General features: G+C 43.4%; 3 protein-coding genes across 4 annotated transcripts in view; 1 reads left to right on the top strand and 2 right to left on the bottom strand.

The window, feature by feature from the left end:
• pex5la (peroxisomal biogenesis factor 5-like a) overlaps nt 1–20,283 on the top strand; it is a gene marked incomplete at both ends in the record, with an annotated part of 143,314 nt that extends 123,031 nt beyond the window's left edge. The window contains 5 exons of the mRNA XM_083647429.1: nt 1,969–2,039; nt 7,832–8,050; nt 15,087–15,252; nt 19,362–19,519; nt 20,082–20,283. Coding sequence (XP_083503555.1) covers nt 1,969–2,039; nt 7,832–8,050; nt 15,087–15,252; nt 19,362–19,519; nt 20,082–20,283 — 816 coding nt within the window. The remainder of the gene's footprint in view (nt 1–1,968; nt 2,040–7,831; nt 8,051–15,086; nt 15,253–19,361; nt 19,520–20,081) is intronic.
• A 20,231-nt stretch (nt 20,284–40,514) lies between these two features.
• On the bottom strand, nt 40,515–87,299 carry rubcn (rubicon autophagy regulator). Of its 2 annotated transcripts, XM_083647154.1 has the most exons (20): nt 87,071–87,299; nt 80,443–80,596; nt 79,562–79,645; nt 77,157–77,316; nt 76,677–76,783; nt 73,660–73,876; nt 72,131–72,526; nt 69,368–69,463; nt 67,926–68,041; nt 66,498–66,696; nt 64,768–64,875; nt 58,347–58,407; nt 57,583–57,715; nt 56,184–56,329; nt 54,884–54,948; nt 54,254–54,492; nt 50,563–50,624; nt 50,095–50,248; nt 46,042–46,135; nt 40,515–41,632 (listed from the first exon to the last, which is right to left on the bottom strand). In XM_083647154.1, the coding sequence occupies exons 1-20, from the start codon at nt 87,106–87,108 to the stop codon at nt 41,496–41,498; spliced, it is 2,766 nt and encodes a 921-aa protein (XP_083503280.1). In that variant the 5' UTR covers nt 87,109–87,299; the 3' UTR covers nt 40,515–41,495. The 2 variants fall into 2 exon arrangements, with proteins under 2 accessions (XP_083503280.1, XP_083503281.1); XM_083647155.1 differs by lacking the exon at nt 46,042–46,135.
• Nucleotides 87,300–105,495: 18,196 nt separating this feature from the next.
• Nucleotides 105,496–131,352, bottom strand: adgrl4 (adhesion G protein-coupled receptor L4). The gene is made up of 16 exons (XM_083647732.1): nt 131,289–131,352; nt 130,668–130,817; nt 123,069–123,218; nt 121,428–121,577; nt 120,357–120,427; nt 119,308–119,478; nt 115,310–115,493; nt 115,069–115,182; nt 113,845–114,044; nt 113,273–113,488; nt 110,851–111,054; nt 109,709–109,929; nt 109,368–109,434; nt 109,118–109,209; nt 108,150–108,318; nt 105,496–106,009 (listed from the first exon to the last, which is right to left on the bottom strand). The coding sequence occupies exons 1-16, from the start codon at nt 131,332–131,334 to the stop codon at nt 105,947–105,949; spliced, it is 2,268 nt and encodes a 755-aa protein (XP_083503858.1). The 5' UTR covers nt 131,335–131,352; the 3' UTR covers nt 105,496–105,946.
• Nucleotides 131,353–144,179: the final 12,827 nt, after the last annotated feature.

Raw genomic sequence — 144,179 nt, 5'->3', positions numbered from 1 at the left:
GACAGCTGACCAACACTGCCACACTCCTGCTGTTGGCTTTTCAGTGCCTTGCTCCATCCAGTTTTCCAAGGATTTGAACCGGTGATCCTCTAGTCACATTTCTCCAAACCTCAGGCTAGCGCCACGCCACTCATTCCCCTTTTCTTTCATGTATAAAGACACACGAGCAGCCAATAAGTGAGTGACTACAGTCGGTGTGAAGTAGACTCAGTACAGAATGTGTGAAGTAGACTCAGTCTGTGTGAAGTAGACTCAGTCTGTATGAAGTAGACTAGTCTGTGTGAAGTAGACTAGTCTGTGTGAAGTAGACTCAGTCTGTGTGAAGTAGACATAGTCTGTGTGAAGTAGGCTCAGTCTGTGTGAAGTAGACTCAGTCTGTATGAAGTAGGCTCAGTCTGTGTGAAGTAGACAGTACAGTCTGTGTGAAATAGACTCAGTCTGTGTGAAGTAGACTCGGTCTGTGTGAAGTAGACTCAGTCTGTGTGAAGTAGGCTCAGTCTGTGTGAAGTAGACTCAGTCTGTGTGAAGTAGGCTCAGTCTGTGTGAAGTAGACTCAGTCTGTGTGAAGTAGACTCAGTCTGTGTGAAGTAGACTCAGTCTGTATGAAGTAGACTCAGTCTGTATGAAGTAGACTCAGTCTGTATGAAGTAGACTCAGTCTGTGTGAAGTAGACTCAGTCTGTGTGAAGTAGACTCAGTCTGTGTGAAGTAGACTCAGTCTGTGTGAAGTAGGCTCAGTCTGTGTGAAGTAGACTCAGTACAGTCTGTGTGAAGTAGACTCAGTCTGTGTGAAGTAGACTCAGTCTGTATGAAGTAGACTCAGTCTGTATGAAGTAGACTCAGGCAGCACAAAGTAGCTCGACGCTGATTGCCTGTAGAGGGCAAGGGAGTGTTGTTCCTTTTTCTTTTTTCTCCCCCCAGTTAATAGAGTTGTTTACTGTAGCAAAAATACCCAGCCGGCTCATATTCCCAATGAGAATATCATTTGCCCAGTGGGCTGAGTAATAGCCCATTTTGCAGTTTTTTGTCTCTCCTTCATGTATTCTCCCCCATTCCAGAAAGAAGCGCCCCTCTTTGCAGCCTCAGAGAGCAAAGCCTTCACACAGACTACTTGCTGGCTCCCCTGCAATGTACAGGAATGTGGCGGTTAATGTGCCGGAGAGGATTATCCCGGGGTGTATGGAACTAATACGATTCCAAAATTCTATCCTTGGAGCGCTTAGCGGCTTATTTCCCCCGCTGTGAAGACCTCTGAATCATTCATAAATAGTTTGCCCCCTTGTTTGCACTCATTCAGGACTTTTCTTTTTGATCTTAGCCTATGATTCCATGTCAATGTCAAAGAATGGGACAAAACAGAGATGGAGGAAGGAAAAGAGGAGTAATCCACTTGGATCGTAAATTGAAGCTTGTATCATATCTGCCCGGCTACAATCCGATCATGTGGAAACGGACAAACGTTAGCTCAAAGTTCAAGCAGCACGCCTCTCCACCCAGTCATATTTATATTTTAATGAGCAATATCTTCATTCGAGATTCCTCATCCGGTGCATTTAATGAACTTGGTTTGCTGCCAAGGAATGAGACGTCAATTATCATTTCACTTCTCGAGAGAGAGCAAGAGGTACAACGGTATGTCAGCGAGTCGTGTCTGATAGCGTAATTCAGTAATTCATTGCCTTCCGTTGCCTTGGATGAATCAAACATCGCTTTTTCACTGAGGATAGTGAAACACATCCAAGCTAATCACTTTTCCAATATTAAACTTCATTGCTTGTGTCCTTACTTGATTTAATGAATGAAACTTGTATTCTGGGGAGTTTCCTCTGTCTAACACACCGGCAGCAGCGAGTCCTTGTGCCTGACAGACAAAACACTGCTAGTTGTGTTACAGCCTCTCTCAGTCTCTGTGAGAGTCCTGCATTGTCTGATACAGGTTTCAACCCTGCTGTGTATTGTTTCCCTACAGGCATGGCAAGTGTTGGGGACCACCCAGGCTGAAAATGAGAATGAGCAGGCAGCAATTGTCTCCCTCCAGAGGTAAGGAGAAGCAGCTGCATGAAATCCCCACTGCAGCTTACAGTCAATTGCCCACAACTTCACACGCGCATGGAATTTGCAGGTTTCAACCAATCTTCAGTATTTGAATGCCTTGAACTCCGATTTCCCTCTTAAAGACCCCCTAAAGTCAAAAATATGGTTTTCTTCTTGTTCCTGCCGTTGGATGTTTGAGCTTCACTGTGCAGAATGATGTCTGTGCAGGGTTTAAATGGTAAATTGCCTGCATTTATATAGCGCTTTTATCCAAAGTGCTTTACAGTCAGTAAATTCACCCATTCACACACGGATGGCGGCAGGTTACCATGCACCAACGGGAGCAATTTGGGGTTCAGTCTCTTGCCCAAGAACACTTCGACATGCAGACTGGAGGAGCCGGGAATTGAACCACCGACCTCTTTTATTCAAAGCGATTAGTGGACGACCTGCTCTACCTCCTGAGCTACAGCCGCCCCAGGGTCAGGGTTTAGAAGGCTGTTTTCACATTCATCCTCTGAAAGTGGAAAATGTTTCTGTGCTCACTGCAAATGACATTTTCAGGAGGTGGGCATATGTGACATCAGAAATAGTTTGGAAGCCAATCCTTGTCCAATATTCAACTTAGTGTGATATGGAAGCAGCCTCCAGCGCACATACACTGAGAATCGACTTTCCAGTGAAGACTCAGTGTTTCCCATACATAAAGGAATTTGTGGCGGGCCGCCACAATAATATTTTGACCGCCACAATAAGATGTTGACCAAATTTTTTTTTTTTTTTTTTTTTTTTTTTACAGTGCACCTGAACGCAACATGCAAGATATCCGCTGAATAAGTGTCCAATAAATGTTCATGTCATTCTGGCCAATACTTCTGTTATAGCATTTCAGTCTGGAATATGGAATATCTTTCAATAATCTATGATTTAGCTGCTAAATTGTCAAATACCGCCATCTGCTCGCTACCCAGGCACTTATGTATGTACTTAACCTAACTAACTATCCGGTGTGCACAACATTGTCAGCCTAAACTCCGGCTGACACCCCAAAAACCTACCATCCGCTACAGAAAAATGTATATTGTTTGTTTATTAACTGGCCCCTCGCCTTCTATCATTTCACGAAAGTGGCAAAGCAAGTTGAGTATCCCTGACCTATAGGGAGAAATTTAGTTTGTCATTGTAAGCCCACAGCACAGTAATGATGACATGTTCTTCATAGATCTAGCCTTTTAATTTTGCTCTTAAGCTTTCTCAAAGTACGGTACACCAAATTCATGCATTTTACTTTAAAATGTTTAAAAAAATCTCGCGGGGGGGCATGCCCCCGCACCCTCCTAGGGGGTCTGCAGTCCCCCACCACAAATTCTCAAAATCCTGTGGGAAAGACTGGAAGACTTAGATCTTGTGTCCAGCAGGAAAACGTTTTAGATGAAATCTATTTGCATATTCATATAATATTCATAATGAGGGAGATTGGAGTAATGTCATTTTAAGGATTTTAACAAGATCATTTTACTTTTTTGGGGGGAAACCATATCAGACACAACTTATTATTCAAAGTAGAGTATTTAACATACATCTTAAAATGTGACTTTAAGAGGTATTTAAAATCCCCCTCAAGTAGCTTCAAGGTTAGATTAAAAAAAAAAAACTTTTTTTCATATTGTATGAAATCTGCTCATTCCAACGCGGATCAGACTCAAATTGTTTTACCGCGACTGCACCATTATATCAAATGCGGGGGGGGACTGTGCATCAGGGGAAACTTGTGAATCATTTTATAAACATAGACTTCAGTTGTACTGTTCAATGGTGACTTAAATAAAGTTGTGCTGTCAACTTCCCTGTGGGTTATATGGACAAACTTCACCTGTGTTTCAACTGGCATGAGGGTGAACATGAATGACAGAATTTTCATGTTTGGGTGAACTATTCCTTTAAAAACAGAATATTAAAAAAAAAAAGCTCAAAAGCTAAAACTCAAAATTCCAATGTAATGCTGCGCGACATTATATCAAGAATACCATCATTTTACTTCAGTGTTGTCTTTCCTATTGTCTTGCTTGCCAGACTATCTCCACACTTGGTTTCATACTGTACCAGTGCAGGAGAGAGTCTGGCTCAACTCACTCCCATCAGACACACAGGGAAAGACTGAAATGGTCGGTTTGCTGCTAGCCTGCTTCCGTTGTGTCAGCCTATCTTTCCTATATGCCAGACTCGTTCCCAATCCAAAACACCTCAACCCTCTCAAAGCCAGCTCTCTCCTCTACTTCTCCAACCAGTGATTGGACATTGGAGAGGATCATTCTGAGGTTGTTCCCTTAAAATAGAGACGCCCCACATGGGTGATGATTGCAGAGGGCCAGGGGTGAGCAGGCACCACATAGGGAGATGGCCCACTTTCATTCATGTGTCATGACAGTGCTGGGGCCATAATGGGACAAACAGCACCTCTGTCTCACACTGACAGTAATGGAAAACACAAGAGACGGCTATTCAGGGGAAACACCCCCTCTCATACTGTATGTGTGCCTCATACTTTTCCATTCTGTGGATAGAAAGAATGTAATTGCTGTTCTTCTAACCAATTGCTTTTCATGAGGTGGAAACGCAGTATGTAAACCCCTCAAGCCCCCCACACATGGTCCACGGTGAAACAGCTCTACGCCCGCTGTGCTGTTGTTTTTCTACGGGGAGAGCAGTGTCGCCCAACTATGTGACAGCGCTACCCTTGGCGTCACGCACCACTCGAATTTGCGACCAAAGTTCAAATGATTTAAACTTTGACCTCGTTACCGCTGACCTGTCTCCGTTCTACCTCGCAGTGAGAGAAGAGGAGATCGCTTACAGTATCATGTGAAGGGAGTTTCACTGTCCCCAGTTTTCATGTCCTGCTAGAAGCCCACTTAATCCAATAGACTTGTGCATATTCAGATGTAGCCTAGATTTTAGGGGTGTGAACAAAATTCACGATTCAGTCCGATATGATACGACACAGTGGTGTCATGGCTCGATATGTTTTCGATACAGCAAAGAAAGTAGAAACGCCATGAGAAAATTCATTGATTTTAAATGTATCTTTATTTATTCTGCTTACTAGCGGAATAGCCATGCAGTGTATCGGGCTGCGCAGCCATTGCGCCGCTGCTTCAAAATAATATATGAAATGTCATGAAAGACGTCATGAAATCACAATTACACAACTCTTCAGAGAGCTTTTATTATTATTATTTTTTTATTATTATTTTATTATTAACAAAGGATACACGCCGGTCGGCCGAGTCCCACTCTGTCTCTGATTGGCTTAGCCTGATAGTCTTATCACTAATCCTAACCAACCCAAGAAACGAAGGCAACGTGTACTAGCAAATCAGAGGCAGAGTAGGATGGTGTGGTGTGTGTGACGTCACCCATTGATTTGTGGACTGGTTTGGTTTGTGTGGTTCCGTTCGGCATTTGTGGGCGCTGCCACCTTGTTTTTCTTTTTTGTTTGTTTTTGTGTGCTTTTGTTTTTGTTTTAGACAGAAGAAAAAGATTTAAATCATTGAAGTGCCATGGATACTCTCCAGCAACTGAAGAGACAAAATGTTTTATTGATTTTTTTTTTCATTTGCTTACTTTTTGATGGGTGGCCAGTTCTATTCTAATTTATACCAAATCAGAGATTGTCCCTGGAAAGCAGTGTTGTCTGGCCACCCTGTTGTACTTCAGACAAACAATAGATTAAAGTTGACCTTGTTTGCTGGGGATGATAATAGTTTCTCTCTGTGCAATCGTCAATATGCACCAAAGTTTACAGCACATTTTACTGTGGATTCCAGTCTGATTATAGGGCAGTTTTACAGTAAGGACGTTGGAGCATTGTCTGTAGTGAATCTGGCTTCAACATCATCATTATGCCAGTGAGTGAGTGAGTGAGTGAGTGAGTGGTTGGGTGGGTGAGTGAGCATATCTCGATATTGCTGGGGACCCAAGAACTTGTTGGATTTGGTGCAATTTGGACAGACGACACGTTCAATATTAATGGGCATTGCACTAGTTGATGAAAGCTACAGTAAATCTTGTTTTGGCTTCTTCAGTCTCTAGTCTCTCTCTAGTCTCTTAAGTAATCCATGTTCCCACTGCTCTTCTCCCCTTCCCAATCACAAAGGGCAGTGTAGCTCTTAATGTCATCCACATGACCAGTGTTAACTGTAGACCTCACTACAATTGCCAGTGTTATATTTTCTGTAAATGCAAACCTAATCCAAATGCCCTAAGCCTGCTGTAGGTAAGTTCAAGAGGAAAGAGGTCAAATCCAACACAAGGAATGACACGCCTCTGAGTGAGTGACAGTAGGGGTGATTGACAGGATGGACAATCACCTTCTGCCTCAGAGTTCTCCTCATTGGTCAGATGGGTGTCTACACATTTCACTTTAAAATGAAAATAGCGAAGAAATGGGGCTACCAGAATGTGAGATGCTGACATGTTATCCTGCAGGTCTTTGGACATCAAAGGTGCCAATGTTATTACTTCTAAAGAAATGTGAATCCATAAAGGTTACCTACTGCAGGGGCACCCGGGGGGTGTAGCAGTCTATTCCCTCGCCTACCAACACGAGGGCTGCATGTTTGAGACCCCGTTGTTTCCTCCGTACGGCAACCATTTTAGGGCATCCTCCTCCCTCAGAGTATTGGCTATCATTCTTTAGTCTAAGCGTTGTCAGTTCTTGTGTCTCCTAGTAAACTGTATCGGGTCTGCTCTGAAACGCCTTCAGTCCTCACACGAAAACACTGTCATTCTTCCTGCAATACTGTTCCACTCCTCACGCGTCAGTCATCGCACAATACGGCGTCACTCGTCAGTCATCAGTCCTCAGTCCTCAGTCCTCGTTCCTCAGTTATCGTAACTCATTCCTCGCACAAAACGGTATCACTCCTCATGCCTCCTATCATCAAAGCGTCATTTCCCCTCCCTCAGACAAACCTTAAAAAAAATCTCCTAACGCATAAAACTGTTGCTCCTGTTTTGTTTTTGTTTTTGTTTACTAGGAGACACAAGAACTGACAACACTTAGACTAAAGAATGATAGCCAATACTCTGAGGGAGGAGGATGCCCTAAAATGGTTGCCGTACCTCCAGCTTGGTTGGGCGTCCATACAAGCACAATTGGGCGTGTCTGCGGGTGAGAAGCCAGATTAAGGGTATATGCTGCTTCCTCTGGTTGGGACACCTGTTCAGCGAGGAGGGGAACTGGGGGGAATAGCGTGCTCCTCCCACGCGCTACACCCTGCCTGTGAAACGAATCGCTGTCAGGTTAAAGAAGTGGCTGGCAACTGCACATGATTGTATCGGAGGAGGCATGTGAGAGTCTGAGATCAGCTGCAGGGGCAGAGCAGGAGAGCTGCAGCTCCTCCACTCTGACCTGAGATCAGCTGCAGGGGCAGAGCAGGAGAGCTGCAGCTCCTCCAGTCTGACCTGAGATCAGCTGCAGGGGCAGAGCAGGAGAGCTGCAGCTCCTCCAGTCTGACCTGAGATCAGCTGCAGGGGCAGAGCAGGAGAGCTGCAGCTCCTCCAGTCTGACCTGAGATCATTAGCCACCGCCTGGTGTTCCTTTGCCCTAGCCTGTCCCAATTAATGCCCATCAAATCAATGCCCATCAAAATAGATTTCCCTTTGAAGTGAAAACCTTCCATCTCTCTTCTCCCATTCCCCTGTCTGCTGTGTCTCATCTATGTTCTCCCATTCCCCTGTCTGCTGTGTATTCATCTCTCTTCTCCCATGCCCCTGTCTGCTGTGTCTCCATCCAGGTGCTTGGAGCTCCACCCCAACAACCTCGCGGCCCTCATGGGCCTGGCGGTGAGCCTGACCAACACGGGCATGCGGCAGGACGCCTGTGAGGCTCTGCTCCGCTGGCTGAGGCACAACCCCAAGTACAAAGTCCTCCTGAAGGGCAAGAGCCATCTGACGGGCTCGCCAAACTCCCAACGCAGGATGTCTCGTGTCTCCAACACGGGCCGATATGAAAGGTAATGCAGGATGTCTCGTATGTCCAACATGGACAGATGTGAAAGGTAACACAGGATGTCTCGTATGTCCAACATGGACAGATGTGAAAGGTAATGCAGGATGTCTCGTATGTCCAACATGGACAGATGTGAAAGGTAATGCAGAATGTGTCGCATGTCCAACACGGACAGATATGAAAGGTAACACAGGATGTCTCGTATGTCCAACATGGACAGATATGAAAGGTAATGCAGGATGTCTTGTATGTCCAACATGGACAGATATGAAAGGTAACACAGGATGTCTCGTATGTCCAACATGGACAGATGTGAAAGGTAACACAGGATGTCTCGTATGTCCAACATGGACAGATGTGAAAGGTAATGCAGGGTGTCTCGTATGTCCAACATGGACAGATGTGAAAGGTAACACATGATGTCTTGTGTGTCCAACACGGACATATATGAAAGGTAACACAGGATGTCTCGTGTGTCCAACACGGACAGATATGAAAGGTAACACAGGATGTATCGTATGTCCAACACAGACAGATATGAAAGGTAACACAGGATGTCTCGTATGTCCAACATGGACAGATATGAAAGGTAACACAGGATGTCTCGTATGTCCAACATGGACAGATATGAAAGGTAACACATGATGTCTCGTGTGTCCAACACGGACAGATATGAAAGGTAACACAGGATGTCTCGTATATCCAACACGGACAGATATGAAAGGTAACACAGGATGTCTCGTATGTCCAACATGGACAGATATGAAAGGTAACACATGATGTCTCGTGTGTCCAACACGGACAGATATGAAAGGTAACACAGGATGTCTCGTATATCCAACACGGACAGATATGAAAGGTAACACAGGATGTCTCGTATGTCCAACATGGACAGATATGAAAGGTAACACAGGATGTCTCGTATATCCAACACGGACAGATATGAAAGGTAACACAGGATGTCTCGTATGTCCAACATGGACAGATATGAAAGGTAACACAGGATGTCTCGTATGTCCAACATGGACAGATATGAAAGGTAACACAGGATGTCTCATATGTCCAACATGGACAGATATGAAAGGTAACACAGGATGTCTCGTATGTCCAACATGGACAGATATGAAAGGTAACACAGGATGTCTCGTATGTCCAACATGGACAGATGTGAAAGGTAACACAGGATGTCTCGTATGTCCAACATGGACAGATGTGAAAGGTAATGCAGGATGTCTCGTATGTCCAACATGGACAGATGTGAAAGGTAATGCAGAATGTGTCGCATGTCCAACACGGACAGATATGAAAGGTAACACAGGATGTCTCGTATGTCCAACATGGACAGATATGAAAGGTAATGCAGGATGTCTTGTATGTCCAACATGGACAGATATGAAAGGTAACACAGGATGTCTCGTATGTCCAACATGGACAGATGTGAAAGGTAACACAGGATGTCTCGTATGTCCAACATGGACAGATGTGAAAGGTAATGCAGGGTGTCTCGTATGTCCAACATGGACAGATGTGAAAGGTAACACATGATGTCTTGTGTGTCCAACACGGACATATATGAAAGGTAACACAGGATGTCTCGTATGTCCAACACGGACAGATATGAAAGGTAACACAGGATGTCTTGTATGTCCAACACGGACAGATATGAAAGGTAACACAGGATGTATCGTATGTCCAACACAGACAGATATGAAAGGTAACACAGGATGTCTCGTATATCCAACACGGACAGATATGAAAGGTAACACAGGATGTCTCGTATGTCCAACATGGACAGATATGAAAGGTAACACAGGATGTCTCGTATGTCCAACATGGACAGATATGAAAGGTAACACATGATGTCTCGTGTGTCCAACACGGACAGATATGAAAGGTAACACAGGATGTCTCGTATATCCAACACGGACAGATATGAAAGGTAACACAGGATGTCTCGTATGTCCAACATGGACAGATATGAAAGGTAACACAGGATGTCTCGTATATCCAACATGGACAGATATGAAAGGTAACACAGGATGTCTCGTATGTCCAACATGGACAGATATGAAAGGTAACACAGGATGTCTCGTATGTCCAACATGGACAGATATGAAAGGTAACACAGGATGTCTCGTATGTCCAACATGGACAGATATGAAAGGTAACACAGGATGTCTCGTATGTCCAACATGGACAGATATGAAAGGTAACACAGGATGTCTCATATGTCCAACATGGACAGATATGAAAGGTAACACAGGATGTCTCGTATGTCCAACATGGACAGATGTGAAAGGTAACACAGGATGTCTCGTATGTCCAACATGGACAGATGTGAAAGGTAACACAGGATGTCTCGTATGTCCAACATGGACAGATGTGAAAGGTAATGCAGGATGTCTCGTATGTCCAACATGGACAGATGTGAAAGGTAATGCAGAATGTGTCGCATGTCCAACACGGACAGATATGAAAGGTAACACAGGATGTCTCGTATGTCCAACATGGACAGATATGAAAGGTAATGCAGGATGTCTTGTATGTCCAACATGGACAGATATGAAAGATAACACAGGATGTCTCGTATGTCCAACATGGACAGATGTGAAAGGTAACACAGGATGTCTCGTATGTCCAACATGGACAGATGTGAAAGGTAATGCAGGGTGTCTCGTATGTCCAACATGGACAGATGTGAAAGGTAACACATGATGTCTTGTGTGTCCAACATGGACATATATGAAAGGTAACACAGGATGTCTCGTATGTCCAACACGGACAGATATGAAAGGTAACACAGGATGTCTTGTATGTCCAACACGGACAGATATGAAAGGTAACACAGGATGTATCGTATGTCCAACACAGACAGATATGAAAGGTAACACAGGATGTCTCGTATGTCCAACATGGACAGATATGAAAGGTAACACATGATGTCTCGTGTGTCCAACACGGACAGATATGAAAGGTAACACAGGATGTCTCGTATATCCAACACGGACAGATATGAAAGGTAACACATGATGTCTCGTATGTCCAACACGGACAGATATGAAAGGTAACACAGGATGTCTTGTATGTCCAACATGGACAGATATGAAAGGTAACACAGGATGTCTCGTATGTCCAACACGGACAGATATGAAAGGTAACACAGGATGTCTCATATGTCCAACACGGACAGATATGAAAGGTAACACATGATGTCTCGTATGTCCAACACGGACAGATATGAAAGGTAACACAGGATGTCTTGTATGTCCAACATGGACAGATATGAAAGGTAACACATGATGTCTCGTATGTCCAACATGGACAGATATGAAAGGTAACACAGGATGTCTTGTATATCCAACATGGACAGATGTGAAAGGTAACACAGGATGTATCGTATGTCCAACACAGACAGATATGAAAGGTAACACAGGATGTCTTGTATATCCAACATGGACAGATGTGAAAGGTAACACAGGATGTCTTGTATATCCAACATGGACAGATGTGAAAGGTAACACAGGATGTCTCGTATATCCAACACGGACAGATATGAAAGGTAATGCAGGATGTCTCGTATGTCCAACATGGACAGATGTGAAAGGTAACACAGGATGTATCGTATGTCCAACACGGACAGATATGAAAGGTAATGCAGGATGTCTTGTATGTCCAACATGGACAGATATGAAAGGTAACACAGGATGTCTTGTATATCCAACATGGACAGATGTGAAAGGTAACACAGGATGTCTTGTATATCCAACATGGACAGATGTGAAAGGTAACACAGGATGTCTCGTATATCCAACACGGACAGATATGAAAGGTAATGCAGGATGTCTCGTATGTCCAACATGGACAGATGTGAAAGGTAACACAGGATGTATCGTATGTCCAACACGGACAGATATGAAAGGTAATGCAGGATGTCTTGTATGTCCAACATGGACAGATATGAAAGGTAACACAGGATGTCTTGTATGTCCAACACGGACAGATATGAAAGGTAATGCAGGATGTCTCGTACTGTATGTCCAACATGGACAGATATGAAAGGTAATGCAGGATGTCTCGTATGTCCAACATGGACAGATATGAAAGGTAATGCAGGATGCCTCACGTCTCCATCACGTATACAGACTGAATAGAAAGCATGCATGGGTAATGGTACATGATGGTTCAAATACTGAGGGGAGTTGGTTCTGTTCTGCTTTGAATGTTACATCAAGCCTGATGATGGCAAGGTGCTGCTAATCTTAACGGCTTATTGTGTATCAAAGTTAAGCGCGTGGAGCTACAGTATTTTCTTTTTACCAGGTCAGCAAACAAATGGACAATAGGACATATTTTCACCTGAAATTTATGTGGGGAAGTGTTTTGCAGAAAATGCTTGTTTTTTCCGGCACTGTTCTTCAGATTCATTCACACCGTTCTGCTTCAGATTCATTCACACTCTTCTGCTTCAGATTCATTCACACTGTTCACACTCTTCTGCTTCAGATTCATTCACACTGTTCACACTCTTCTGCTTCAGATTCATTCACACTGTTCACACTCTTCTGCTTCAGATTCATTCACACTGTTCACACTCTTCTGCTTCAGATTCATTCACACTGTTCACACTCTTCTGCTTCAGATTCATTCACACTGTTCACACTCTTCTGCTTCAGATTCATTCACACTCTTCTGCTTCCGATTCATTCACACTCTTCTGCTTCAGATTCATTCACACTGTTCACACTCTTCTGCTTCAGATTCATTCACACTGTTCACACTCTTCTGCTTCAGATTCATTCACACTGTTCACACTCTTCTGCTTCAGATTCATTCACACTGTTCTGCTTCAGATTCATTCACACTGTTCTGATTCATATTAATTCACACTGTTCACACTCTTCTGTTTCAGATTCATTCACACTGTTCTGATTCAGATTCATTCACACTGTTCTGCTTCAGATTCATTCACACTGTTCACACTGTTCTGCTTCAGATTCATTCACACTGTTCTGCTTCAGATTCATTCACACTGTTCACACTCTTCTGCTTCAGATTCATTCACACTGTTCACACTGTTCTGGATTCAGATTCATTCACACTGTTCTGCTTCAGATCCATTCACATTTATGCACATTCACACCTGGGGACTACCCATTACAACAGTCTTCTGTTATTGGACACAAAGCAAATCCACCGCAACAATTGGGGGTTAAGCGGTTAAGCGTCAAGGGTGCCTTTGTGGTGGAAGTGGAGAACAATCTTCATTCACGTTACTCCACAGATTTTCCCAGGCGATTCTCGATTCTGTTCTATGAAGGCTGTGGTACTGAGTGTAGCTATGAAGGCTGTGGTACCGAGAGTAGCTGGTTCAGTTCAGCCCTCCAAGGTTGACAGACGGAGTGGCGAGAAACACTCTACAGTGTGAGTCACTGGTTTCCCTGAGGTTGTCAGTGGAAAATCTCAAACACTAAATATCTGTGTTGTCCTCTTACCACTGTCAGAAAAGGTGATAACGTATAGAAATAAAGAGAAAGGTGTCAAATGTATCGGGGTGAAAATCAGCAATAATCTATGGCAATAGCTATTAGGATGCAGAAGCTGTCTAAATCTGTGTTTTTAACCTGGCATTAAAACACCCATAACAACCTTTCAGTCTTGTCCAATATCACTGAGTGGCTGACAGACATATGATATATCATGCACTGTAAGTTGCACAGTCAAGAACGTGATCTTTTAGAGGCCATTTAGAGTCTCATTTGGTTTAGAGGGAAGAGCTATTACTCTAGTGTCAATGAGAGGGAAAGTTATTTCAAGGTCTCCCAACCACAGCTGGTACAGGTGCAATTCCAAATGCTACGTGCATCCATCTCATCAAAGCACTCTTTGTGAAAAGCAGACTGTCGCGGCTATCTTAAGTCAGAAACATGAGCTTGCCAGCTGTATCAGATGGAAGAGGCCTAATTCTGCTCCCAAGGTACAGCACCACGTTATCAAATCATCCAGTGTCTAGTCCATGTGAAGACATACAGGAGTCCACTTTCTAAAAGGTCTAGTCCATGTGAAGACATACAGGAGTCCACTTTCTAAAAGGTCTAGTCCATGTGAAGACATACAGGAGTCCACTTTCTAAAAGGTCTAGTCCATGTGAAGACATACAGGAGTCCACTTTCTAAAAGGTCTAGTCCATGTGAAGACATACAGGAGTCCACTTTCTAAAAGGTCTAGTCCATGTGAAGACATACAGGAGTCCACTTTCTAAAAGGTCTAGTCCATGTGAAGACATACAGGAGTCCACTTTCTAAAAGGTCTAGTCCATGTGAAGACATACAGGAGTCCACTTTCTAAAAGGTCTAGTCCATGTGAAGACATACAGGAGTCCACTTTCTAAAAGGTCTAGTCCATGTGAAGACATACAGGAGTCCACTTTCTAAAAGGTCTAGTCCATGTGAAGACATACAGGAGTCCACTTTCTAAAAGGTCTAGTCCATGTGAAGACATACAGGAGTCCACTTTCTAAAACGTCTAGTCCATGTGAAGACATACAGGAGTCCACTTTCTAAAACGTCTAGTAGTCCATGTGAAGACATACAGGAGTCCACTTTCTAAAACGTCTAGTCCATGTGAAGACATACAGACATACACTTCTAAAAAGCTGAATCAGAAAATGAAAATGTAGCGGAGGAGATACATGCATGAAGCACTAGGCACTAGGGGGGACCCCCGATTGCCACCGGGTATTTCGCATGCTAATTGTGTGTGCCTGTGTCTCAGTAGCCCTAAATCACACTAATCCATATGTGTGTGTGTGTGTGTGTGTGTGTGTGTGTGTGTGTGTGTGTGTGTGTGTGTGTGTGTGTGTGTGTGCGCGCGCGTTTGTGTGTGCTTGTGTTGTTTGTGTGTGTGTGTGTGTGTGTGTGTGTGTGTGTGTGTGTGTGTGTGTGTGTGTGTGTGTGTGTGTGTGTGTGTGTGTGTGTGTGTGTGTGTGTGTGTGTGTGTGTGTGTGTGTGTGTGTGCGTACGTGCGTGCGTGCATGTCCACAGCTCCCTGCTGCCCGAGGTTAAGGAGCTCTTCCTAGAAGCAGCTCAGCACAACTCGGACAGCATCGACCCGGACATCCAGACGGGCCTGGGGGTTCTCTACAACCTCAGCGCCGAGTTCAACAAAGCTGTGGAAGCCTTCAACGCTGCGCTGTCAGTGCGGCCCGAGGTATCCAATCCCCTCTCACACACACATTTGTTCCTAGGCACTTTTTAGAAACAAAGTCACCGGCTGGGGTCTGAAAAGTTACTAAGACTCTGTTTGGACTTGGTATTAAAGGAGAATTTCATTTTTTTTAACCTGGAGCCCTCTCCTCACATTAATTATTATCTGACGACTCACCCAGTGTTCTCCGCAGCGTTTTTGTCCGTCTTAGGCGTTGTTTTAAGATCAATACTGTGCAAGCCAGTCCTAGAATGGAGCTCCGTGGGGGCCACGTGGCAGCGTGCTTTTCATCCATGTAAATAGAGTGTTTTATTCCCGTTTTCGACCCATATCGTCATAATCTGATCCCTAAAGAACCATCAGATTGCTAATTCTCCCCCGGGCTCTTTACAGCGGTAGTTACAGGCATCCCATTTCCTCCTGTCGGGTCAGTGAGACCAACTCTTGTCAAGTCCCGCAATACCTTCCTGCCGCTGGCCTGTGGACTGACTTGACGAGAGTTGGTCTCGTCAGATAATAATTCATGTGAGGAGAGGGCTCCAGGTTAAAAAAAAACGAAATTCTCCTTTAACAGGCGATCCGATCTCAAGTGGACAGCTGCTCTACGCACATCTGTTCACACCTGGAACTCCACATGCGCCTCAGTGACCACTTGTGGTGGGATCTCGCCCCCCCCCCGCCGCTCTATATGCAAATAAACCTTTAGGCAACATAATTTCTGTTTGCAAAGACCAAATGCGATGTCTTTAACCTCATATATCCCCGAGGACGTCTCTGCTGTCATACAAACACGTTTCTGAGAACAATCAGGACCCATCATTCAGCATTATGTCCAACCGGTTTCCCCTTCTACTGTGGCAGGTCACCACCATAAAGTCATGACCCAACATGCTAAGAAATACTTTCTATAGTATTTTATATAGTATTTGTAAAGTATAGTTTTTTTCTTTCTTTTTTAATTAATTGCAGACTATTTCTGCCAAGATGCATGGAAGTGACGCAAACACAGAGGACGTCACTAAGCAGTCCTTCAATATGTCCTGAGGACGCATCAGGATGCATTAGCATTTGCACTACAAAAGACACGTGGTCAAATGTGTCCAGACCACCTCGGCAACTGATTTGAGTGACCAGATCACAATGCGTCTTGGTGGTCGTTTACAATTGCATTTATCGCTTTCCACTTTTGTGAGCCGATTGCCCATTGTAAAACCAAGTGTAAACAACAGCCTCTACATCTGGTGAGAAAGTTACCAAGCTGACAGCAGTGGCTCTGCTGCTGCAAACACGCACCCATACAGACACACACACATTAGGCTACACACACACAGTACACACACACACACGCACGCACACACACACGCAGCGCACACACACAGTACACACCAAATCTTCCCATGCAAGCATATGGCAGACACGAAGCCCTCCAGCATGTACATCCCCTCAGAGTCTAAATGGGGACATAGTAACATACTTGATAATGCTCCAGAGCTGTAGCATTATCAAGGGAGAGCTCATGCAAGCAGATGCAGTCAGGCACAGCAAACTGTCACACCCATATCTGAAGCATGGAGCTATAAATGTGACCTCGTGAACTCCTGACTGGCATGCATGTGCTGCCACACGTGATCTACACGCTTACACGCTTACACACACACACACAAGAACCCTCCCAGCGCTATCCCAGGCTGCTAGGCGTATTACGCACTGGTAAATCCAAATCCAACCTCCCCACATTTGACTTGGTAATAATGTCTGCTTCCCTGCTGGAAAAATCGCTCTGCACAAAGGGAGATAATGATAGTCTGCTGCTAGGCTTAGCCAAATATGAAGGACCCCCTGTGACCTCGGTGTGCGCCTGTCTATCTCCAGGTGGGGAACGAAGCCAAGGACACCCTGTGTTAATGAGCTCTCCTCAAATGATCCTTGCAATTGTTAGGTTAGTTTATAACAGGGAGCAGCGGAATGCTCCAAAACACTTCCCAGTCATTTGACCTGTTCTCAGTCGCTAGTGACTGGGAACTGAGAGAGCAGGTCACGTGGGGGCTGGGTTTACCTAGGCTAGAAAATTATAGCTTGCTCTTTTGAAAATGCTTTGTCATGCTGTCACCACAGATCCTGAGCTGAGTGTTGAGGAGCGGGCCCAGATTATTGTGGTGGCTGTAGCTCAGGAGGTAGAGCGGATCGTCCACTAATCGCTTTGGATAAAAGAGGTCGGTGGTTCGATTCCCGGCTCCTCCAGTCTGCATGTCTAAGTGTCCTTGGGCAAGATACTGAACCCCAAATTGCTCCCGTTGGTGTGCCAGCACCCTGCATGGCCATCGGTGTGTGAATGGGTGAATGTACCTACTGACTGTAAAGTCTTTGGATAAAAGTCGCTTTGGATAAAAGGGCTATATAAATGCAGGTCATTTTGCCATTTACCATTATTCAGGTCTATCAGAGTGTTGAGGAGCGGCCCAGATTATTCAGATCTATTTCACTCACAGCCTCCCATACAGTAATTTGAGAAGACATCGGTGGCTACTTGTTCAGTCTTCCCATAAGTGTAATCCTCAGCCTGGGTGAAATGATGATATTTTCTACCTGTGCCAATGCTGTAGCTCCTCTGCTTTTGCCTTTGATGTCTGACACTTAAGGTCTTTGCACACACAGTCCGATTGTTTTCGTATGCGTGTTTTTTAATCCGTCACCTGAAAACACAGACGGGTCCCAGCTCGCAAAAATCTATTGACTGATGGGAAAAACGCAGAAAATCGAACCTCGTCCGAAAACCTAAATGACGGACGTAATTGTCGGACTCGGTGTGTCAATGATGATTGACACAAATGAGGTCGTATTCTTTCTTTTTTTCGTGCGTCAATTTCGGACGAAAATACGGACTTGGTGTGCAAAAGCCTTTACACTGGCATGTACATTTTAGCCATTTAGTGGATGCTCAGAGGCAGAGCAACTTACAATGGGTGCAACAATACAGTAAGCTTCCTAGATTTCCAACATTACCAGCCACCGAGGAGTGCAAGGGTCAAAAAGACAACTGTACAAAAACAACAATAAATAAGATGTATTATACACAATAGATAGGTGTTAGATAATGATTTTTTTTTTGCTTCTATGCATGACTTTGTGTGTATGAGCACGAGAGTTCACCTGGAGTTGAGATGTAGTCACCTGGAAGGGGTTAGGGTTAGGCTTTTGTGTAACGGCACATCTTGTGCTCCTGTGTAGGAGCACGAGCTGTAGTCTTGCGCGATCTGGCGAGTGATGTCACTCAACTGGAAGTGCTGTCACGCAATTGCTCGACTGTGATGTCATCAGGCAGTCGTGATGTCATCAGTGATGTCACTCGAGCAAAAGTTGAATGCATTTTGCAATTTCCCAGCTGTGATGTCACTCGAGCAACTGTGATCTTATCTTAGTCACTATTTGTGATGGAAGTGATGTCAGTCGGGCAGGTGTGTGTGTGTGTGTGTGTGTGTGTGTGTGTGTGTGTGTGTGTGTGTGTGTGTGTGTGTGTGTGTGTGTGTGTGTGTGTGTGTGTGTGTGTGTGTGTGTTGAATGCATTTGCAATTGCACAACTGTGATGTTACGCGAGATTTGGTCTGGATTTGGATTTGGGTCTGGATCGACGCAACAAGGAAGAGGGTGTGTGTGAAGTGATGTCACTCAACTGGAAATGATTTCACACAATTGCTCGACTGTGATGTCATCAGGCAGTTGTGATGTAATCAGTCATGTCACTTGATCAATTGTCTTCTTCTTCTTTAGTTAAAATTGGTTAAGTGGTGTCTGTATGTCTGCACCGCTTACTTCAGCACCTAGGTATTTTTATTTTTTATTTTGTGTGGAAAGCAAGCAGCAGACTTGAAATCTGCAGTACTTGCGGATAACGTTTTTGCCTAAATGCATTGAATATTCAAACCCAAATGCATTGCAGCCGCGCGCTACATTATCTAGGCTGACAGCATCATACACTAGGACAACACACATCACAATGAACTCACACAATCTCAACTCAAAACAAACTGTCTTCTGTGTTCACCCTCTGGCAATGTCTCTCCCCCCCCCCCCCCCACAACCCTCAACCCTTCCTCCACTCCCCCTCCTTCCAGGACTACTTGTTGTGGAACCGCCTGGGGGCCACATTGGCGAACGGGGACCGGAGCGAGGAGGCGGTGGAGGCCTACACCCGGGCGCTGGAGCTCCAGCCGGGGTTCATCAGGTCCCGCTACAACCTGGGCATCAGCTGCATCAACCTGGGGGCACACAGGTGGGTGACTGGTGGCTCGAGGCTATAAAGAGGAAAGTGCTTACTTTTGGTCAAATGCAGTGGAGCAGAATAGATTGAGGCAGTGGTTCTTAACCTTTTTGGCTCCTGACCCCTTAAAATGAAGCGATATGGCTCTTCAGATGAAATTTGAGGAAAAAATGGTAAATATGATAATACATTTATTTGTGTAGTAGAAATATGTTTTTCCTATCCCATAAATCATCTTGCAACCCCACCAAATTATCTCACGAGCCCCTGGGAGGTCCTGATCCCAGGTTGAGAACCACTGGTGTAGGGTGGCATCTATGAATAAGAGTCAAACGTGGTGGGATTGATGGAGTAATTATAAAATCTACAAGCATGGAAGTGGTGAAAGTATTATGCATTAGTAGAACTATAAGTTGTACTTGTAGTAGTAATTTATCGCACGGAAACCTCAGAGGTTTACAATACACAAGCCAGGACACTGCTTGTACAGTATATGCAGGATAAACCCTCCCAAGCTTGCTCACCCCATCTAGCATTTCCAAACCAAACTGACGTGTTTCTGTGCATCCCTCAGAGAGGCAGCCAGTAACTTCCTGACGGCCTTAAGCCTGCAGAGGAAAAGCCGGAGTCGCCAGCTGTCACACCAGGTGATGTCGGGGAACATCTGGGCCGCTCTGAGGATAGCTCTCTCCATGATGGACCAGCCTGAACTCTTCCAGGCTGCAAACATCGGCGACTTGGATCTTCTCATGCGAGCCTTCAACCTAGACATGTGAGGAGCGGGAGGCGATTCGATAACGTCGCCCCCTTCTCCCGAGCTCTGATCCCCCCCCCCCCCCCCCCCAAACAGCCAAAAGCCCAAAGTGTACACACATCAGAAAGAGTTGGGTCTAATGTAAGAGACAACAGTGTGCTTTCTTTGCACATTAAATAACTACAGCACTCAAAGTTGTTGTATTGCCCCCCCCCCCCCCCCCCCCATGTAGTGTACTATACCTTGGAGCAGTTCTGAGGAGCAGTTATGCAAGTGCTTGAAGTGACTACCCTGTGATGGATTTGCATTGCAATTTGTGATTTCCCCGAAGAGCACAAGGACGGGCAAAGATTGTACGAACAATGCCTTAGAGAACACATCAATTAAAAACGGACTCATCCAGTGGAACAGAGCTGAGGCAGGACAGACAGACAGACAGACACACAGACAGACACACAGACAGACAGACAGACAGACAGACAGAGAATCTCACAGGGAAACCCTTAGATGCCGTTTGCAGAGCAGAGATGATGTTTTGGGAAGAAGAAAAAAGGTTTCATTATCCAATGACTTTCAAAGACTCAAGTCTGTCTCACCATCCTAAAGGAAGGATTTAGTGAGCAGAAGATAAAGACTATACCATCTGACCTGGAACTCCACATTCTGTTCAGAAGATAAAGACTATACCATCTGACCTGGAACTCCACATTCTGTTCTTGGCTCGTTTTCATCCTCTTTCAATGAGGAATAATAACACTGCATGATTAAGCATTTTCATACACTTGTTGCAGATAACACCCTCAAGCCAGTTTGTAAAGCCTTACTCAAATGCATGCGAACAACAATATTTATTTACACTATTTTTATGGCAACAAAACGCTAAGCCATTTGCAGACTGGTTTTGATTTCATAGAATAACTGCAGCATCTTCTGAACCGTAGCTTATGTCTTATAACCTGAGTTATATGACCACTGTTGGAGCCCTCTGGAGCTCCTTTTGCCTTAACCAATCACACTCGGAGAATGCAACACTGAAGAATTGCATGCACAACAGCCTATCCAGAGTCTATTGCGGCATCTAAATATACTCTGGGACAGCCGTACCTTTTTTTTAGGCTTCCTGTGCAGCGCGAATCTTCCGCCCGGGACTTGCGGCAGTGCCTTTCAAAAAACATACATTGCGTCGCTTTTATTTTGAATGCTAAACATCAAATTTGTTATATATTCACTAGCGTTTGGGACCGGAACTTTGCCGGTACAACAACACAGGGCTCTCAGCAACACCCTTCATGGAGTGTGCGCACACATCGGCAGGAGGGTCCCGACCCACCAACACATAGGCTTGTGAGATCCCTTCATGAAGCCAGTGGTGAGTTTTGTTGGATCGTCCTGAACTGGAACTGAATAAGAACTGTTTTCACTGTTCTTAAGTACAAAGAACGGATTTTGCATGAGCGTAGCGCTGCCTGCGTCACCACGAATTAGCAACAGCTGGATGGACGGGCAGAAAGCACAAACACCCACTCTGTAGCTGAAGTCAAAGCAAAAAGCAGGGCCGTCTTGACTGACTGATTTGAGCAATGGGCCCAACAGCACCTTGGCCAGGGTCCCCAAACCAATGGCAGGTCCCATTGAGGACTGTAGATGTGCACAACAGGGCGGTCTCCTAACTCCATCTTCTCCACACATTCCCTGCCCATGAGCAGTCAGCAGTTTCGCTGAAGGACAGTGAGTGACGTTGCTAAACGCTCCGGCCTGCTTTTATGCAGAGCGGTGTCATCCTGGCTAAACTGATATACAGTAGATGCCATTTTTTCAGTGTTGCAATCCCCGAGCGTGATTGGTTAAAGGAAATGGAGCCCCAGAGGGTGGAGAGAGTGGGAAATATAACTGAAGGCTTTCTGAACTATTATGTTTGTTTGTTTGTTTGCTTGCTTGCTTGTTTGTTTGTTTGTTTGTCTTGGCTCCTTGCTTCACTTCTCTCTATTCCCTTTTTCCTGACTGGTTGGAGAAATGCACACTGAAGATGGGTGATGTGGTTCTGTAAAAAACGTTATTACTCTTTTGAAACTTTCAAAGTCATACGATCAATACAGGTCAAATAACCTGTTTCAACATGTGGGATGACTTTAAAAGTAGTCTTCTTATGATTTAAGTGTCACTCTTTAAATATGTTTCTTGGCTGGCAGCCTCAGCAGTCTATTCGTGTCACTGTTGCTAGTTTGAAAGTCACTCTGGGAAATGAATGTCAGCGTTCTTAGCCATGCAGAGAGGAACTGAATCCACTTACTGTAGCTCAGCACCACGCGGTTAAATTGGCAGGTCCACGGTCTGGGTGGAGAAAGTGGCTTTTATTCTAGGATCCTATGCAAAAGGTCATGTTTTATGTTGGCATTTTGAATGGTCAATTTGCCCCTGTCTGACTCAGTGCTGTTTCTGTGCTTTGAAATACTGCTATCAGGGTCTACCAGAGACCAGGAATAGGGCCATTCATCTTCCAAACGGAGTTTTTTGTTTTTGTTGTTTGTTTTATACGATGGAAGGACAAAAAACGAGCATTATTTATCAAGAAATAAATAGTTAATGGTCAGTGATTCAGAAAAGTAGGACACAAAAAAACTGCCACCTACCTTAAAGGATGGGTTTTCCGTGGGGAATATGAATATATATTAAATCTCACGCCCCTAAGGTTTTCGAATCCGTTGAAATTTTTGAAATTGGAGGTTTACTCACAGAGATATCAACCGAAATCCACTCTGTGTGTGGGGGGGGGTGGTGGGGGGGAGGTGCGGGTGCGGGGACTCGAAATACTACATTTCCCACAATGCACTGGGCTCGCGTGGCCTTCGTTTTTATGCCCACCCCTCAGGCATTTGGCTGATATCAAACTCCAGTAGGTGGCGGTAATGCACATATATGTTTGCCAACCGCCATAAAACTCAAAGAAGAAGAAGAAGAAGGCTTCGACAATGAAATATACAAAGAACAAGAAATAAATCGAAAATAAAATTGCCTCCAAATTGCACCAAATGTAAACGGTAGTATATATGTCGGGAGATGTCTTCATAAAAATTTTTTCATGCATTTTAAGGCATTTTCGTAGGAGTTACGCGCATCTGATGTTGTAACTATTTTCTGTAAAAATGTGTAAAAACGGGTACATTGCTCAGCGTTGATTTCGTTACTTCAACCCACCTACTACTAGATGTAAAATTTGACGAGCTTTCCAATGCCGCCAGTCCCGTGTCGATTAGTGCTTCCGTTCCCGAGATAATGGTCTCTTTGCAAGGAACTATGGGAAGCTAATATTAGCTACAGCAGGCTAGGCGGTTGCAAAGATGGCTGCGTTTTTGTTTTGGTCAAGGCCTCTGAAGGGGCGTGGAGGACCTCTAGAGGCGGGACCATGGCCAACAACAGTTGTAGTTCATAGGTGCACGAGTTCCGCAAGGCGGACTTAGGCCAGATGACGCGAAACGCGTCGGCTGGCCCAAAAAATATGTGAGAGATGCTTGATATCTCTGGCAGTGAATATCCAATTTCAAAAATTTCAACGGATTCGAAAACCTTAGGGGCGTGAGATTTAATATATATTCATATTCCCCACGGAAAACCCATCCTTTAAGTGTAGCTTTCTTGCTTTCTAACCCATACATGTATGGGTTAGGGTTAGGGTTAGATTGGTTACATGTATGGGTTGGGGTTAGGGTTAGATTGGTTACATGTATGGGTTAGGGTTAGATTGGTTACATGTATGGGTTAGGGTTAGATTGGTTACATGTATGGGTTATGGTTAGATTGGTTACATGTATGGGTTAGGGTTAGATTGGTTACATGTATGGGTTATGGTTAGATTGGTTACATGTATGGGTTATGGTTAGATTGGTTAGATTGGTTAGATTGGTTACATGTATGGGTTATGGTTAGATTGGTTACATGTATGGGTTAGGGTTAGATTGGTTACATGTATGGGTTATGGTTAGATTGGTTACATGTATGGGTTATGGTTAGATTGGTTACATGTATGGGTTATGGTTAGATTGGTTACATGTATGGGTTATGGTTAGATTGGTTACATGTATGGGTTAGGGTTAGATTGGTTACATGTATGGGTTAGGGTTAGATTGGTTACATGTATGGGTTATGGTTAGATTGGTTACATGTATGGGTTATGGTTAGATTGGTTAGATTGGTTACATGTATGGGTTATGGTTAGATTGGTTACATGTATGGGTTAGGGTTAGATTGGTTACATGTATGGGTTATGGTTAGATTGGTTACATGTATGGGTTAGGGTTAGATTGGTTAGATTGGTTACATGTATGGGTTATGGTTAGATTGGTTAGATTGGTTACATGTATGGGTTAGGGTTAGATTGGTTAGATTGGTTACATGTATGGGTTAGGGTTAGATTGGTTACATGTATGGGTTAGGGTTAGATTGGTTAGATTGGTTACATGTATGGGTTAGGGTTAGATTGGTTACATGTATGGGTTAGGGTTAGATTGGTTACATGTATGGGTTAGGGTTAGATTGGTTACATGTATGGGTTAGGGTTAGATTGGTTACATGTATGGGTTAGGGTTAGATTGGTTACATGTATGGGTTAGGGTTAGATTGGTTACATGTATGGGTTATGGTTAGATTGGTTACATGTATGGGTTAGGGTTAGATTGGTTACATGTATGGGTTATGGTTAGATTGGTTACATGTATGGGTTAGGGTTAGATTGGTTACATGTATGGGTTATGGTTAGATTGGTTACATGTATGGGTTAGGGTTAGATTGGTTACATGTATGGTGTGACACTGTGGCTTTGACCTCGACTGCACCCACCAAATTCATTGCGGTGCATCAAGGCTCCCTGTGGAATGCATGTTATATTTCTCTGCTCTGGACTTATTCTGCCATATGAGAAGAAAACTCACCCAGCTAGCATCGGCAACTACAGGACTGAACAAAATGATGGGCAACTTAAATTAGATGTACCGCACAACTACAAAACGACCTATACAATGGATGTTCCAGAATGAAACCGCTCTGTAGCGATACAGTCCGATACTTTGGCACAGAGTCTCTGTGGGCAGCCATGTTTAATAGATCAAGGAGCCAGCTAAGACACAGCACATATGTGCATGCCACTAACACTCTGCATCAGCCTGTGAAGGCTTCCCCCACACTGGACTCACAATGCAAACGGAAACTGGGTGGAAGCAGAGCTGGTTATGCAAATATATTTACTTATTCAGAGATTATTATAAATCCAGTGTTTGACAGTGTAGCTGTCACAGTATAGATGCACTGCAAAACCTGACAAACATAAGTTATGTTATCTTGTATCCAGATATAAAGCTTATTTTAGGATTTTACGCGTGCGTGCGTGTGAAATCATCTTACTGCACTGGCGAGATTTTACCGGTTTCAAAAATAAGACTTTTTTTCTTAACATGGTAACATTGTTTCTGGTCATTTACTCGGTAAAGGTGAAAAGGTCTTGGAGAAGGTTTTGTGTTTCCAGATTTCTGTTTTATGATGATTTCTTGAAAGATGCCATGTTGGCATGTATCTAGTCAAATGTATTGAAGCCAGGAAGACTATCTGCCAATGAAGTGAGATATTTGTACTACCATCGCAAATACCAACAATACCTCAACAATGATCCTACCCTTTATACATATGGTCTGGGAATGCTACGGCCCCTTTTCCCTAGCCCCGCCCCTTTACCGACCATGCCCCCTCCCACCACCCGCATACACCTAGCCAGTAGCCACTCCCCCTACCCACCCCTCAAACCCCGGCTCTCTATATGACCTTCCTATCCCTAGCCCCGCTCCCTTCCCTCATCACTCAACCTCCCACCACCGGCATCCCCCTAGCCACTCTCTATGACCTGTCTATCCCTAGCTACGGCCCCTTTTCCCTAGCCCTGCCCCCTTCGCTCACCATGCCCCCCTCCCACCACCCACATCCCCCTAGCCACTCCCCTGACCCCTTTGAATCCCAAATCTTTATGATCTTCCTATCCCTAGCTACAGCCCCTATTCCCTATCCCCGCCCCTTTCACTAAACATCCATAAGCGAGTAAGTGTCCTGACTTTTGCATCTTCTGACTCTGGTCTGACCTGCTGCCAGCGGCGTGGGAAAAATATCACAAAATAAGTTTGATAGGTCTGGAAACAAGATCAAATCACGCTAAATCACTTTTATTATTGAATGCCTAAATAAATTAGATAATTTGCAGCCACATCTGTTTTAGCCCAATATCTGTCTACCTTGGCGTCCATCAGTCAGTTGGCGTGCCTGCCACACACTGGGCCAGCTCTGGGCACACATCCCTCGGGTATTTTTTTGGGACAGATTAGATTCTCAGCCAGTCCAAGACAAGCTTTCCATCTGAGTCCACTATTCCCTCTTTTATTTGCTGACCAAATCCACTTCTAATGAGTCCCTGAAAGATGCTAGACAGTGCATTGTTTGGGCCAGTAGCCCCTCCCACCCCACCCCCATCTTACGTGTCAACAGCCAACTGTAGAACAAAACTCAAAACATGATGTCTGGTAATTTGTGATTTCCCAAAGTTACTCAAATTTTCTTATGAGGCTGTGGGCCTCTGCTTTTTTGCATTTCAAATGATGATACTGTAGTTATGTAGAAAATGAAAAAGTTATTTTTTTAAAAGGTTGTTTTTAAATTGCTGGCTAACTCTCCAATACTACTCTACTATTGCAGTGCATTGAGATAGGATGTTTGATGACAAAATCCCTTTTGTAGCACCTACTGTACCTTCTCAGGTGAGACGACCTAGCTGAACGCATGCTCCTGAAGATCTCGTCAAGGCTGAGCGCATGCTGGATCCTCTACACTTCTTTTCCAATGCCATTTTCATTTCGATGCATGGAGTTCATGGAAGTGCTTTCTTCCTCTCCCACTGACTTGTACAATGGAATATATCATGAAGTTTCCTCGCAATATTTTTAGAATGCACTTTTAAAATCTGCAACCTTGACAAAAAGTGGCGTATTTAGCCTACAGTATATTCACTATATTGTACACAAGATGCTTTTCCTCGCATGGACGGAGTGACCTTGAGCTTGAATACATGGCTACAACTGTCCAATCATAGCTATCTTCTGTAATTTTGTAACTATGACTTATACAAATTATAACCGCATTGATAACACTTTGCAATAACCCCAACTTATAAAGCTTCTCTTTAGTTATGCCCCATTCTGTAGTTTTGTCTATTTGGGGAAACTGCGCCCCCACCTAAATGCTACACTCGACGGTGCCAGGCCGTGTGCTGGAGCCGATACTGGAAGCAGTAGTAGTGAAGATCCATGATGAAGTTCAGCAGCTCTTGTTAGATTAAACCATTCTGGTGGCTGTGAGCAATCGTCAGTGGAGCCGAATTGTATGACATTTGAGAGCGTGGCCTGCATATTTACATAATGCGCCCCCTAGTGGTTGAATGCCATTATTGACATCTCAAAGCATCTCAAAAGACATCACTGTTGTGTCAGGGACACAGTACTGAAAATATTGTGTCCAGACTTGAGGTACTGCATCTGTATGTGGGCAGACAACGTCATCCTATTGGCTAATGCAGCTGAAGTGCATGCTAATGTTAAGTGTGACTATCCCTACGTGGATTGGTTAAAAGCAAGAGAGCGAAGATGGTTGGGAAATATAACTGATGATGCTTTACAAAATATCTATAAATTGTTATGCAATCATTCATAAAGCTACTTTCAATTATTAATAGTTAAAATGGTTATAAATGCTTTATATTTATTTTATTCAGAAGAAAATCTAAAATACCTCACCAGTTAAAAAGCATTACTTTATCAATGTATATTAATGTGTGCAATACTATACATGTCACTATTTACATGCTTAATAAAGCATTTGTAAGTGCTTTCTGAATGTGCACAGAACAATTTATAGATGTTCTTAGCCTTCGTGCATTAATAATCAAGTTGCTGCCCTCTATAAGGGGTTTATAAACAGTTTATAGCTGATAAATGCTTCATAAGTTGGGTTTTATGTAAAGTGCTGTCATTATATCTTGTGTACAATACATTTCTTAGGCTATCCAATCCTCTAATTCACCACGTGTACAAAGGCTGTTTATTGGTTTGTTTATTTATCTATCCAACATGTACGAATAAAATATTTTGATGCAAAGAATGCACTTAGAAATTATATACTTTATATACTGTAATTATTAGTTTACTGAAACACCTATATTGCATATTACTCTCAATTAATCCCAAGAAAGACATTAGCACCTTTGAAACAATAGGAAAGTGAAAATGAAATCTTTTCAAATAAACTCTTGTTATATATTCTATGCTCCTGTGTCTTATTTACTTTCACCAGTTTCATTCTGAATGAAGCGTCAGTGCCAAGTCTCAACAAAGGCGTTACTTGCGCTTGTCGCCCCCTATGGGGCGGCATGGATAATGTTCCTCCACCTACAGTATCACGGTCACGGTATTCACAGCCAGTTGTGCCTCGCCCCATGAGAGACTCATCTCCAGCAGCTCAGCCTCTACTGACATACGTAATGTGCATCGTGGATGGTCCCATGTGGCTGATGAAGGCAAAGAGTTCATAGCCTGGGGGAAGAAATCAAACCAGTCACTCTACATGTTGAATGACATCACAGAAAGTGATCTCACATCTATCTCAGCCATTCACTCTGTGGTATTTGTGAATCTCAGTCTAGTCGGTGTAGCCCCTTACAACCAACACGGGCGGGTTTTTAATTTTATATGTTTGGGGGGGGGGGGGGGTTGGGGGGGCAACTTGTTATTCTTCTGTGTTTTCATCTGTCCATTTGTAAAGCACTTTGACTTACCTGTGGCTATGAATTGTGCTATATAAATAAAATGGCCTTGCCTTGCCTAAATGATTTATGGGGAATGTATCCTGCAGAGCATATGGGGGGTGAAGGGAGTGGCTGGTGACGCCGGATGCTTTTCCTGTCTGTGCCCGGCCGGCGTCAGGTCAGTGAGGTCACTTCCTCCTGCTTCATTACCTCCACAGCTCACCTCATGAGGAATATCTGTTTATTTCCCCTTGTCTGTGAACACTGAGGACGTCCGCAAGTTTGGAGGCATTGGGGATGATAAACAATGAAGCCAAATGTCTATTTCAGTGGTGCATTATTAATGGTATCTGCTGTTTTTGCTGATGGGACAAGTGGGACAAGTTGAAACAAGAGAATCGGGGGCCATTTCAAAACGGACAGCAGCCGGTGACTTTGCCTGCAACCGCATCGACTTCTCTCTAATCATCTCTAATCGCTCAGTGTAAACAGCATGTAGAGCAGACATATCTAACCACTCAGTGTAAACAACAGCATGTAGAGCAGACATCTCTACTCGCTCAGTGTAAACAGCATGTAGAGCAGACAGACATCTCTACTCGCTCAGTGTAAACAACAGCATGTAGAGCAGACATCTCTATTCGCTCAGTGTAAACAGCATGTAGAGCAGACATCTCTACTCGCTCAGTGTAAACAGCATGTAGAGCAGACATCTCTACTCGCTCAGTGTAAACAGCATGTAGAGCAGACATCTCTAATCGCTCAGGACAGTGATTAGAGATGTGATTACAGTTGCGGTATAGACAGCCAACAAGTAAGCCAGTCAAGTCCATTACTGATGGACACAGCTTAGCTTTCATCGTCACAACTCAGAGATTAGTAGGTCACCTCAGGACATCCTCAGGATCAGAGATTCAGTATGAGAGACTTAGTACATGACTGCAAGGTAAGGGTTTAAGTTTTTAATTAGTTTCTGCTATACAGAACAGTTGTGTTTTAAATTTTCCCCTCTTTGTTTCTTTTGAGGCAAGCTGTTTTTATAATGCTTACTTTTTTGTAGTGTCCTCTAGTAAGAGAGTGGCGTCAGCGGAGGACCAAAATGCGAGACTCATTAGCCAATGAACAGCCAGGAATGGGTCTCGCGCTACTTTTGCATGCTAAAATAAAGCCGATAATGTACAATTTGATTCATTTCAAGGGATGAAAAACCCTTTCAAAGTACAACACTGTCTATTTTGCTGCAACTCAACAGTGCTGCTTTTTTTACTCAAGAGTTCCACTTTCTACTTCCTGGAAAAAAACTGGTCCATTGGAGTGAATGGAGATGTCGGAACTCTTCTATTATACGGCTCTGCTTTTTTGTATATAAACAATATAAATAGAATTATTGCAACAATAATTGATTGCATTCATATAGCACCTTTCTAGATACTCAAAGCACTTCCCATAGGGGGGGAAGGGTCTGTGTGGCATCATGGGTCATGCACAGCCGCCAGTTTGCGCCAGAATGCTCACATCACATCAGCTATCCCAATGGAGAGTTGAGGACTGAATGTGCCAATTTAGTAACGAGGGATAGGTGGGGGGAGGCTTTCTCTGAGGTAGTGATTTTTATAGCAAGGGGCTACCTCCAGGGCAGCTTTGTGGTATTTTGCAGTAAACCATACGATCAGCGGCAGGGTTTGCTACGCTTGCTGAGTCCAATCAGAATGCTCAATACCTGTCAGCTTGAACTACGTCTTCCTGCCTCCTTAAAGTGCTGCAGCAACAAATCAAGTTGACAATGTAAAGGTTTGAAATGTACGGAAAGTAAAAGGTCACTTCTTCACAAGGTTCCACCGAGATTTGAACTCTGATCTCTGGATTCAGTCCAGAGTGCTGACCATTACACCATGGGACCTGCAGGGCTTCTGCAGTAGCCATCTGCCAATTGATCAAAGTTCCAGCGATATCATCGCAATGAAATATGCCTCAGCATATTGAAAGTCCACAGTATTCAATTATGAGCTCATGCTGTGGTCAAGGCACTGTGGATTTCAACCGCAATACTTTCAAAGGCTAACACGTAGTAGGGATGGGCATTTCTAGCAAAAACACTATTCGAAATTCGCTGGCCAAATTCGAATTTACGGTAATTCGAAATTCGAAAATAAAAATAAAAATGATTTTTTTTTTTTTTTTTTTTTTTTTTTTTTTGTGAGTGAAATGTTGCATTGTCTCCCCTGATTCTAAGTCTACGGCTTTATTAATTAATATAAAAAGCTTCTGCTGTGGATTTTTAGCTCAAACAAGCATTGCACCACTGAAGTAAAGAACATGTTACATGACATTGACATTTTCGAAAATAAAAAACAGTTTTGACAATCATGAGTGGTTCATTAAATATTTAGTAGGCTCAGGTCTGAGTGCCAAAGGGGTGCCAAAGTCACCCCCTCTCCCTCTTCATGGGATTTCATCCGCCATTCATTTTTCCATAAACCTTGCTTAAAATGCTTATAAAAATTGTTTTACTTGCTCAAACCAAGCGATTTGACTATACTTAGAATCAGGGGAGACAATGCAACATTTCACTAAAAAAAAAAAAAAAAAAAAAAAAAAATCGAATTTCGAATTTCAATAATAAAAGTCGACCTTGATAATAACAACGATTATTCGAAAATTCGAAATTCGATGCCCATCCCTAACACGTAGTAGCTTCCACAAGATGTCACCCACGTCAGAAGAAGGGTGGATACTAGCACCCATCAAAACTTTGCTACATGTTAATACCTACAGCTGAGAAACCCATGAGCAAGGCACTTCAATCCCCAACTGCTCAAGAATTGTGCTTACTGTATAATGTCTTCTGTATAAACATGGTTTAGGAATGTGACACACGACAGTGCTGAGAAAGAGTCGAGTAAGCACACCATTCTCCCAGCTAAACAAAGGTTCAAACTAAATCATGACAGAAATATGAGCGAGAGTATATTGAAAAGGGGGAAGTAGAGAGGATTAGTGCAGAGGGATTGCTTGGCTTTTGTATTAAAACAAATAAAGGGTTTCAAATGAAAAGGCTGCTTTTCAATTTGGGAGGGAAGTTCATCATTCAGCATCTCTATGGAGAATCTAATCTTTGAGAGGGGAAAATATGGGGGGGGACTTTTGCTATTAAAATAAGGTTCTTATAGCCAGTCAGTGAATAAAATATTACTGAGAATGAAGAAGCGTCTAATTTCCAAGTGAATTGTTCTTTGTGCACTTACAGCATAACTGATTGAATGGAAAAGGAGTTGACCCCAACCCGGGTCCAAGGGCACCCCTGCTGTAATTACTGTTGGCCATAAACACAGCCTTCATTACTGACCCCTGCCATCAATGAAAAGTGTATGAAGAGGAAGGTAGAGCGCGCATATCTACTCACAGAAGGCAGGTGCCGAACAAATTAAACAAAATCAGTCAAAATAAATAGAGTCCGCACATTGGAATGAGTTGCTCCCGGTCAGTTTAATGATAACGTTTCGATCACAGGGATCTTCATAAGAATAATCAATGAAAAGTGTATCACTTATCTGTCAGCACCGTTTCTAGCTCAGAGACCTCGTCTTGTCTCAGCACCGTCTCTAGCTCAGAGACCTCGTCTTGTCTCTCAACAACATCTCTAGCTCAGAGAACTCATCTTGTCTCAGCACCTCCTCTAGCTCAGAGACCTTGTCTCAGCACACCGTCTCTAGCTCAGAGACCTTGTCTCAGCACACCGTCTCTAGCTCAGAGATCTCGTCTTGTCCTTTTGATTGCACATCACACAGTTGTTTTTATGCCACAGGAAGCCATTTGTCTTGCAGGTACAACGCGGGTTGGCAATAGTGTATGTGTGTTTGTGTGCGTGTGTGTGTGTGGGGGGGGGGGGGTAAAATGAGGAGAGACCATTGTGAAAATAGAGAGGAACAAGCCTCCAGAGGGAAGCCCATCTCTGCCCGACCAATCATCATCAATAAAGACACACAGCTGCTGATCCAACTAAGCGATAGCCCTCCAGTTTACACAAGCAAACAGATTTCTCTCTTTGGGTCTCATTAAATAAGGAGACCAGAGGAGAAGATGCCTCTGGGAAGTTTCTGTATTGGGGGATTTATCAAGGAGAGAAATGAGCCGGGCTGAAATGAGCAGAGTCACACTGAGACATAAAGTTTGGTGTGGAAGTAGGCGCCTCAGCTGCACCTGCTGCAGTGAACATAGCCAGACAGCATTTGTCGCTACTGCTTGGGCCCATAATAACCCCAAAATAATGGCTGACGTATTCATATACAGTATAGTATAGGGGTATTGAGAAGAGAAATGAAATACTCACAGTCTATGGAGCTCATGGAGTTATCTGAAAGAGGAGCAGAAAGTACAACTTACTAAGTATTTATTTCAGGTGATGCACAGTGATTAGTTGACAGAAACTACCATAAGTTTTGTTCATGGGCTTGGCAATACAAAACTTTAGCTTCTGGGGAGGTGAAATGATTAAAAATATATGTACAAATATCAAGAGAATGCTCAAAAATGTAGGTTGGTACTCGGAGTCGGTAACATCGAGTTTCAATCAAGTTTGCTTCACCCCAAGTAATGAAAGTCATCGCTTTGAGCATCAAACCTGTTTCTTCTGCATCAATACCAAAATCTGTCATTGTAATTAATGGGAAATGAGGCGTTCAGAGCAGCATAAAGGAAAACACATTTGTGTGGCGCCCCCTGTAGTCAGTGAGACAGAAGGGTGACCAAGGCATGATTAATCGCTGCTGATATCAGCCAGCAGCGGACAATGGGCCAGCGCTTAATTTGAAATTGACTAAGAATAAGATCATGATATGAATGTGAGGGGGGGGGGACAATGGTCTCTCTTTTCACCCCCTTTCATTCTACTGTTTAAACCATGATTTATTCACACTCTTGTTTTAACCCATGTCTCTGTAGAATGTGATGCTCTGAGGTCAATTAACAAGCGACAGGGTCCAATCTCAGGAAGCCTACTTACAAAGAAACCCATTCACACCTCCATTCAGATAATCCTCTGAAAAGAGATGGCTGAATGGTTTGCTGCTGTCAGAAGGTCAAGGTCAAGGTGCTGCAGCTCAAAGAAAGGCCTGTTTAACGTGTGAGGTGCTGTCCAGAGTCCTAACAAGATACTGAGCAGCGACCTTGCGCTCTTCCCAGGACAGCAGGCACAGCAGACAGTGTGCATTGCTAAAATATGAATGAGTAGACAGACAAACATCTTCAAGCTAACGTCTTGTCCTCAAATTGTTTCCGTCCTGGGAGGCAGCACTGTAAAGCTCAGAGATACAGCCCATTTACACCTGGTTTTTAAATGCGACCTGCTGTGTCTCTATCAGCGTGTGAGGCTCAGCAAAGCCTGCTCACACCTGCTGTGTCTCTATCAGCGTGTGAGGCTCAGCAAAGCCTGCTCACACTTGCTGTGGAGTCTTTGCACTCCTCCTCCTTGGAGCCCCTTTGTGTGTTTTCTGGCTTTGAGACAGTCAAGAACACTCTGTGCTCTCTCTGGGCTTCACACCCAGAACATGCTTCAGCAGAACTTCTCAAACAACGGTGGAGAGTCGGTCAAATATGAATTGCAATCACAGGCAGAGCAGAGAGAGAGGGAGAGAGAGAGAAGGAGGGGGGGGGGGGGGGGGGGGGGCAGAAATACTCAGCCACACTGAGAACATCGCCAATCAACCAGCTGTATCCTTTAGTTATCCTTAAAGTTTAGAGCAACAATGCATAGAAAAGTATTCCAAATTCCACTTAGCATAATGTTCCAACTACTTACTGGCTTCTTCCCAATGCCTAGGATAGTGTATTGAGTTAGGAAGCTTAGGCAGTCTGTGGAGAGGACACCTTATCAGACTGAGCTTGCTCTCCCATGGGATTCAATAAGCCCTAAAGAGATCACTTGGGCAGACTAGAGCAAAATATCCAATATTAGGGAGAATTTCACAGATCATTTGACTCTGTCACAATAATGTCATCCAATCTTGAAGTGGATGTTAGTGATTTTTATTTTTATTTTTATTATTATTATTTATTTACTTTCAAATATTTTTGTTGGTACAAAAATATAGTGCGGAAGTACAGTTGTAAGAAATCACACCCAGGTGCTGAAGTAAGACAGACAGACACCACTTAACCAAACCCACATCACAGTCGAGCAATTGCGTGACATCATTTCCAGTTGAGTGACATCAATTCACACACGCACCCTCTTCCTCGTTTCCTTGATCCAGACCCAAATCTCGGGTGACATCACAGTTGCGCAATTGCAAATGTATTCAACAACAACACACACACACACACCAGGGTGGGAATTTCGTCATTTTAGGGGCAAGGCCATCTGGCCTTCGGCATCCCAATTTTTTTTAGGGCAAAGGGCACATGCCAGGGCATAAAGGCAATTGCTCTATTGACATCGTGAAGAGTGATTTTTCTGAAAATGTGTTAAAATGATTAAATTAAGAAGAAAGTCCACTCAGTAGGCATGTGCCAGACAAATAAATGATAAACTGGAATAAAGAAATAAAGTCCACACACTGAAAAGTCAAGCTCCCGGTCAGTTTAAACTAAAACTGGCGTTTAAAACTGACAAATTGACCGGGAGCAGGTTGGTAGCAGAGCACTGCCAAGGTGGCCTTAGGGATCTCAGGGCATCACGGCCAGAGGGAGGGGCAATGGAGGCCATGGACGTGGCCTCCATGTAATTCCCACCCTGACACACACACACACACACACACACACACACACACACACACACACACAGCCCAACTGAAATCACTTCTGTCAAATTGTGACTAAAGGCATTTACATACTTCTGCGTCAAACCCCTCGCCGAATGCGCCGAGGGGTGCGCCGCAGCTGGCGAGCCTGCCAGCGGAGCCTGCGTGCAGCTCCTCGAAAATGTGACTGGACGCAGCTGATGCGAACAGCGCGAGTATAATAAAATGTAGATGGGGCGAGAGAGTGAAAGCTATTACCAAGTATAGGCACTACATTCTCTCCTTGGGCTTACGTCTAGTCATTGAAATCCTAGTGAAATCACACAATTTACTCATTTTGCTGGGGACTCCCCTGCAACCCCTCGTCAAGCTGACGTTCGAGTATATGGGACTAGCTGCCGCTGCTGCCTAGCCCTAACTCCTTCCAGGTGACTACATCTCATGCTCACTTTTCAGGTGACTACACACAAAGTCACTTATAGAAGCGGTTGCACCGCTTAAAAATGTGTATCGTAATTTATCCCCCCCCCCCTTTCAAAGACTTATTAAACAACACTTGGGTTTCTTTTCAGAGCAACATAGTAATAGGAATGTGTTATCAGGGTCAGAAATGAATGGGGGCCCGGGGCCAAATGAATGCTTGTGAAAGTTCATAAAAGGCATGTGAAATTAACGAGCAGGCAATTACTTTATACCTTTTTATAGTTCATTGTTTCTTTTATAGTGTAACTTCATATTCTAACTCGATGGCGTAGCCTACTTGTTTGTCTGTATGATGTTAAGTAGAAATCTTTTCAAATATTCATGTGTGAATGCAGATCCCCCGCAGGCCCCCGTAGCTGCTTCATAGGAGTCTATGACCAGGGGAAGAGTCAGCCTGACACAGCAGGAAATGCTGACATCACACAGCCAGCAGCAAAAGAAAATACACTGCGTCAACAAAAAAACATGCTCTTCTGTAAGGCCTGTTAACAGTTTACAGCACTAAGAAAATACATCTTTGTGGTACAAATTTAATGTTTATTTGCAAATATGCAATTATATTATTTCAACAGAATTGCCCCTGAAAACAATCAAAATGCTCGCCAAAAATCCAATGAAGGGGGGGAAGATGCCCTCTGTAAAAAACCCTGGTCGTTATTAACACATGCTTTGTTGGAAATTAATACAAATGTGTGTGTGTGTGGGGGGGGGGGTCGCAAATGTGACACTGTAGGTTACTTAAGATGATATTCCCACTAGTTTGACTCAGGTCTAAAAACAAGTGTGAATTCGTAAAATAGCTGTGACCACGTGCCAATTTCTGAAATGCAGGATGGCAGGGGCAGCCCACCCTTCTTTGCCTCTGCCAACCCGCATCTCAAAATTTGCCTCCCACCGCCCCCTTTTAGCCAATTGGCATAAAAACACACACACACACACACACACACACACACACACACACACACAACCTCCATGCCAAAGTTCAGCCTGCTAGGGCAAAAACTGTGGCTGCCAAAGGGTGGTGAAGTTAAAAGCTAAAGTTAAAGCTAAAAACCATCATAGTGGACGTGTGCTGTACCTCTGGTGTCTTCAGGCAGGACGATGTGTGCTGTACCTCTGGTGTCTTCAAGCAGGACGATGTGTGCTGTACCTCTGGTGTCTTCAGGCAGGACAATGGGAGGCATGGCCCCGCCTGCAGCTCGGCGGCCTGTTCAGGTCCAGGAAGTCTGGGACATCTATACGTCTGTAGAGGAACAGATCAATACAAGTCTATAGACCCTTTTCTTAGCAACCATTTTGAGGTGGTAAAACAGGAATTAAAGCAGGTGTAACCAATACCATCAATGATGGTTCCATTCCATTTAGGTGTTCCAGTGCCAGGGCCCTCCTTAATGTTATTGGTTATATCTGCTTTACCATCTCAAAACGGTTGCTGTGAAAAGGGCTATAGAGGAACACATGCTTTTCACGTCAAGGACCCCTAAACTGATACAAATTAGACCACAGACCCTCACCGATGCACCTTTTGTCCTCACAATTTTAGATGTTTTATTATAGAAAGTGTATGAAACCAAAATAGTCATACAGTTTGCCATTGTGTTACTTAGTTGGAATTCTAGTGAAAACAAATTATTACCATTTTTGCTGAGGACCCCCTAGGATCCCCTCAAGAGTACTAGCCATTTGTCACTAGTGACCTTGCAAAGTGATTTAGCTCTAACACAAAATGTGTTACAGTAGCCTATGTCCAAAGTCCAAGCACTTTTTTGTCAGTGGTGAGTGAGGTGAAATAAGTTTTGTGTCCAGCACTTTCCAGGGATGTGTGGGCTGAGAGGTGGGGCAGATGGTGCGTGTGTCCAAAAAGCACAGGCAATAGAGCTGAACAGTCACGTGACATCTTTTGCCCTGGAAGTGAGTTTCCCATTCATTTTCTCCATAGACATTTAGAAAAATCCTTATATAACGAGTTTTAAGGCTGGAACCAAGCCAACCCGTGACCTCCTAAATGAATCGTGAGTGACCATAAAACATTTCAGTTGGAGCAAAAATAAAAAATAACATTGGGGGAAAAAACTAACTTTTGATTCCCCTGTGATGCTGCCCTCTGCTGGCCGTTCACAGAATTAAAACAGTAATAATACTGAGTCACTGCATTCTGAGAAGTTGGTGCACTTGGTGGGCAATGAAAAACAATCAATGAATGCTTTTACTTCCTCTTGACAAAAGCCGTATTGCGAACGTGAATACAGTCCAATGTGGTAGAATGTAATGAGTTATATGCAATGAACTGAGAAACTTTACAACAATGTCAGTTACCTAGTTTCTTTGGCACCCGTCAACCCCAAATTTGAATTTCTTGATCTGCATAATCAGATACTCTGGGAAGGAGGAAAAACAGGACATCCTGGAGAGAAAGGGACAAACATTTAGAGAAAAGAGTCTTCTGAATTTAGAAGAAAGTAGCAAAACTCTTTAAAAGGCCATTGCTTAGAACTGAAAGGCGTGAGATGATGCAAAGACATGCAGGTGTAGACTAGCCCTTGCAGGTGCAGATGGACCTTGCTTACTTGATCCCGGCTGACTTGGCCTGCAGCGCTGAGCTCCAGAAGTCGGGGACGTTCTGGGGCTCCTGGCTCGGTGAAGGCCTGCAGGCAGGCAGTGAAGGGGATCTGGGCCCTCACCGGCTCCGGAGGGGCCCGCATGTTCTCCGCATCCCAGAACCTTCAAAATAAAAGCACAAAAACATAAACAGCCCTTCAAAATGCATTTTCTCCAGAAAATGCAATTTTCTAGTTTATTCCTAATGGGCTGCTAATTATATATTTGGTGTTCAGAAAGTAGCATTTATCAATACACAGGATGTTTATATCCCTTGTGCCTGGTGAATCCAATGTGAGCATGATTCCTATATAGGCCCAATTCAGTCTAAGAAAAAGCCAAGATGTTGGTTTATTTCAGATATTTTAAATAAAACAAGAGTCCAACACAGGTGGCAATTGTTGCACTAGACTTCATAGCTTCCTCCTCTCTTACCCCTGGTGTTTTTCCACTGGACTTTATTTTACCAAACTTATTGCTGCCTCTGTGTAACTAAAACTCCAATCTGCAACCAAACAAACTAAACATCCTTGAAGCACACAAATCCAACGGCAAATATCAACAGTCTGGCCAGTATTTTATTGTCAACATAATTACAGAACAAAGGCAAACAAATATCAATCATAATAACAATAACCAATATTTATAATAGACATCTTTCTCTGTAGTGCACTTTTAAGCCTCCGCACTCCTCCATGTTAAAAAAGGCAGTAAATGGAAAGAGAATGAGCCAAGTTCAGGAGGCTTTCAGTAGGATCAAGTGGTCACTTTGTTCAGGGTGCGAGCTGAGACTAGTGCTTCCTTTGAAAGCAGCCTGGTTAGAAAGAACAGAGAAATTAGTTGAGTTGCTGTCGCTGGACGGCTGTTTGTGAAAGACTTAAAACAGTCTCTCATGCGGTCACACAAAGCGGTCACACAAAGCAAAGCTCGTTTACACTTTAAACATTGTTTAGTTTGAGTTTGCTACACACATTTGCACTTATGACCAAAATCGAAGGCAAGTTAGATTTTTTTTTGATATCCTGATGCCAAAATCAGTGGGTTACATGTTTTTATTTCACAACTTTCTGTAACCTATCACACACACCACAACGTGACGTCTCAACTCGCCCCTCCAACAAAAACAGAAAGGATCAGTGCAATTAAATAAGACATAAACTCGAACTTATATTATCCACAGACAGAGATAAAAGACAAATTTAGAAACAGTTTAAGTGCCGATTAGGCTGGTGCAAAAGGTTTGTACATGGCTGCATGTACAGCAGGTGCAGTCACACTCATAATATTCACTCAAATCTTTTTAGTAGCGCGCGCACACACACACACACAGCAGCAGCACAAACATGGCGTCTTGTCATCTAAAAAAATATTTGCGACACTGAATCAGAACCCCCCACTCAAGTCCAGTCTACTTTCCATGTAGCTCCACTAGCTCTGCCAGTCCAAGTACATTGGTCCCAGAGGCACATAAGTTGGCTAAAATAGCTTAAAACAGGACAATGGGGGCTGTGGATAAGTACTGTTGTAAAGGGATTAGTTCAATATCTTCAAGAGCTTCTAATTCAAACTTATCAACGTAAAGGGCAAGATTACTCCCAACATCTGCACCAAGAATTAGTCAAACCTTAACAAACAATAAGTCTTACGTTGTGTTTTTTTTTCTTTCTTTTTTTTCTCTGCGTTTGATTTAAAAAACACCTGCCATTTTAGGTCAAGGAAAACAAACGGAGACTTCAGCTAAGCCAGTAGCCTGTAAAATCAACAGAGTTAAAGCAGTTGCCAGAAGCTGCACTTAGAAAGGAGAGGAGAGGAGCCTGGGTTGAATAGTAGTTTGTAGGTTGTTTTGGTCTATTTACAGTAGGCGGCAGGTGGATTGGTTTTACCACACGAGACAGTACAGTGAAGCGCCCTGCATGGTTTTGCGCAGCCACGACTTGGAGCCTTGCCGCCGCCGAGCGGCGACAGCGAGACTGTGCATACTCGAACGTAACTTGTCCAAAACGTTATCGTGTCGTTTTACCAATAACTTGCAATCATGTCGGTGGGGGAACATTTTATTGTCCCTCCATTTCAAAACTCATTCCGGTACGCCTGCAGAAGGCTTTGCTACAGTAGATGAGGGACAAGCACGTTAAATGAGGAAATGGCATTTCCTCATTCCTCACAACAATGAATTGACGGCGCAGAGTCACATTTTCGACATGCTGCACACCCCCTACGCCAAGCTGCGCCGAGAGGACGCCCAGCTGCGGCGACCCCCTCGGCGCAGTCAGCGCCGCCGATTTCGCTCGAGCATAATTTGTGCTTTAGTGTCAGAAGGTTTAGGCAATTACAGGAAAGTATTTCAAACTCAATTTAAGTTACTTTCCTGACTGACAACTCATGTGACACATTCCCAACGGCCCCAATGTGGTAAGCCCCACCCACCTGGCCCTCCAAAGAGATCAAAACAAACCTGATTATTTGCGGCTAGTATTCTAACCCAGGTCTGGGAGGATGTGAAGGGGAAGGGAAGTGGTCAGTCACTACAATCATGGTCGTATTGTGCTCTTCTTCTTTTTTGATCAGTCTTTTCCTGGTTTCCCGGCGCTAGCTCCCGCCTCCCTCGTCTTCTTGCTCCTCCATGTTTTTGCGCGCCATCCTCTCCCTCCGCTCCGCCAGCCGCTGGCACCGAGGGCAGTCCCTGCCCACCCGGAAACAGCCGCGATGGAAGCAGGCGTGGCACTCTGGGGGGTGGAAACATGGGTCAATGGAGTGCAACAAATAGAACCAGCAACAGTTAAAAGCACTTCGCAACATCTCCATGCTTAACAAAAGAAAACAAAGACATAGTAGACAACTTCCTAATCTCTTTAGGGAGGTTCCCATCTTCTAAACCAAACAATGAGGCAGCGTTCAACAAAGTCAACCGGTTTAACCACTCCTATAATATGGGAAGAACCATTGGGACGGGACAGCCAATCACAGTCTGACCAGAGGGAGGAAGGGTAAGAGGTGGGTATAAAAAGGAGCAGCGGATTGAGGCAGCAAGGGAGAAGGCAGGAGGAGCTGGGTGGTGAGACACCAGAGATAGATGCACCACCCCCGAAACCAGTTCATACACGCCCCACATGAAAAGCTATCCTCCAAAAGAAGCCACCAAACAGCTTCAAAAGTCTCCAATGTCTCAGCTGAGCATTTGCAGCTCTGATTTTGTCTCTCCGTCAAACACGGAGGTGAGGATTAATGAAATGACAAGCAACTCAAATTCAAAAATAGTGTTTATTTCACATTCACACCAAGATGGAGCTTAAATAATAATAATAAATAATAATAGCATGTAGACGTAAAAGCAAGTAAAACGTTTAAATAACAGTCCTTCTGACTGACACAGTATCCACATCCACATTCCACACAATGTAACACTATCTCACTTCAACAAAATAACAATAAAAACAGAACTGCTTTAAAATAAAAGGCTCTGTGGTGAGGCAGCATAGCAACAAGCAATGTTCCCAGTGGAAGAGTAAGCACGTTTGCATTTGAACCAAACCCTATACAAGCTAACTTCACTTCAGGGAGGAACTGATCAGTGAAATCTGATGAAGTATTGTTGTATTGTGGTAGGGATGACGCAATCAGCCTTTTTCACAGCAGGTATTGTGTGTAAAAGGCAAGGTAAACACAGGTGCAACCAAAACCTTAATGAGGGCCCCAGCACTAGAACACCTAAATGGATCAACACTGGAACACCTACCGGTAAATGGATTGGAAGTTGGAAACCCTCTTTAATGTTTTGTTTGCACACCTGCCTTTTAGACACAAAATGGTTGCTGTGAAAAAGGCCCATATAAAGCGCTATAGACTAAAGGTAAAGTCCCAACGATTGTCACACACCTGAGTGTGCGAAATTTGTTCTCCGCATTTGACCCATCCCCTGGGGGAGCGGTGAGCAGCAGCAATGCCGCACTCGAGAATCATTTGGTGATCTAACCCCCCAATTCCAACCCTTTGATGCTGAGTGCCAAGCAGGGAGGCAATGGGTCCCATTTTTATAGTCTTTGGTATGACTCGGCCGGGGATCGAACTCACAACCTCCCAGTCTCAGGGCGGACACTCAAACCACAAGGCCCCTGAGCTGGTTTACACACATTTTGTGTCTAAAAGGCAGGTGTGCAAACAAAACATTAAAGAGAGTTTCCAACTTCCAATCCATTTAGGTGTTCCAGTGTTGGGGCCCTCATAAAGGTTTTGGTTGCACCTGTGTTTACCTTGCCTTTTACACACAAACCAAGCCAAGCCAACTGCGGTTGTTGAGGCTAGGCACATTGAATCAGTGTATTGTTTCCCGCCAACAATGTGACCAACTTGGCGACTTTGTCACTAGATTTAGCAACTTTTCAGAAACCTCTGGGGACTTTATTTATAAAAGGCAAGTAGCAACAAATCTGGCGACTTTTTCTGACCATGGGGAAGAATGTTAAAGTGTTGAATCCCACAGCATTTGCCAATAAATTGGTAGGCTGATGCTAATGCTGGTTTGCTGTACTTGCTGCACAGCCCCCCTCCCTCCGCTGGGAGCGGAGACTGTAGGTTATATATTGATATGCAAATTAGAATGTGGCGTCATCCGGCGACTTATCACATACACTGCATACCACCGTAAATCACCGCAGGGGGAATTCCTTCACCGCTACAAGCCCTAGCGTCTCGTTGGAATGAAAACCTGTATAATCTTCCACTGGTTTAGAGGGAACATTGGCACCAGATTGATGTTGCCTAAATTGAAATTAATGACCAGAGCAAACATAAAACCATAAACGTTAATGCACTTTTGCTATCATTTCTCATCCCTAGCATAAAAAAACGACAGAGACAAGAAGAGAGACCTGCTCCAAACCCAAGAGAGAAGGCAGAACATCAGTTATCAGCCAGCAGGCTTCAGACACCCAACGCCACCGCATACAGAATCTACTGTATGCCTAAATAAATCCACCACCAAATAGCTGCCAGAACAAAGTTCAACTACCCTCCACCAGTTGTGCAACTCTGCAAACCCACAGAACCAAGATGAACAACCAACAACAATAACTCAATGGAAAATGGCATTGAGAGGAAAAGTGAGAGAGAGGGAGAGAGAGGGGGAGAGAGAAAGAGAAAACACCTCAAACCACCAAAAGGTTGAAAGGTCATGGAAAAGCAGATGAAAGAGGAAGACCACAAACGGCGGTAGGACTGCACAATTAATCTTGATAGAATTTAGTGTATATATCATATTTTAGTTTCATAATCGGCAATATCTGAAACATGCCATTGGACTGATTGTTGAAAATTGTAAATTGTTGGTATAAGATACAAAAAATGCAGTAAAATAATTGTGTTGATCAATTCAACACTAATAATTGCAATAACCATAGCTGGAAAAATAATTGTTGGAATTGTCAACTTAGCTATGATAGGTATGATTGTGCAGCCCTCCAGAAAGGTGCTTGAAATCTAAAGCACATTGGGAGCCATTTAACACAAGACTGTGAGTAATGTAGATTCAAACCAGTGTCAATGTGGATTAAAACCAGTGTAAACACAAACTGACGCTTGCTCGTCAAACATGATGGGATTCAATGTGGATTAAAACCAGTGTAAACACAAACTGACGCTTGCTCGTCAAACATGATGAGATTCAATGTGGATTAAAACCAGTGTAAATGCAAACTGACGCTTGCTCGTCAAACATGATGGGATTCGATAAGGACGGCCCTTAAACAATCCTATAATAATATATATAAAACCCTTAATCGGTTAAACTGATATCTGACATGCTGTCTGGACACACAGACTACTGTTTGTCAATGTCCACCAGGTCAATCAAACATTAAATCACGTATTTGTTGTCGACTGATTCCAGTTTGACTTTGGTAACTGCATGTCATGTTTCTCTGATATCCAGCTTTTCACAGCTGGACTGGGCAAAGGAAAGCCTGCCTCTCCTAACTTCCTTTCACTTCAATACAATCGTCCGTGTCATTTATCGCTGCGCTCTCTTCACCTTCCATTTTCTCATCTTTTTCTGCCCTTTCCCTCAGCTTCCTGCCTCTGGTCAGTCTCCTGGCTTTGCGAGTTTTTTGGGCTCTGCAGAGATTCGTCGTTTCAATCTGTGGCTCCTCTTGACGTTCCCCCTTAACATCCATCTCTCTTTTCTCCTCGCTCTCTCCCCCTCTACCCCCCTCCCTCTTGCTTCTTTCTCTGGTGGAGAAAATACTGGACAGCTTCCCAGGATTTAGCAGCCCCATACCGGGAAACCTCTCCGCTTTTACGGGGCTGGATTTGGCTTTTCCCGTCACGGCTGTCTCCCTCTCCCCCTCACTCCCTTCCCTCTCGTCTTCGTCTGGCGTCTCCTCGGGTTTCTCGTCACCCTCCGTTCCGTTACCTTTGCCCGACAATCCTTTTTTCCCACCTTCTGCTTTCGCTTCCATTTGCCCCATGCCCTCCCCCTCCCCCTCCGCTCCGCTTCTTGACAAACTCTTCACTAGCCTCCCGAACCCGGATACCTTCCACCGTCCTTTCCTGTCTTTTCCCATTCCCGCTTCGTCTAGACTTTCCATGCTGCCTTGCGTCCCGCTGTCACTGGCTGGACTGTCCCTTCTGGAGATGTTCTTCGCTAGTCGGTCGATTTGAAGGATCTTTAGCAAGCTGCCCTTTTCCCTTCTTGCCTGCTCATCTCCACTTCCCTCACTCTTTTCAGCCTCTTTGTGATCTACCTCCCTACACTGATCGTTCCCCCCCTCCTCTCCTCCTTCCTTCAGTCCTGCCTCTTCGCCTCCAATCAACTCCTCCTCGTCCTTGTTCTCCTTACTCCTAGACAAGGCCTTGGCCAGTCTTCCTGGTTTGAAAGCTCTGAATATCCCCCCTCGTTTCGCTTCCTTCACGTCCCCCGTCTCCTCTCCTCCGCTCTGAGCTTCAACCGCTGCTTCACTGGTCTCCTTGTCCCGATCTACGTCCTCCTCCCCTCCCTCCCCATCTCTCTTGTCCTGGGAGAGCGCCCTGGCCAGTCTGCGGTGGAGCCTGGGGAACTTCCAGTCTCTCCAGGAAGGTGCGGCGGCGAAAGGGAGATGGGGAGGGTGGGGGGCTCTCGGGCCAGCCAGCAGGGGGGGCTCACCTTCGCAGCGCTGGCACTTGTTCAGCTGGAAGGGGAAGATGATGTCTTTGTCGTTGCTGCAGAACTCGCACACAAAGCCCTTGGCCTGGCACAGCTGGGAGAGACAAGAGCAAAAAAAAAAAAAAAAGGTGACCTTTGCTGTCAGGGCCCCCAATTTATGGAATAGTTAGATTTGTTCATCATGTTTTAAGCTATTATTTAAAACACACTTTTAAATAATAGCTTTTATGTGATTTATATATTTATTTTATTTGGTATAGCTTATTCTATTGTCTACCACACTTTGACCACAGTTTATTATAGTTCTCCCTCTTATTTTATTTTGTATGTAATTGGCTGTATTTTATTTCAGTGCTTTTAATGCACTTTGTTTTGAAAAGTGCTATAGAAATGATTACAGTTTAAGTTTGTTTAGACTAAATGCTTCACCAAGACATTCATAATGTCCTTGTGCTGCTAAATAATGGGCTACACAAAAATAGACCTATTGAGCGACATATTTGTTACCGATTGTCCCAGAAGGAGACAGTGTCATCTTTGGGGAGGACAGGTTTATTGTTTTCTGTTCTTTCCGTTTCATCACTGCATTTACTCACTGTTTTATACTTTGATACTACCTGGATAAATAGCTATGTCATTCTCCACCACTCAGGTAAAACCACAACATTAAAAACAGTAATCTCAACCAGTCTCACTGGACCCTAAGCATTTTCTGTTAGGTTTATACCCAGAGAATCACAGTTATAGTAAAAGTGAAATGAAATGTATAGATCTCGGTTTGCTCAATGCTAAAAAATGTATTGCACTCAGTGTTTCCCACAGGATTTTGAGAATTTGTGGTGGGGGACCGCAGACCCCCTAGGGGGGTGCGTGGGCATGCCCCCCCGCGAGATTTTTTTTTAAACATTTTAAAGTAAAATGCATGAATTTGGTGTACTTTGAGAAAGCTTAAAGTCCCTGGAAACCAAAATCCACAAAAACGTTCTAACTATGTTATTTAGGGTCTTATGTTAGTAATTTTGTGCCTCCGAAATTATTATACATTACTTTCAACCCAAAGCCTTAAAATCGCCACTTTTCTACAAGATTCTACAAAGTACTTCCTCATTGAAGACAGCAGTGCGTGAGGTGCTAAAACGCAGGAGCTTATGACGTCATAAGCTCTATATAACCTTTGTACACGCGCGCAATCCGCACCCACCTATGGCAAGTCCGTTCTTTGCCCCCAGTGACAGGCTCCCTCGCTGTCCGTCTCCCTCTCACTCTGTGTGCCGTCTGCCGTCTGCCAAGCGCTATGCTTGTGAGATTAGCAAGGTGTCGGGTTTCAGGCATGCGCTCCTCTCTCTCTCTCTCTCTCTCTCTCTCTCTCTCTCTAGAATGGACAGAGATCTCTTCCTCTCGGAGCAACGCGCGAACACACACACACACACACACACACACACACGGTGTGTGCACTCATCTCTCTTTCTTTCTCCGTTTCCCTCCCCCCCTCTCTCTCGCGCTCTCCGAGAGACAGAAATTTCCCTGCTGTAGATGGGACACGCCCACACATTCCGCGGGAGAAAGTACACTCTAAAAAATAATGAAATCTCATGAGTTTTGCCATGGCTGTCAAACCTAAATTTATATACTTTGCGACGTTCATCATCGTTCAAATTTGGCTGGTGGCTTATTAACATAGGGTCCTGTGATGTGATTAACTCAAAATGCTAAATAATAAAGAAATATTTTTGGTTTCCAGGGACTTTAAGAGCAAAATTAAAAGGCTAGATCTATGAAGAACATGTCATCATTACTGTGCTGTGGGTTTACAATGACAAACTAAATTTCTCCCTATAGGTCAGGGATACTCAACTTGCTTTGCCACTTTCGTGAAATGATAGAAGGCGAGGGGCCAGTTAATAAACAAACAATATACATTTTTCTGTAGCGGATTGTAGGTTTTTGGGGTGTCAGCCGGAGTTTAGGCTGACAGTGTTGTGCACACCGGATAGTTAGTTAGGTTAAGTTAGTTAGGTTAAGTACATACATAAGTGCCTGGGTAGCGAGCAGATGGCGGTATTTGACAATTTAGCAGCTAAATCATAGATTATTGAAAGATATTCCATATTCCAGACTGAAATGCTATAACAGAAGTATTGGCCAGAATGACATGAACATTTATTGGACACTTATTCAGCGGATATCTTGCATGTTGCGTTCAGGTGCACTGTAAAAAAAAAAAAAAAAAAAAAAAAATTTTTTTTTTTTTTTTTTTTGGTCAACATCTTATTGTGGCGGTCCAAATATTATTGTGGCGGCCCGCCACAAATTCCTTTATGTATGGGAAACACTGGCACTGTTGTGGAAAATGGTTCACAGACCAAGCTCAACTCAATGGATTAGACAGATGCTGACAAATCTTCCACTTGAAAAGATTACCGTAAATTCCGGACTATAAGACGCACCGGTGTATAAGCCGCGGGACCAAAATTGACTATTTTTTTCTTCTATAAGCCGCACCGGACTATAAGCCGCGGGTGTTTTGATGTTTAATTACCATATAAAAGGGTTCGTGCACAGAGAGGAATGTCGGGAAAGAGATCGCTGTTTGGGGAAGCTCCCATTTATTAACATTTCAACAAAACAAAAGTCAGGTCACTAATCCCCAGACAAAATCACACAATAGGCTATATGTGCAGCAAACCTGTAACCAGAGAAGTCAAGTCACTAATCCTCGTCTTCCTCTTCTTCCTGCATACTGAAACCACCAAAGTCCTCATCTTCAGTGTCGGAAACGAACAGGTTCAGGGTGGCTTCGTCAACCACTCTCCTCTCTCCTTCATTGTCACTCAAAACCAACGAACTCCTCTTCATCTGTCGGCATCGAACAGCCTCTGAAGCCTCTGACGGCCCTCAGCGCCAGCTGTGGCGGCGTCATCCTTTTCATCCCGCAGCAGTCCAGCGTTTTGGAACCCTTGGTGATTGTGGATGTTTTCACACTCCTATAATATTCCGTGATCTTCCTTTGTGTGAATTCGCCGAAGTTTGTGATTTTCTCCTGGTAGTCGGGAGGGAGTTGTTCAGTAGTTCTCCCCCGGACGGACAGTCCCTTTTGCCCAGGTTACGCGCGGCTGCTCTGTTTGATCGGCGGCTGCTCTCTTTTAATGCGAGATTGACTGCTTTCAACTTGAAAGCTGCGTCGTACCTTCCCCATGGTAAGTGAGAGTGTTGCTTCTACTGCTCGTCTTGTTGTGAATATTCCTTGATCTTCCTTTGTGTGAAATCGCCGAAGTTTGTGATTTTCTCCTGATAGTCGGGGGAGGGAGTTGTTGCCCGAGTGGCCGTTTGCTTACCGTAATTACCATATGTAAGTGGTCACGCACAGAGGGGATTGTCGGGAAGAGATGGCTGTTTGAGGAAGCTCCCATTTACCGTATTACAACATTTCAACAAAACAACATAACACAACACCACCGTTGTTTATTTTTACAGTGCACACAGTGTCCGCGGTGTGGTGAAAAGAGGGCAAGAGAGGAAATTAAAACAGAAGTGGATTTATAGTTAGAAAGAGTGCTAAAAAAGAGAGATTTTTTTTTTTTTTTTTTTTTTTTTCTGAAAAAATCCATAGATAAGACGCACCGTTATATAAGCCGCAGGGGCCAAAAAACGGGAAAAAAGCCGCGGCTTATAGTCCGGAATTTACGGTACTTACATATTGAAAGCTAAACAACATATATTTGAAGATATTTGGATGCCTTTCATAAGTTATGTTGGTAATTTAAAGTTAGCAGAAGACGAAGCATAAGTAGGTTTTGTGATGGCAGTGCAATTCCAGAAGCTAGAATGTCTTTTTGATATATTGTTTTTATTTTTCTTTACTTGTATGATGTTAAACTTAAAAAAAAAAAAAAAAAAAATGGTTTAAGATTACCCATGTACAAATTGGAGGAGCAGAGGTGTGGGTGTTGGTGTTGTTGTTGTGTTGTTGGTGTTGTTTTGTCTATGTATTGTAAAGATAACAAACTGTAAATAAAAACATTTTTGGAAAAAAAAAAAAAACAGTAATCTCACCACACAGCCAGCTACGTGCGTGGAACCAAGTTTCAGCAGCTCTTTCATGCGGGGAGCCAGTTCTCCGTTGCGCACGGCAGAGAGGTCGTTGAGGGAGAAGAGGTGAAGGTCCTCAGTCAGGTGACCTGGCAGGCAGTCGAACTGGTCCAGCACCCTGAGGGACACACACACACACACACACACTAAGCATTCTGAACATAACCGTCATAGTAGGAACTCAACAATGGACGCACTATTTGAGTCATACCAGTAATAGCGTTCATTGTTCAGTGCGTTAAGTTATGTATCTTTTTGTACATTCTTTTATGATTTTTATTGCCTGTTGTATCTCTTGTATGTTAACCCCGTGTATGTATCCCTATGGACCTGAGTCGGCTAATAAAGTTGAATTGATAACGTGATACACACAGCTACTATTGTGAACTCTAAATACACACAGACGCGCAAACACACACACATGCAGCTTACTCTTTAGCCAGGCGACAGGTCTTGAAGAGGTTTTTCATGTGAAACAGCTGCACCCTCAACACCTGAACAAGAACAAAAAGGAAAATTCCACTGGTCAGTCTACAGTACCTTCACCTGAACAGGTGGTCAGTCTACAGTACCTTCAGCTGAACAGGAGGTCAGTCTACAGTACCTTCACCTGAACAGGAGGTCAGTCTACAGTACCTTCACCTGAACAGGTGGTCAGTCTACAGTAGCTTCAGCTGAACAGGTCAGTCTACTGTACCTTCACCTGAACAGGAGGTCAGTCTACAGTACCTTCAGTCGAACAGGTGGTCGGTCTACAGTACCTTCACCTGAACAGGTGGTCAGTCTACAGTACCTTCAGCTGAACGGGTCAGTCTACTGTACCTTCAGCTGAACAGGTGGTCAGTCTACAGTACCTTCAGCCGAACAGGTGGTCAGTCTACAGTACTGTACCTTCAGCTGAACAGGAGATCAGTCTACAGTACCTTCAGCTGAACAGGTGGTCAGTCTAGTACAGTATCTTCAGCTGAACAGGTGGTCAGTCTAGTACAGTATCTTCAGCTGAACAGGAGATCAGTCTACAGTACCTTCAGCTGAACAGGTGGTCAGTCTACAGTACCTTCAGCTGAACAGGAGGTCAGTCTACAGTACCTTATGCTGAACAGGAGATCAGTCTACAGTACCTTCAGCTGAACAGGAGATCAGTCTACAGTACCTTCAGCTGAACAGGTGGTCAGTCTAGTACAGTATCTTCAGCTGAACAGGAGATCAGTCTACAGTACCTTCAGCTGAACAGGTGGTCAGTCTACAGTACCTTCAGCTGAACAGGTGGTCAGTCTAGTACAGTATCTTCAGCTGAACAGGTGGTCAGTCTAGTACAGTATCTTCAGCTGAACAGGTGGTCAGTCTAGTACAGTATCTTCAGCTGAACAGGAGATCAGTCTACAGTATCTTCAGCTGAACAGGAGATCAGTCTACAGTACCTTCAGCTGAACAGGTGGTCAGTCTACAGTACCTTCAGCTGAACAGGTGGTCAGTCTACAGTACCTTCAGCTGAACAGGTGGTCAGTCTAGTACAGTATCTTCAGCTGAACAGGTGGTCAGTCTAGTACAGTATCTTCAGCTGAACAGGTGGTCAGTCTACAGTACCTTCAGCTGAACAGGAGGTCAGTCTACAGTACCTTCAGCTGAACAGGAGATCAGTCTACAGTACCTTCAGCTGAACAGGAGATCAGTCTACAGTACCTTCAGCTGAACAGGTGGTCAGTCTAGTACAGTATCTTCAGCTGAACAGGAGATCAGTCTACAGTACCTTCAGCTGAACAGGTGGTCAGTCTACAGTACCTTCAGCTGAACAGGAGATCAGTCTACAGTACCTTCAGCTGAACAGGTGGTCAGTCTAGTACAGTATCTTCAGCTGAACAGGTGGTCAGTCTAGTACAGTATCTTCAGCTGAACAGGAGATCAGTCTACAGTACCTTCAGCTGAACAGGTGGTCAGTCTACAGTACCTTCAGCTGAACAGGAGGTCAGTCTACAGTACCTTCAGCTGAACAGGAGATCAGTCTACAGTACCTTCAGCTGAACAGGAGATCAGTCTACAGTACCTTCAGCTGAACAGGTGGTCAGTCTAGTACAGTATCTTCAGCTGAACAGGAGATCAGTCTACAGTACCTTCAGCTGAACAGGTGGTCAGTCTACAGTACCTTCAGCTGAACAGGAATTCAGTCTACAGTACCTTCAGCTGAACAGGTGGTCAGTCTAGTACAGTATCTTCAGCTGAACAGGTGGTCAGTCTAGTACAGTATCTTCAGCTGAACAGGAGATCAGTCTACAGTACCTTCAGCTGAACAGGTGGTCAGTCTACAGTACCTTCAGCTGAACAGGAGGTCAGTCTACAGTACCTTCAGCTGAACAGGAGATCAGTCTACAGTACCTTCAGCTGAACAGGAGATCAGTCTACAGTACCTTCAGCTGAACAGGTGGTCAGTCTACAGTACCTTCAGCTGAACAGGTGGTCAGTCTAGTACAGTATCTTCAGCTGAACAGGTGGTCAGTCTAGTACAGTATCTTCAGCTGAACAGGAGATCAGTCTACAGTACCTTCAGCTGAACAGGTGGTCAGTCTACAGTACCTTCAGCTGAACAGGAGGTCAGTCTACAGTACCTTCAGCTGAACAGGAGATCAGTCTACAGTACCTTCAGCTGAACAGGAGATCAGTCTACAGTACCTTCAGCTGAACAGGTGGTCAGTCTAGTACAGTATCTTCAGCTGAACAGGAGATCAGTGAGTCTACAGTACCTTCAGCTGAACAGGTGGTCAGTCTACAGTACCTTCAGCTGAACAGGAGATCAGTCTACAGTACCTTCAGCTGAACAGGTGGTCAGTCTAGTACAGTATCTTCAGCTGAACAGGTGGTCAGTCTAGTACAGTATCTTCAGCTGAACAGGAGATCAGTCTACAGTACCTTCAGCTGAACAGGTGGTCAGTCTACAGTACCTTCAGCTGAACAGGAGGTCAGTCTACAGTACCTTCAGCTGAACAGGAGATCAGTCTACAGTACCTTCAGCTGAACAGGAGATCAGTCTACAGTACCTTCAGCTGAACAGGTGGTCAGTCTAGCACAGTATCTTCAGCTGAACAGGAGATCAGTCTACAGTACCTTCAGCTGAACAGGTGGTCAGTCTACAGTACCTTCAGCTGAACAGGTGGTCAGTCTACAGTACCTTCAGCCGAACAGGAGGTCAGTCTACAGTACCTTCAGCTGAACAGGAGATCAGTCTACAGTACCTTCAGCTGAACAGGTGGTCAGTCTACAGTACCTTCACCTGAACAGGTGGTCAGTCTACAGTACCTTCAGCCGAACAGGAGGTCAGTCTACAGTACCTTCAGCTGAACAGGAGATCAGTCTACAGTACCTTCAGCTGAACAGGTGGTCAGTCTAGTACAGTATCTTCACCTGAACAGGTGGTCGGTCTACAGTACCTTCAGCTGAACAGGTGGTCAGTCTACAGTACCTTCACCTGAACAGGTGGTCGGTCGGTCTACAGTATCTTCAGCTGAACAAGACCATACAGTGAAAACATGACACAAGATGCGACAGCAGCAGGGTGTCAGAATGATTATGGAGACATCACTAAACAGGAAGACCCAGGTTCAATCCCCCATTACAGCAAGCTGTAGAGGTGGGCAACCCAAAGGATAAACTTCTCCTTCTGGGATCAATAGCCTATATACCTTTATTTATCTTTTATTTAGCCATGGCAGAGTTTGACCATTCATGCTTTTAGCCAGTTACACACATTGGAGCTCCCCAAAACTCTGTCCTTCTACAGCTACTGCTACACTGAAGCAATTTGAGGTAAAAGTGCCTTGCGCAAAGGCACCGTAATGTCAAGAGATTGAGTTTGTTATTCATTAAATTTCTCTACACAGATTTCCTCAGCTAGGGGATTTCAACCAGCAACTTCTTATCACAAGCCCACTACTGTAATATTTAGGTGACTTCCACCCAGTGCATGACAACTACGTTTTTGTCCAGTGGCTGGTAAAGCTCCAGTCCACAGGATTTCTAGAATAGAGTTGAACCTATAAAATCATGGTTGGCTATCTACTGTAGTAGCTGTTAAAGCTGAGCACAAGCAGCCTTTTGGCTGTACAGCAGCAGTCAAAAGCCTCCAACTCACCCTGACCGCCTCCAGAGCTTTGTTCTTCTTGTACAGGCCGCTGTTGATGTCGTTGGGGTTGAACAGCGGGTCTCCGGCGATCTTGCTCAGCAGATCCCGGGCGAAGTTGCTGACGTAGTATTTGCTGAAGTCCCACTTCCTCAGCACGCGGCCGGGGACCACCGCCTGGGCGTTCTCATGGCAGCACTGACAGAAGTAGCGGCCGAGGTATTCACAGTATCGCAGTCGCTTGATGTAGTCTGGGGGGGGGAGGAGAGGACACAAAATGGATGCCGTGGAATAAGAACAATAAAGCGTGTGTCATGTACTATCACTCAACTCAAAGTGTTAGCATGAAGCACTGGAGCTAAGAAAATGTTTACTTGGGATATACATGGATGATTTTGGAGTCTAAATTCTCATCCTTTAACCGGTAAACTGTCTGAGAAAAACTCACTATATTAGTTTAATATGTGAACACTCTTGAAAAAACATGTTTTACTCCAACTGTCTGGGATCTGTATTTTTGTCCCTTATTATTGGTTTCATGTAACGTTGGCATTCTAGGATTTTAAGCTTATTCCACTGTTGTAGTCCTCATGGGACTCTGTTGAAGAGAGTCAACCAAATACCACAAAGTGTTGCTTGTACCTGGGTCGATGCGGGTGCCACAGCCAGCACAGCGGTAGTTCTGTTTAGCCACCACTATCTTCCTCCTGAGAGAGGCGGAAAGACCATTTTAAAATATTTTAAAAGGAGAGGCAGGTACATACATACGATGATTCATGTCTGCATTTAGCAATGCTATTTCTATGATGTCAAGCCAATGGGATCAACATCATCAACACTGCTAAAGCGGAAAACACGCTTATGCGAAAGCCTCGACTTGGAGCATTGCCGGCGGCGGCGGCTATAGTCCCATATACTCAAACGTCAGCTTGACGAGCCATCACAGGGAGTCCACAGCAAAATAAGTAAATTGTGTGATTTCACTAGGATTTCAGTGACTAGAAGTTAGCCCAAGGAGAGAATGTAGTGTATATACTTGGTAATAGCTTCACTCTCTGCTGTTATGTCCCCAACTACATTATATTTGTGCACTGTTCGCATCAGCTGTGTCAAGTCACATTTTTGAGGAGCTGCACGCCAGCTGTGCCGGCAGGCTCACCAGCCGCGCGCACCGATCGGCGCATTCAGCGAGGGCTTTGATGGTCAAGTATGTAACGCACATAAGTCTTCAATTTGTCATCAGGTACAAAAGTGTGCAGCTGCTCTGGAAACAACAAAGGTGAAACTTATTTTGTGCCTCCACAGAAAGCTGGTGAGAGGCTTTACATGCAAATGAGATCCATTCTGTAGTCTTATCAGTTCTGAAGCAGAAAATGTCCCTTTATTCCTAGAAGATCCTCCTGGACGCTTTCCTCCGCCAAGGAGGTTATGTTTTCGGTGCCGTTTGTTTGTCTGTCTGTTAGCAGGATTATGGAAAAAACTACTGGATCGATTTTCATGAAACTTCATGGAAGGATGTAGCATGAGCCAAGGAAGAACCTGTTACATTTTGGAGCATGGGCCAAGGAAGAACCTGTTAAATTTTGGAGCATGGGCCAAGGAAGAACCTGTTAAATTTTGGTGCGGTTCCGATCGGACTCACAAAATCTGCATATCATAACAGCCTGGACTATTGGCCTTGGCGGAGGTCTGTGCTTTCGAGTGCCCTTCTAGTTCTCAGCGGAACAGCTCCCAATTGATAACATCACACATTTAAATCTAAATTCTAAGGCTTCTGGTTTTTGATAGAGTTGTATATTTTCATAAAACTTGAGTGGACTGTTTTAAACAATGGCAGAACATTCCGTATTTCAGTATTACAGAAAATCAAAACAGGAGACAGAATGACAAAAAGCAAGTGAATGTGAAGGCACAAGACAGGTAAAACCCGGTGTGGACTCACTTGGGGGCGGGGTGGATGTTGAAGATGATCTGAGGCCGGGGCGGGGCCCACTCCAGGTTTCCTCGCACCCGGATCCTCAGCTTGTAGATGTCAGCGTGTTCGCCGTCGTCAGGAGAGATGGGCAGAGAGTCGGGGATGGGCAGAAGCTGGGGGGCAGAGAGGCAGAGGAGCAGAGTTGAAGTACAGGAGTAGAGCAGTTTGTGCTTAACGATAACATGTTGAAGTACAGGAGTAGAGGAGTTTGTGCTTAATGATAACAGGGAAACTGTCTTTTCCATTTCCCCTTTCACAGGGCTCAGAGGTCAACAACAGAACCTCAGCAGTCAGTTGGTCAGAACGGCCAAATCGCTGCCCATCTCTCGGCAGAGACTAAAAACTCACCTTTTCAGGCTACACCTGGGTCCTTCCTGAACTAACATAATTATTTTCATTAAAAACTAAATAAAATGAAAATACTAATGTTACTAACTTCCTGTTATATTCCTTCTCAAACTACTTACTAATGTTACATGTTACTTATTCCTTCTCAAACTACTTTCTACAAAGTGCTACCCTAGTCCATCAAAATGTCTTAGCTGTCAATGATTGTGTTGCATAGTTGTTTTCTGTACCGTTGACAAAATGTGATATTGTAAGTCGCGTTGGACAAAAGCATCTGCTAAATGACATAATGTAATGCAATAACATATAAATATTATATAATCTCAAAAGGTCACCAATTATTTCTCTATCTGCAAAATATAAATATTACCAATATTTGGCAGTTGGTGGGTGTTAATTTAGGACTCTGCCTCTTGGTAAAGGACACTGAACTGGACAGACTCTTTCCATAACATGGATTTGAACCCAAGTCTGTGTATATTTGCCTGTTTTTGAATCATGTCTGGTTTCCTTATTGGCTGCTTCACTTGCTGTCTTATTGTCTGTAAATCAGTTTCTGACTATATTTGGAAAAGGGCTAAATGAATCAAGTTGAGTAGTATAGTTCAGTGGTTCTCAAAGTAGGGTCTGGGGACCCCCAGGGGTCCTTGAGGGGGTTCCAGGGGGTCACCAGCAAAAAAGGTTTATTTTCACTATAATTCCATCCATAAGTAACACAATAATAGAATGTGGCCATGGGTTTCATACATTTTCTCTAATAAAACATCTAAAACCAAAAATCCTATCAGATGGGGGGGCCCTCAGACAAAATCTTATCAAATGGGGGTCCGTGGTCTAATTTGTCTCATTTTAGGGATCCTTGAGATGAAAAAGTTTGAGAACAACATAGTTTATTATCGTGTGCCACTGCATGTTCATTGCCATATGTGGAGCAATGAATTGTGCAAGTAAGTAGGGGGGAGGTGTGTACATGTGTGCGTGCGTACGTGTGTGTGTGTGTGTGTGTGCGTATGCGTACCTTCTGTGGGGCGTCTTGCTCTGGGACCAACCAGTCGAGCTCCGAGGCGGCGGGGAGCTGCATGCCCTCAAACTGCCGGAGCAAACCCATGGCTACAGACTCAGCAGAGTTCGACTGGAGGAAGGAAGGAGAACTGCAACCAGACAGAGAAAGGAGGAGACCGAGAAAGGAGGAGAGAAACACATTTTTCAAAATGTAATAAAGATGGTGTTTCATGTAGAAGTTTGCTCTTTCTGGTTAAGACACAAACTTTGCGTTCTTTCTACTGAAGTTTATCCTTTATCCCCCCCCCCAATATGCTTCCTCCAATACATGTGCAATCGCCAGCCGCTTCTTTTCACCTGACAGTGAGGCATTTCACCGGCAGCACGTAGCGTGTGGGAGGATCACGCTATTCCCCCCAGTTCCCCTCCCCCCAAATAGGCGCACCGACCGACCAGAGGAGGCGCTACTAGTGCAGCGACAAGGACACAAAGCCTTAATCTGGCTTCCCACCCGCAGACACGGCCGATTGTGCCACAGGCCTCGATGCACTACTGCACTACCAGGACGCACAAAGTTTCTACTTTTTAGATGGTAATAATGATTGTGGCTCTGCAGCTCGACAACTGAGTCCAGGGCCAAATGACCATATTAGAGTTTTTTCTGGGAGTGATTGTTGTAACCTGGAACAACACGTGCATGCTTTGCCTATCTTGCAAACAGATTTGAATTGCTTTTTGCAAAGTGGACGATGAGAAACAGGTAGTAGCTGTGTTCCTTACATGGACTCTGAGCTGAGGAAGGACCTGCTGCTGGAGGTGACGCTGCGCTTGATGTCTGCATCTGGGACAGAGGGAAAGAAATGGTCAAATGAAATACATGTTTGAAGCAGTAAGGAGAGTTTGACACGTTGTCAGCAGGGCAGGAAACTAACATTTTCATCCACCGGCCATAGTGGCAGAATTGACCAGTCACTTTCACTGCATTTCCAGCAAATATGTTTTATTTGTTTTAGAATGGAAAAGATTAATTTTCACCACCAAAATGTATCGGCAGTTGGCAGGTGGCTAGTGTTAATTTCCTACCCCTAAGTCAGATGGCATTATTTGCTACAGCTAAGCAACCTTCTCTGTTATGAAGAGATGTGGTCAGGGAGGGACGTCAAAAAAAGTAGGGCTAGGGGGAAAATATGCATTAATAAAAAATACATGGAACTTGAGTATCCCAAAACCTCAAGGCTTGAAAATCCTTGAAAAACAAAAACCAACCAACCAACAAAAACCAACAAACAACCATCACATCCCTGATTAAATTCTTCTCAGTGGTCAGCATGCAGGAAGGCCAGAGAAATTCAGCGGTAGAGCAGCTCCAACATATCTGCTCCTTATAGACCTTATTCGCTAACCCCGGACAGCGCCATATTGTTGACATACCGTCCTGCAGCTGACAACTATAGTAACGGCCTTATTGTCGTTTCTGTTCCATTACAAAATAGCGATAGTGATGACAGCAATAAAAAAAACAGAGTTGTTGTTTGTATGCTGCCGTTAATGCCTGTAATAATAAACAAAAGAAAAAACGAGGTAAACAGACTTTGTTGTGAGGAGCTGTCAGAAAGTTTCACCTGTCTCTTCCAACTATTCACACACCTCTCCTGTGTCGACGTATCCTCAGTCTCGCTCCCTTCACGTCTGTGGACGGTAGAGATAGAAACAAACCACGGGGACTTTATTGCTGTCATTACTACAGCCATGCCTAACGCAGGTCACCATCCGAACACAATTGGAACGATACAGGTAACGCTAACGGCGGCTAGCTTCCTATAAACGCTGCTCTCACATAGGTTGTCACTTAAGAGCTGCAGCGCTATGTCGAGAACATGGCGGCGGTGGGCGTGCCCGTAAGTGAGTGACGTCAATCGAATAAGGTCTATACTAAAAACAACATGCAAGAACATCAAGCAGTACAGGTTTGGCAGAAGAGGGACAGCAAACTTGATTAGCTAATCTAGTCTTTCTAAAGCTAAATGTATGACTATGAAGGCTTCTTAAAATATGAACATTCCTGCCTGTTGGTTCACATGGGTCCACACATGCTAGCTCATATCAAAGCCCTTCTGGCTAGAGTCAAAGCAATGTTACAGACTGTAACATGACTGGAACTTACAGTACGCCAAAGAGCTCCATTATCAAGTTAGTCAATTCCAGGGGGAAATTCAACAAATGGCTGTTATCATTTATGCACAGAATGAGCCTGTGTTTGAACTGAAATGATTCTGCATAATAGAATAACGTGCGAGGATCATTTGATTTAAGCTGTCCACTGCAAGTCTCTGGCCACATTTGTACCATGTGATGCTTTGGCGTGAAGCACTACTTCAAGCTGACTGGCTGTAATGCAAAGTGATGATACAGTAGAGATGGGACGATATGCGTATATGATCGATACAACCACAATACAATGTAACAAATAAAAGTTCTAAGACATCAAAGTATGACAACAATTTAGAAATGTCATTACAAAGTGCAAATAATATAATTTGGATAGAGAGCTCGTGAAACTGTGATCGGCAAGACGTCTCATTTGTGATTACTACAGCAGAATAAAATGCGGCAAAATTACTACATTTTCTGCCTCACGATAGGCATCGCCACATTTTGGTATATGTGAAGCGATATATTGAAATTTCTATACAACGTCCCATCCCCATAATAAAGGCATAGTGCTCCAGGATCTAAAGGGAGCTACAAGGTGGTAGGGTGTGTGTATGTGCGTAGCTCATGCTCCTGGGAAGTGTTTTGGAGAAAGTGAGTGAAGGGGTGAGTGGATGGATGGATGGATGGATGGGAGGGTGGAAGGATGGATGAGTGAATGAATCCAGGAGTGACAGGAGGCATAGAATGCCACTTTCTTATTCACACTAGTCTATTCCCATCAGCCTGCCTGAAGCCCAGCAGGTTCAGGTACACACCAGCAGGTTCAGGTACACACCAGCAGGTTCAGGTACACACCGAGCAACAAGGACCGACAGAAGCAGCCAAGCACAAAGTGAGCTAAGGCCAGGAGGCGGCAGCTGGCTCCACTCCAAACTGAAAACTCACTGTCTTGCCCTCATGCCTGGACTTCAAACATACTGGCAGAGCCTGAGCAGGAAGTCATACTTTCATCTACTCGCCAGTGATTTTAAAAGTTTAATAGCCAAATCTGATTTGGAGAAAGAAGTACCTAGATTCTATTTTTTCATCATAATGATAGTTTCTGATTATCCAAAATCATGTCATTTGCTTCATTGTAGTTACTTGCACCTCCCCAATACAGTCCTAATGGGCAAATATAACTCCAAACAAACAACCCCAAAAGCACCTACATTTGTATTTTTCCACCACATTGATCGCTTGCTCTGAAATGAGAACAGAAACTAAAGTCATGCCTTTCACATGCAGTGTCACTGTTGATGCTACCTTGGGCTTGGCTACTGTACTGTTTTAGCCCTTCCCGTTTACTCTGCCAACCAGCTGTGGCTGCAGCGCTGTGTAAAGCAGTGGAAATACATAGGGAAGTTGTCAGGTCAAAGTAAATATACATGATGTCACCTTACAAGCTGAGTGTCAATACATTGACATGCTGTGGCTGCTTTTGACTTTTGGCCCATCGTGTGTATTGGAGAGTTGTTGTTTTTTGTACCGTTTTCCTTAAGTTTTGCTTTCATGTACCATACCGAGTTTCCCTGTGTAGGAAATCTATATAAATACATCTTGACTTACTTGCTAAGAATAAGTAGCCCTATAGTGAAGCAACTGACAAGACTTTGGTCTGAATTGATCGATACGACGACAAAACAAATGGGAAGGGGGGGGGGGGGCAGGAAAATAGGTTACGGGTGGAAAATGGCCACAGTTGTGAAGGGCAGCGGCTAAGGAAAGAAAATACATTCTTTCTCACTTTGGAATTGAGCCATTAACTTCCTCCCATCGCGCAACCCCTCCCCTCCCCGCCCCCTCCCACAGTGGGCAGTATGTTTGTAGACACCCCCTACCCCCTACCCCCTACCCCCAGCCTGCAGATACCTGAGAAGAGGGAGGCGAGCGACAGGGAGAGGCCGCTCTGAGACACCGCCAGCAGGGACTGGCCCTCACAGCCATCTGAGAGATAGAAACTAACACTCAGCATGGTCGCCTGGCCACCAAAACAAACACGTTACACATACACACACACAACACTGCACCGCCACCACCACAAACATGTTACACACACACACACACACAACAATGCACCACCACAAACATGTTACACACGTTACACACACACACAACACTGCACCGCCACCACCACAAACACGTTACACACACACACACACACACACACACACACACACAACACTGCACCGGGTCGTGCCCTCAAAGTATGCGCCTATGAGCTGGCCGATGTCTTTACAGACATCTTTAACCTTTCTCTGGTTCAGTCTGTAGTCCCAACATGCTTCAAGAAAACCACCATAATTCCAGTCCCCAAAAAACCAAATGTAACATGCTTAAATGACTACCGCCCAGTAGCACTTACCTCTACCATCATGAAGTGTTTTGAGCGGTTAGTTAAAGTCCACATCACATCCTCCTTGCCCCCCGGACTAGACCCTCTACAGTTTGCCTATAGGCCAAACAGGTCCACGGATGACGCAGTAGCTCTTGCGCTGCACTCTGCCTTCTCCCACCTGGAGCAGAGGAACACCTACTTGCGGATGCTGTTTGTGGATTATAGCTCGGCCTTTAACACCATAGAGCCATTCAGACTGATCACAAAGCTCCGTGACCTGCGTGTCAGTACCTCCCTGTGCAGCTGGATCTTTGACTTCCTTTCGGACAGACCACAGGCAGTGCGGATTGGTAATACCACCTCCTCCACACTGACACTAAGCACCGGTGCCCCCCAGGGTTGCGTGCTCAGCCCCCTGCTGTACTCCCTGTACACCTATGACTGTATGGCCAGACACACCTCAAATACAGTCATAAAGTTCGCTGACGACACCACCATCATCGGCTGTATTACCAACGGAGACGAGTCGGCCTACAGAGCAGAAGTGAGGGCCCTGACATCGTGGAGTCAAGACAACAACCTCCTGCTTAACATCAGCAAGACCAAGGAGATGATCGTGGACTACAGGAGGCATCAGGGAGAGGGGCACCCCCCGCTCTACATCGAGGGAGCGGCAGTGGAGAGGGTCAGCCACTTCAGATTCCTGGGAATTAACATCAGTGATGATCTGACCTGGTCACATCACGCAGGTGTTGTTGTGAAGGCAGCTAGACAGCGGCTCTTCTTCCTCCGGCGCCTGAGGAGGTTCGGTTTGGACTCAAGGATTCTGACCAACTTCTATAGGTGTACTATAGAGAGTGTCCTGACTGGCGGCTTTACGGCCTGGTATGGCAGCTGCACCGCCCTGGATCGTAAGGCTCTGCAGAGGGTGGTCAAATCGGCAGAACGCATCACCAGGTCTCAGCTGCCAGCCATACAGGACCTCTACAACCAGCGCTGCAGGAGGAAGGCAAAACGGATCCTCTCTGACCCCAGCCATCCCAGCTACAGCCTGTTCACGCTTCTGCCATCAGGCAGGCGCTACAGGAGCATCCGGACTCGAACAAACAGATTCAAAGACTACCCACAAACCATCAGGCTGTTAAATGGTTGTTGACTGGTTGCTTCTATTGCACTACAGCACACTTTTTAAATTATATGTAGATTTGTCTTGTGTTTATGTATGTCTGTGTGTCCTGACTGCTATGTAATTGGGGCTCTGTTTTATGTTTGAGTTTACTAACTTGCTTTTATTCCTTTTATTCCCTTTTTAAGAACTCTGCCTGCTTTTGTTTTTTAAGACACTCTGCTTCCCTTTGATGTTTCTTTTATGTCTTTTTTAACAGTGAAGTTGAGTGGGTTTTCGAGCATAAGAATTTCATTGCAGGTGATGGATGTTTTGCATTGTTACCGGCATATGACAATAAACTTGAAACTGAAACTGAAACACCACAAACACGTTACACATACACACACACACACAACACTGCACCGCCACCACCACAAACACGTTACACACACACACACACAACAATGCACCACCACAAACACGTTATACACACAACACTGCACTGGCCTGGGCTGGGCTGGTAACAGGTCTCCCAGGCCTGCATACAAACTACTGTCCTGTCCTATACTCTACTGATAGGTGCATGTACATATGCAAACAGCCATAGAGGTGCCGAAGTCACGCGCACTTCCGTGTTCCCCATGGGGCCTCAGGACAGGAGGTGAATTCTCCATTCATTTTGCCATTGACTATTCGTAAAATCCTTATAAAAAGAGCAAAACCAACAGCATCCTATCAGGAAGTCAAATGATCCGAACCATATAACTCCTAGGTGTGCTGGAGTAACCTGACCGGAATTTGTGTATGAATAACTGTGTCTAATAAAACATTTATACTCAAACAAACACACCTAACTACTCTTCGATGACCCCTCGACTCAGGTCCAGAGTACCATGTTTATGAGGCATGGTAAAGAGTACCATGGTAAAGAGTACCATGTTTATGAGGCATGGTAAAACATGAAACGTTACTGGCTTGGTGAGCAATATGATAATATGGTAATGAAGTTAATGAATTATGATTCACAGAAAATGATTGATTCAGACCAGCTAATGATGAACTCCCCATAGGCTTCCATTAGATTTTGCATTGCAAAATTCAACACCCTTTGCAGACTGGATTTGAATTTTATGTGCTTACAGTGGCTGGGTGATATGTCAACTGTTTCATATCACTGTAGCTGAAAGCTGTTCTTCACAACAAATATCGCATGTGAAATGCCAGCAGCTGAGTCGACACAAATGTAAAATGTGCAGTCCAGGGTTTTTCTAACAATAAATAATATATTTGAGATCAGGACAACTCTGACTACTGTCACTCCCCAAGGTCCATTCTAAGCCAGGAAAAACCCTCAAAAACAAGTTATCACATTCATTCTCAGTTTCCAGATGACTGTAGGAACCCTGTTTAACCCCCCCTCTCTGCCGTTCCCTCAGTCCCTCTCTCTACCTCTCAGCCTCCACCTCCTCAGTCCCTCTCTCTACCTCTCAGCCTCCACCTCCTCAGTCCCTCTCTCTACCTCTCAGCTCGCACTCCTCCACCTCCTCAGTCCCTCTCTCTACCTCTCAGCTCGCACTCCTCCACCTCCTCAGCCGATCCCGAGTCAGACAGTCCCTGATAGGAGTCCTGGGAGCTCCGCCTGGAGCCGCCGCTGTCTGTGGAGTGGAAAACTACAGGGGAGGAGGGAGAGATACAGAAAGAGAGAGAGAGAGAGAGAGAGCAAAATTAATGACCAGTAAACTGTAACTGTAACAATAGGTGCTTTCGGACCGGAGGGACTTTTTGTTTTAGCAGCGACATGAACATTTGGACACTTATTGTGTCTGTGTACTTATTATTGTGTACTTATTACTGTAAAAATAAAAAATAAAATTGCAATTCCATCGCGGGCCACACAGGGGGCTGCCCGTGGGCCGTATTTTGCCCATGCGTATTTTAGCTCCTAGTTCAGGGTAGGTACTCTCTCAGCACAAGAGGAACCTTGAGTGAAACGGTGTACGGCCGAAGCGGTTAGTATCATTACTAACCTTAACTTGCCTTTTTGTTTTTGCAAGCTAAGATTAGCTAGCTAATTGTTAGCCAAAGTAGTTTCAATTCGATGTGAATTCTCACTTGCTTTGCTGTGAAGCCCCGGCCGGCTTTAGGTCATTCAGCATTCCTACTGGTGGTGTGAATGTAAAGAAGAAAAAAGGTCTTGTATGGATTTGTATGGATTATTGTTAATATTGGTTTAATTTCTGAGGTAAAGACCCAGAATAAGCCCACATAGTGTTTCCTGTCAACAAAAGCATGACCTGCACATGCGTTTGTTTGTTCATTGCCTTTTCTCTGTTTATTTTTTCTTTTCTTTTTTTATGTACAAAAAAAGGCAATTCCTGGTCTGAAAGCAGCGAATGAAATGAATCTGTTGAGACTTGAGACTGGCTCATTGGCTGGCTACCTGCCAGGAGCAACAACCAACCACAGGTTTAGACTAGTGGTTTGTGTTTATTTCTCACCCCGTTTGAAAGAACATGTGATGTGAGCATGTTGGCTGCAAAATGGCTGTGCAATACGGATTGTGCAATACCTAGATGATGTTGGTTGTTTGTTTTTGTGATGTGCCATGTGTCTGTGTGTGTGCCCTTGTTTTAGTCTAAATGTAGAAGTAGATAGGTTTTTATCCCTTTTATTATATCCCTTTTATTATCTGTTTTTAAATGTGTATGAATGCTTTTTAATAGGTAGATAGGCTTTGACTCTTTTTATTTTCTGTTTTTAATGTTTATGAAATGCTTTCTAGCTGCACTGAATATGAGAGGGGTACCCTCAATTTCGTTGTGTATACAATGACAATAAACTCAATTCATTCATGTTTATCCTGGACACTGATAACATAAGACATTTTATGGATTATTGTATCTAACATTAAAGCAGTGGTTCGCAAAGTAGGGTCCAGGGATCCCCCAGGAGTCCTTGAGGGGGTTCCAGGGGGTCCCCAGCAAAAATGTAATTTATTTTCACTTTATCATCCATACAGTAAGTAACACAATGACAGAATATATGAATGTTTGGGTCATGGGTGTGTCATGGGTGGGTGTCATACAACGTTTTTGTAATAAAACATCTAAAAGCAAAGATTGTATCCAATGGGGGACCCTGGGACACAATCTTATCAAATGGGGGTCTGTGGTCTAATTTGTGTCCGTTTAGGGGTCCTTGATGTGAAAACGTTTGAGAACCACTGATCTGAAGCACCTTGCAAGCTATCTGGTAGCTATGCATTTTATAAACCATGTTCATGTGAGCTTACTGTGCTGAGAGGATGCGCAGGGGGGCAGCTGGCTGTGGCGGATCTGCTGCCTGCGCAGGCGGATCTTCTGCTTGAGCTGCTGGATCTCACAGTCGCTGTCTCCCTCCTCGTCGCCCTCCTCCTCTCGCCGCCGCAAGTTGCACTTCATCAGCTCGATGGCTGCGATCAGAGACTCGGAGATGCTGAAGTGAGCGTTCTCCTGGAGGAAAGGAAGGCGGGAAATGTGCATCAGGAGGACAGAACAATAACTTTACGTGACATTCCGAAACATTCAGTGTTGGAAATTGCTTAAAGACCCACCCTAGAGTCATGTTTCAAGATGTATGTACTTTGAGTAATAATTTGTGTCTCATGGTTTTTCCCCACACAAAAAAGTAAAATTATCTTGTTAAAATCCTTAAGATGACTTCTGCTCCTCCCTCATTTAAAAATCCAAAGCAACCAATCAGGGTTATCTAGAACCTAACTAGCCAAGCACAGCATACAACACAGGCTTTTAACACATTCTCACTCCCAACTCATGACAACATGACGACAAAGGTTCCTGGCCGATCTGCAGTATATGATGAGTTGGGAGTGAGAATGTGTAGGGGGTTTAACTGCTGAATACTGGATAGTGATTGGCTCCAATTAGAATGTTCTTTTTTGGTCTCAAAGGCCATAGTGGCTGGTAATTTCATCAGCCAATTTCAGTTTACCAGTCAACTAGTTTCAGAATACAATAGGACTCCAAAATAATGTCTGGCTAAAGTGTTAAAGTGTAGCGAAAACTAAACTCCCAACGACAACATGAATGTCCCTGTGCTGGTGGATGAAAAAAGGTAGAATACACTGAAAATAATATATCCTTGAGGTGATTGTATCCTTGAGGTGATTGAAGTAGTGGAAAGTGGGAGTGTTTTTCTCTATGATGGTTGTACTCCAAGTCACTGACTGATCACAACAAGGCAGTTAAAAACCAAATACATATTCAACAAATTCTAGTACAGCCTTCTGGTCAATTCTCAATGCTTTCACTGTATAAAAAGTCGGGTATTCCCCCTGTTAGTACTGTAGCCTGGGTCAAAATTAGTAAATTACATTAATTTTAACACTAAGGCATGCTTTGCTTATGAGTTTTCTAACTACAAACCCATGCTCAGGTGATTTCCACCGTACAATCGCCTATTACCAAGAAAACCTGACTTCTCACTGCAACTGTGCATTCACACCGAGGCGATTTTTGCAAATTTGCATGAGATTACATACAAAGTCATTGCAAACGCGCAAGAGTTACGCTTTTTTACCACCTTGGTGTGATCGTAAGAATCCAACATTTTGAAGCTTTTCCAATCCATACTTAAAAAAATTGCTATGATAGCATTATGGCATTGATTTTCAACACTCAAACACACTGGTAGTCATGAATCATAGTGGACCAAGCCTGACCTTTTCCAGGTCAGCACAGCTGCCAAAGTCCTGCTCTGACAGGTAGCTGATGAGGCTCTGGCCCTCAGATGGCTTCCTGAACATCCCGTCTGGGACACTGCTGTACTGGGACCCATCTGAAACAAGCACAAACTTCTTTCACTTTTCAAATCCGTTAGGTAGTAAGTCAAAACAAATGCCAGAGGCCATTCACTGCCAGTCAAAAGTTTGGGAATACCTGATTGATGTACTATGAATGGCATTACTTTGATCTAAAGGGTTATACGTAAATGCTTCAAATTTTGTTTGTTTGGTTTGTTTGTTTATAAGTTGATGCCTATGTATGCATTTCTTTACAAATCCTTTCCATAAGGGCGGCTACTATAAATAATGTAAAACAGGGGTTTTCAAAGCGGGAGGCAGGTCTTCCCAGGGGGCTCCAAGCAGTTTCAGGGGAGGCTCAGTGAATGGAAGTGAAAAATATTATTACATTAGCTATCAAAAGGAGATCAGATAGAATAGCCTAAATGTGTGTAATTTGGTTAAAGATATTTTACTTTCCCAGAGTCAGAAACAAATAAATGCCTTCAGACAGACCTTTTTTATGGATTTGGTGTAGTCTGAAGTATGCCAGTCAGGCCATCTTGGCTCAATTCTTGAGTGTCTATGGGACCAAATAATATAACCATGATCCCATAGGCATCCAGAATTGAGCGAGGAGGGTGCCTTTTTCCTAGATTTGTCTGGGGAAAGGCCCACATCCTCAGACTTTGAAAACCCTTGATCTAAAATATAAGATAGTTTTGATTTGTTGAACACTTTTTTGATCGCCACATAATTCCATTTGTGTTATTTGATAGTTTTGATGTCTTTACTATTATTCTAAAATGTGGAAAGAAGTTTGTTGAAAGTTTTGACTGGTAGTGTTTTCACTGAATTTCTATGTTTCAAGAACAGTTTATTGAATGAAGTAAAACTCTCAGAAGCTTTCCTAAACCAACCACATCTTACCAGAAAGACACATTATCCAAAGCACAAATTCCCACATGTGCTGAGCTGAACTTGAATATTGTGACTAAAACATCATTTTACACACACAAACCCACTTGACTACATCTCCATGACTTTTGTACTCGGGTCCATTTCATGTCCCCGTTTCCCGCAGCCTCTTCCTGCTCTACCTGGATTTCCTCTGGGTTTTCCCTGTCTGGAATTTACATCTATTCCTTGCACTTCTATAAGTCACTCTGGACAGGAGAATGAACTAAAAACATATTCTACTACATGTAGGGGGATGGGAATACTTTTTAGGTAATGTTGGTGCACTACAAAATGGAAGATTTTCCTAATGTCACACTCATTCTACTCCGCTCTAAGAGCACTGGCTAGGTTTCTACCATACGAATGTGAAAAAAACCTCAGACTGTGGAGAGGTTTTGTGATTTGAATAGCAGCATACTCACTGGACTCCATGTAGAGGGAACTGGGCGTGCTGGCATCGCTGCTCTGAGGTGAGAAGGGGCTGTAGTCCTTCATGCAGCAGTCGTCGCCTGTAGATTCTGAGGGGGAAACGGTTCATGTTAAGGACCGCCTATCGTTTGTGAGTCACTACAATCAATACTGAATTCCTGAAATTGATGGGAACATGCATCACCATTCGTACACAGAGCGTGGAAAGCAACTGATTAAATGCTGCACTGATGCCTCCGATACTGGAGAAGTCGACCGACATCCCAAAGGAAATAATAATCAATAAAATCTACGGGGATGACTCATTTCAATGCATGCAGACACGACAATATGGCCACTTTGTCAGACTAATGGCTGGAGTGAGGGATGCACAGATACAGCTTCTGCTTTTAAGCAGATACTCAGAAGTGATCCAGTTCTCAATTTGATTGAACAATAGGAGCTTAGACGTGTCATTTGGGCTCAATGTAAATACGTACATAATTGAGATGTACTTGACTTTAGAGTTACAAATACAGACAAAACAAGTTGCTTTGTTTTCATTTCTGACATGTTACACATGGCTTGATGTATTTTGTTGGGGAAATGAGTCAATAGACCCTTTTCATGGGGGCCTGTTTTCGAAAAGGCAGGGTAAACACAGGTGCAAGCAAGACACTAATGAGGGTTTCCAACTTCCAATCATGGAAGTTGGAAACGCTCGTTGGTGTTTTGCTTGGACCTGTGTTTACCCTGCCTTTTCAACACAAAATGGCCCCTGTGAAAAGGGTGTATGATGATGCCTTAGCCTGACATGCGCGAGCAGTACTGCTATGAGCATAGCCCTAGCTTGAATGTAATGAAAGGGACACGTATCATAAATCATTTCAATGATACTTTCAATGAATGACCAACAACATTGATATGCCATGAAAACTGTCTGCGTGCATGAATAAAAAACTAGACACAACAAAGGACACTGAAAATGATCATTTATGCCTCCCAGGCCTCGTCACCTTTGACCTAAAAAACAACAACAAAAAACATTGATAAAACAACAAGAAGCAAGACAGCCACGAGAGTCCGACGGCACAAATGAGGAGTGGAAGGCGAGGCTGGAGATGAGAGGGAGGGAGGAAAGTCATCACCATGCAGAGGAAAAGAAAGGGGGCGGGGGTGTGATGGAGCACAGTGGAGCTGCACTGCCAACCTGCTACAGGATCTTCTATTATGATGGTGATTTTGCGCTGGATCCCTCCTTCACAAAAACAGACAAACAAGAGAAAGGGGAAGAGAGTGATAGAGGGCAGAGAGAGAGAGAGAGAGAGGAAGGGGAAGAAAGTGATAGAGCAGAGAGAGAGAGAAAGTTACCTCAGAGACAAGAAAGGGAAACGTTTACTCGTCGCAGAGAAAATAAAGGTGTTCTTTTAGGCAAATGTGCCAACCTTGAGGGAAAGGATGTGGTTCAAGCCACATCTCACACAGCAAGTCAACATCATGCTTGTCAGCTGTTTTTATCCATCTCAACTGAAGCTCATTTGTCAGGAAACAATCAAAGGTATATTAGGTGGGATGAAGCAGAAAAGAGGCTTCCTGAACATAATATGTACATGCTATGTGCAGGTTTCAGGAAGACTCATCTAAGACTTCTTACCTAATTAATGCTACATGGAAATGAAAAACCTAAATGAAGAAACCATGCTGGCAAAACCAGCGTATTCCCAATCAAACATAGGGAGTCAGAGGGGTGGGGCGGGGGATTGGGGCGTTTTGCATATGGTCGCTCTCGGGGCGGGACCTCGTATATATATATATATACATGTATATCCCCCCCCATGTTTTTGTCATACATCAATGCCATTGGTCACCCTTCACATCCGTCTGTGGGTTTTACAAAATGTAACCAGTGGAAAAGCATTGAAACGATCTTGTGCCTAAGTCTCATAACTCTTCGCCCTCAATCTGTCACTCAAACCACAAAGTTCCGCTCCTACCTCCATCTGAAGCCCCCCAGGCAAGAGTTTATACCCGGAAAACAACACAGGCAGACCAGAACCGAACACGCCGTGTATTTCTGACATCATTTTGTTTATTTCTGGCTTCGTCTTACATAAATCAATCAATAATATGTTTTCGAGGCTGCACACCCATTTAAACTATGCAGATCGAAGTGGTTTCTGATGGAAGTAATGTTAGTGTTAGTGAGAGACTCTGTTTCCCCGAGATGCTGCCTCTATCCCGGCGTGGACGTGGGCTCACGCTGGCTGCTGCCTGGAGGGATGTGTGCGCGGCCGGCCACACAAGGAGAAAGTGCCTCAAAGTCGGAATGATAATCCTCTAACACCATTTGAGCATATTCAGGTAAGATATTAAAAATGTAATGACATCCATTGAGAAACTGACTATAATGAAGACGTGCCAACTTGGTGTTCAGTATTTTAGGAGCACAGTGGTTTTTTATGCTCCTGAAAAGTTGCAGTTTTGAAGATACGAGGTTTCCGCCCGACAACGACAATATCATAATGTGCATTAATCTAAGAGTGGGCAGGCATCGCAAAGGAACCTGTCATAGCACAGTGAAAGAAATACGCTCTTACAAAGTGTATTTAAGACATTGAAGACTTTTTGAGATACCCAGACAACAGTTCTCCGGCACAGAAAAACATTTTTTGCAATCTTGATACAATTCTATTGAAATGTGCCATTTCAAGTAGTGTTTGTGATTCAACACAACATAACACAGGAAACCCAGCTATTTGCATATCCTCCATGCTTACCGTGTCTGTGTTTCTGATTGAGTCCCGTGTCAGAGAAGGAGCGGGCGTGGCCTCGGGGGCCCCGGCCCGGCCCCTTCTGTCCCTCGGAGAAGGAGGAGCGTCGGGGAGGGTGCGGGGCAGCTGGCTGCTCCTGGGTCTCCCCCCCCCGATCCATGCTGGGGGACGGGCTTCGGGAGGTGCGGCGACTGCGTTGCCCCAGGTTACCGATGGCCAGGTACTCTGGCCCGTCGTCGTAGTCCCCCTCCCCGGAGTCCCCGGCCTCGGGGGGGAGGGGGGTGGAGGAGGGGGACTCGGTCAGCGAGATGCGTGGGACCGCTGTCACGCCCCGCTCGCTCTCCCCTGGCCGGGACACACACACCCAGGGGGCGCCCAGGTTGCTGCCCGGAGAGGTAGACTCTGCAACACAAACAGTAGGTTTAGACTGAGACAGAGTGGATACAGTGCTTTAAAAACAAAATAGTGTATTTAGGGGAGCTGAGAGGCAGGGGGATAAATATCTGTTAACAACAATGCTGGGGACATGTAAAAACTCATTAGGAGTTGGCTGGAGTCAGAAATACCTAGTGAAAATGGCTGGATTTAGTGTATAGCATGTTTATAATAGAGGATAACCTAAGCTTTGTTCAACTTACAAACTTCACCTGGGTTTCAAATGACATTAGGGTGAGTGGATAAGGACAAAATGTGTAGGTGTCCTATTCCTTTAAAATGCAAAAGGGAAAATGTACTGTTGAGATCAATTCTGTCCAAGGAATTTTACTGAGCATAGCTGAGCTCAACACATTCTTTAATAACTGACCATGTCCAGGAACAATCAGGCCTGTGTATGGTTAATTCAGTCAGTCTAAACACACTGTAGTGCATTCATAGCCCCACCCCTCCCCTTTCCTCCACCACCTCTCTCTACTGATTACAGAACAGAGTCCGTTTTCTCTTCCCTTGCTTCATTGCATGTCCCAACGTCAAAATCCTTCTCTTGCAAAAAGTGACAAACATGAAGCCGGATGGATCCAAGACTAAACTCTTTTTAGGCTGGTTTCACACTGGGGACCGGGGACCGTTTCCGAGCACACTTGTCCGCAGACTGACCCCAAGTCCAGTTTGTTTGATCAGTGTGAATGTTGGTTTCCGTGCCCGGCCGGGTCCACTTGAAAAGGTGGTCTCGGGTCCAATGAAGCGTTCCCGGGCGCGGTACACATGAGTATGAAATGTAATGTCGTTAGCCTACTCTTCTTCTTTGTTGTGTTTATTGGCGGATCGCAAATCCAAATACTAGTAACGGGGTAATTGCCTGCAGCAGGTGTGGGCAAGGGTCAGACTTGACTTCAAATTATTGGCCAGAGTTGTCTTGTTTACTTTATAACCGTTGCGTAATTATTTTTTGTACATCATTACTTATGCGTGGAATACCTTTGCAAGACGACACTAGATTGTGAAACACAGATTGGATCGCGTAGACAGTCACTGGACAAGTTAGTCATAGTTTGAGTCAAGGATCCTAGGCACATATTGATAAATAAGACCCTCACCGGTGTTGTTGCCGTTTTGGCAGCCTGCCGTAGCGGTTGGGACATTGAGGGTGCTGGCGTCTGTGTCTCGGAGGGAGCAGTGGGAGGTGGTGAGCCTGCGCTGCAGCGACTCCCCCCTGGAGTCCATGGTCCTCCAGGTGCCGCCGGCTCCCGGCAGCACACACAGACTCTGGCTCTTCAACAGGCCCAGACATGGAGGGCTCTTCAGTGGAGACAACTGCAGGAGGGAGAGGGGGGGACATATTGTTAGAATCCATGCAACCACAAGATAAGATCACATCAACTGGGACTATGCCTTTCGCCGCTTTGTTTTTCTTTCTTAAATAGGAGCAGATTCATCTTGTGTTTTTGGTTTATTCAGACAGTAGGAATGTAGACAGAGAAAGACCTAAAGGGATTTTTATCCAAGGTTAATGAGGCCAGGAAACTCAAGGGACTTAATAACCACTTAACTCATTGGCTGCCAGCCACTTCTGGAAAACGGATGCTCCCAGTGCCAGCCCTTTCAGAGCGTTTTCAGTGATTTCTCAAGACCCACAGAATATTGTGTGATATTACTATGTAAACACCGAACACGCCCAAAGAACGATGAGACTCTCTTGTATCATCAGAAAAAAAAAGTTTATTGATATCATTTTCCGTTCTTTAGTTATCAGCTGTAGAAGATAGGTTGGTTTCACCAAAAACAGACGTTTCAAACTAGAAGCTGAGATAATGAGCCTTTTGTGAAATGAAGCATTTCAAGCACATCACTGACTCTGACCTCAAAAATAATTTCCTTCAATAAAACAGCGAAAACAAAGGAATTTTGATGGCAAAATCATATTTTTTAGCTGCAACCAGCAGCGCTGGCCCCTGCGTGCGCAGACCCTACACCTTCTTGCTGGTCTTGATTTACTGCTGGTGGGCATCAGGTATTCCAGCTTGTGTTTGCCAATCTGTCCATCGAGCCTGCTGTCTGGGTCGGTGTTGTATGGTGCCCTGGTGCCCCCCTCCTCCTCCGTGGGAGTGTCTCTGGTGGCTCTCTGCTGCTCTGAACTTTCTGCTGCACGTTTCAAAGTGCGCTGCACCCGCTGCACCCAGCGTATATTTTCACAGCGCTCCGCCGTTTTTGTGCGCCGGCTCCCAGCGCTTCCAGCTGAGAATAATTTATCTTTTCAGAAAGACGCTGGTGTCGGGTGCTCCTTTTCTGGCAACTAATCATATGGAGAAACTATCGCAACAGACAGAAAGGCTCAATTGTGGGAGCAGATTGGCTGCTTTTCACAGGCACAGCTAACGTTACAGCATGCATCGGTTTCCGTTTCCCCACGGCTTCTTCTCTGTTTTTTCCTCGCCTTTCTCTAATCTGGAGAGCACTGTCGCCACCTAATGGGTCCGTAAAATAGCTTATACACCTTCAACATCCCCCATATTTTTACAGGAGATGCATCAGGCTTTGATCCACGTCCCACCGTCAAAAAACGCAATTGACGTCTTTAGACGTCATTGGCACTCAATGAGTTAATAACCACTCTGATAAATTTCCAACGACAGAAAACAGTGAACATTCCCCCAACTCAATACAAACAAAGATTAATGAAGAAAACAAAAATCAACAACGGAATGTTGGTGTATATGACATAAATATGGCAAAGTGAAGCACAACTCAGAGTTTATCCTCTTTTTAAGTCCACAATAGAATCTGCAGAACTACTAGCATGTGTGTGTGTGGTGTTACTAGCATGTGTGTGTGTGTGGTGTTACCAGCAGTGTTGTGCAAGCTCACACTTCACAAGAGGTAGCTCAAAGTTCAGCTCATGCAGATTGAAATTAACTAGTTCACGTTCATAGCTCATATTTTGAACTTTGAGCTATAGCTGACAGTCCCAAAAAATGAGCATCTGAGCTAATTTCAAGCTGACTTCTTGTTTACCCAGAGAAAAGGCACAGTACTGAAAACGTAACACACAATAGCTTTTAACATGCAATAGCTTTTTAAACACGTCTTTATTTTAAAAGATGAATGTAAAATTCAGGGGCTTTTTAGGCCAAGCTTCAACAAGAGCAGACATATTTTATCTTGCTCTAAACTAAAGTAAAAAATATACAATTAAAAATACAATACAGTAGCCCACATAGCTATTCACCCCCCCCCCCCCTCCCCCCAGTCGAGTTATTCACAGGCAGCTGTTCAATATATTATAAATCCTATAGATCTATAATTCTTGTATTGTATCTTATATGGTATTGATTTGGTACTTATGGTAGACTATATCTTGTATTGTATCTTGTAATTCATTATATTATTATTCTATATTATACATCTATATAGATCATTATAGTATAATCATCACTATAAGCGGATTCCACTGTATAAACATGCAACTGTTGGAATTAAGTGAATCGTTGGGTGCTCAGTGGAGGGTTACAATTTTGAGTTTTAACTCTGGCATGTGAATAAGGGCTCTTGGAAACTACGCAAAATTTGGGAATACCATGGGATCCAAATCTTGGATAACATAACAACATTGTGTCTGAGGTGGGTACAGTTTTACTGTGATTGATAACGTGTTTAGTTGCTTGCAGCCATTTTAGTCTAGCCTGCAGTGGAATGAGGGGTTGCTTAGTCGAGACTCAGAATGAAGACTGAAGGCTTTTATGTATGTATATTTATGAGGGAAGAGAGCAGCAGAGGGAAGCAGCCTGGCAAAATTAAAACCAGTTTTATTCCTATGTAAATTACCACATGCATGTAGGCTACACAATGGGTAATTATCGGGGTAAGAGAGCGAGAAAAAGAATGATAATAGGGCTGTTCACCCCCACTTGTGTGAGCGAAGCTCACTGTACACTCATGGATTTGCAAAAAGGTGCGCTCAGCTCACCGCTCATGAAAATAATGAGCTTGCTCTATTAGCGCGCTCATGCACAACACTGCTAGCATGTATGTGTGTGTGGTGTGGGTGTGGGTGTGGGTGGGTGTGTGTGTGTGTGTGTGTGTGTGTGTGTGTGTGTGTGTGTGTGTGTGTGCCCACCCCGACAGTGTCTACCAGAGCCAGCAGTCTGGGGTTATTCTGCTCCACAGCCTCCAGACATTGAAACATGGCCGTCACATGGGGCTCGCTCAGTAGAAAGGCCTCCTCTGAAAGAGACAGACAGAGAGAGAGACAGACAGACAGACCGACAGAGAGAGAGAGACAGACAGACAGACAGACAGACAGACAGACAGACAGAGAGAGAGAGAGAGAGACAGACAGACAGACAGACAGACAGAGAGAGACAGACAGACAGACAGACAGACAGACAGAGAGAGAGAGACAGACAGACAGACAGACAGACAGACAGAGAGAGAGACAGACAGAGAGATATTAAAGAGATAGATGAAGAGACACAAAGAAGGGGATGGCAGAAGAGAGCGATATAAGCCACAATTTGCTATTTGAATTTTGCACTCTCTCCACCCACACAGACACAAATTATTTCTTATTAAATGTGATCCCCAGCATGAGACTCACCATTGTAGTATTTGCGTGTGTGTCCCAGATGCTTCAGCAGGGGGCGTAGCTGAGGCGACAGCATGTGAACCTGCAGGCTGTGGAGCAGCCAGCGCTCGGCCTTGTAGCTTTCACCTGCACTCTGTACCCCACTGCTGAGCACCGGCTCCAGGTGACTGAACTACACACAGAAGGATGGTAACAAACAGGGATGAAACGTTACATTTAATTAATTCATTAATTCATTAAAAAAATATATATATGCTTTTTACAAGATTGAAAGTCTTAGGGGCTGTGTCCACTGAAAGTATTTGGCTTTGGATATCATGTCCAGAGCGCTTCCAACGCACACAGAGACAGCACATGGAGCTGACTCTGACAGTTAGGAGCTAATGTTAGCTAGCTAGCATGCAAGGTAAATGGCAAGCTAACATTAGTCTCGCCAATGGCAGGGCTTAGACATGCAGCCTGTTTCCAGTGAGTTAGACTAAGCTAATATCAACCCAACAAGATGATACAATTAATAATTAGCACAGGGCCTCTCCTATCTTTTTAGTCCCGTCTCTTCCTCGATTTTGCTTGGTCGGTCAAAGCGCTCCTCTCAAAAGCACTTCCCATGGATCACCTGTCAATCAAATGGTGTGGGTGGGACCGTGAGCATCTTTTTCCTCTGATTTTCTGTTGATACAGTTTGAGTTTCTCTTCTCTTTGTCTGTTCAGCCATGGTGGCTATCACTGCTCATGATACCTACCTACCCAGCTCTTCTTCTATTGTGTTTAGAGCAGCAAATGTAAAGGCTGTCATGAACTAGGTTGAATGTTATACTATTCAGCTAAATGTTATACTATTCAGAGTAGCAAAAAATAAATGTATTTATATGAAAATGTTGTGGATCGATTGCTTGAATTGTCTTTATTACGTTAATAACCTTACTGTCCTTACACATATCTTTACTTTCTATAAATAAAATTCTATAAAAGTGTCTGATATACAAGATCTATCTTTATATATTTCTTAATTGTTTTTCGATCGTTTGTGATGGATTCATTGTTTGCGCATGTTCCTTTATCCCTCCCATCTATTCACCTAAAAAACTCAAAGCATAACAGGAGTGATAGAGACAGACAGGCCCACAGTGATAGACCGAAGTGAATCAGCAATGTGTGGAACAAGGAGGGAGACTGATGAACAGGGTGAGGACAGGACAGGGCAGAAAAACATGAGTCTGACTCACTGGAAGCAGGTTGCGAGGATAAACAGGCTGCGGGGATAAGCTCTGCCATTGGTGCCGACCATTTCAGTCGGAGCGAAGGGAAATCCCTTTCTGCTCCCTCAGTGCCGCTCTCAAATGCCTCCTCCGCTGTGAGACAATGCTAGCTAGCAAGCTAACAACCTACACGCTGAAAATGGCAAGTTTTGACGATGATTTGGATTGTGCAATAAAGCAGGCCTGCTTGCTACTTTCTGTGGATGGTTGTAAAGATAACAGAGCCTTTTTTCCACTCTACCAGAGTGAGAGTAAGAGGAGCCAGACTCTCTCCTGCACTGGTACAGCGTGAAACGGAGATAGTCTGGCAAGCGAGACTAGAAAAACACTAACCCGTCACCATGATGATTACATCATGGCTGAACAGAGAGGGTAGTCGTCGTCAATATAATTAGATTCCAACTGTGAAATCCCAATGCTGTTGCACAATCCCATTAACACTTAACAACGTGAGGAATGGGGTCGAGAGGTCAGGGGTCAGTGAACTTCACTACAGCAACAGGGGCAAAGCACTAGACTGCTAGCATAACAAGCAGGCAAGGCAGAGACTGTGGGCATCTGACAGTGAACAGTGCTGGGCTTCATCAACTTGTATGTTTGTTTGCATATTGAAACAAGTGATGTATATAGGTACGCATTCACATCCAAAAGGAAGCAGTAAACTCACTATCGCCTCACTATCATTTATTAAAATTCGACTAGGCCGGGTACAACAGTATAAAAACACAGTTTTTATACAGTGATCCTGAAATGCATCAAAACAAAATCATCATGAACAAAAGCTATGAATTTAGCAACATAAACCCTGAAATAAATAGGTAATTTAAATAAGCTAAATAAGATAACTGGTCATTTATAAAACATTTACTTAGGGAGGCTGCAGCAGGCTCAGTTTTAAAGCCAGAGTGAAGTTTCTGGTATCATATGAAACCAGATGACCTACGGAATCGATTTGTACCAACCATGTCATGCTAGTTTGTCAGGAAGGTAGCTAAATAACACTCAACATTTTGGCTAAATTTGCATTTGCATTTAGTGCAGGAATGTGTTCAGGAAAAAGTCATCTCCCATTCCCAATCCAAGAGTTGTGTGCCCATTAAGATGAATAAAAGCAATCCCACCCCTGAGTGTGGTTGGTACTGACTGACTCCACCATACCTGCTCAACATGCGAGGCGAGGTGCGGGCTGATGTAGCGAACACACCAGACAAATGGCCAGTAGTCTCTCTGTTTGTAGTACACCTGCAACACAAAACCAGCCTTTACAGAACAGCAGTGTGACCCAGTTACACAGAAGACCAGCTAGGACAGACACAATAGGCTTTTATGGAGAGCTTTGTATCACTTTCCATTGTTCTGCATATTTCTCCTGTATTCTAGGAAGTTTGTAACAACTGGTAATACCTGCTAAACAATGTAATAACTTGTCAAAATGTAACAGAAATGTCCCTTTAAAATGCTGTTTAATAGGGGTGTAACAGTACATGTATGTACCGGACTGTTTCGGTATACGTTCAATACGGTGCAGATGTGTACGGAACAGTTTAGTCCGTGCCTCGCTCACACTTGGAGAGAGCTAAGCAATTTGTTAGATGAACATATTTTGTGACATTTTCAAAGCACTGGGAAGGACATTTTTATCACATTTTGACAAACAAAATTAATTTTCACTTGAATTTACAACAACGAAAATCCTGAGGCTAAAACATGAAGCCATAGTAGCGCAGACTCTTTAACTGTAGGGTTGACCGCAGTAGATACGAAACCAGAGACCTGTAATATTAGAGATAGAGACACCCCACTCCAGGCTTGGCCAATTGTAAGAAATTGTACCCTTCCGGTCTCCTAAATGGGCGTGGTTATCGGCTGTCTGTCAATGGTATGAAACTTCATTGGCTGACCAGTCTAAGGGGACATGGCAGTGGCAAAATCTCTGTGGCACAGATACAGGAAGTGGGGGTGTCTCTATTCTCTCTCTCTCTCTCTCTCTCTCTCTCTCTCTCAAACATGAGTGGTCTGTGTCAGATGTGAGTGTTGACCTGCTCATTCTTCAGTCCGTGGCTGAGGATGTTGTTCATGTCCTTGTGCAGCCGTTGCAGGCCGCCGTAGCGTGACCACACGTTGGGGTTGTTGGTGGACACCAGGCCCTCCACCGTGGTCTTCAGACTGGACAGCAGCTTCCAGTGCTCCTTCCTGGGAGGAGGGGGAGGAAGTTGAGGGACGAGAAGGGAGGTGAAAAAGTAATGCCGCAGCTTGAGTCATTTGTCGCACACCCAAAAATACTTCTCCCAAAATAGAGAAACTATTCAACAGTTAACATACGGTAAATGAAGAGCAGCTAAGTACAAATTAAGCGTGAGCTGCGAGAGCGAGCAGCAATTATTCTGAGCTCAGAGACTGTGGAGGGCGCTGACTGCACTAATTGTCTCATCTGGACTGCAGTGTGTGTGCCGAGGCCTGGCCTAAATACACCATCTCACTCCATAGATACAGCAAGAGCCTGGGCCTAAACGGCCTATAAAAGCATAAGCAGAACTAGAGATGTAACGGTATGAATATTTCACATCACGATTATCGTGACCAAAATTATCACGGTTATCAGTATTATCACGGTTTGTTAAAATGTGCTGAAAATGTTCAAAAAGTACTAATACACTCACAGAAATCATTTCACCAAGTTTTATATTGAAAACTCAGACCCAAAAAGGATTGATACACTCACTGAAATAATTTCTCCCAGGCTGCGCGTTTGCATCTGGGAGACGGTTGCAAACTTTTGGTTGATGGATGGTATTTACCATGTTTTTCAAAGCACTGTAATCATGGTAACACAGTAATCACGGTACCATGGTTTGATGATGCCAGACCAAGAACAGCCAAATCCACAACTGTGGAGTGGGCGTGGCTTCGAAGGTCTGAAGCCAGGCTACCATTGTTCAGCAGTGAAGGATTCATTCGGTTTGCAATGCGTATTGAACCTAAAGCCTCGTACCTACACGGTTCAATCAATACGAATACATATTGTTAATACTGGCTGATTCAGGCCTATTCATGCATCATGGTCTGATATGGATTGAATTAAGAGTGGTCAACCATCAGAGAAAGCAGTGGTATGATGAAGATACAAACCCAATGAGTCACACTTTATCTTTCAAAATAAGATAAGGTCACATTCCCACAGAGCATAAAGTGCAAGCTCAGATCCAGGACTTCCTATTTTTTCCTAAAGTCAGCAGTAAATTGAAACGTGATGCTCTTGAGAAGTAGTTGCATCGGCAGAGTGACACAAATATCCTGCCTGGAAGTACTAATAGCTGACACTGTATTCCTAAAGTTGAGGACATGTGCCCTGTTCACACATAAGGAAGGCTTTAGAAACATGTTGATTGAGTAATGACTCACTTCTTAGATCTTATGTTTCCAAAGTGTTATATAACTGAATTTGTATAGCTCAAGTTGAAATCTTATCAGTGCTGAAGTTTAAGCTTAAACACAGACTTCTTCTACTGTTTCATTTCGGGGTCAACTGCTCAACAGCGCCGGATGTATCGGTTCGGTGCTCAGTGGTTGCGATGGTGTACTGCAGTTTACAATTTCGGCTCCAGCATGTGAATAAGTAACCTGACGCTGCCAGATGGACGGTATAGCTCCACATAGGTTTCACTAAACCAGTCGATCTGGGTTTGAAGTCACCAGACCCGCTGACTGAGGCGGGCACTTTGTCCAAGCTACTTGGCAGGTGATTGGATGACCCATCTGTCTATCACCGCTGGTGGGTGTTAACTTCAACCAATCAGATCGCGGAAGGTGCCTGTGGATGATCTCCGTGGTATTCATTGATTGAGTCCTCGCGGTCGTAAAGTCACCTTCGAAGCATTTAGTTAGATTATAACGAACTAGTTGTGTGGCTTAGCCTTCCCAAATGTTGAGGGTCGTTTTTTAGAATTTAATACATAGAATTGGGAACATTACATTCAATTTCATTCAGACTGCCTGTCACTTCCGCGATGTTGACGAGTGAAAAGAACTACAAAGACCATGTACCCACTACTTGCCCAGACGAGCCTGCCCGCCTACGGCCGCCGCTGATTCGTCGGCCCGGCAATGGCCGGCATGGCTCGACCAATCATCTTAAACTGCCTGTGCGGGTCCAGACCGTCACGGAGAACCAAATGAAATGTGAGTTCACGTGACGGGCGGTTTACCAGGCTAGTGAATAAGGGCTCGGTATTGGAAACTACACACTATTTGGGAATGCCACGGCGCCCACATCTTGGATAACAACATTGTCTCGGAGGTGGGTACAGTTTTATTGTGATTGATAACGTGTATATCGCGTGCAGCCATTTAGCCGATCTTGCAGTGGATATAGGGGCCACCCATACGAGACGATAAAAGGAAGAATGACTGATGAGTCTCGCGTTGAGTAGTCTCTTAGAACAGACGAGTTGGCTTCCGCAATTTTCAAATGCTTCCGCCATACCGTCTGTACTTCGTGGGGGGGAATCATGCACCAACCGGAATGGGAAGCAGAAAGGCGGGTCTTCCGCTCATTAGTCCAATCAGAATCCAATATGCCGGCAGAAAGGCAGGTCTTCCGCTCATTAGTCCAATCAGAATCCAATATGCCGCATTCGCGTGTCGTGATTGGTCGGATTCCGTAGAACTTCCTTCCACTAACTATGTTTCCCCTCGGGGATTAAGAATAAACACCATACCATACCATACCATACCATACCAGTCTGAAGGTTTTTTTCCCAACTTCCTTGTGCATGTTCTGGGGGTGTAACGTACAGACTGTATATAGCTGCATTCGCCGGATGTAGATGAGACAGTCTGTTTTAAGAGACTACGCGTTGAGGCTAGGACTAAACCATGTCACAGTGAGATCATTTCGTCTTCTAGACATTTTGCAATGCATTTTAGACAGCCCCCGAACGCGTGACAGCAAAGATAGTCAGAAAGATGGCAGATGTGACATAGGGCTGCTCGATTAATCGAATTTTAATCTAGATTACGATTTGGGCTGTCCACGATTATGAAAACAAGATAATTGACATCAAACGATTTTGCGGCTCTTGTCTCTCTCGTTCTGTCTTGTGTTGTAAATCAAGCGCTCCCCTTCCTTTGCTCGGCCCCTCCCCCAAAGCACACCAGCTCGAGTTGTGACTGTCGTGTGAAGAGCCACAGGCTTTCTCCTCCCCGCTTATTTCACAGAAAGAGAGCCGCTGGTCGAGAAGAGAGGTGAAACAACGTATGTGGGGTGGAAACACTATGGTTTTGCCGAGTTTAAAGGTCCTTACACTGCGCATATCTTGCACTGTTTGTTCCAAGTCTGTGGCTGTGACAGGTGGGTCAAAACTCGCATCGCAATTCCGTGCTGTATATACGCATCGCTCTTGATGTGTAACTGATGAGCGATGCAAATATACAGCATGGAATTGCGATGCGAGTTTTGACTCACCTGTCAAGATATGCGCGGTCGTGGCTAGGGTTGCACGATATACCGGTATTAGTATGGTACCGCGGTTCCCTGCCATTAAAAAGGATACTATACCACGTTAATTTAGTACCGATACTTAAAAAAATGTCATGGGTTGCGTCAGTGTGCGACCGTGGTGTTTGTTAGCGGAGGAGAGAGACACAGCGGCATTAAAGTTGAGAGCCTGTGTCCCACTTCACGTGAAGGCAACACAGCCTTGCCTTGAACCAATGGTGACTCGTGAAAAGTGAAAAAAAGCTCTCTCTGATCATGTGTGGGCGTGCCTACTTTCCCCTCTTCCCTCTCTGCTCGCTCTCTGGCCACTCAGTCCTCAGTCACTGCAGCACCCCGACACACAGGACAGACACAGCGAAAATGGCAGCGGCGTCTTCTAGTCTTGCAAGCCGACCAACGCTTGTAGAAAAAGCAGATGCACGAAGCGAAATATGGAAATATTTTGCTTACGTTGCCGACAGCGAAGGCAAGCCCGTGGACACATCGAAACCAGTGTGTAAAAGGTGCTTCAACGCGACCCAAGCGAAAGGCTTAAACACATCGAACCTGGCTAAACATCTTGCCGACAGGCATCCCGACCTGTTCAAAGAGTTTAAAGACCGACAGGTTAGCGAACGTGAACGATAAACATACATGCCCTCAAATAAGTCCAACGAGTATTGTGTGACAAGCGAACTTGTTTCACTGAAAAAGTTTGCTTGTCACAATAGCCTACTCGTTTACAGTGAAACACGAGGCAATGTGCTGGAGCACAGATATCTGCCAAGGAGCAAGTCATGACATGTAACGTTTAGGGGAGGGGACATCAGATGACTGCATACCATGTAGAATATTTAATAACACTATGGTCCTCAATGCCAGTGTTATTAAAGCTTTTACATTGTAAGCAGTCATCTGATGTCACATATCCTAATATTTACAATAATCCCAATTATTAATGATATACGAATTAATTGTAAAAAAAAAACACCTAGCCTACATGTATTGGGGGGGGGGCGGGATACACCACATAATAAACCTACATTTCAATAGCCTACATTTATGTGTGAAAATAATATATATTACTAGATTAACCATAAATCAGGAACTTCATGTTAATGAAGCTTAGGAGCTGCAAGTACAGTGTACTTTTTTTTGATAAAACAAATAGCTATAATAGTGTAGCAGCTGTGTGAAAATATATTTTATTTATATTATTTATAAGTTTAAACGGTTCACATTCCTTTAAAATATGTTTACAGGAGAGATTATGTTAATTTTACACTAGATAATAAAAGTTCTAGCATGTTCAGCGCCACACGTGGTGGCAGTACTACCAGCATGTAGTAAAATGACTACATGGCTGTGCATTGGCTTGTTAAATCAATAAAATAAGTTTTAAGTTCCATGTTTTGTCCCCTCTATTTATTCCAATACTTTTCCTGATGTTTTAGTTTTTTGCCGTGGTATCGTTTCAGTATCGGTATCGAGATACTTAGGCAGGTATCGGTATCGAACTCATAATTTTGGTATCGTGACATCCCTAGTCGTGGCAGCACCCCGCAACATGACCTCTCCCTCTGTTTAATCTCTTGAAATCCACTCACAAAGTGGTCTATGACCAAGAAATAACGCTAAATGAACAAAAAGACAAAGTCCCATCTAGTTACTCCTGCCACAACACAGTCATCGATTCAGGACACTCTTTACAATGCGACCGCATTGATATGACGCATGAATATGCATTCAACAGCTAACGATCTCAGAGATAAACATTAACAATAGCCTATTATGAACCTAAACGTAAGTCGCTTTGGATAAAACCATCTGCCAAATGAGTAATTTAATGTAGCCTAATGTAAACGAACGTTACTCAATAATAATAATGTCCCCGTCAATGATGTCAATAATCGTGTTAAATAATCGTGATCTCAATATCAATCAAAATAATCGTGATTATGATTTTTGCCATAATCGAGCAGCCCTAATGTGACACATTGCTCAAATTGCCAACAACCTTTCAAAACAAAATGCCCAAAAGGGTACAATCGGTGGAAACTTTTAACATGCACTAGCCCAGAACCTAAATTTATTTTTCCCAGCGGAATGACCAAATGATGCCAGTGTGCATGTGTCTGGACTCTGTTGCCAGGCAACTCGGTAATTCTCATCAAACTTTGTCTTTTAAAAGAATAACCGTTCACTTTTTGGCGCAACTAGGCTTCCGATATAAGATTTCCCCATGCGACCCTACCTGTGACTTCAAAGTGCAGAAATAAGGTGAGTTTAATAATGCCCGACACAGTCAGATTACCTAACGAAATTGACCTTAGCCATGGGAGGGCTCTTACTACAGTGAAGTCCTGAGACGAACATAAAAAGAGCCTGAGGGCTAGGGGCAAGGAGTAAAATTCCACAAGGCTCAGACAGGTTGATGAGGTTAAGGATTAACCCCTCTCTCTCTCTCCTACCAGAGGTTCAAATCTTTAACATGCAGAGCGTATTTTAAAGTTAGCCACATCCATTAACCCAGGTATATGGCCATTTAGATCCCTGCCCCATCTTCCTAACTCTAATATCAGAATGTATCTTTCCATCTAATGTCACAAGGCAGGGATTTCTGCACCTAGATATCAACCCTACTACATTGACTGCAGTGATTTGTTAAAACTCTATGGGCCGTAAATGGTCGATCATTCATAAGTCGTCGGTGTGTGAATACCGCCTGTGTCAAACCGGTTGACACAGTTGATAGCGGCAGCTGAGATCTCAGCTGATCGAGTGGCTAATTGCCTCCGTGGTAACAAACATTTAGCGAATAGCGGCTATCATTTTGTTATTAGAAAAGAGGTAAGAGGTCAGATTGTCAGAATGTCACTTTGAGATACTTTAGGTAGCTAACGTTAGCTTCCAAGATGTCAAAGTTTGACATGTCAGGTTTGCTAACGTTAGCCTAGCGTTACCAGCTAGCGTTAGCTAGCTAGCTAACCATGTAGCTAACTTTCATATCTGCAAAGTCCCTATTTTAGTGAGGGCCTTCAACGGGTGTACTGTGACGTCTGGTTTAACCACCGTGTGCATGTACAACAAAACTACCCGGCACGTTACTCTTGCTAGTTTGATACCACGGTGTGTTAGCCGTGTAGCTTAGCTAGCCGGGCTAACCAGCCCAGCCCCTGTCACCCACCCACCTGCGCTCCTCAGCTTCTCCCTCCGCCGTGATCTCCATGTCCTGCGGGGAAACCAAATAACGTGGCCAGCTGCAGCTTCCCCGCTGATTCCTCCTGTGTTGTAAACGGCGATCTGCTTCAGAATCAGGGCTGTGAAGGAGCTACATGGACTCCCTAAAGGTGCTCTTATACTCGAGCGGCAGGGTGAGCATAATTCCCCCTTAAAGTCTCACATCTCCGCCCTGCTGCCTGCCTGCCTGTCAGTGGAAATCAAAACAGTACCGTGAGGCGACAGCAGAGTCGATGCTAGAATGGCTCGTCCGAGGGACAGAGGAGTAGTGATTGGTTGGGTTTATGACGGGTATGGACCTGGGGGCGTAAACAAAGGAGACGGAAACAATCTACCGGAAACATGTGCGCCAAAAAAAAATCTACCCCTCGATTAATTTTCAGATGCAAAGCTTCTATATTGGCTTAAAATATGTGATATTGTGAATCCGCGAAGTTTATACAAGAACTTCTTCGAAAACTTCGTTTGGTACGTCCATCTTTCTTGTTTTTTTTTGTTTTCGTTTTATCCTGTTTCCGGTCTAGGGCGGAAACAGGCAACATTTTCCAGCTCTGGCCATGGCTCTGGCCGGGGACTTTTGCAGAGCACGCCCCTAACAGAGCACGCCCCTATTAGTCTAGCAGCAAGTCCTCAAAAAAGGCTTTAGTTTTTGAGATACCCCTACCCGAGGTAGAACAAATGACAACAATGATTTTTCTTATCTTTAGGGTCTCCCATTAATGAAATTGATTGTTGTCAAAAAAAAAATTGGGGGAAAAGATGTTTTTTTGGCTGTTCTTTAGAACTACCCCAATCCCTGAAAAAGAGCCAAATTAGGCCAGTCCGAATAGGGGAAAGGTGACAAAAAAGCCAATAACTTGAGAATGCTCACTCTTTTCCTCATCAGATTTGCTGAGGTATGAACCAGGTGGCTGCCCTACATCACCAAATAGTCAGAAAATGATTTACCTAAAAAGATAATGAATTATAGTCCTGTAAATATAGCTTTAGTTTAGGCGGAAATTGTACTTTGTGGTGATAGGAACATAGGACTCCATCACTTTTCTCTCATTTATCAGAAAAACTGAAATCCCTGAAAAATATACCATTACTGAATTGTCTAGGGTGCTATTGAACACTGACCAGTAGTTGTATGGAGATATCTGGTACAGTTCTATTGCAAATGAGATTTCTTTAGACATAGGCCTACTACCTCTTCACTGAAACAGTCAAATGATTGTATGTTATTCTGAATGGGGAATAAGTGGCATAAAAGCCTATAACTTGGGAATGCTCACTCTTTTCCTCGTCAGATTTGCTGAGGTATGAATCAGGTGGCTGCCCTACATCACCAAATAGTCAGAAAATGATTTACCTAAAAAGATAATGAATTATAGTCCTGTAAATATAGCTTTAGTTTAGGCGGAAATTGTAATTTGTGGTGATAGGAACATAGGACTCCATCACTTTTCTCTCATTTATCAGAAAAACTGAAATCCCTGAAAAATATACCATTACGGAGTTGTCTAGGGTGCTATTGAACACTGACCAGTAGCTGTATGGAGATATCCGGTACAGTTGTATTGCAAATGAGATTTCTTTAGACATAGGCCTACTATCTTTTCTCTGAAACAGTCAAATTAGGTCACTGGCATAATAGTCTATAAGTTAAGAATGCTCACTCTGATGGTCATCATATTTGGAGAGGGAAATACCAGGTGGCTGAACTACATCACCAAATAGTCAGAATGTGAGTAACCCAATAAAATAAAGATTATCTAAATTACAAACCGCCTGGAGCGGCTGTAGCTCAGGAGGTAGAGCGGGTCATCCACTAATCGTTTTGGATCAAAGAGGTCGGTGGTTCAATTCCCACCTCCTCCAGTCTGCATGTCGAAGTGTCCTTGGTCAAGATACTGAACCCCAAATTGCTCCTGATGGTGTGCCAGCACCCTAACCTGCCGCCATCGGTGCATGAATAGGTGAATGTACCTACTGATTGTAAAGCGCTTTAAATAAAAGCGCTATATAAATGCAAGCCATTTACCATTACCATAAAACAGAAATAACAAGCTGTAAATATTGGAAGTTTGATTGAAACTGGAACATTAATCCAAGTATAATAGTAATCCTAATACATAATACACAATCACAAAAACAGACTAGAAAAACGGACTAGAAAACAAAATAACCAAGGCAAAAATAAAACAGAACAGAGAAATAAAAAGTGGCTGCTTATTTGTCCAGGTATATGGACACTTTTTTCACAGCCAAAGTCCAAATATCCAAATATGAAATACAGTATCAGGCCTTTGTTGAACGTATTATGACCCTACCAGATTATTGTGCCAGTGTTTGGGAGTCTGGGGCACATTCACAACCTTATACTCCATGGACTGCAATTGTAAGGATTGCAAAATACTGATGCAAACAAAACTGTCTAAATATTGTTCAGTCTGGAGGCAGCCTGTCTATCTGGAGACGATCATGTTTAATATACTGCATCCTTAGTATCATTGTCCATTTGTCAGATTAAGCTATCACAATGTTACATTCTTTCCTCTTCTGTGTATCATATTGTAAGCTTTTTCCGAAGTATTTGGATCTTTCATTGTTGCTGCGCATAAGATGTTGGAAGGCCAACAGAGAAGCACTGGCACTTTCCACTCTCTCCACAGTTTGGATCTTTGCAATACAAGTGAGTAATGTCTCTCACTTCTGTAGGTGCTGGGGGGTTTCCTAAATAGGACTGGTTGGCTCCATCTCTGGCAATCCATCCCTTGATGATAGGACTCCATAACAGGGGTTTGGGCATGTGACTGTGAAACCATATCAGTGTCTGATACATTGCTCTTGCTGTCTACCAGCATGTCATGCACTCACTGGCTGTGACACAACAAGTAGTTTGTACAGAATAGGAAAGACAACAGCGTTCACCAAACTCAAGACCCATCTCAGTGAGCTCAAAGATCTGGCCCATTTTGGACTCTGCCAGCTTGGAAGAGTCTTTGCCAGTCGCAAGAGAATTTGCACTTCTGCTTTACGGAAAAAGGAAAAAGGAAAATGGACTGATGTGCACAAACTTGTATGAACTGAGGTTCATAATTGCATCAACAACATATGCAGCCCCTGCAAATTTGCCACCAACAGAGGATGCATTTGCACAACATGTGCAAAGAGCAATGTATCAGACAGCGATATGGTGTCACAGTCACATGCCCAAACCAATGTTATGGAGTCCTATCGGCAAGGGATGGATTGTCAGAGATGGAGCCATTAAACCAGTCCTATTTAGGAAACCCCCAGCACCTACAGAAGTGAGAGACATTACTCACTTGTATTGCAAAGATCCAAACTGTGGAGAGTGGAAAGTGCCAGTGCCTCTCTGTTGGCCTCCCCTGTACGGAGTTCTGCACCTGCTGTGCAGAATGTCAAAATGTGTACCCAAACATCTGAGGAACCTGACATTTGACATTCTAGTATCTATATACTTGACCTCTCACTGAAACACATCTTATGTACGCGCAGCAACAATGAAACATCCAAATACTTCGGAAAAAGGTTACAATATGATACACAGAAGAGGATTTTTTTTTACATTGTGATAGCTTAATCTGACAAATGGACAATGATACTAAGGATGCAGTATATTAAACACGATTGTCTCCAGATAGACAGGCTGCCTACAGACTGAGCAATATTTAGACAGTTTGTTTGCATCAGTCTTTTGCAATCCTTACAATTGCAGTCCATGGAGTATAAGCTTGTGAATGTGCCCCAGACTCCCAAACACTGGCACAATAATCTGGTACGGTCATAATACGTTCAACAAAGGGCTGATACTGTATTTCATATTTGGATATTTGGACTTTGGCTGTGAAACAAGTGTCCATATGCCAGGTCAAATGAGCAGTATTTTGTTTTCTAGTCTGTTCTCCTGTTTTTGTTCATTAAATGAAATGAAGCACTGAGATTTGGGGCTACCATAAAACAAATGTATTATGATTACTATTATACTTGTATTATTCCATCATGTGAAGACAGGAGATACTACTGATTTATAGTTTGGATTAATGTTCCAGTTTCAATAAAACTTCCAATATTTACACCTTGTATTTCTATGTTTTAGAGGCTTGTAATTTAGATATTTTATTGGGTTCCCCACATTCTGACTATTTGGTGATGTAGTTCAGCCACCTGGTATTTCCCTCTCCAAATATGATGATCATCAGAGTGAGCATTCTTAACTTATGGGCCACAGTACCCATCTGACCTCAAACACTATACCGTCCCAACTCCAACATCCCCTTCATCTCCAAAACTCTTGAGAGGGTGGTTGCCGCCCAAATCCAGTCCCACCTCGACTCAAACATCCTCAACGAACCATTTCAATATGGTTTCCGCCCTAATCACAGCACTGAAACAGCCCTGTTAAAAATAAATAATGACCTCCTCCGTGCAGCTGACTCTGGACTCCTCACCATCCTCATCCTCCTTGACCTCTCCACTGCTTTCGATACCATCTCCCACCCACTACTTGTGGAGCACCTGGCGAACATTGGAATCACTGGTGTTGCACTTTCCTGGTTTGCATCCTACCTCCCGACAGACGACAGTTAGTCCAACTAGGAAACCACTCGTCCGGGTGTTCTGCCATTTGACCCAGGGGTCAGTATTGGGTCCACTCCTATTCATCACCTACCTCCTCCCCCTGGGTAAAATCCTCCGACACTATGGTGTCCAGTTTCACTGCTACGCCGATGATACCCAGGTCTATATCTCCACCAAACCCACCGCCGATCTTCCTCCCACCTCCCTCACTGCCTGCCTCCAGGACATCAGGAGCTGGATGAGCAGTAACCTCCTGAAGTTAAATGCCAGTAAAACCGAGGCCCTCCTCATCGGCTCCAAAAACATCCTCTCCAAAGCTCAAAACACCACTGCCCCAAACATCATCATTGACAGCTTCCCTGTTCCCTTCTCCACCCAAGTCAAGAGCCTCCGCGTCATTCTGGACAGCACCCTTTCCTTTGCACCCCACATAAAAACATCACCCGGTCTGCTTTCTTCCACATCCGCAACATCTCCAGACTCCGCCCATCCCTGTCCCAACACAGCACCAAAGTCCTCATCCTGATCCACGTTACATCCCAGATTGAATACTGCAGCTCTCTTCTCTCTGGCCTACCCACCAAATTGCTCAACAGACTCCAAATGCCTGGATCATCACCCGCAGTAAATCATCTGACCACCTCACCCCTGTCCTCATTCAACTCCACTGGCTTCCCATTCACTACCGGATTGACTTCAAAAACCTTCTGCTCACTTACAAAGCCCTACACAACCTAGCACCCACCCATCTCTCTGACCTCCTCCAGGAATACACCCCTTCCCGGTCCATACACTCTTCCTCAGCTGGCCTCCTGACTGTCCCGCCTCCCTCGCCTCAGTACCATGGGTGCTAGGGCCTTCAGCTGCTCTGCACCCAGACTCTGGAACTCGTTGCCATCACACATCCAACAGTCTGACTCCATCACCACATTCAAATCCCACCTCAAAACCCACCTGTTCAAATTGGCCTACTACCTTTAATCATATACAGTACTCAATCTGTTATTCGCCTGCCGTGTGTATCTCCTGTGTTTTCTTATATCTACGCTCGTCGTATTTTAATGATGCTGGTGTTTGCAATGCTTGTTTTTATGTATGATATTTTAGAATGCCATGTCTCTTTTATGCACTGTACAATGAGCTTGGGTGTTTTGAAAGGTGTCACCAAATAACATGTATTATTATTAGTATTATGCCACTTAAAGAAATCTCATTTGCAATAGAACGATACGAGATATCGCCATACAACTACTGGTCAGTGTTCAATAGCACCCTAGACAATTCAGTAATGGTATATTTTTAGGGTTTTCTTTTTTCTGATAAATGAGAGAAAAGTGATGGAGTCCTATGTTCCTATCACCACAAAGTACAATTTCTGCCTAAACTAAAGCTATGTTTACAGGACTATAATTCATTATCTTTTTAGGTAAATCATTTTCTGACTATTTGGTGATGTAGGGCAGCCACCTGGTTCATACCTCAGCAAATCTGACGAGGAAAAGAGTGAGCATTCACAAGTTATAGGCTTTTATGCCACTTATTCCCCATTCAGAATAACATACAATAATTTGACTGTTTCAGTGAAGAGGTAGTAGGCCTATGTCTAAAGAAATCTAATTTGCAATAGAACTGTACCAGATATCTCCATACAACTACTGGTCAGTGTTCAATAGCACCCTAGACAATTCAGTAATGGTATATTTTTCAGGGATTTCAGTTTTTCTGATAAATGAGAGAAAAGTGATGTCCTATGTTCCTATCACCACAAAGTACAATTTCCGCCTAAACTAAAGCTATATTTACAGGACTATAATTCATTATCTTTTTAGGTAAATCATTTTTTGACTATTTGGTGATGTAGGGCAGCCACCTGATTCATACCTCAGCAAATCTGATGAGGAAAAGAGTGAGCATTCTCAAGTTATTGGCTTTTTTGTTACCTTTCCCCTATTCGGACTGGCCTAATTTGGCTCTTTTTCAGGGATTGGGGTAGTTCTAAAGAACAGCCAAAAAAACATCTTTTCCCCCAATTTTTTTTTTGACAACAATCAATTTCATTAATGGGAGACCCTAAAGATGAGAAAAATCATTGTTGTCATTTGTTCTACCTCGGTAGGGGTATCTCAAAATCTGAGGGCCCATTCTGCTAGACTATATGTACAGATCACACCCATAGGCGAGAAACGATTTAGAGAATGAACGGAAATCCCTTTGGATAAAAGAGGTCGGTGGTTCGATCCCCGCCTACTCCAGTACACATGTTGAAGTGTCCTTGGGCAAGATACTGAACCCCAAATTGCATCCGATGGTATGCCAGCACCCTGCGTGGCAGCTTGCTGCCATTGTTACGTGCAAATCAACCCCCCTGTACATGCGTGCCCCCCCTTATATAAATGCATGCATCCACTAGGGGGCGCATGCACTCCACCATTAAATCTGCCTGTCTTGACTTTCTTGAAGCAAACTCATTGGCAAACTCGAGTCTGCGCATGTCTGCTGCAGGGGCGGGGCTTGGTGGGGAGGCAGTTTTGTCCGACCAGCAAACAAGCTTTGTTAGAATATACACCCAGGTGTATCTTGCTAATACGTTGAATTACCAGGAGATTCATGTTGTATTCTTCATCTTCAATTCTTTTTTATTGTCACTTTTTACTGTGATTGTAAAAAAAAATCTGATGTAATTTCATGTAATTTCATTGTTGTATTGTTTTATCTCTTCTATTTCTGTAAAGCACTTTGAATTGCCTTTGGCATGAAATAAAGTTGCCTTGCCTTGCCTTGCCTTCAACATTACACTTCTACTAAGGCCTCAGAATCTTTCATAAGCATTCCTTACCCAGACTTGTGCTAGAGACAAGATGGTTTTTCCTCAATATTCTGTTGTATTTTATTTGGTCAAGTACTATTTTAAATAAACAAGTTAAATGCAATTATTAGCCACATTTTGATATGCAGGCAGGCTCCTTCTTTCTTTCTGTGTTCAAAGCAAGTCACAAGGCTGTCTGAAACAAAACAGATAGCCTATAGGTTTTAATCTAGTTAGTGACAGATGCTGAAAGGCTATTATTTTCAAGCAAAACACATGTAGGCCTATTCCTTGTTGATCAGCCTACCAACCATTAATACATGTTATTTCAAGAACCTTTGCTTGTTGCATTCTCTCACACATGCAATACATGAAAGAGACAGACATGGTTTGCACGATGATAACCTGCAACAAGGTGTGGTTAATCTAATTGTCAATGTGCCAGTAACAGAGAAGTCAATGAGGGAAATAAATAATCCCCCAGTCAGCACACATCGTGCAACTCTGAACCATGAAAAATGTCGTTGTCCCCACTGCAGACACATTTATTTCAGTTGACTGGAATTAATCCTTGTATGAACTATAGACATACATGCCCTGTGCCCTGCTGCAGTACCGCATTTCAGCCATCACACATGCTTGCTGTAGAAATGTGTCCCCTGTGGATGCTTATCATGTTCAAAAATAATAACCTCATTGAATATTTTCTGTAGGCTACACAATGTTCAAAGGGAAAGAGGTCCAAACATAGGCTATATCCAGGCTGTGAATTGCAGTACCAACATCTTAGACTTCTGGAAGGAGTTAACCCATAAATCACTTTAAATGGTTGAATGTAGACTATCCTAAATTGTCCAGTGCAAAAATAAATTGTTATTTAAAGAACCTCTGCTTGTTGCATTCTCTCATACATGCAATTATGAGACATGGTAATCAGGATGATTGTGAGAAATAGGTGACACCTGCAAGGGCAAGGTGTGGTCTACAGAAGCCAATGAGGGAACTAATTGCCAAGTCAACACACATGGTGCAAATTAGTTGGGGTGAGTATTTAAGCACATGGAAACATAACGTTGCTGTTGAAGAAGTAGTCAGTGGTGTTATGTTGTGAGAATATAGTATTGGAGAATATAGTAGTCAGTGTTGGAGAATATAGTAGTCAGTGTTGGAGAATATAATATTGGAGAATATAGTAGTCCGTGGTGTTGGAGATAGTAGTCATGGAAGCAGATAAATATCACATCATCTTGGAGTACCTTCTTTGGGGGGAGATACCCCAGAGAAGCCTCCAAAGAGGACAAGAGGTCAATCTGGAGGCAAAGCAAGCCTTTTGAAGTCAAAGGTAAGATGTATAATCTAAAGTCACCAATTGTCTTCTCAAATGTGTGTAAAATATAGTAAATCTCACAACAAGTCCTTCATCTCTTGTGTATCTAGAGAATGACCTCTACCACAAGAAGCTGGATCCTCTTGGGGATCAAATGCTTGCCAAAGTGGTCAGGAAAGGAGGCAAATTAAGTCTTTGTGCAGTTCCACTGCAGCCCAATTGGTGGCCATTGCATGTCATTGGGCAGCGCTTCTATTGGCCTGGGATGTCAGTGGACATAAGGAAGTGGGTAAGTGTTGATGCTTTGTTTCCATTACCCATTAACCTACAGTATGCTTGCTACACTGCATCCACTGCACTAGCGCATAGCTAACATGACTGAATATCCCTGCACCTTGAGTATCCTTCGTTTTCTAATCAAACAGATGCATGTACTGTGGTGTCTCGGCAGCCTAACCCCCGGCAGGTGAGGGCGGGAGGACGGCCAGTCAACACAGTGACATCAGAGCCCAGGGTTACAGACAGAGACGCTGTCTGGGCCGTGTCATCAGTAATAGGTATTTCCCCAATTAGCTGCTGAACAGTGGGACCGCTCGCAGCTGTGAGGAGCGGCTCACATGGCTGAGACTGATTCCACAATCAGCGGCTTAGATATTAGACGCAGCTCTGAATGTTCACTGTTGTGGCTGGCTCTCCTCGAGAGAGGGGGTCCTCTCCTTGCTGTCGGGCGGTAGGTGATATTTACACTCCTCTCCTTAATGCTTCTGCTGTTAAGTGTATGATGTTCTATGAGCGCTCATCTCTCCTCTCGTCCACAGGCAAGATGCTGGAGCATGAGCAAAGACAATGTACGGGAGCTCGTAACAGAGGAAGCGAGCCCGGGCAGCGTTAGGGGGAAACCTCACCTGCGAGGACTTGCATGTTAACCCCCACCTGCTTGGAGTGAGACTTTAAACAAACAGCCCCGATAAGGGAAGAATTTAAGTTGGATTTTGAATTGAATGGTGAATAAAACAACGCGAGAGCGTTTAAACCTGTTTTATGAGTCTTGGCTTGCATCAGTTACCACAGTACTCAATAGTTTAGGAGGGGATGTATCATTTAATCCCATGTTGCACTAAATTGGTTGTGAACTGTAATCCTTGTTTCCACAGATAAAACAATGTCCCACCTGTCAGGGAGAGGACGGGGCTGAAAAGGCCAACAGCCCATACTCCCATTGTGGTAAGGTTATAACAGATGACTGACTAAATAAACATGTTCAGAGTGGATACAAATCAGTTGCTTAAGTATTAGCATATATGAACCTTTGCAGGTCACTGAGCCATGGGAGTTGGTGGGAATGGACCTGGTGGGGCCCCTCGCAACCACAAGTGAAGGCTACCAGTACATCTGTGTAATGGTAGACTATTACACAAGGTGGAGTGAGGCCTTCCCACTGCGCACCAAGAGGGCGGAGGAGGTCACAGACTGCATCATTAACCTGTTTTACAGATTTGGTGCACCCCAGCGCATCCTCACAGACCAGGGCAGTGAATTCACAAACAAGGTGAGAAGCAGTCTCTAATCTATGAACCTACAGCATTAACAGGCCTGACTTGCTCTCGTGCTATATTGCTTAAATATATATATATATATATATATATATATATATATACAATCAAGACGTGTGTATAATATATATGTGTGTGTGGGCTTCAGAATTTAGCCATTGTAGAATGACGTGAAAACCTGCTTGTGCAAAACTACTACTGTATACTTTATCGTATAGGATTCTGAAGAAAATGGTGGATGGAAAGCCCAGCAAGTGGGCAGACTTCCTGGACTCGACCATGTTTAACCTGAGGACCCAAGTGCAGCTCACCAACAAGATATGCCCCTACTACCTCATGTTTGGGAGAGAGGCACGCTATTGACTTGAGGTCCCAAGGGATTATCCGGTAAGTGTTGCTCTGCTGTGGGAACCAATCTTTCAGAATCTAGTATTTTACCCCTGGTGTATTGAAGTCAATAACATTGCACTTTACACTAGTTGAGCAGTACCATAGAGGATTGCCTCATGGATGAGATCCTCCATGAAAGCCTGACGAGGCAGGATGAGCACAGGAAGTGGGGAAGAGGCAGGAGGACTCACAGGAAGTGGGGAAGAGGCAGGAGGACTCACAGGAAGTGGGGAGGCGGCAGGAGGACTCACAGGAAGTGGGGAGGCAGGAGGACTTGGGAGTAGAGGGGGAGATCTCACAGGAGGGAGGACAGCAAAGGCAGGGATCTAGCGGAAATAGTTGAGGAATCAGAGGGGGAGGGTGACAACCTCCTCAACTGGTGGGGAATTCGCTCCTCTGGGGTTATGAACGGGGTGAGATGATCAATGTTCACCTTCTGGGTAACACTTTGGCTCAGCAAGAAAAACTCTGCCCATGGGGTGAGACAAATCTACTTGTTTTGCAGAACTGTCATGAATGAAATGACATTGTCTTGATGGTGGTGGATCTTTCTTATTCCGCCTTATTTAAGATACTGACACTTCCTGAATCAAGCAATGGTAATAGTTATTTTGATGAAACCTGTAAGATCCGTGTGGACATTGGTGGTTTGTCATACAAACAAATAAGACCCACGGTATTTAACAACTTCTTTCTCCCTCTCTATCCCCCACAGCCAATAGACATGACAGCCGATGTGACCAAGTGTGCCTTCTGGGAGTACGATGCTGCCAGCCTGCAGGGCGGCCGGGCCACTCAAGATGCTGCCAGGCTGCAGGGCCGCTGGGCCACTCACGGCTGTGAGAGAGTTCAGGTCAACAGCACTGCAACCACCTGTACCTGCAACCACCTCACACACTTCGCTATCCTCATGTCGTCAGGACGGGCCAACGTAAGTCGCCACACATTACAGGGTTCTGATGGCTCCTTGAAATCCCTGAATGTTTGTGAATTTGAGAAGAAAGAAATCAAGGCCTTGAAACTTTTTGAAAATGAATACACATGCATAATTGAAAGTGTTTTAATTTATATAGGATGGTGCAACTGCTCTTGGTTTTAAACAGCAATTCATGGTGAAACCATGCCCTCTTTGAACTTTAACTGCTGCTTCATACTTTAAGCTAGAAACTCCTAAACATGCACCACTTTTAGGACTCTATCCTCTTAATTCAGCTTTACATTTATCTTTACTGGGTGAGAAATCACAGTTTACGTTTTACACTTTTTTCAACCTTTATAATGTACTTTTGACTAAATTCACTGATTTTAAAATGGCGACAGTTCACACAACTTTAACACTACATACATATATTATACATTCTGCTCTCACTCACAATGTCACAATATAAGCAATGTGATGGATAGTTTTTGAGATATTGACATTTGACACATCTTTTCAGTAGAATAGAGATGAGAAATTTGAGTTCTTTAGATAATTTGTTTTACCTAAAGTGATCATCTCTAAGATTTCAGTTTTGTTCTCTTGGGCTATGGTGATGAGTGGTAATTGTAGGTGAGAGCCAAACAATGCTGCATTATGTGAGTGAGTGAGTCTATTGTGTTAGCGCCGCACACCTTATGTCACCACAGACACCAAGTTCATAAATGGCTTCCATCAATGGTCCATAGGCTCAATCACCATTGTGTTGGGGCGGCTGTAGCTCAGGAGGTAGAACGGGTCATCCACTAATCGCTTTGGATAAAAGAGGTTGGTGGTTTGATTCCCAGCTCCTCCAGTCTGCATGTCTAAGTGTCCTTGGGCAAGACACTGAACCCCAAATTGCTCCCGTTGGTGTGCCAGCACCCTGCGTGGTAACCTGACGTCATCGGTGTGTGAATGGGTGAATGTACCTACTGACTGTAAAGCGCTTTGGATAAAAGCGCTATATAAATGCAGGCCATTTACCATTTGTTATTAACTCACTATCAGATAGATAGTGACTTAACAGCCATTTATTTAAACCCTGCTACTAGTTCTCATTATAAACATCCCCAGTGTTGTAAGAGTACTTAACCTTCATTTGTGTCTCAAACAGGGTGAGAATTTCTTCATATTAGGGGCAAGGCCATCTGGCCTTCAGCGTTGCAAATTTGTTTAGGGCACCAGGCCATATGCCAGGGCACAAAGGCCATTGCTCTATTGACATCGTGAAGAAGCACGATTTTTGACACAAAAATCGTCAAGTCTATATAATAGCGTGCGTGCGTCAAGTGTCAAGTGTCAAGTGTCAATACAAGAAGTAAGGCTGGCCATAATTCCAATGAATCAGCACTTCCTGCCGCCCTTCAAAATAAAACAATGGATTGGGCGAACCTGGATTGGATTGGGCGAACCTGGATTGGGCGAACCTGGATTGGATTGGACGAACCTGGATTGGGCGACCTGGAACCTCGAACTCATCCCCTCTGGGGATATAACTGGTCCCCCCTCTGGGGGGTATAGAGACTTATATATGTAGACTTATATATATATAAAGTTCGTGTGTGTCTAATAAAGTTTGTGTGTGTCTAATAAAGTTCGTGTGTGTCTAATAAAGTTCGTGTGTGTCACCACACATCTCATACCACACATCTGGGGGGGACCAGTCTGGTACCATATCTGGTACCAGTCTGGTACCATATGGTACCAACTGGTACCATATGATAAAGCACTTGTAATACAGGTATAGGTATGTCTGAAGTCTATATAATAGCGTGCGTCAAGTGTCAAGTGTCAATACAAGAAGTAAGGCTGGCCATAATTCCAATGAATCAGCACTTCCTGCCGCCCTTCAAAATAAAACAATGGATTGGGCGAACCTGGATTGGGCGAACCTGGATTGGATTGGATGAACCTGGATTGGGCGACCTGGAACCTCGAACTCATCCCCTCTGGGGATATAACTGGTCCCCCCTCTGGGGGGTATAGAGACTTATATATGTAGACTTATATATATAAAGTTCGTGTGTGTCTAATAAAGTTTGTGTGTGTCTAATAAAGTTCGTGTGTGTCTAATAAAGTTTGTGTGTGTCACCACACATCTCATACCACACATCTGGGGGGGACCAGTCTGGTACCATATCTGGTACCATATCTGGTACCATAAATCTGGTACCACAACTGGTCCCCCCTCTGGGGATATAACTGGTCCCCCCTCTGGGGGGACCAGTTATATACACACTCGTACCACACATACTGGTACCACACATCTCATACCACACATCTGGGGGGGACCAGTCTGGTACCATATCTGGTACCAGTCTGGTACCATATCTGGTACCATAAATCTGGTACCACAACTGGTCCCCCCTCTGGGGATATAACTGGTCCCCCCTCTGGGGGGACCAGTTATATACACACTTGTACCACACATACTGGTACCACACATCTCATACCACACATCTGGGGGGGACCAGTCTGGTACCATATCTGGTACCAGTCTGGTACCATATCTTTGACGGTACGATTTTTTTTAAACTGACATATTTGTGTCGAGTCCAGCCCTGGGGATACACAGTGATCGAACCAGGCGTTTTGACGGTACGATTTTTTTTAAACTGACATATTTGTGTCGAGTCCACCCCTGGGGATACACAGTGATCGAACCAGGCGTTTTGACGGTACGATTTTTTTTAAACTGACATATTTGTGTCGAGTCCACCCCTGGGGATACACAGTGATCGAACCAGGCGTTTTGACGGTACGATTTTTTTTAAACTGACATATTTGTGTCGAGTCCACCCCTGGGGATACACAGTGATCGAACCAGGCGTTTTGACGGTACGATTTTTTTTAAACTGACATATTTGTGTCGCGTCCACCCCTGGGGATACACAGTGATCGAACCAGGCGTTTTGACGGTACGATTTTTTTTAAACTGACATATTTGTGTCGAGTCCACCCCTGGGGATACACAGTGATCGAACCAGGCGTTTTGACGGTACGATTTTTTTTAAACTGACATATTTGTGTCGAGTCCACCCCTGGGGATACACAGTGATCGAACCAGGCGTTTTGACGGTACGACTTTTTTTAAACTGACATATTTGTGTCGAGTCCACCCCTGGGGATACACAGTGATCGAACCGGAAAATCTACAGGGGGTGCGAGATTCGGCAGCATGTTTTATCGCCGAATACTGCATCCCCTTGCTTTCTCAGACCAGGAGACTGTTAACTCTATGCAATTCAGTCTGTCACTCTAAAACAGCCTATGATCTCATATGGTAACTGGGTTTAACCCTATAGTGTCCCACAGATAAAATCTACAGGGGGTGCGAGATTCGGCAGCGTGTTTTATCGCCGAATACTGCATCCCCTTGCTTTCTCAGACCAGGAGACTGTTAACTCTATGCAATTCAGTCTGTCACTCTAAAACAGCCTATGATCTCATATGGTAACTGGGTTTAACCCTATAGTGTCCCACAGATAAAATCTACAGGGGGTGCGAGATTCGGCAGCGTGTTTTATCGCCGAATACTGCATCCCCTTGCTTTCTCAGACCAGGAGACTGTTAACTCTATGCAATTCAGTCTGTCACTCTAAAACAGCCTATGATCTCATATGGTAACTGGGTTTAACCCTATAGTGTCCCACAGATAAAATCTACAGGGGGTGCGAGATTCGGCAGCGTGTTTTATCGCCGAATACTGCATCCCCTTGCTTTCTCAGACCAGGAGACTGTTAACTCTATGCAATTCAGTCTGTCACTCTAAAACAGCCTATGATCTCATATGGTAACTGGGTTTAACCCTATAGTGTCCCACAAATAAAATCTACAGGGGGTGCGAGATTCGGCAGCGTGTTTTATCGCCGAATAGCTACTGCATCCCCTTGCTTTCTCAGACCAGGAGACTGTTAACTCTATGCAATTCAGTCTGTCACTCTAAAACAGCCTATGATCTCATATGGTAACTGGGTTTAACCCTATAGTGTCTCACAGATAAAATCTACAGGGGGTGCGAGATTCGGCAGCATGTTTTATCGCCGAATACTGCATCACCTTGCTTTCTCAGACCAGGAGACTGTTAAGTCTATGCAATTCAGTCTGTCACTCTAGAACAGCCTATCATCTCATATGGTAACTGGGTTTAACCCTATAGTGTCCCACAGATAAAATCTACAGGGGGTGCGAGATTCGGCAGCATGTTTTATCGCCGAATACTGCATCCCCTTGCTTTCTCAGACCAGGAGACTGTTAAGTCTATGCAATTCAGTCTGTCACTCTAAAACAGCCTATCATCTCATATGGTAACTGGGTTTAACCCTATAGTGTCCCACAGATAAAATCTACAGGGGGTGCGAGATTCGGCAGCGTGTTTTATCGCCGAATACTGCATCCCCTTGCTTTCTCAGACCAGGAGACTGTTAACTCTATGCAATTCAGTCTGTCACTCTAAAACAGCCTATGATCTCATATGGTAACTGGGTTTAACCCTATAGTGTCCCACAGATAAAATCTACAGGGGGTGCGAGATTCGGCAGCATGTTTTATCGCCGAATACTGCATCACCTTGCTTTCTCAGACCAGGAGACTGTTAAGTCTATGCAGTATATTATGGAAATATACTGTAGCTATATATTTATCCACATTTTCTTAAATTACCTTTAAACAAGTAAATGTAGAGGTAAAAACACTAACACTATATACGTAAGCTGTCACACGTTTGAAATAGGATCCACATGCAGAAATCACTTGGAGTCACTGTCAGGAGTCAAAGTGTCACGGTTCAAAAAAGGAGTTTTTACTAAGAAACTTAAAGAGTATCACAAGGTTTTCGGCATCAGACCAAAATACCTCAGCACAGTCTCAACACACAAAGGAGCTTAAATAAGAGTCAAAGTAATCAAGTCCAATTTGCGACTGGCGAACCAGGCTCTTGGGTTGCCCCAGGACGCCATCCAGTGGACATCCTAAGGAACTGCGTCAGGTGATGACATAAGCTCCCATCTCCCATCATAAGCTCCCGTCATACTCTAGCCAGTGGAATAGTTGGCCCATGACCAATAAAAAAAGTCTCAAGTTCTGAGACCAATGAGTGAGCCAGGTTTTCATGATATGATTGCACAGTGAACTATTCTCATCAGTGTTTAAGGAGAGCGCTGTTGTAAAAGTGATTCTGAAATCTCTGTGTCACTGGCTTCTCTGTGGAGGCAGTATCCATCAGCATTGGTCAGCATTACATTTTCTGCCATACAATAGGCTGTCAAGGAACTACTAGTAGCACTTTACATTACAGCTTAGTAACATTGGCTCATAACATAGGGGTAATAGTGTGATAATAAAGATGTAATAATTATGATGTAATAATTATGATATACCATGAGAAATGTAAAAGCTGTTTCATCTTTAAAAAAAGGAACAACTCATCACCCTATAAGATCAAACATAGGCTACATTTTCCTCTCACCTATAGTGCTACTTATCCATCTAGATCGCTTTGTGAATAGCTTATGTAAAACATGCCATATTTATTTATTTATTATGTAACATTTTCTTGTTTGGGAAGGAACGCTTTGGACTGTTGTTTATTTGAGGTGCTCTTCGGATAGAGGGGTTCGCCTAGGGGTGTGCTCTGTACTTAGGGGGCGTGCTCTGTACTCGCCCCGGCTGGAGCTGGATAATATTGCACATTTGAGTGGCTGTTCTTGCTGTCTTTCCGGGTTACTTCTGATTGCACTATGCCTCGGTTCCCTGTGTGATACGTAGGCTATACAAAGCGGCCAGGTCTCTTGGCCCTCATACCTCTTTTATTTCTATTCCTCCTTTTACCTGATCTTCTGCATCTAGTGTATTTTCTCATATCCGTGAACTGAAATGAGTGACTATCCAGGACAAATTAGGCTGAGGCATTTAATCTTAAAATAGTGTAGACTCCCAGCAGCAGATTGTGATGTGATGTGATGCAGCTCATTTTAGCACTTCCACTAGTTTTTCACTGTGGGCCAAACCTGGTGCTTGAACTTAGTTCCCAGGTTCTTCTCCACTTATCAGTCCAACATTATAGTAAATCAAGTCTTATTCAAGACTGAGACCAAAATCCACAATAAACAGCATTCAGGTCTGACTATAGCAATGCAAAAACAATGATTCTTAACTTTCTTAAGGATTGACAGTCACAGAGATGTATTTAGAATACCTACAGGAGCTCTGCACTGTATGGTTCACCATCGATCCAACATGAATGCAAAGGATTTAATTGGATGGAGGGGGGTTCGAGCCCTAAGGAAATAATGGATAATCTTGTCCTGTTCATGGGCAAGCTACACGGCAGCCCTGATCCTGGTGATTTGTTTGGTTTCCCTAATCAATGTGGCACCGTACTGCAAACATGTTAGGATTATTATATTAATAAGCCAATGTTTCTCAGTGGAAACACAGTAAGAAATTGTGCTCTCACACTTAAATCCCAGGCTTGAGTTCCTGTGCCAAAGTACATTACCAAGGCTTTTGGCCCACACAGTGAAAAGAGGGTTCCCCATTTTGTCCAGTAGATGGAGCCATTAGCCTTGCTACTGATTGTCGTGTTAGGTAAGAAGCCCTAACTCTTACTAATAAATATACATAACTCTGATCTCTATATCTCTTATCTCTAAATCGTGTTCCTAAGGAAGGGAGGCTGAAAGCATGTATTAAACAAGACGATTGATTTTGCACTTGAAAGAAGAGAGGAGCAAAGATATGTGCTGGTTGCCACACTCATTTTAATAATTTACAACTCAATTCCACACACGAGAAAGGATCAAACATGCAGCGAGAAAACAGATTGCCTAGGAGATTTTGAATGTAATGCAGATCCTGTAATTGCAAAGGAAGTGAATTAAACTGAAAATATACAAAATATAGGAACTTATTTTTTTGTCCTGAATTCTGAAACAGCTGATGCTAGATTTAAGTGTAACCTGTACTGAAAAATCCTAAAAACAACAACAACAACAACATAAAGATTATGTATTAAAAAAGGCAGCCTTTCAAAAATAAAACAACACATTTAGAAATGACTAGTGCTACATGTAATTGCTTATCATTCCTCTCACTGTTATTTGCTGCATTTTCCAATAATCAACACATGAGACAAAGGTTATTGCAAAGCTGTAGTAGACTGTAGTACACCTGCAGGTGATTGGCTGTGGTTGTACTGGTTCATCTCAGGCATTCAAAACAACATGGCACATTTTTGAAAAGCCTGTAGTACTCCTCTTGAATCTGGAATGATACAAAGGAGAAGGACGAAGTTGGATTAATACTAATTATTATTGTTCTTTTTAGCACAACATAACATGATATGATATGACATAACATGGCATATCACATCATAAAAATATAATAGAATGTTTCCTATTAAGTTTAGCATTCAATTAATTTCTGCATAGAGGCGGTTACTAGTTAAGGTTACTAATTTGTATCCCTAGAGTAGCTGGGAAAATGTGGAACTCAGAATGCTTTCCAATCTGCCAACAACTACTGCAGGGGCGTCATGCAAGCCAAAAATCTGAGGGGGCGAACTCTGGCGCCGCCCGGAGGGCGGCAAAAAATTTGGGGGGTTGGAAGCCAGATTTAGAGGAATATCTAATTTTAAATTAACAGACTGAGCAGGTGTAACCATAAGGCTATTTTCCAAACTGCTCAGCCTCCTGGAAAGATCCATAATCACCAGACTAAGTACATTGCCACTGCCCAGGCTCAATGGACTTGACAAAAAAGGGAGACCACATGTTTCAAAGCAATGTAACACAATGTTTATTTTGGCTGGTATTGCCTTTTCAGAAGGTAGAAATCTTTCCTCTAGAGCAGGGGTTCCCAACCTTTTTTGTGCCAAGGACTGGTAGATACATGGGAAAAAAAAGTTGCGGACCGGTTGTCAATTCTAATGGTTTTAGTTATATATATTTACTCACCAGGTGGCGACAAAGGGTAAATAACAGCCTTTTGTGTTGTACTGTATGTAGCCTATACAGTATTTATGTTTTTGTTTTAACTACAAACATACATAAACGTAAACTTGAAACTATGTTTCAACTACCATACACAGCCTATAATAATATAGCCTATGTTTATAAAAAAAAAAAAAAAAATTTTTTTTTTTTTTTTTTACCTCTCAAAAATCTGAGGGGGCAATTGCCCCCTCAGTTACAATGGGCATGACGCTTCTGAACTACTGTTGAAGTGCTCTTGTGCAAGGCATTTAACCCTCATTGGCTGCAGTGGAATTGCCACATTTTGAAGTTCTGCTGGGCAGCTGTGTGTATGACTGTGGGTGGAGCTCAGTAAAGCAGTGTGTTGCTGATAAAGTGCAGACATGCTCAACACACATGCATGGAAGGGATGGAAAATAATCAAAGGAACTCCATCCAGTGATAATGAACCATAATGAGAAGCGGGGTTAGGCTGTACTTCTCACAGGCTCCGCCCAGTGGCTCCATTTGCCTAGTTCAGTCACGTAGGAGGTACTATAGTGCACTGAGATTTGCATGCATGTCAACTAATCGGGGTAAGCCGCTTGACGGCAGAGCGCATATAAGCAGCAGCTCCACTGCTCAACTCCACTTTTTCACGTCAGCACCAGGCGGCAATCTCGGGCTTGGACAGATGAAGCCTATGCATAACTTAAGGGCTAAAAACTGTAGTTCCTCGCATGGCCACTTGAGGCTGGCTCCAAAAGCGAGTCATTGCCCATTCACCCCATGTTAAAATGCCCGACTTTACAACATGATTAAAAAATATATAGCCTTGTTTAAAAAGAAAAATGGTTTTGGTTTCAATTTTCATGACAATTGTACAGGGGTGAATTTTTATATAACTCACCCGTTTAGACTAAAATAGACGATACAAAAGACTATGTTTTGGGCGTGATTGACAGGTCGCCTTTCCAGTGATCACACAGCTTGCCGATCATGGACCAATAGCAGGCAGACCTGCGGCACTGTGGGGGGGGGGGAAACTGATCTTGCGCTAGCGACAGGAAGGCAGGGAGGGAAAGAGGGGAGGACATGCAGGAAAGGACCGCAACTCGGATTTGAACCTGAGTCGGCCGCGTGAAGGACAACGCCTTAATGGTATGCGTTCTACCAGGTGAGCCACCGCAAAGCCCTGTAACTCTAGTTACATGATCACAGGTGGAGCACAGTGGCATGGCGGTGACCTGGCGCTCCATGGTCGCTGACTGTGATGGAGTTGAGCAGCCGAGCTGCTGCTTATATGCACTCTGCCGTCAAACGGCTCACCCTGATTGGTAGACGTGCATGCAAATCTCGCACTATACCGCCTATGTGACTATAGGCAAATGGAGCCACTGGGCTCCCCCTCTGATCATATAACTAGAGTTACAATAGGTAACTTGTTTTACCTTTCTGGACAAGACGCATAGGAAGATGAAGATGAACATCCCCTGGAAGGCGTTGGTGATGGTGAAGAGATAGGCTGTGAGCGTGGTCTCGTTCAGGATGTGCAGCACACCAAAGGTCCAGGTCGCCCCCAGGACGAAGAGCAGGGCCATAGCTCCGCGGGCACATGACCTGTGGTTATCAGGCTCACTTCAGTACAGTATGGCTCTTTTTCTAAACTAGCACAGGATTAATGCAAGATTTGATATTGCACATCAAAAGTTGTAGCCGCACTCCCACCGCTCCGATGCATAATTCTTTATTATTGTCTTACAACATTGAAAAAAGCAATGATTTTACTGCAGCACTGTCTTCACCAGGGTTTGATTTAAGTTCAAGTTCAAGTTCAAGTTCAAGTTCAAGTTTATTAGTGTCCCAAAGGGCAAATTGAGTTGCAGCATATAGACATACAAATAAGAACATTGACAAGAAACAACACAAGTAGCATGTTAAATGTTACATGCCTATAGTTAAAATAAATAAAAGGCTAAATAAACATCAACATCAAGGACCTTGTTTGTGGCACACAATGACCGATAATGTGCAAGGTAGCATTAAAGTGCACAGCAATCGGTAAAGTGCACAGCGATCGGTAAAGTGCACAGCGATCGGTAAAGTGCACAGCGATCGGTAAAGTGCACAGCGATCAGTAAAGTGCACAGCGATCAGTAAATCGAGTATCGAGATTTAATGTTGCAAGACAATAAAGTGGAGCTATGGGATTGCCGCTAAAACTCTTCACTTTGAATTTGTGTTCGTGTGGGCCAGCATCCCATTAATATTGGTGTCTCCAACATGTGATATTCTACACATGCAGCTAATGATATGATACATAATAATCTAGTGAATGCAATGTTGAACTTTACATTTGGCTTTCAATATTCTGAATCTTCTGACCTACAGTATACTCAACAACAGAACACAATCATACCTGATGTTTTCATAGTGGCTGATTTCTGGCTTTTTCACAGCGGTATGGCGGTACACTTTGTAGATGATTACTCCAAAAGCCAGGAGATTAACCTGAGCAGGGACCAACCAAAACAAACAAGATCAAATGAATTATTCTCTTTGAAGCAACCTTTCGTATGTATTCAATTAATGTTATATACTCCTTTACTCTTTTTTCAATACATGAAACACCTGATTCAATATCAACGGATCAGAGTTTCTGATCTTACCAGAATGATCAAACAGGCTGGCCCAATGAAACTCCATATGAAGTTGTTTTCTGTGCTCAGCCAACACCTATAGTATAAAGCATTATTTAACAAACAATTTCACTGACTGAATGTGTCTCTTAAGATTTTCTTGTTGCAGTTCTTTCCTCCTCGCCTTCAAGGTTTAGTTTTGACTTTATTTAATTGTACCCACAAATACTAAGGTATGCAGAATGATACAATCCTTGATACACAAGTTTACTAAAGACAAATTTCAAGACAAATTTCTCCTAAGGGAGACAATAAAGGCTAATCTAATCTAAACATGTGTTATAAAAAAGATTCTAATTTGTTGCACTTACACTTTAGGAGTGCCGTAATACTTGGAGCCCAGTGTTGCTGAGATGGCCACCACCACCGCTGGGCTTCCATAGCCGAAGATGTAAAAGTTACGGTGCAGGAAGCCTTTGTTGTAGATGACACCAACCACTATCAAATACAGATGGATGCCCTCGATGCACATCCAGGCAAAGGCCGCAAGGAAGAAATAATGCAGCAGCCCCGCAATAACAGAGCAGAAAATCTGCAACAACAACAACAAAAAAGACAAAAAAAAGGGGGGGGGGGGGGAGAGGGGATTATTATAAGATTACTATAGTCCCATATGGATTACCAGTTATATTCTCTATACTATACTGGTTTGTTTGTTTGTTTGTTTAATCTATGATGAGATGTGTTGGTAATGGTTTTAGCAGTAGGCACTATAAAACTTTTATTATGACGCCAAAAAAAAGACACTTAAAATTAACTGAACTGAATGTTGGTGGAGAGAGAGAGAGCCAGCTGTGTGGCTCGTATCCAGACGCACGCACACGCACACACACACACACACACACACACACACACACACACACACACACACACACACACACACACACACACACACACACACACACACACACACACACACACACACACACACACACACACACACACACACACACACACACACACACTTCCTTGTTTCACCTTGTTAAGGAGCAGCCAGAACACACGTTAAGGTAAGGGTGCGACTCACCAGATGCCCCAGGCTATGCTATTACGATATATGGTATTGCGATATGCTAGTATACTACTGCAATATATACAGTATTGTGATATTATGATTTATTACCTTTTTTCCACTGCAAATGATGTCCCCAAAGGAAAACTTTGTCAACATGTGTTTCATCTAACCAACGCAGCATGGTAGAAATTAGCACAGCCAGTTCAGCAGGCGAGGCAGCGAGGGACGGTAGAATTTTTTGTCATTTTTATTGCCCCAAAATTGGCAAGTTGACAGGCCAACACTGTCATAAAAACATGTCTTAAATGTTGCATGCGCCTGACAATTTATGTAATCAAATATTGCGATACTTGGCATTCGTACGATATGATATATTGCCACACAAAATATCGCGATACTATGCTGTATTGGTTCCCCCCCCCCCAGCCGCCCCTATACCTTATGGGTGTTCATGTTGATGCCAACCAGGAAGATGAACTCGGCCATGAAGAGGCTGCAGCACAGGTTCTTGTGGATGGTGGTCCTGGTGCTCTGGATCTCACTGAAGAACCAGAAGGTGAAGATGCACATGGACAGACAGATGAGGGAGATGATCATCCCCAGCGCCGTGATGCGGCTCAGGATGTTATAGTGGACCACCAGCTGAGAGGCAAATAGAAGTTCAAAAACTCATATTGGTGAAGCCGTAGTATACACACGCACAAGAGCGCACGCACGCATGTATATGCACACACACACACACACACACACACACACACACACACACACACACACACACACACACACACACACACACACACACACACACACACACACACACACGATGGTGAGCTGTGAAATAGCCTGAGGGAACTAGGTTGCAGAGGCTGTGAATATTCATTATATTTCAATTATTCATTACATAACAAATATGTATCATATATTAGCTCTTTCAGGAAAAAAGAAGGATTTATCACTTATTAAGAAGGTAAAATGTACACTGTGTGACCGATGTGGTTCCTACTCACAAGTTGAAAACCACTCATATTACAGCCATTGATCTTGTTCATATTTTCATATTTGTCTTTGTCAAACAATTTCAATATTCTAGAAATTTTAACATGAGAAAATAGGATATTGAGTCGCCTAACTCTCCTTATTTAAGGCTCAGTATCTGTTGGAAATTTTCCTAAATCACAGTTGTCATCAAAAATACTAGTTGGACAATCCAGATGAGCGGCTACCCTTACAACAATGTTTAAGCCCCAGTGAAAACAATGCCAAAAAGCAAGTGTTCCCACACCTTAAACAGCAAATTCAAGGACTTTTCCAGGACTTTCCAGGCCCAATTCCCTCAGATTCAAGGACCCAACATGATTTTGAGACCAGAGTGTGAATTACACAGAGGCATGGCCTCCGTTGCCCCTCCCTCTGGCCGTGATGCCCTGAGTTCCCAAAGGCCACCTTGGCAGTGCCCTGCTACGAGCCTACTACTGTCAGTTGCTTTAAAAGCATCAGTGATCTCAGTTTAATGTAGTCTGCTCTATGCAAAGGATGTGTAATTGGCTCATTTTAACACACATTTCAGAAAAATCGTGCTTCTTCACGATGTCAATAGAGCAATGGCCTTTGTGCCCTGGCATATGGCCTGGTGCCCTAAACAAATTTGCAACGCTGAAGGCCAGATGGCCTTGCCCCTAATATGAAGAAATTCTCACCCTGTTTGAGACACAAATGAAGGTTAAGTACTCTTACAACACTGGGGATGTTTATAATGAGAACTAGTAGCAGGGTTTAAATAAATGGCTGTTAAGTCACTATCTATCTGATAGTGAGTTAATAACAAATGGTAAATGGCCTGCATTTATATAGCGCTTTTATCCAAAGCGCTTTACAGTCAGTAGGTACATTCACCCATTCACACACCGATGGCGTCAGGTTACCACGCAGGGTGCTGGCACACCAACGGGAGCAATTTGGGGTTCAGTGTCTTGCCCAAGGACACTTAAGACATGCAGACTGGAGGAGCTGGGAATCAAACCACGACCTCTTTTATCCAAAGCGATTAGTGGATGACCCGCTCTACCTCCTGAGCTACAGCCGCCCCAACACAATGGTGATTGAGCCTATGGACCATTGATGGAAGCCATTTATGAACTTGGTGTCTGTGGTGACATAAGGTGTGCGGAGCTAACACAATAGACTCACTCACTCACTCACTCACTCACATAATGCAGCATTGTTTGGATCTCACCTACAATTACCACTCATCACCATAGCCCAAGAGAACAAAACTGAAATCTTAGAGATGATCACTTTAGGTAAAACAAATTATCTAAAGAACTCAAATTTCTCATCTCTATTTCTATTCTACTGAAAAGATGTGTCAAATGTCAATATCTCAAAAACTATCCATCACATTGCTTATATTGTGACATTGTGAGTGAGAGCAGAATGTATAATATATGTATGTAGTGTTAAAGTTGTGTGAACTGTCGCCATTTTAAAATCAGTGAATTTAGTCAAAAGTACATTATAAAGGTTGAAAAAAGTGTAAAACGTAAACTGTGATTTCTCACCCAGTAAAGATAAATGTAAAGCTGAATTAAGAGGATAGAGTCCTAAAAGTGGTGCATGTTTAGGAGTTTCTAGCTTAAAGTATGAAGCAGCAGTTAAAGTTCAAAGAGGGCATGGTTTCACCATGAATTGCTGTTTAAAACCAAGAGCAGTTGCACCATCCTATATAAATTAAAACACTTTCAATTATGCATGTGTATTCATTTTCAAAAAGTTTCAAGGCCTTGATTTCTTTCTTCTCAAATTCACAAACATTCAGGGATTTCAAGGAGCCATCAGAACCCTGTAATGTGTGGCGACTTACGTTGGCCCGTCCTGACGACATGAGGATAGCGAAGTGTGTGAGGTGGTTGCAGGAACAGGTGGTTGCAGTGCTGTTGACCTGAACTCTCTCACAGCCGTGAGTGGCCCAGCGGCCCTGCAGCCTGGCAGCATCTTGAGTGGCCCGGCCGCCCTGCAGGCTGGCAGCATCGTACTCCCAGAAGGCACACTTGGTCACATCGGCTGTCATGTCTATTGGCTGTGGGGGATAGAGAGGGAGAAAGAAGTTGTTAAATACCGTGGGTCTTATTTGTTTGTATGACAAACCACCAATGTCCACACGGATCTTACAGGTTTCATCAAAATAACTATTACCATTGCTTGATTCAGGAAGTGTCAGTATCTTAAATAAGGCGGAATAAGAAAGATCCACCACCATCAAGACAATGTCATTTCATTCATGACAGTTCTGCAAAACAAGTAGATTTGTCTCACCCCATTGGCAGAGTTTTTCTTGCTGAGCCATCTGACTGAGGTAACATACTGTATATTTTTCAGGTATACAGTAAGTGAAAAAACAATGTAGCCAGCCTCAGCACTCTGTGTAAGGTTTACCTGGTTGTGTCTCAGAGTGAAGGTGACATGGTCAAGTTGGTAAATGTCAGCAGGTTTGATGGCTGCTGCAATGACTTGGGAGTTGACAGTGATTTCCCCTGTTCCGGCGTAGCGCGAGTAGTCAGTGACACCTGGGTCGCTGCTCGGCTTCAGGATGTCACTGATGCTGTCATATCGCACAAACACCACTGACACACTTCCTGATGGACAGAAAGTTAAAAAATGACAGTAAGGAACTTTGTTTTAATTTAAAAAAAAATCATCACCGTTTTTTCTCTTGCCTAGGCTCAGCCGAGCCCGTAGCTCGGCTGCTGTGTGGCCTCGCTTGCCCTATTTGGTGCATGCGGGTGTGTGTGTGTGTGTGTGTGTGTGTGTTGCTCACTAAATGTTATTGCATCAGTGATGTCACAATGCCTCATTGTGTGTGTGTGTGTGTGTGTGTGTGTGTGTGTGTGTGCCCCATTATGATATCACTGATGACATCATCAGTGTGTGTGTGTGTGTGTGTGTGTGTGTGTGCCCCCCTATGACATCACTGATCAGTCTTGTCACAATGCCTCCTTGTGTGTGTGTGTGTGTGTGTGTGTGTGTGTGTGTGTGCGTGTGCGTGTGCGTGCGTGCGTGTGCGTGTGTGTGTGTGCGTGTGACATAACTGATCACTTTTGTCACAATGCCTCCTTGTGTGTGTGTGTGTGTGTGTGTGTGTGTGTGTGTGTATGTGTGTGTGTGTGTGTGTGCGTGCGTGTGCACCCTTATGACATCACTTTTGACATAATCACTGATGACATCATCACTGATGACATCGCTGATGACATCACATCATTAGCTAATTAAAAAATCTGGCTCCGTCAGGTGCCCTTCTTTACACACCCTGAAGGTTTCAGCCCAATCACACGTAAAACGGCATAGCTGTGAATAATGAATATACACTATGTGTAATCTAAAATATGTGGCAAGATTTTTTTATTATTAAATTCAACTTCCTTAAATTCCAATTCTGCTTCCTGTAGGTTTCTTCAAATTACAATTAGGCCTACCAATTCCTCCACTGAATTGGAAATGATGAGTTAATTAATTAATTGACTCCAACCCTGCTATAGCATATAGCCTACCTAGTAACAGTATATTGTCTCTCAGACCACACAAAACAAGACGATATTGCTCAATGTGGGAAAATGATAAAACTGACTATAAGGTTACATAACCTATTTTAAAATCTCTTACCATTCCTGCCCTTCTCTGGTCTAGATTTTGGAGTCAGACTTATATGATCTCCTCCCATGGAAGCAGACAACTTGGCTTTCATCTGACGAACATCAAAGGTACAGAGTTTCAATTCTGTGGATGAGAGAAAAATGTGAAAATGACAATGACCCAGATCGTCAATCAGAGATGGCAATGACTGCAATGACATTTTAATATTTATTTTTAGTGTCTTAGCACTATGTGTTAATGATTATCTCACCCATTTCGGTAGCTTTGATCTCAAGCTCGGTTGGAGTTTTGTAGCTGCTGGCCAAAGTCAGACTACTTTCTTCAACTGTATGCAGCAGTTTGGTGATGGTGTCCTCCCTGCGCTCTTCTTTGATTCTGCTCCAAGCAATCAGTTCATCCTTCTCCACCAAGTTGTTTACAGCATGAACCAATTTCTGTTGAAAAGAAGATGATGACAATCTTTTGGGAAAAAAAGGGGGGGGGGGGGGTGGAGTAGTGCATAAAAGTGTGGGAGGGTGGGGGTTCTGACTGCAGCTGGGCGGTGTTGGACCTTACAGTCAGACAACATTGCGCCTGCATGTTAGCAGGTGCATAAGCTAGCATAGCTAAGCTAAGACCTGCCAGGGTCTTTGGGGAAACGACGTTTACTGCAGTCGTTCACAAATGGGGGTCAGGGCCCCAGGGACCCCCAGGGGTCCGTGGCACTTTGCCAAGGGGTCCGCAAAAAGTATTCAGGAAAATAAAAATAAAAACTTTTGTTTGTGCAAAAGCTTCATAGTTCAACAGAAATATTTTATGATTTAAATCTAAAATGGTTCATGGATTACATTTGAATCTAACAAACCTATCAATTTAAATGTCTAGCACGTTACCATGGAAACAATTAGCCCAAAATCACAAATCAGAATGAGGGGGTCCCCAGTAAATTTTCTATCTTGTATTGGGGTCCTTGGCTGAAAAACATTTGAGAACCTCTGGTTTACTGTCACAGTTTCTGCAGTAGTTGATTCGATCGATTGCCGAACATAGCTTTTAATTCCCTTTCCCGGTCATGGCGACCGCAGCGCCATCTAGCGGCTGTTTCAAAAAAAGCACCATAGTTTCTACTGACTCTTGCCTTCAATAGTATCAAACAATACTCTTTGGGGGACTGTAGCTAACGCAGCAGTTACGAAAGTCCAGAAGGGGCTACGGGCTACTGGAACGGCTGGAAGAATATTGTATTACCCATTGACTGTATTACTATTTCAGAGTCAGTACGTTTAGATACATGCACTTGAGGGCTCCACTCCACATACAGTAGTCGAGCTAGGCACTGCAAGGCAGACCTCCGCAGAGAGCGCGCGCGCACTCCGCACTGGGACCGAGGCTTGGTGAGGTGAACGTCGCGCATTCGTAAACCAATGGAGACGAGAGCTGTCAAGCTGTTGGTGACCATTGACTGTCGGTAACGCTAGCTAGTTGTTACACTTTACATTCTTACTTTCAGAGTTTCTCAATGTTCTGAATTATAAGTTGTCAAGTGTCTACGGTTGAATGCGCTAGTTTCTAACTGTTGCCTTAAGTTACAGTAAGCTAGCTAGCGTTTGCCTTACGAAAGTGTTGCCTAAGTTACAGTAAGCTAGCGTTTGCCTTACGAAAGCTAGCGTATATGCTAGCCTAATTTATGTTAGCTGAATGAAAATGGCGAGTCACAGTAGGAAACGCCAGCACACAAAAAAGGATTTTTGAAGGTTTAATACCTGTATAGTCTGGGTAGGGCAGCAGCACAGCACAAACGGTTTCGGCACACAGGCCTTCCTCACTGTGAAAATGAAAATGGCGCACTGTTCCTAACTCAGCGAACAGTGCGCCATTTTCATTTCCAATACAGTATCCATTTAACAGCAACCGTTTTGTGGTGGTAAAGCAGGAAGTAAAGCATGTGTAACCAATAGACCCTTCTCACGGGGGCCATTTTGGGTCGAAAAGGCAGGGTAAACACAGGTGCAAGCAAAACACTAATGAGGGTTTCCAACTTTGGAAAGCCTCAGTGTTTTGCTTGCACCTGTGTTTACCCTGGGCCCCATTAAGGTTACACCTGCTTTACTTCATGCTTTAACGTCACCTCAAAACGGTTGCTGTTAAAATAGCCTATTCAACTCAGATTTCATTCACAGAGAATAGTGAACATCATAAAGTGACATCATATGTCACTTTATAATTTGTGATTGTTTTTCTGTATTGCTTTGTCTTCCACTGTGTGATCGCTGTGCTGCATTGCACCAAGTCAATTTCCTCCTTCGTAATCTGATTACTTACTGTGGCTAAAATGTTAAAGTGAATCTTAAAAATGAGCGAGAGGAGATATCCAGCACTTTTTTGGTGCAAAAAAGAGTACCGGTAAGTTGAAACTTGTCAGAATTTAAGAGACGATAATACAGCCTTTATTTTCTGTGCAGGCTACGATAATACAGCCTTTATTTTCTGTGCAGGCTTAATACTGATTACTGAGCAGGTTGGTGATGCCTTTTGAAGCATCTACAATCGTTTAAAAAACACACATTTATGCTCCAAAAGTCATAAAAGTTATTCACGTTGGTTTGTGAGGATGATAATGCGGAACCCAAATTCGTGTTCCCATAAACTTTTGTTAACCACAGACCTTATTTTATGCATTTAAGCGAAACCCCCAAGTTAAATCCCATGGACTTTTCCTCTCAAGAACCCAGAAGTATACTTCAATCATGAGAGACTTGTAAGACAATTTAACAATCTTTATTGAATCAGAATAGACAGTTTGAGTATGGCGTATGACTCCATGATGTGACGCTCCTCTTGCTATGAGAGAGGGGGGCGTCAGTGCTGTATGAGATAGAAAATCCCCCCTAAGGGGATTTGTTTCCAACAGGAGTCATGACATTGGTGGTGATCTGGGGAGGTGGTGGGGTGAAGCTTTTTGCTCTGGAGATGCTGGATGCATGCGGGATGCTGGCACAAGGTGAGTGATGACTGCACAAGTGTGATTTAAGCTGTGGTGATGGGGGCTTTATATAGTACCAGGAGAAGGGCATTTATGATGTCATAACTGACGTCATTTGGGCAACTGACGTCACCCTGCAAAGGTGACGTCATGGAGAAGGTGACGTCATTTAGAGGAGCATCACATCATGTGAGCGTCACATCATGGAGTCATACGCCTATACTTCTGGACTCATTCATGCGACTCTATCCACCTTATTTTTGAATGCCCCGCTGTAAAATAATTATGGGTGCAAGGTCCGGTCTAGAACGTGACTGATTGTTGGAGCTGGTGCATTTCCTCAAAACTCAGACACTGGAAAAATAAGTTGCTTGTCACAACACTCGTTTGATGACTTATTTGAGGGAATGTAATAATGTTATCTATCACATCATCCACTATTTCTGTTGCTCTTTGAACAACTCGGAATATTTATCGGCGAAATTCTTGGCCAAGCTGGATGTGATTTGCTCCATTCGCGGTTCGCCTACCTGCAGCTTTGAAACATCGTTTACAGACGGGCTATATTGTGTCCGTGTCAAAAACGTAACGGTGGGAGGGGGCTGGGAGGATGACACCAGAAGAAGCACCCATATTTCATGTGATGGTATCATGACAGCTAGAAATACAGTAAGGTGGTTAGTACTTGACCAATTTCCCCCTCCTGCACTGGTTGCTGCTCCACCCTCAGCCGATCTGGGGAGAGCTGTAGACTAGCACCAGGCTTCCTCCGACACATGCAGATTTGCCACCCGCTTCTTTTCACCTGACATCTGGGAGCTTCACCCGTAGGACGTAGCACGTGGGAGGATCACGCTATTCCCACCAGTTCCCTTCCGTCCTGAACAAGCGCCCCGACTGACCAGAGGAGGCACTAGTGCAGTGACCAGGACACATACCCTCAATCCGGCTTCCCACCGGCAGACACAGCCGGTCGTGCCTGTATGGACGCCCGACCAAGCCGGAGGTAAGTAACACGGGGCGCGAACCTGCGACCCTCATGTTGGTAGGCAGGGCATATCAGCAGAGCCCAATGCTATAGTACAGTATAATGTATTATATGATTTTACCTTTGAGGAAAGAGCTGGAATGTGAATGTAAAAACTGAAGTGGATGAATAGTGATTGATAACCACAGGTCATAATGCCAAATGTTGTTTGATGTAGCCTAACTGAGAATGGTAAACAAAGCTTACAGTGAGAGTTGAGTTGATGTAGCCTAACTGAGAATGGAAAAACAACGCTTACAGTGAGAGTTGAGTTGATGACAGATGGTTTGTCCTTGCCCCTGACAGCCAACATGGATGTGGATCGACTCAAGGCCTCGACGTATGCAATGACCTCCACCGAGGTCAGCTCGCCCGATGTCCGCCTGCCGATCTCCCCCAGCAGACTCCCAGGCTCGGTGAGGTTGCTCATCTTCAAATGAAAGACATGAAAGAGTATTTAATAATCTCACATATTCCTGCCTCCAGTGAAGTATTTTTCTTGTTTTACTTTTATTTAACTAGATACAGTATGTCACTCAATAATTGACAATGATGCTTGATCTCTTGAGGCACAAGAAGAAACACATAAATAAATAAATAAATAAATAGAGCAATAAGCAATTCAAATATATGTAACAGCATACAATAGTACTTTTTTAAACTATTTTTCACATTTTAGAATAATAGTAAAGACATCAAAGCTACGAAATGACAAATCATATATCTGATACTTTAGAATAAACGATTTTTTATTATTGTGTCATGCATACATTGTATGCCCAGCCCGCATGGGCTTACAAGACAGAAGACACCAATAATTCAAGCAAAGCCAGGACCATAGTGCAGCATATAGGCTTGCATAATTGAACAGATTCTAGGATTTAGAAGTAGCCGTCCTTTGCCTTAACAGAGCAGTAAAGGCTTTGGAAAGAAATCCATACATAAGCATCAACTTCACTACAGTATTCTATTTGTCTAAAAACAACAACAAGAAGCATTTAAGCCTATATATCAAAATGGCTTTAAGATGATGAAAAAAACAGTACATTAAATCAGATGTGTCCTCTCCTCTAAAGAGGAGCAAAAACTCCATGTGTTCAAAATAATATTGACCTTAGTGTCTGACTGCTGTGCTGGCCTTTTCTCTTTGTTTGATCCAGCATGTGTAATGACAATATTGTACTGTTACACCTTTGGGTTGGCAACGCTTACTGTTTCAGCTAGTTTGACTCTACTCTCACCAACAGAGGGCAGTGTCATCATATCTATTTTCACCACATTTGGCTGAGTTACTGAAGAGGTACTCACATATTCAAGTGTTTTGTTGACAGTCTGTGTGATGCAGTCACTGTTGTCATGGCAGTATTTCTGGGGATGCTCTGGAAAAGAACAATGACCAAAGGTGTGCCTTTGATTAGTGGCGTGATCTTATGGTTTTGTCAGAAAAAGATGTTGAACAGTCATGCGCTGTCTGAATTCCACCAAACACGCACAGTGCATAATATGTCACATCATTCTCTTTGTCATCAAGGCTACTTGTTGAAACATCAAACAATTTAATATTGCACCATTTACATGGTGCATTCTGCACAAATCTTTGAATTAGCTGATGCCTGTCCGGTGTGTGCATGTGTGTGTGATGTCAGTACGTATGTTAGAGAGAGAGAAAGTTACAAAAGAAAAAAGAAGAAGGTTGGTGCGTGTGTATTAGGTTCTGAACAATTAATTGAAATATTGAAATTGCAATATGGCCAAATGCAGTATCCAAATTGTATAGGAGATGCAATATTTTAATAAATGTAGTTTAGTTTACTTCAGTTTACTTTAGTTTATTTGTTTGCACAAAATAAGATACATCTTTCACAGAGAAAAGAGAGAGAAAGAGTTGTGCTGGTGAGGTAGGAAACCCGAGGAGGGCTTATATTGAAACCTCACCTTATCAGTACATTTATATTACCATTTGATCAAAACGCAGAGGAAAATACAGAATAAATGATAATAAATAATATAAAAGAAAAATTGAAAATATATCATGCTCTATAAGGTATTAAGGTACAACATACCATTAAATTAAGCATTGTGCCTTGTGGTGCTACAAAGATGCCCTGGCCTACAAATTGTTGTCTCCAAACATAAGGGGACATGCTTGTTTGGTAAGACTGCAGCAAAAATCACATCCTCATCATTTTTATATCTTCTTTCAGTGAAAATTTAATTTACAAAAAAAAAATATATATATATATATATATATATATATATATAATTTCCACTAAAATCGTGACTCATATCACAATCACAATATCTTTCAAAATAATTGCAAAATATGATTTCTTTTGGGCGTATCTTTTAGCCCTATTTTATATGTCTACAGATACCAACCTTTACATCTTACACCATTCTCTGGATGAAAGTGCTTAGGGCCTGAAGTGGGGATGTAATCGCGCTTGCAGGTGCAATAGAAAGATCCATTGGTGTTATGGCAGTTTGAGTTCACTCCACAGATCTGTCCTGTCTTACATTCATCAATATCTAAAAAGAAAGAAAGAAAAAATATGTGAATGAAGAGGTGTTACAAAAAAGAGATATAACACCATCTGTAAAGATAAACACCTCCAATTCCAAAATGATAATAAAAACGTAAAAAAAATAATATTTTAAGTATTGGTAGATATGGCAGAAATGCAGATTATTCACTATGCTAGTCTGTCCAGGGGAAAAAATCAACAGTGGATGCTGTGGAAAAAAACACCGAACTCCAAGGACCATACTACATTTCAAACAACACAACAGGATCATGCCGTGTCATACTGCCTATATCAGTGCAGGAATGATAGGCCAAAAGGCCAGTGCCGTGGATGCCCTGGAGTGTGTCTGTAATGCCCCATCTAAAACGAACCACCCCCACGGCCAGTTTGGTATGTCCTGTTTTTAACTGCTCGTTATGCCCCTAAAAGAAAGTTGCCGAATTCCTCATTTAAAACAATATGCAATGCAGAAAATAAACAAATACACTACTGTATAAGTAGCAGTAGCCTGCATAATATGATAAGGCATTTAGGGAACCTTGTTAAATGACTGTATACTGGCGCTGTGAGGCGTTTAGGAGACCTCTGTAATTTGTAGCTACAGAAAATAACCTGGGTTACACTTACGTTATTCCTGGACATGTAACTAACTTTGCAGTCTGAGCCATCTTACATTATGCACTGTATCACAATGCAGCACTTCATTTCTCTATTTGGATATTTATTTTGTTGAGGAAAAATGACTGAAAAAAGGATTTTAACCATTGGTTTTGGCCTTGGTGCCGTATATTTTGCCCCAATAAATTTGTATTTATCAAAGGCCAAAGTGGCCTTGCTAAGCCATAAAAATGACTTAATTGTAGACCTGCTATATGCACACAGATTGAGTGTCTCTAAGGGTGCTATCTGTATTTTGACATCAGTGAATCATTACTGCATTAATTTTGAGACATTTTTATTACTGTGAACAAATGAGACCACCACCAAGAAGACTGGGAGCCTCTACCGTCCTCTACACTGCATTTTGCAGTGTGCCACTGGGTCAGATTTGTGGGAAATTGCTGCATTGATTTACAGCACAAATGGAAATGGCTTTACAGCAGAAATCACAGAAAAGGGCTGTATGTTTCTTGTGCAGGCAGATGCTGGAAAGAGTGAAAGGCCAATGGAAAAACATGTTTACCCTCTTCAGTAAAGTGAAAGAGAAAACAAAGGCACAGAATGTTGCCAGGGGGAAAGTAGCAACATCATCTTTCTGACAGAAAGCAGTGGGGTTGATGAGAAAATAAGATCTTAATTTGAGAAAAACTAGCACTAACAAGTAATCTCAAATAGTCTCTTGTTTACCATAATTGTTACAATGTATCGCAATTAAGTTTACCATGATATATGGAAATACACTTCCCTACATTTTTTGATCTTTTTTCCTCTGACCCTCCCCCCACATGGACCACATGATCCTGGGTGAATAAGCTGACTGTGACTCTGACATTACCGGTGCATCCAGTGCCATCGTTTGGCTGGAACTTGTCTGGTCCTGTGGAGGTGTATCCAGAGACACATGTGCAGTAGTAGCTGCCCTGTGTGTTCGTGCAGTTCCCCTTGTCCCCGCAGATATTAGTCACATTCTGGCACTCGTTGTCGTCTGTGGTGAGAGGGGGATAGGAAGTAAACTGGGTTAGTTGCTTGCAAGAAAATAATTCTGAAAATAGGCTTGAAATATTGTTGGCCTATTTGGAAAACCGGTTGGATTGTGAGGTTGCATTGCTTGCGTCGGGTCTTGGCCTTTTGTCCAGGCTTGAGACCACGATTTGGAAATCTGATGGTGTCTCAGGCTCAGTCCTGGAGTGCGCTGATCTTTCTGTAAATATTTAGGCTCAGTCCTGATGTGTGCTGATCTTTGTGTATATATTTGTGTTAGGTCTTGTAACTCTGCCTGAAATTCACGCCAATAATCTGAGAATGATGTGAAAATCAAAAGACACACTTGCTAATTGTCATAGGGTTCGAGACAAGTTTTTGAATGCCAATAGTAATACTACTGATGTTTTTGGATTGAACTTGCAGATAGACTTAATCTGACCATTTTCATGCCAAAAAATGACAAATAGGCTATTCAGTAAGCTTCAGAAGCAGCATTAAGTTCATAATGGGACACGTAAAAACTGAAACTGTTCTGCAGAGTGACCCACCCCACCTATTCAATGGCAGGGAAACTCATCCATTGCTCCCTTTAAATTGATAATTAATATGGCAAAACATTAAACACATTACTGAACAATTACAGGAAGGACAAGACGATTGCACCCTTAGATACTGTTGAACTGTTAATAATCAATCTGTGGTGTTCGGTGCATTCCAAGAGTTGCTCTGTGATGAGGTGTAGTGATTTAATTTTTCATTTCCGGCATTTCCTAAAATGCCTTTCATGCAATCCCAGAGAATGGGCCTGGACTTGTTGCATCCAGCTGTTCCTTTGAAGTGGAGGTGGAGAGCTCTGTTCCTTTGAAGTGGAGGTGGAGAGCTCAATAGAGAAAGCCATAGGAATAACAATAGCGGAGCAAGAGCAGGGGAGTGAGTTTTTCCTGTCAAGGAAAAGAGAGTCGTGCCCCATGCTCAAAACACAACGTATCTGGCTGCATGGCAATATAGACTATTGAGGCTACAGTTAGGGGTGAATGGGTATCTCTGCCTTTGATTCTGAGGGACTGACATTCAAACCTGATGTTTAGTTGAAAATTGTTCCTCTATTAAACTCTATTGTAGCTGCGCTGGAAATGTATCGATGTCATCTGTGTTAAGGATGGCCTGATCCGATACTCAGTATCCGTTTCGGAGACGATTCGACCAAAATCAGTGGATCAGATATCGGAGGAGGAAAAGAAGTAGAATCCGATCCAATCCATTAGCCTAGGTAGTGAAATATTTGTTCCACAGTTTGCACATGACGGGTGGGTTAAGCAAAGTGCGTCCAGATAAATGTATTATTAACAGCTTAGTTGTATAAGCAGGGGGAAAAGATTGGATCGGATTGGTATCGGTATCAGCAGATACTCAAGGTTGTGGTATCGGACATTAAATAGTGGTATCGTGCCATCCCTAATCTGTGTTTGATATCCGCAGGGATAAGAAAAATACATCACAAAACAACAAAATTATCAATATAGTCTAGGACACTCGGACAAAATTTGTTAACATTAACAACTGTCTCCTAAAGACAGAAACCAGAGAACCAAAACTAATGTGATGTCATTAGCTGAAGTTGTGAAGTCTGCAGGTGGTCTACATATAGACAAAAAGCAGGATTTTGTAAACCAACAGATTGTTTTCTTTTCTTTTGTTAATACTGAAATACAGTTTATTCTAGTGCTCATCATTAAGCAGTGTTGTAGTACTCGAGTCCAAGTCTGTCTCCTCGACTTGGACTTGAGCACTGATGACTTGGACTCGAGCATTCATGCATTCAGACCCTGAAGTTGGAGACTGGGGCTCGGACTTCAGATTTATTTTTGTCGAATAGGCCCTAATAATTTGGCATAAGCTATTGATAGCATAGAAATATTAATACTAGGGCTGCAACAACTAATCGATTAAATCGATTAAAATCGATGATCAAATTCGTTGGCAACGAATTTGATTATCGATTCGTTGCCTCGCGATTAGTTGGACTGCAGAGCCATCTGTTTTGTTGATAAAAAACAACAGCTGACCGCAGCAGCTGCGGCGCAGTGCTGGCTACGTCACTCCCTGGCCCCGCTGTCGCGGAGCCGACTACGTCACTCGCCTTGCGCACGCGCAGTAAACGACAAACAACTTGGAAACATGGCAGAGGAGAAAGCAGATCGACCCAAAACTTCGCAAGTTTGGGAGCACTTCATATTAACTGGAAATAAAAAGTCTGTTACGTGCAAAATGTGCAAAGCCGATCTTGCATGGCATGGCAGCACAACGGCCCTGCGTGAACACCTTAAACGCAAACATGTTGGATCATTGGATGGTGCCAATTAAGGGAGCTCAGCAGCGGGGTAAGTTAACTTTATTCTACTACAAACTCGATATGCATGTAAACTAATGTTACATTATTAGACCCATGTGTATTGTTGTTTGAAGTGGAAATGTTCGTCTCACAGCAGATAGTTTGTTTTGTTTATCTAACGTTAACAGTCGATGCGCATTGCGCCCGCATCCAGGTCGACAACATTAACGTTATAGCTGACCGGCTAGTTAACGTTACGTTAGCTTGCTAACGTTAGTGGTAGAGCAGACAGCAGATAGTTTGTTTTGTTTATCTAACGTTAACAGTCGATGCGCATTGCGCCCGCATCCAGGTCGACAACATTAACGTTATAGCCGACCGGCTAGTTAACGTTACGTTAGCTTGCTAACGTTAGTGGTAGAGCAGACAGCAGATAGTTTGTTTTGTTTATCTAACGTTAACAGTCGATGCGCATTGCGCCCGCATCCAGGTCGACAACATTAACGTTATAGCCGACCGGCTAGTTAACGTTACGTTAGCTTGCTAACGTTAGTGGTAGAGCAGACTTGGTCTGTAAACTAAAGCTAAAAGAGATGTAGTTGTCCCTTGTTCATTGGTGTGTGTGTGTGTGTGTGTGTGTGTGTGTGTGTGTGTGTGTGTGTGTGCGCGCGCATCTTAATGTAAGGAGTGTTAGGCATACTCGCTCATACTGTCTTTCTCATTTCAGAAAAAACAACTCACCATGAGGCGTTTCGTTGTGGGGAATGCGGCTTGTACACCAAGGCAAGCAGCCATCATGACAGACAGTGTCCTGAACATGCTGGTCACCGACATGAGGCCCATGTCAATGGTTGGAGATGCAGGCTTCATTGCCATGATTAACACCCTCCACCCTGGCTACACTTCCTTCAAGAACATTCTTCACAAAACTGATGGAGCGAAAATATGAAGACACATTCCAGGAGCAGGTCCGTTAAAGCACTTTATTTAAGAAGATATGAAGATATCTGGAGGGAGGAGAGGGGAGGTGAAGTGGTGAAGGGCTAAAGGAAGTAGGCAGTGAAGGAGAGAGGAAGTGAAGTGGTGAAGGGCTAAAGGAAGTAGGCAGTGAAGGAGAGAGGAAGTAAAGTGGTGAAGGGCTAAAGGAAGTAGGCAGTGAAAGAGGAGGTGAAGGGCTGAAGGAAGGAGGCAGTGAAGGAGAGGGGAGGTGAAGGGGTGAATCTGTTATCTTCAATTTAACTTTTGTGTTTTAAATTTAACTGTGATTTTGTGATTCCCATTTTTCTTTGCAAGTTTAAAAGAAACCAGTGTGAATACAGTATACTATAAACAAGAGGGGACAAAGAAAAAATATGTACCACCAAAAAAACCTCTTCATTTTCTTTGCAAGTTTAAAATAAAGTTTACCACTGAATACAGTAGAAGAGGGGACAAAGAAAAAAGATGTACCACACTGATGGACAGTCAATGACAGAAAAAAGAAAAATAGCACTGGTTCGGTTCATGTTCTTGAGTAAATAAAAACAGTTTTCTACAATTTAACTTGGTTGTGGTTTCCCCCTTTTTGTATGCAAGTTTGAAGTGTTCCAATATAAACCACTAATGAATACAGTATAAACAAGAATGTTTTGATGCAGACTTATGTTGCAGGGACTACTAGAATCATCGTAATGTTGGAATTGTATGCATCAAAGGGTTAAATCGAGCATTTCTGAGCGATTTCAATATATCCGATTAATCGATTAATCGAACAAATAATCGACCGATTAATCGATTATCAAAATAATCGTTAGTTGCAGCCCTAATTAATACCATGACATTATTCAATTTAGCGCCAGACTGGAGCACAGGATCCCATCTTGAAACTCGACTCAGATACAACCTTGATGAGTCGGACTCAGACTCAGGTGATGGGGACTTGACTGTGACTTTTCTCTGCTGACTCAGACTTGGATGCGGACTCGAACACTGGGGGCTCGAGACTCAAGTCGGACTTGAGATATAGTGACTCGACTACAACACTGCCATTAAGAACCAGACTGTTATCCCCAGAAAAATCCTCCTTGGTACAATTGCAGTCTGTGGGCCGTGGCCCTCTGGTGGTCCGTGGAGGTATTGCAAGTGGGCCGCCATATCATTAGTCACATGAGACCCTAAATTACATAGTTGGAAGGTTTTGGTGCATTTTGCTTGCTAGGGTCTTGCTAGGGACAAACAAAACACTTGCTGATGGATAGCTCCTTGAAAACTGTATAACTGATGCTGTGTTACTAGTGACTGTGGAAAATAACAAGTGCTCTGAGAAAACATTATTTGGCCTCCGTATTCTTTATGGGGTCGGAGGTGGGCCGCGAAAAGTTTTGAGATTTTCAAATGCGCCCCGAGTTGGAAAAGGTTGAACCACTGATCTAGAGCAGTGATTACCCAAATTGTGGTCCAAGGACCACTGGTGGTACTCCCTTGCTGACTGCCATCAGCCTATCAGCAAATAAGATGTTTATGTGTTAGTTATTTGCAGTCTGACTCACAACAGTAGCCTACTAGTAGCCTTTCTGATCCTTATTGTATGGTTAAATCAGTGATTTTGTTCTATGGAGGGGAAAAAAGTTGGTAGCCACAGTGGGAAGTGGTACTTGAGAAGTTTGGTTTGGTGCATGTGGTAGTACTTGGTCTGAAAAGTTTGGGAACGTCTGATCTAGAGCATGGACAGACATGACTGTATACCTGAATGACACACACATGTCATCTGGTTTCTGTCTTTGGAAGAGTGCTGTGCGTGGATGTTCACACAAATATTGACTTGAACCGTTCTCAACAATGGGATTTAGGAATTCCTAACTTTTGGACTTTTGGATGCAGTTGTGGTCTTGTCTTGGACTTGATGACAGCCTTGGCTGGTTGCACCTTTCATGACACATTTGAAATAGTTGAGGAGTTGTTTGCCGTTGTTTGATTTCTATAAACTCAAATGACTTTGAATATTTATTTTCCAATTCCGGCCCGGGTTTACACGGCACTCAGTTCAGAGCAGTTTGCTGTGAATCCTGCTTTGTCACCGAATCATTTAACAAACTGCTGCTGCAGCTTTTCTTTTGCAAACGCACCTTCCTCCACTGTGCTTTTATGTAACGCACCTTCCTCCACTGTGCTTTTATGTAATGCACCTTCCTCCACTGTGCTTTTATGTAATGCACCTTCCTCCACTGTGCTTTTATGTAATGCACCTTCCTCCACTGTGCTTTTATGTAATGCACCTTCCTCCACTGTGCTTTTATGTAATGCACCTTCCTCCACTGCGCTTTTATGTAATGCACCTTCCTCCACTGCGCTTTTATGTAATGCACCTTTCTCCACTGCATTTCTATGTGTGCTGGAAGTGACCTGCTAAGAGTTTCCACTGTTCTGTTCATTTGTGGAGCTATGATGGACGCATCAGTCTTCCTCCCTAATGTACCTTGTGCACAAAGACTGTCCGGGAAGGGATATCCTTTCCTCTCACAATGGGATGTGACAATATTCAAAAGGGAAGTAGCTCCATAACATTCCAGACCCTTGAACCATCTTTGTTGTTGCACAAACACACGGCGCCCACATATATTTCATAATGCACTTTGATCTGTTAACGATATCCCTGATGGATCAGTTTCAGTCTTAATCCACCTCGTTCTTTGAATTGATTCTCTGGGCTGTCTCAGTTGCAATGATACAGGATTTTTATTTATTTTTATAAGTAATGTTTTTCATAGCAGTTCAGTCCTAAAATGTGAAAGTGGTAATACAGCGTGAAAGTAATGCACGACCTTTCATTTTGAAGAATGATCACTTAATTTCACAAGTTTATGCATAAAATAAACTTAATTTATCTAAAATGAAGTTAATTATTGTCAAATATGCTGCGAAACTGGAGTTCCATTAACCTGAAATCAATATATCAATATAGATATGCCACTCCTAACAAATGTATGCTGCGATCTTATCCACTTTTTTATACATTGTCTTGTTATTTTGTACTCGAACAAAATGAATTTTCCTTATGGACAATAACTAACTAATAATTGACTGTGCTGTTATATTACTCACATTTTGATTTAAATTTTTGCGCTTGAAATATGTAAACCCTGCCATGATTATGATCTTGTCAGGAAATAAGAAAGGTTCCAGGAATTCAGAGCAAAAGCAGCCCAGAAGCAAAACAAGAGTAACAATGCTGACTGAAAAAGGCAGAGCTAGTAATTAAAAACGTTAGTAACAGAGCTGTATCGTGGAGATAAAGTTTACAATGTTTTCTCTGTGATTAACACTCTTGTGTTGTGGAGCCAAATCGTTGTTAGTGAACAGAAAAATTGCAAGCTCCACTCTACACCACCACAGCTGGTCTTACAAAAACAAACCACGTCCCAAAAAGGGGAATGGCAGACAAGCAGACATAAATTTTAGAACATTTTTCAGACAGATCTTAAAGTTGACCACATAAGGCCTGTGTGTTTTGGAAAAGGCCAAATAAATTAATGAGCCGGGTGACATGAACCAGAGGCAAAGTGACAGAGCAAAAAATGTTTTCTTGCACACAAAAATAATACTCTCTTCCTTAGAATAACGTGATCACAGGGTTATTTTTGACACCGTTGACAAGCAAGGTATTAAATCCACTTGTAATTCTGCAGACTAAAAGATAGCAACTGGCTTTACACATAAAACAACACCTTAGCTTGAGCTACATTAACATTTTGAGATGAGACAAACTTGTATACTGATCTTTTGTTCAAACAACTATGGAAAATGTTTATTTTGAAGTAATTTGATTTGAATACCTTGTTGTCTTCATGGACGGGCATTTGGAGTAGCCTTAACACATTCTGCCCAAGTTATTTTTGAACTGCCTACATCCATCCCTGATTGCTTTGCACTGTAGCGTAACAAGCGTGTTCCCAAGGCTTATTGTTAAATCAGCCCACATGTTTGTCTGCTGTTGATGAGCCGTCAAAAACAATTTGTCAAAGGCTTCCTAAAATACATCCCAAGCCTCTCTAAGGCGCCCACACACCCTGCTGGCTGTGCTCTTGCATCACTGTAAAATACTATATGAATGTCTTTGTGTGTTGAAGAAATTATATTCACCATTGCAAAATGTTGTTCCATCTCCTGTATATCCATGTTTACAGAAGCAGGCATCGTTGGATCCGTTCAGGGCCTTGCATGTTGCAAGTGGATGGCACGAGTCACAGATGTCAGACAAGCTGCACGGGTCCATCAGACTGGAGAGCCATGCTGCGCGGACACGGACACAAGTACAAGACTCAGTTACAGTTAAGGTTAGTTTCCCTTGTACCATGTGCTGGACACTTTCTCCAAAACACCTTGTAGTATATATATATTTTTAGCCTGGATGAGACCCTCAAACCCTGTTAGCAACATGCTCTACTCATTGAACTACACAGGGAATGGATCCCCTAACTGCGCCAGTGTTAGTGACAAGATCCATTGAGCTACAAATGAAAATACATAATTATAAAACGTACTATAATTACAGAAGTCCTGTTGTAAATCACAAATTATTACATGAATTATTTTGAAATTAAATAATATACCACCAAGCATGACGGTTGAAAAAACCATCATGGTTGATCTTAAAACGCCTCAAAAGTACCCACATGTACACAAATCTGCATAGGAGAAAGCTACCATGCTACAGCTAAAGTACTGTCTGAGAGAGTGACGGTGACGGATAAGATGACTTACCTGTTAAAAGTACAAGTTTCATTGGGGACCTGAGCAGAGACTCCATACTTGCGCTGGGTGAGGATTTGACTTTTAGCAGAGGCTGTGGGGGCAGGGCTGGCTGCTGACGTCGTCCGTTTCCTGTTTCCCTAAACCTGGCCCTTCCTGTCCCCAACTTTAATCAGCTTTCACAAACATGCGGCAGCAACCGTCCTATCGCTGACCATTCTCCAACACACAGCAGCCAACACACTCACTGCACAGTGTCTGCATTTGCCAGCCTATTACATCAAATAGAGCAGAGTTTGTTTTATTCATTTTATGTACTGTCGTGTTGTTGATGTTGTGACTCTGGGGGCCATTTTGAATGTACCCCCGTGCCATTGTTCTCAGCCGGACCCGTACAGTAGGCTATGTAAACAAAGGCCAAAACAACACTGAGTAACTTCACTGAAGGACGACCCCCTCCCTTCCTCAAAGACTGTACACATTCTCGCAGCGCTGTGTGTCTTTCACTGACCAGCATTTTGCCTTGTCCAAGCAGAGGCCTCTAATATTTAGAATCGTACTCTAGGTAATTTTCTCAGGTCTATCAAGCTGAAATATAAAAGCTGTATACAAGCTCACATTGTGCTACTTGTCTGTATTTTGATAAGATTATATCAAGGAGATTATTATGAATGACTGAATGGAGTGATGATCTGTCAAGGTGCACAGCGCCTTTTTTACGTGGGTGTAGAATACAGCGTATATTAGTTCATTTAGTCTCCTTTTATGTTTTCTTACACATCTGGCAAGAATGAAATTCATGACTTTAGCATGAAACGCTTTCCTGTCTCGTGTTTCACTTCATGTTCTTGGAGATATTACACACATTGCCTCCAAAACAGTGGCATACTGATTGGACCGCCTGCCGTTTATAGAGCTGTTGAGATATTGTGCAATTTGCTATTGTTCACATTTCTATGCAAATGCTATGCCTTAAAATGATAGTGTATTTCTATCAGCATGGTTGAAATAATAGTTGTGATGTACAGTATAGAAATGGCAACACAAACAGAAAGATAAGGCCCTTTGTGTTGTAATGATATAGTGAGTGTGTCTTTGGAGATAAGCAATAAAACAACACTCATAGTGATTTTATTTTTTGGTTGTTTGACACGTGGAGTAACGAGCCCTTCCCTGTGTGGGAAATGATCTTGGCTGGCTGCTGTTTAGAGTGGCAGATTTCTTATAGACTACTGATTCACACACACACACACACACACACACACACACACACACACACACACACACACACACACACACACACACACACACACACACACACACACACACACACAAAGTTAGAACGTACATAGTGGCACACATCAATGTTTCAAGTCCTTGAATTCACCTTCACTAACCGCCACTGCCATCAAGCTTAGGTATAGATATTCCCGATTTTGTGTTTATCCATGCCTGTGAATATCAAGAATCAGAATGGTTGTTTTACGATTGAATTTAATTGGTAGTGGCAGTTAGGAAACAGGTGAATTCAATGACTTGCAATGGTGACAATAGCTAAAAAAGAGAAGTAGCTATTCAGGTGTAACTGTGGTCTTTTCAAGCTGTCTTCTACGTTTTGGGCACACACACAAACACATTCATTGATGAATAGTTTCATTTGGAGATACCTTCTTTGTTGACTGTATTGCAATCTGTGGAGGTGGTTTGAATTGCTTAGGCAAGGCGTTGAGTTTATTGCTGAGAAAAGCAGCTGCGTTGAGTGACAGCATTAGAATTGCTCTGCATTACTGTCCTGGGAATGTGAATGTCTTGCCTTGACACTCTTTGAACGCTTAGGAAGGAATAGATGCTGTCTGGAACAAACCTGGGCTGATTGAAGGAAGCGATGTTGTCTGGAACAAACCTGCGCTGATTGAAAGAAGAAATGTTGTCTGGAACAAACCTGGGCTGATTGCAGCCTTCCTCTTTCACCGTTTTCTCTCAGGAAATCTCTCATTTACTGAGAAATTCGTAAAGCTCTCTCAGGAGCTTGCTCACTGCACAATACATTGTAAAAAAACAAAAACAAAAGGCAAAAATATATGTATATCACACACACACACCACTGCAGAGACCCAGGTTCAATTCCCGGTAGTGGTACTTCCCGTTTGGTCAGACATTCGTACAGTCACCATTGGCCGTGTCTGCAGGTGGGAAACCAGTGGGGTATGACTCCTGGTCACTGCACTAGTGCCTCCTCTGGTCGGTCAGGGCGCCTGTTTGGTGGGGAGGGGAACTGGTGAGAATAGCGTGATCCTCCCATGCGCTACGTCCTGCCGGGGAAACTCCTCGCTGTCAAGTGAAAAGAAGCGGCTGCTGACTGAACATGTATACGAGGAAGCATGTGCTAGTCTACAACTGTCCCTAGATCGGCAGAGGGGGTGGAGCAACGACTGGGACAGTAGGAGAATTGAGAAAATATCTGTGTGGGGGCAGTCTTGTGTAAATGTTACCTCTTTTCCCATCCTCCATCTTGGGAAATTTTTACTCAGGAGGGAGAAGTGTGTGTGTGTGTGTGTGTGTGTGTGTGTGTGTGTGTGTGTGTGTGTGTGTGTGTGTGTGTGCGCGCAAACCAATCTCGTTGTTTATGCCATTGTGGTGATATTGACACTTGCAGTATACAGTGAACTGGAGAAGCTATTTTGATACATCTCACACATACTGTATCTGCTCCGATGTTGGCCTTATGTTCACCCATGATGGGAGGACTGAGCACTGGGGCACAGATGGCAGCGATTGTCTCATGAACTTGGAGCTCTTGAATATTTCAGCACACACAAAGCAAGCGCTCCTCAGGCTCAGAGGAGCCAGCTGGTGTGGAAGTGCTGGATGTTGCAACATCAGTATAGTCAAGCATGGGCGGGCGATGCTTGGATGCAACGTCCTGCACTTAACTCAAAGGGAAAATCCGCCCTAAAACCGAAATCACACCTGTCAGGCCCCAAAAAGCGAAAAAGCCAAAAACCTCAGTTTTGATCGAAAAAATAAATAGATTTGGTAATTTTTGTTTGTCTGTGTTAGGTCAGCAAATTACCACAATTTCAAAGATCGTCTTACAGGTCATTTGTCGGGCCAGTAAAAAAAACCTAAAATCTGATTTTATTTTTATTTTTTTAGTTTCCTCCCTTTTATTCGTTTTTCGGTTATTCGGTTTTAGGGGATTCAACCATTTGTGAACAGCACTCTTACATTCTGTAAAAGGATGTGTGAATTTGAAGACATCAGTGTGAGTATAATTTAGGACAACACCCATCTTTGTTGTAAAGCATATTAACAGGACACAAATGTTACTAATAACATTGTGCTGCTGATAATGACATACCGGTACTTTTTAAGGATGTCAAAACAAGAGAGTCAAGACTCTTGTGACAATGTCATTGACAGACAGTTGGGCATAGGGATGGGCATCGAATTTCGAATTTTCGAATAATCGTTGTTATTATCAAGGTCGACTTTTATTATTGAAATTCGAAATTCGGAAAAAATATTTTTTTTTTTTTTTTTTTTTTGAGTGAAATGTTGCATTGTCTCCCCTATAGTCAATTTAGTATAGTCAAATCGCTTGGTTTGAGCAAGTAAAACAATTTTTATAAGCATTTTAAGCAAGGTTTATGGAAAAATGAATGGCGGATGAAATCCCATGAAGAGGGAGAGGGGGTGACTTTGGCACCCCTTTGGCACTCAGACCTGAGCCTACTAAATATTTAATGAACCACTCATGATTGTCAAAACTGTTTTTTATTTTCGAAAATGTCAATGTCATGTAACATGTTCTTTACTTCAGTGGTGCAATGCTTGTTTGAGCTAAAAATCCACAGCAGAAGCTTTTTATATTAATTAATAAAGCCGTAGACTTAGAATCAGGGAAGACAATGCAACATTTCACTCACAAAAAAAAAAAAGAATTACATTTTTAATTTTTTTTACATTTTTATTTTTATTTTCGAATTTCGAATTAAATTCGAATTTGGCCAGCGAATTTCGAATAGTGTTTTTGCTAGAAATGCCCATCCCTAGTTGGGCAGTGTGTCGCTGCAGAATAAGCTCATTTTAATAAAGTATTTTAGTCTCAAGTTCAGCCTTAAAATCAGATGTTTCTTAAAACCAATGAAGATTGATGCCAATTGAGTGAGAATGAAATGGAGAATGGAGTAAGGCTGATGACGAAAGATGATAGCCTGGTAAACTACCCTGATCACCTAAACTCATATTCTGTATGTGAGATCCATAGACCGTTGTGAGATCATCAGGATGGTTTTTACCAGGCTAGAAAAATGACACTTCATAATGAAAATCCTTGAAACAAATGGATTTGCATTGGAAACAAATGAATCTGTCTCAGCCCATTGGCAGATTTGGTAACTTATTTGAAGAAAAACAGGATTCTAAGACTCAATAGTTTTTTTAAGGTGGTTTTTGCAGCGCAGCAAGTCAAGTGTGTTTACAGACACATTTTCACATCAATGACCATTATTGCTGCATTGAAATGAAGCCCATTTGGATTCAGAAACTCAAACAAATGTTCATTGAGACCAGAAAGTCAGCTTTTATTCGTTGTCAATGAAGCAGATCCAGGAATGAAAAGGGTTTCAAGACCTATTGTATGAAGAGTCAGAAGGTCAGGAATAATTTTGAAATTTGAAGACACTGGTAAGAAGAAGAAGCAGAACGGGTCACACAGAAGGAGGTGAGAAATGATTGCAAGTAAAGATAAATCAGCTAGCATTCGTCGAACATACACTACTTTACATATCTGTCTAGTTCCAGAAATCTCTGTCTGTCTATCGCATATCTCGAGAACAGGCCCACTGGAAGCATGCCCGCTCAACTGGCAGCGCTGTCTCCTGCTCGCAGATACAGCTTGCAAGCTGTGTGTGCTCGCCCTGCCTGCACCTGCTCGGAGACGCAACTCGGCCGCTGTGCGGCCTCGCCCGCTCAACTGGCTTGCATGCACTGTTGAACGTTTGTGGGCCACGCAACCCTTTAAAGATAAATTATTGATCTGCACACCACTGGAGCTCCCGTGTAGAATATTTCTTTTCTTTTCAAATCATGCGTGACGTTTCGAGCCGGTCGGCTCTTCTTCAGACACTTTCTACGCAAACCCTTTGCCTTATTATAGTAGTGAGATGTGACAAGAAACCCATGTGCACACTCCGGAGCAGAAGGTGGTGGTAATGCACCAATAAGCTGGATGCCAACGCCATAAAACAAGAAGAAGAAGAAGAAACCCATGTGACAGGAAATTATATGATAAAGAAGACCCCTTAAGACAGTTGTGGCAGCATGTCTAGGTCATTCAGTCTCTTAGAAATATCAGATAATTTAACCTTTCTATCACATAGCATGGTTAGTTTTATTTTATTCGGTCTGGGCGGCAGCATCACCAATGCGGATGGCAGCATCACTGGCGCCAAGCTACCAGTGCTCGTCAGATCTTGCAGTGCATGCTGTACAATTGTGATGCGCAACTGCATGCCAAAAGACTAGGGGTGGGAATCACCAGATGCCCACGATACGATACTAAAACGATACTTGAGTCACGATACGATAGTATTGCGATATTGCGATATATTGAATATTGCGATATTTCGATATATTGTCTAACTTCTTTTCCTACCTTTTCCTTGACCTCACCAGAAGTAAAACATGAAGTGTTTTTTTTGTTTTGTTTTGTTTTTGCCCCACACGTAGGCTACATTATTAAGCTTCTCTGGACTCAATACGCCACTGCAGGCGTGGACTGCAGCATCAAGCGCTTTGGGCAGATGCCCGGTGGCCTGGCATGGCATGGCCTGCAAACAATTTTATAAAAAAAAAAAAAAAAAAATATCGATACAATATCATCAGGCAAAATATCGCGATACTATGGTGTATCGATTTTTTCCCCCACCCCTACAAATGACCCAGATTGAACGGAACCTTCTTGCGGTTCGAGGCGGCCAAGGTTGTCCTGGAGCAGGTGCGGCCATTTCACGCAAGGCCAATATCCCAATGGTGAGCGATGGCCGTGCCAGCGACAAGATGGTGGTGCTTGTCGACGCCAACATCAAGCTGCGGTGCATTCTGCAGGCCTGGCGCTCCAGTGAGGCTACACCTCCACAGGTGGACGCAATGGAGTGCAGGCTGGAGCACTGGAGCTGATCCGGGATCCGGAGGACGTTGCTTTCCTTGCCACATTTGGCGCATTCGATGCCAAGCTGCAATCCAAGGTGAAGCAGTGACAGGAGCGTGAAGCTGGGGCAGCAGCCCGGTAGCCTGCTAAACCAACCGGATCACGTGAACTCACATTCTATTTCATTCTGCGGATCTGTCTGGCCTCCAGGCCGGGGTGGGGCCAATCGGGGACCTGCCTCGTAGTTGATACCATAGCCAGCCAATCAGATGCTGGCAAAACGGTAATGGCGGCTCCCATGGCTCTGCGGCTCCTGAAGCAATGAGCAGTAACGCTAACATTTGTAGAGTTTACACAGCCGGAAATTGCAGTCATTGCCGAAATAGACCCAAAAACGACAATTAAACAAGAACAAGAGTATGCACCAGCGGAGTTTCTTGGCGGCAAAGACATGTCTGCCGTTTTTCTGAGTGGGTTGATGCTGATTTGCTGAAGTACTGGATTTGGCTATGCTGATTGGCTGATGTTGTCTGTCAAGCCAAGTACTCCCACCCACTGAGATTACTGTGCACGTCTGAGAGTCCAGACGGAGCCACAGAACGAAACAGAATGTGAGTTCATGTCACCCGGATGGTTTACCAGGCTAGCAGCCCGGCAGGCACGTGTTACCAAGGAGCAGAAGGAGATGACTGCGATGTCCAGCAGGGCGGTGTTGGAGAGTGAAAGTGATGAGGATAGCGACGCAGATGAAATAGCTGCTCTGTCGGCTCAGAACACACCCTTCACCCGCGAGCGTAAGAGGACTTCATTCCACCCGACATCCTCGGCTGGCCGAGTCTCGTGTCACTAGTTATGCGGTTGAAGATCACGCTGATGCAGCAGGCTGCTTCCACGCGAGGCCTGATCGCGGAGTCAGGTGGCAGGTGGCAGGTGGAGTGGGGTGCCACACTCACGTCAGACTCACTGCCAGGAGCGAGCAGCACCTGCAGTGCTGCAGGCAGTTGAGCATGACCGCTTCAAACAGCCGAAGCTTCGCTGCTGCAAGCGCAAGCTGAACACAGACCAGGACTAGGACTCTAGGATGCTCGAAAATAACGAGAAAAACATTTTTGAAAAACAATTTCAATGTTCTCAAAAATTTTCTTAAAGCAGGACTAAACCCCAAAACACTTTTTCAGCTTTTAACCAATATATATGGCTTTTGGGGTGGTATGTGAAGGATTCTGGTCAAAATCTCCACATTTGAGACCAATATGTTACAATTTTACAAACCCCTATCATTTCAGCAGCATAAGTTCCCTCTATGGGTTCAAACGTGCTTTTTTTGTGCCCTCAAATGAATGGGCGATTTGGTACATCGTTACGTCATGGTGGTATTTGGGCGTGCCCCACTCATGTGATTTTTTATTTTTTTTCATGTGATTATTACTGTAGTTCATGCGGTGCGAGCCCTTTATCATGTGAGCAATGCATCATGTGTAAACGCCTACTGTGGCTAATGTTAGCGGCTAGCAAGTTATGTTACATGGCAGTAAAACGCCACTGAATGACCAAATTTATATACTGTAACTTTTAACCATTTCGAGTAACACTGTTTCCATACGGATCACCAGCGTTAGTTTGTTGTTTAAAACGTGGCTATATTTATAATTTATCGTTCTCTATCTCTGATACACTGAAAATACTGGGAGGCGGGCCATAGCGTCTCTGTCGATGATTTGATTTGACAGTTCTGGGCACTGGCCTTGGCGTTGGCCAATCCTGGCGTGTTCCACCCCCAAATCGATTGTGTTCTGGCGCAAAGCGAGTGGGAACTTCCAGGACGAAACAGGCTTGAGCCACTTACGTTATCTTTAGAGCAGTTCAGTAAATACAAGATTCCTGGAATGCGAGTTTAACTAAACAGTTACATGTCCTCTGCATTCTACAACAAATAAAGACATTACAATTTGTTTTATTTTGTATCTTACATACTTATTGGCCAAGTTATGATAGTTTATTCTGCCAGGGTAAAGAAGGGAGTATAGGCGGCCATCTTGCCTGCAGAGTTTTCAAATCAAGTAGAATACCGTTTTGCAAAAAATCTGGGTGGTTTAGTCCTGCTTTAAATAAATACAATTTGTTCTTTTTAAAAAACTCCTCAAAAACAGTTTCTTGCATTTTTAGAAATTGCCCTGTCATGTTGTCGAGGAATTTGAGTTCTGAAAACACCCAAAAAGGCATTACAATTTTTTTTGCAAAACTGCAGAAGTTATTTCGATGTCCATTCGAACAAAATGCAACCATAAAAACATACAAAAACAAAAAAAATTGCATTTTGATGCACAGTACAGTGTCAGATTTGGTCTCTTTTGGACAAGTGACACGTTTAGTATCAATAAACTTGGCCGCTCAGCTCTTTGGCTGAGCAGCGGCTGTTGATGTGAACTCTGTCACATCGCAATGGGGCGGGGGTCCGAAATTAACAGTCTCCAAGCGCCAAATGTGGGTAGATTTTCCATTTGGCAAGTAAATCTCGGAAGGCTATCTGCCACATGGTGGCTAAATGTTTGTAAGCTACCAAAATAGTCATGTAATAAAAAATGACAGTATGCTGAGAGTCTTCACCGCGTTTTGGCATTATGAGCGTTCTGTCCTCTGCTGTCTCTGTGTCACACACAGATAGACTCCGTGCTTGTGTGGCTGTTTTTTGCAGTTTCAAATTTTACGAGAGGCAAGGATAACAGGCCGACCTGTAAACACAGAACATCAAACACCATGGGTATGAAATATGAAGTAAACTCGACTATTTTTGTATGCATGCATAAATGCATTCATGGGTTTAATACCTTATTATCTCAATGAAATGTAGCCTACCAAAACAAATGTATATATATGTGACAGAAAAAAAGGCAATTTATTATTTTGGCAGGTAAAAAAAGAAATGTGTAGGCTATTGCTGGGGACCCAATGGTGTGCAGTGGTGGATTTGGTGCAATTTGGACATTGTGACAGGTTCAATATTAATCAACTTTGAATAAACAAGAGAACAGCGCTCTGTGCAGCTGCAGGGCGAACGGGCACTGCATTAGTTTCAAAGAATATGTGATCATACTCGCTGCCCCAGTGTTGCATTGGAAAACATGACCCCTGTTGGTCCCCCGACCCTCATAAGCCCTACATTCCCCACTATCTTTTTATGATCATATGGAGGATGGATGTGCGTACTCGCCAGTCATACAGTTGCCAGGAGTTTGGATTGTGTCCAAAATCCTCTGGTGGTGTGCACCTTTCCAGTATTGTTCTATGACACTCTTATTTTTATTGTGCCTAATATTATGTTTATTGTTCTCTTTATTATTCCTATTTTTACTTACTGTATGTTCAAACTATTTTAATTTTATTATTTTTTCTTTCTTTTTTTACAGATTATTCAAAATACAAATTGAAATGCATTTGGTACATTTAAACAATCCCATCCCGCAAGTACCCTAGACTATTACACCATCACATATCACAATATATCAATGGTAAGCATCATAAACAAATAGACACACAAAGAACATAAATTAAATAAAGAAAGGAAAGAAAATTTACAAAAAAACAAAAACAAAGAAAAAATAAAAATAAATAAATAAATATGGGTTTACTAACTGTACGTGTCTATTTGATATTTGTGATTGGGTGTTCGGCACTTTGGTCAACTGTGGTTGTGTAAATGTGCTATATAAATACATTTAGACTTGACTTCACACTCTATTTGCTTTGCACAAACATTGAAACAAAAAAACAACAGGGAGGATATCATGCAACCGTGACCTGTGCTTCCCGCTGACTGAAAATGCATTATTGGTTCCAAACTGCAGCATGAATCTTCACGTGTAAATCCAGCTAACCGTATGTGTGCTCTTCACCACCCACCTCCTGTACACACGTACTGCATTGTTCCCGGAAGTTCAGTGGAAAAATTGGAAGGTTTGGCTCTGGGTTGGGCAGTTGCCTCGTGACCTATTAACAGTGGACAGGGAGTCAAGGTCGGCTCCACTTCCTCTCATATCCAGACAATAGCAGGCTGCACTTTCCTCTCCAGCCTGAGAGTGCATGACACAACACCGCCGACATGTTTCATACGCACTATCAATGTGTCTCCTAAGGCTTCTCCTACTCCATTTTTACCTCTTTTTACTCTGAAACTTTCAGTGGACACACTGCTAACAGCAAGCTTATGAAGTTACTTCTTAGAGTAGAGGAGTATGAATATTTATAAAATGTAAGTCTGGGAGTTTTTCCTTCTTTTTTTCATAGATTGCCACCCTGTGGTTAAATATAGGCATTGACTGAGAAAGATGGTAGGACAATACATTACTGCAGAGGTTCTCAAAGTGGGAGGGGGGCTCCATACTGTTTCAGGGGAGGCTCAGTGAATGGAAGTGAAAAAATATTACATTATCAAAAGGAGATCACATAGAATAGCCTGTGTGTGATTTGGTTAGAGTTGTTTTGGGGAATTTCCCCACTTTCCCAGAGTCAGAAACAAATAAATGCCTTCAGACAGACCTTTGTGTTTATGTATTTTTGGTGTAGTCTGTCAAGCAGAAATATCAGGCAATCTGGGCTCATTGGTAAATGACTATGGGATCAAAGGAGTGCCTTTTTCCAAGCTTTGTCTGAGGGGAGGCCCACAGACTTTGAAAACCCCTGCATTACTGCATACTAATGTTCAAGATTCAAGATTTTTATTGTCACTCCGTGGTACAAGTATCACGTGTGAAATTCTTGTGCAGTGGACTCCATTTACAACATAGTACAAATATAACAGGGCATATGAGTGCAAAAACAAGAGACACAACAAGCAATAAGGCAGTAGAGTGATAAGACAAGTCAGAGACAGTGGCATGTCCACTGCACATACTGTAGGTGCACATGTCATGTGCATACTTTAGACGTGCTTAAACATTTTAAATTTGACGTATATGACGTACAGGTGCTAATAGCATATACCTAATTAAACATACAATTAAACATTAGACATACATAATGGTAGCAGCTACAGTACGGTACAGTACAGCTGCTACACTATTTGTGTATGTTAAGGAGTCTCTTGGCCTGCGGGAGAAAACCGTTCCTCAAGCGATTTGTGCATGCTTTTGGGACCCTGTATCTCCTCCCTGAGGGTAACAGGGAGAACAGGCTGTTGTGGGGATGGTTTGTGTCTTTGATGATCTTCAGGGACCTCCTGAGGCACCGCTGGTTATACAGTTCCTGCAGTTCTGGCAGCTCACATCCTGTTACGTGCTGGGCCGCGCGTCTCACTCTTCGTATCGCCCTGCGGTCCATGGTGGTACAGTTCCCGTACCAGGTGGTGAAGCAGCCAGTCAGCAGGCTTTCAATGGTGCCTCTGTAGAAGTCCCTAAGGATTTCTGGCCTTAGCCCAAATTTCTTCAGGCGCCTGAGTCCGTGTAGTCGCTGTTGGGCCTTTTTGACAACAGTGGCGGTGTGACCGGCCCATGTTAACATGTTAACCCATGTAAACATATACTAGTTGAAATAGCACTTTATGGACAATATTAAAATGATAATATTCAGATTCTGAATACTATTATAAGACCAATTTCAATTCTTTTCTCCACAGCAGCTTGAATTTTCAACCTTTATGTTCTTGCAAAATCCACTGATTTCCCCAACACCTTCCGATACACAAATGGGCTGCATGCTGTTTACACACTTGTATGACAATGGGAAAAAGATGAGATACGAGCAATGTTGCTTCAATCTAGCTAAGCTGAAGTGATGCAAGCTTTCAGGTGGGCCACCCATTTCCATGTGTTACATAAGCCGTTTTCCCACATGCGTACCGGAAAATTACCTGTAAGTCAATATCGGACATTTCCCTTCACACTTCGGCTCTAGCATGTGGGAATATAGCAGCGAAATTGCCTGTATGTTGGGGGGCGGGGCGGCACTGCAGAGCGGGTGAGGAGTGACGTGTCGGCAAAACTCTGATGGTGAAATAAGTTTGCTTGTTTATCCGTTCACCTGCATCGCGTTGAAGCACTTTTTACAGACTGGCTTCGTTTGATGTGTCCGGGCTTGCCTTCGCTGTCGGCAACGTAAGCAAAATACTTCCACATTTCGCTTCGTGCATTTGCTTCGTCTGTGTCCCTGTCGGGCTGTGACTGAAGGAGGAGGAGGACTGTGGCCAGAGAGCGAGCAGGCAGCAGAGAGGAGAGAGGGGAAAATCAGCACACCCACACATGAAGCTGACATACCGGTCTTGTGTACACCTCGCCCATGCCGGCAAATGACTGGACCCGTTCTACACTTGCGCCCGTTATCGCGCATACCGCTCTTCTGACTGGCTCGAAACTGGTGAAATGTCCGCGATGACGGGGTCGCGCTTATACCGGAACAACAACTTTCACACATGCAGGCATTAGACCACGTTCCGGTCATTTAGCGGTACAAAGCGCATGTGAGAAAACGGCTATAGAGGTGTCTAAACTGTCTATGAGGCCTGCATACTGTAGCTTATATTTGCTCAATTGTTTCTGGGGTCAAAGGGGTTGCCATTAGCCCTGATTTTAATAGTACACTTGCTGTAATTGTAAAAGTAATTAGATCTGTGGTCAGATCAAAGTTCCTGTGTGTGGTTAAGAAGGAGAGAAATTGGGTCAACTGTCTTGGTCTTGGACCCACTCAAAGACCATTATGAAAAGATGCTTGAGTTCATTTAGTCAAAATGCTGTTAATTTTGAATGAAAAAGAAAGGG

The sequence above is a fragment of the Poromitra crassiceps genome (assembly GCF_964638095.1).
Source record: "Poromitra crassiceps genome assembly, chromosome: 12".
Lineage (NCBI taxonomy): Eukaryota > Metazoa > Chordata > Actinopteri > Beryciformes > Melamphaidae > Poromitra > Poromitra crassiceps.
This window is presented reverse-complemented; position numbering and strand designations above follow the sequence as displayed.

Coding starts and splice junctions, on each gene's coding strand:
- rubcn (XM_083647154.1), bottom strand. CDS start 87,108: ATGGAGATCACGGCGGAGGGAGAAGCTGAGGAGCGCAG. Junction 76,784..77,156: donor CACACGCAAATACTACAATG/GTGAGTCTCATG, acceptor TGTCTCTTTCAG/AGGAGGCCTTTCTACTGAGC. Junction 73,877..76,676: donor CTCTGGTAGACACTGTCGGG/GTGGGCACACAC, acceptor TCCCTCCTGCAG/TTGTCTCCACTGAAGAGCCC.
- adgrl4 (XM_083647732.1), bottom strand. CDS start 131,334: ATGGAGTCTCTGCTCAGGTCCCCAATGAAACTTGTACTTTTAACAG. Junction 115,183..115,309: donor GATCAAAGCTACCGAAATGG/GTGAGATAATCA, acceptor TCTCATCCACAG/AATTGAAACTCTGTACCTTT. Junction 109,210..109,367: donor CAGCCTGTTTGATCATTCTG/GTAAGATCAGAA, acceptor GTCCCTGCTCAG/GTTAATCTCCTGGCTTTTGG.